Source organism: Lampris incognitus, chromosome 1 (assembly GCF_029633865.1).
Source record: "Lampris incognitus isolate fLamInc1 chromosome 1, fLamInc1.hap2, whole genome shotgun sequence".
Classification (NCBI taxonomy): Eukaryota; Metazoa; Chordata; class Actinopteri; order Lampriformes; family Lampridae; genus Lampris; species Lampris incognitus.
In genome coordinates this window covers 32,422,344-32,566,522 of record NC_079211.1, presented here as the reverse complement: position 1 = coordinate 32,566,522, position 144,179 = coordinate 32,422,344, and the positions used below count along the sequence as shown (strand labels likewise).

The following is a 144,179-nucleotide window of genomic DNA, read 5'->3' as shown; positions in this document are numbered from 1 at the left end:
TTGAGTGTGTATCCAAATTCGGCCTATAGAGGAGGCTGTAATTTGCTTTATTGTTATTTCTTACCAATATTTACTGCAGTAGGCCTAGTTAGTTGGCTCTCCGGCTCAGCATGGACAGTCGGCAACCAACGCAAGTTTGTCTTGCAGTAGGCCCGCCTACCAGTATAACCTAGCCATTTCCACCTTCGCTCAAAGTTCAATTTGCACAGCACTGGACACTTCAGTCACTTTCTTGTTACTTTGCAGTTCGTTTTCCATATTAAATCACTTGGCAGACTTTCTTTCAAAAAGACTTTAATGATGAACTTTTTAGGCAGAGAACTTAGACCAGGACTTGAAATTTAGGACCAGCACAAAGTATCCATCAACGGGGGCCGCCTACCTTACACAATAGGCTAATTGCCCAATAATAATAATATGTGCTTCTCAAAAAACTAAAGGCTTGTGGAGGTGCTAAACCAAAAACATGAATCAAAGACGAACATCAAAGGATGTAAGGTAACACTCACCAAATGGTAAGAAAATAACAGAGGCAGTCCTCTATTTCACCATTTTATTGTCTGGCATCAGTCATTAAGGTTTCTGAAGAAGACCACCCGGCCAAGTTAATGACTGATGCCAAACAATGAAATGGTAAAATAGAGAATTGTGTCTTTTTTTTTCATTTGATGAGTGCTACCTTACATCCTTTGATGTTCTTCTTTAATAATAATAATAATAATAATAATAGTAATGGTAATAGTAATAATACCAATAATAATAATAAGAAATAATACATAATAATAATAATAATAATAACAGCCTAATAATGATAATAATAATAATAGCCTAATTATAAAAGAGGCCTAATAACAAATAACAATTACAGGCACAATACTATCAATAGTAATGCTGATAATAGGCTATTAATAACAAAATGCTTCTGGTAAAAGCTTGGCTGAAAAAGGGTTGGTCTATGGCAGAAGCCCCCCAGAAAAGGCATGGTCTAAAACAAAAATCTCCAAGGCCTAACTAGCCTAACGTTAAGGCTTTTTTCTTCTTAAAAAAATCAAAATGAGTAGTCCTAGTCCATTAGGCTACTCAACAAAGAGGGGCTAAAACCCTGGATTTGACATTGCCGACGCTGCAGGACCCTTTGCGCATTATAGATCCTTCTGATTGGGACTGTTGGCTCCCTCGCAACTTCTGCAATCACCCCCTGTCGGAATTCTGCACGGTGCACCATTTCTCCGTCAGGGGGATGCACGTGTTCCCCAACATCGTGCACAATAATGTTAGCATCCACGTCCTCCACTTCAAATCTATTTGTGATCAGTGGCACTCTACAGTTCCACCTCCAGCACCTCCATCTAATGGTGTCTTGATTGGTGCGGTGCTTCTGATATCTGAAGTTCTCATGTACCAACACTTTGCCCCCTCGATCACCATCCATAACTATCGCCATTGTTTGTCTTCTTGTAGGCTAGTAAGCACATGACAGTGAGTCCACGAGTTATCGCCGATAACAACCGATTGTTGCAAATTGTTGCAAGTTGGCGGGCGGTTTAGACATTGGTGAATTTTGATCATGTGGTTTAGAACGCCAGGAAACTTGCGTGCAGATGACCACACATCCACGACAAGTCTTAAATATTTCCAAACTCGAAATCATGTGTGCATTTGGCTATTTATAAATTATTTTTCGAGCAATATGTGTTTTGTGATTCAGCTTTAGCGTTGTTGATTAGCCTTTCATTCATATTTTGTCAAAAAGGCGTATTCATTAGCCTAGGCCCATGTCCCGTTATTTCTGTAGCATACAGCATCTTAGAATCTTAAGAGACCAGGCAGATATTGTTATTATTTTATTGTTATTACCATGCTATATTAGCCTACTTTATAATTATAAATATTTCAATTATCCAATTTTTAGCATTTCTAATATAAGCCTATATTGTTATTATTATTCTTATTATTATTATTCTTATTATTATTATTATCATCATCATCATCATCATCATCATCATCATTATTATTACGCTATTATTATTATCATTATTATTGTTCTGATCCGTTATTCCCACCTATATGCTTATTTAGGTGTCATTGATTATAAATGATCAGGCACACCGTTATTACACAATGCCTAACGTGGCTTGCTTTATTCCACCGTATTGCAAGACTGCCCGAACAATATTCCTCGCGCTTCTCCCCACGTCAACAGGTGACGTCACATACATACGGGTGCCCTTACATGCAGAACCGGTACATGACAATTATTGTCATTATTATTATGTTATTATTATTATCATTACAATTATGATGCTTAAAGGGCCTTACTGAGCAGATGGTTTCTATCTAATATCTGTCAGATGCTTTTCCCAATAAGCTGGTGTGGTTATAATGGGAACGACGGCTTTCAAGGGAACATAGAAGAAGTGGGTCGGAATTGGCCTCTTGTCGGTATCAGCCAGCTTTTGCAGGAGTCTATCCCTGGTACAATGCGCTAGACCTCTGGGAGATGGACTGCTGAGGACGGAACACAACACCCATCCTCAGCTCCCAGCACTTCTCGCACAATTTGCTACTCATACGCTGAGTTGGCGGCACCCGGGATCGAACTCACGACCTTGCGATCCATAGGCGAGAGCTCTACCGACTGAGCTATGCCCGGGTACAGTTGCTCAAGGAACATAGGCTTACTATATTACATTCAGACACAGACGAGCCAGCTCACCTACTCGGCGAGGCGCATTTTCCTCGGTAAGTGACACATTTCGCGCATAAATATCAGAGAACTACCGCGGTGGGTTATGCGCCCAAATGTAAGCTATAGCCTAATAAATTGAAATTGGTGTAGTGTCGAAAGTTTCCACATACTTTAGCCAACCTGGACTTTGTGAATTCGTTTTTGTGATATAAAAATAGAAATCATATGATTCATTGTCTTCTTAATAATCTGCCCTAAATAATGCATTATTGGAAATGCACTTTTTGCGCCAAACAGCGTCAAACCTGCTGACCGGGGAACATAGGACCTTTCTTTATAAAAAGGGTCCTATGTTCCCCGGGTGCCCGAGGGGAACATAGGACCCTTTTTATAAAGAAAGGTCCTATGTTCCCCTGCACATACAAAACGGGGAACATAGGACCCTTTTGGGGAAAAGTGGGGAATATAGGGCCCTCTGTATACAAAAAGGTCCGATATTCCCCGGTCTCATACAAAGCGGGGACTATAGGACCCGGGGACTATAGGGAGGACCCCAGGGAGACGACTCTTTTGTTCAGTGAGGATGAAGCAAGTTCACCCACTGCTTGTCTTCTCCTATTACATGCAATACAACGTGTCTTTTATCATCAACCACCAGTGCTTTGTGTAATTATTTCTGAGTGTTTCCAGGCAATTTCCGCGACATACTTAAGATGAAAAATTGCAATTTGTTTTTTTGTTTTTTGAAATCATTCAGTATTCACTCTATGCACAAATCTAATACTATTACGTCTGGAGTTGGATATCTTTGTAATTTAACTGATAGTGGTACTTACCCATCTTGTACCCCCTAACTCAGGGGTCAGGAACCTTTTTGACTGGGAGAGCCATAAAAGCCAAATATTTCTAAATATATTTCATTGAGAGCCATATAGTATTTTTAACGTATATAAATGAAATATGTCTTACTTTTAATGCGACTTCTGGTGCTGCATGGCTTATCGAAGTGCCGCTTTATATGTGACCGTTTCATCGATGCAATGTTATCATTGCATATGAGACATACGGCAGATCCTGCTCTCTCCACAAATGCAGATTCCTCTGCGCACGCAGCCTGGAATGCACGGTAACCACCGTCTTTTTTTCTTTTCGCCCTCTTTTCCCTTACAAGGGTTGAAGCGGATAAACTAGTTGGCTATCTGATCAAATTGATTTCTTCACCTTTACAATGACCCGGACATGCTCGCGAGCCATTGGTTCCCGACCCGACCCACGGGTGACCCGTGACCCGTGAAATTTATCTTCAAAACTAATTTCTGTTTACTTTAAAATGACACAGTATTATTAAGAAATATCACAAGTATTTTAAAATCAGTTCCAAACTGATTTTTTTTTCAACTCAAAATTGTCTGGGAGCCATATGCCGTCACCGGAAGAGCCATATATGGCTCGCGAGCTATAGGTTCCCGACCGCTGCACTGTTTTTTGGGGGGAGACATGAAAAGAACTGGGAGAACTTTATTCAGGCACAAATGTTTAACAGCATAGTTTTGATGAAATCAAATAAATGTTTCCGTGATGTACTAACATCCTGTACTGACAACTCATTTTATTTTGAATGGATCTCTTCATTTTGCAGTGGTCCATCACCACTGCAACAACTAATACCACCATGTAGTTCAGCTTGTTAAACAAAAATATATATATTCAGTACCCAAAGAAAGTTGAATCAGTTTTCAGTATTTTCTGTACTGTACTTTAAGTTTGACATAGCAATATTAATAAATAAAAGCTTAAATATTTGACTTTTCCTTTGATAATGAATTGTTATTTTGCCATTATAGACCATGGAGTCAGGTTAATACTATAACGTGCATGGATAAGTGGACACGTTGGTCCTTGACTAACAGGCTGGACCGTTTAGTCGACTGGTTAACGTTGTCGCTTGCGGAGTGGGAGACACGGGTTCGCTTCCCGGTTGTGGCGGTTCCCGGACTGCCTCCTGAGTTCACTACAATACTAACTGACATCCTTAACATGGTTGGAGACACTGCCCAGTCTCTGTATACCGTGCTGAAACGTTTGACCAAGTCGCAGCAGCAAACACGTATGTGATGGACACAACTCCAGCAGGGAAAAAAAGACTAAAATATAATGCCAATGTGGTGATGCTTCTGTTGGACAGCCAATCCTACAAGCAATATTACAGTACCACGGTGTTCCCATATAGTTTGTTGAGGGTGTAGGGATAAGTTTACTGCTGAGGTAATGGCACACGTGCAACAGCGGCTGCTACGGGGTGTCCAGGTGGGTTAGCGATGTATTCCGTTGCCTATCAACACCAGGATCATCGTTTTGAATCCCTGTGTTACCTCCGGCTTGGTCGGGCGTCCCTATAGACACAATTGGCCGTGTCTGCGGGTGGGAAGCCGGATGTGGCTATGTGTCCTGTTCACTGCACTAGCACCACCTCTGGTCAGTCAGTGTGCCTGTTCGAGGGGGGGGGGCAGTGGGGAACACGGGGGAATAGCGTGATCCTCCCATGTGTTACGTCCCCCTGGTGAAACTCCTCACTGTCAGGTGAAAAGAAGCGTCTGGCGACTCCACATATATCGGAGGAAGCATGTGGTAGTCTGCAACCCGCCCCAGTTTTGGCAGATGGGGTGGAGCAGCGACCGGGACAACTCGGAGAGTGGGGCAATTGGGTGGGTATAATTGGGGAGAAAAGGGGGGAAAATATCATTATCTGTCTTCAAAACATTCCGTTGGGGAGAAAGTTGGGGAGAAAAAAGGGGGGGAAATACCCCCTCCCCAAAAATGGCTGCTACGACTTGTTTATAGTTTGAGAAAATCAATTGCAACAGGTCCCTTTCTTTCCGCCTTCTACACTGAATTATACAGAACACTGTTCTATTGTCTGTCCAACAGAATTTCCACATCAGTGTCACGTTTCAAATGGATAAAATCTATACGTTTTATTAACGAAGATAAGTCCTAGATTGCAACTTCAATGAATTTACACAAACACCTTATGTAGGCGAATATAGATGCAGGGTGCTGTAATGAGTTACTTTTTAAACTTACCTCAAAGCTGTGGTTCCTGCTCTGAAAAATAATGTGAACTCCTGTACTACCTTTGCTGCTTCGATGTGAAAATTCAAGGTTGACTTCACAATAAGCCCAGATGACATCCTGAATAAACAAACTGACTTGCAGTATAATTGAAAAGCCTCTGCCACCATACTTTATACTGACATGGTCCATCACCAGTGCAAATGTCTAAAGACTACTTTTGGAGAGAATGCCTGCACAAATTAGCAAATAATTACAGGCAGGGACTCATGTATTTTTATTAATTATTTTTTGTGCCACTGCAAGCAAGGTGCAATGTAAAATGTTAACTTTAACTTTGTCGTTTGTGTTCACTTAGTTTTTTTTTATCTCAGTTGTTGTTTCAGTGGTTTTTTTTAGTTGTAAAAGTTTTTATTTATGTTCTTGTGTTGTTGGAGCCCAGTTGCGCTGTCATGTGGTGTTTTGTTACACAGGCTCATTGAGACCAACTCTCTGAAACACAATGACTTGATTTCTTTGGCCGCATATTCGCTTAATTTTTATTTTTTTAATTCTTTTTTTGCTGCCTGATCATTATTTTCTCATTTTGCATTCATTTCATCAGAGATAATTTATCTCTGCCCACTTTAATGAAGTGATAATTCCAGGATAATTAACATAATCCTGCACCAAAGCAAATTTGCCTAATGACTGTTGTTTTGATAGTGAGAGTTGGTGCAGGAATGGCTGCAGCTGAGACACTCTGCAAGACACAAGAAATTTGGGGAAGGAGAAATGGGAGGCAAAGGTTGGACATAGACATCTGAGAGATTTACTTTGTGACCTTCATGTTTCCCTCTGGGCTGTGGAGGTCTGGGGACTTTTCATTCAGCAGTTCAAATAATGGGGGACTTAGAGGCCAGTTCAGTGAAAGAAAGCCTATTTGGTGTGCCCTTTTATGTATGAGTACAAATATGACTAACTGTGAATCATGTGCTAAGTGAAAAAGGGCTTAGGCCAAGGTGTGGCCCCTGACATTTCATTTTTACAGAGGTACCAACTTTGACATTTCTTTCGTTTGATCTTTGTTCGACTCACAACTAGATTATGTTGTCCAGATCCTGTAGTTAAACATTTATGATCTACTACTACTTTTGGCTGCTCCCGTTAGGGGTCGCCACAGCAGATCATCCGTTTCCATTTCTTCCTGTCTTCTGCATCTTCCTCTGTCACACCAGCCACCTGCATGTCTTCCCTCACCACATCCATAAACCTCCTCTTTTGCCTTCCTCTTTTCCGCTTTCCTGGCAGCTCCATATTCAGTATCCTTCTCCCAATATACCCAGCATCTCTCCTCCACACATGTCCAAGCCATCTCAATCTTGCCTCTCTTGCTTTGTCTCCAAACCGTCCAACCTGAGCGGTCCCTCTAATATAATCGTTCCTAATCTTGTCCTTCTTCATCACTCCCAGTGAAAATCTTAGCATCTTCAACTCTGCCACCTCCACCTCCACCTCCTGTCTTTTCGTCAGTGCCACTGTCTCCAAACCATATAACATAGCTGGTCTCACAACCATCTTGTAAACCTTCCCTTTAACTCTTGCTGGTACCCTTCTGTCGCAAATCACTCCTGACACTCTTCTCCACCCACTCCACCCGGCCTGCCTGCACTGTCTTCTTCACCTCTCTACTGCACTCCCCGTTACTTTGGACAGTTGACCCCAAGTATTTAAACTCATATGCCTTCGTCACCTCCACTCATTACATCCTGACCATTCCACTGTCCTCCCTCTCATTCACGCATAGGTATTCTGTCTTGCTCCTACTGACTTTCATTCCTCTTCTCTCCAGTGCATACATCCACCTCTCCAGGCTCTCCTCAACCTGCACCCTACTCTTGCTACAGATCACAATGTCATCCGCGAACATCATCGTCCACGGAGACCCCTGCCTAATTTTGTCCGTCAACCAGTCCATCACCATTGCAAACAAGAAAGGGCTCAGAGCTGATCCTTGATGTAATCCCACCTCCACCTTGAACCCATCTGTCATTCCAACCGCACACCTCACCATTTTCACACTTCACTCATACATATCCTGCACCACTCCTACATACTTCTCTGCAACTCCCGACTTCCTCATACAATACCACACTTCCTCTCTCGGCACCCTGTCATATGCTTTCTCTAAATCTGCAAAGACACAATGCAAGTCTTTCTGGCCTTCTCTATACTTCTCAATCAACATTCTCAAAGCAAACATTGCATCTGTGGTGCTCTTTCGTTGCATGAAGCCATACTGCTGCTCTCTAATCGTCACCTCTCCTCTTAACCTAGCTTATATTACTCTTTCCCAAATCTTCATGCTGTGGCTGATCAACTTTATACCTCTGTAGCTGCTACAGTTCTGCCCATTGCCCTTGTTCTTTAAAATTGGTACCAGTATGCTTCTTCTCCACTCCTCAGGCATCCTCTCCCTTTCCAAGATTGTGTTAAACAATCTAGTTAAAAACCCCACTGCCATCTCTCCTAGACACCTCCATGCCTTCACAGGTATGTCATCAGGACCAACTGCCTTTCCACTCTTCATCCTCTTCATAGCTGCCCTCACTTACTCCTTGCTAATCCACTGCACTTGCTGATTCACTATCCCTACATCATCCAACCTTCTCTCGCTCTCTCTCATTTTCTTCATTCATCAGCCCCTCAAAGTACTCCTTCCACCTTCTCAGCACACTCTGCTCGCTTGTAAGCACATTTCCATCTCAATCCTTGATCAGCCTAACTTGCTGCACATCCTTTGCAGCTCGGCTCCTCTGTCTGGCCAATCAGTACAAGTCCTTTTCTCCTTCCTTAGTGTCTAACCTGTCATACAACTCACCATACGCCTTTTCCTTTTCCTTTGCCACCTCTCTCTTCGGTTTACGCTGCATCTCCTTGTACTCCTGTCTACTTTCTTCATCTCTCTGACTATCCCACTTCTTCTTTGCCAACCTCTTCCTCTGTATACTTTGCCTCTGTATACTTTGCTTACTTCCTCTGTATACTTTGCTTAGTTAAACATTTACGATAACCACCCTTTTAAAGTTTACAGGTTATGGTATCGTTGGCCATGACATGCAGATCATGTATGGATCTGCACATAAACACACACATAGATAAATGCATTAATATACACACAGACACAGGCACAGACACAGATACACCCACCCACCCACCCACACACACACACACACACACACACACACACACATACACACGCAGAATGTCACACTTATATTTGTTGCATGAATAATGAATAATCACACATATTACAGAGGAAAACTGAATAAAGGTTGTAATGTCAAATTTTCCACACAGTGGACCTTCTTTCAGAGATGAATAACAGCAGTCACGTCTTTCGGTAAAGGCATAAATATGGCTTATCACATTTTGCTGATAAATTCAATCAGTGTTTATCTCATTTACAGGCACCAATCAAACAGTTCTAACTGTATAGAGAATGTCTCAAGTTTTCTGTTAAAAATAACCCTGAATGTCCCTTATTAATTAAGCATACCACTGGTAATTTGTCATATTTTTCTGTAGACACTTTCACTTCTTCGGATTTAACTTGAGTCTTGGTCAGAATCTTGCAATTTTATCTCATCATTCCAGTTTAAATTATTAATAGCACAGGTCTGTTTTGTGATGTTGGTCACAGTCAATTGCACAATCTGTCTTCAGTGTAAAATGTGCAAGAAATATTGCCCTCAGTCGAATTATACATCAGTCATTTTTAGGGTTGGGTGTCAAGAAATGATGGTAATTTGATGTCAGTATCGGTATTGTACACCTTCTGGGGTGCTTGGGTCCTGCAGCTGACTATTACGCTAGCATCCCAACACTGAGGGTAATAGTTCAAGTCTGAATGTTGTCTCCTTTGTCTCCGAATCGAGTCGCTTGCTTGCAGGTGGATCTTGGGGGAAAAATTTAGCAGGAAATAAGAAGCAGTTGGCTGGCTCAATGTGTATTGGAAGACATGGATGTCTTCATCCTCCCCAACTACCATTGGGACTGTGCAATGATGGGACTGAGGAGAGCAAGACATGTGAAGTTGGGGATAGAAAATGAAGGCTGTTTTTGGTGATGTTGTCATAAAATTGTAAGTGTCAACTAATGTTGACTGGTAGACCCAGTGCAAATCATTAAGTTGATTCATGCCACTAGCATGAAACCATAGGAGCTGGTATAATATGTGTCTGTATATTTCATTTTTTTAATTTTATGCAAGCAAGCACTATGTTCAGTGTATGTGGGCTCAGATTAGTGTCAATGTTTTGCACGCACTGAGTACTAGTACTACAACTACTACTTCTACTTTCGGCTGCACCCGTTAGGGGTTGCCACAGCCGATCATCCGTTTCCATTTCTTCCTGTCTTCTGTATCTTCCTCTGTCACACCAGCCACCTGCATGTCTTCCCTCACCACATCCATAAACCTCCTCTTAGGACTTCCTCTTTTCCTCTTCCCTGGCAGCTCCATATTCAGCATCCTTCTCTCAATATACCCAGCATCTCTCTGCCACACATGTCCAAGCCATCTCAATATTGCCTCTCTTGCTTTGTCTCCAAACCGTCCAACTTGAGCGGTCCCTCTAATATAATCGTTCCTAATCCTGTCCTTTTTCATCACTCCCAATGAAAATCTTAGCATTTACTTTACTTAATTCGCTTTGCACACACTGAGTACACTGACCGTAAATTGATCTGGAAGCTCTCTGAAGTGTGGATCTACTGCAATCAAATGGTCAATCTAGTCATTCAACCATGCATCCATCCATTCATTATCCATACCTGCTTAATCCAATTTAGGGTCATGGGCAGCCAAAGCCTATCCCTGCAGGTGTTGGGCTAAGACGCTTTGGACAGGTCACCAGTCCATCACAGGGCTAAAAATGTTGTAAATCCTGCAAGATGCATTTTAATGTATAAAGGTTGTGTGTATTGCAGTGCAGCATTTTGGACTGCTTGAGCCCTTTGGTGCAGATGTGACTTGTTTGTCCTGAGCTAGTCAATGTAACAGCCGTTAGATGAAGTGAATCCATTAGTTATTATAGTTTAGAAGCGAGTGAGTTAGTGAGATAAATTTGGAAATTAGTGAAAATAACTGCTTTTACCCACATCAGTTACAGTTTAACACTTTTTACATTCAGTCAAGCTGCAGTCAGCGTTGGTTTGGCTGATGGTGGATCAAAGTCCCAACCCATTTACCATTATCAGAGAGGGAACATAGTTTTGTTTGATTCACATTTTTGCTCATTTTGATTGTTGTTTTATCATGTTTCCTACATAACATATCTATATTTGCACCAGCGAGGTTTGTTAAATCATTTTATTGAAGTTTATTTAATTTCTATTTTGCTGTTGAAGAGGCAACAAGATGCAGTGTGTCAACATTATAGAACAAAAAATGTTGTTGAAATGAAATTTAAGCTATTAATGACATAGTATCGACTTGTAAAGGTCTTCTTTCAAATTTGTCTGCCTGTCTGCTTGTTGGCTAAAACAATTTGCTTCTTCAGCTTCCATATTGCTCATGCATTTTGCTGCTATGGTAAAGCTATATTAAAAAGAAACCAACAGCAATGCACAGTTGTTGTTTTTTTCCCCCCTGGGAAAGTCTTATTCAACAGACAGCATCGCAATGAGCAACTGTGGAAACCTTCATGATTGGATATTCCTGGATTAACTATTATCTTAAATATGGCAGTGTTTGAAAGTATCAAAAAGGACATTTTTTTGCATATAAATCTTCTGCATTGCAACTTTAGGTCACAAGGCTCTCGTTTTTCCATTGCTCAGCAAATCTCCAGTGATGTAAAATGTCCAGGATCTGAAGTGTTCTTGTTCAAAGTCAAATTCCAATTCCAGGAAAGCATTGTTTATATCATACACAAGAGCCTGTATTGCTTATTGAAATTCATTCATGCACTCTGCTATTGTTTTGTGGGAACAAGAGTTTTGCAACTTTTATTGGCACACCACAAAAAAGTGTCTTGTCAAAGTCAGATATTTCTTTCTTTTATTTTTTGTTGATTTACAGACGGTTGTTGAAATGTCTTACTCAAATTAAATATGTACGCCTTGCAAAATTCAATAAAATCCATTTAAAGTCAATACACTTGACAAACACATTGAAAATCTAACCAGCACTGTACACTGTTTTGTAAGATAGACAATTAGTATGGAGACATGCCTGGCAGAGAACGCTGACTATCCAAAAATATTTGACAGTGACAATGTCGGACATTGAAAAAATTTGTGTGGACTCATCCAAACCATGTGAAATGTCCTTTTTATGTTTGTATTATTTTTCCACGCCTTCAGCAGTCAGATAGCTGTTGATACATGTCTGTTGCCATCATTTGGAGTGCATCTTTAACTAGCTTTGCCTTGTTTGCTGTTAGTTGTCAATTAGTGTCTTGATGCATGCTTAATAATCCAGATAAGAAAATCAAAGCAGGTTGAATCAGTTCATCAGGATGCAATGTTTATAATAATAACAATAAACGTTGTATCCACATGAACTGACTCAACTTTCTTTGGTTGTCAATTAGTGTTTTGTCGTCTAGACTTTAATTGTTAAGCTTGGAACTTGAAAGGGATAGTGATCAGGTGACCAACCCCATTTATAGCTCTGTATAGCACATAATATAATGGAATCACTTCCGCCTGTGTGAGCCACCAGTTGCCAACCGCTAGTAGCACTTGTATTAGATCATGCAGTTACTGTACAAGCAGCCTTGTTTCACTGTGTATTCAAGTGATGTCGGGTTTATCAGATAAACTGGTTTCCCACCAAAACTCACTAAATGACCACCCTGCTTAGCTGAATAATGAAGTCGGGTACATGAAAAAATTGGATTGCCAAGTTGTGATATCATCACGGTTATCACAAGAGTTATCACCATGGCTGCCCATATCATCGAACAATCCCTGTGTTTAAGGAATGTAACTTATGTGATAATACAGTAGATGAGCTATGGCAAAAAATGGCAAATGCAGAGTCTTTTCTTCATTTCTACAATCAAGCAGTTTCTTTCTGCTACATTTGTGTTGACAGCGCTGAACATATTTCTCGAGAGAAATGAGCATCCACACATTTCAACAACCATTTTACAACCTCTCATGTTTTTACATCACATCTGAGATTAACCACCTGTATGAGACCAAGTCGGGTGAACAATTTACAACTTGCAGAAAACTACCACCAGACACGCACTTGAAAGTGCAGTAAGACCTGGGGAGTCTACCTGTGGGAACCCACCAAAAGAGACACAGAAACTCTTGGTTCCATCATCTACAACTACATCCCCACAGCAGTTTCTGCAGAGGGACACTGGATAAAAGTTATTCCACTACTTTTAACTATTTAGTGTTACACCGAAATAGCCTCACAAGGTTTCATTGCAAATAGGCTTAATACCTGCAGCAGTTTATGTGGAAGAATGCTGGGGTGAAGCCATTACGCTACTCTTAGCTACCCGGCACAAGTTGGCCCACTCATGCAAATTGCAACTAGTTGCTGTTCTTGAGAGGGATCATTGAAGTAGATGGCTACACAACCAACCATGTGCCGTTACGCCATTCCTATTGTCAGCAGTTAGTAAGTAGCCAGCAGTGGCAAAAGAGACACAACTGCAGACACAACCCTATTGATCTTTTCCAGTTGTAGGAACTACTACTACTACTACTACTTCCGGCTGCTCCTGTTAGGGGTCACCACAGCGGATCATCCATTTCCATCTCTTCCTGTCCTCTGCTGCATCTTCCTCTGTCACACCAGCCATAAACCTCCTCTTTGGCCTTCCTCTTTTCCTCTTCCCTGGCAGCTCCATCTTCAGCAGCCTTCTCCCAATATATCCAGCATCTCTCCTCTGCACATGTCCAAGCCATCTCAATCTTGCCTCTCTTGCTTTGTCTCCAAACCATCCAACCTGAGCTTTCCCTTTTAATATACTCGTTCCTAATCCCATCCTTCTTTGTCACTCCCAATGAAAATCTTCGCATCTTCAACTCTGTCACCTCCAGCTCTGCCTCCTGTCTTTTTGTCAGTGCCACCGTCTCCGAACCATACAACATAGCTGGTCTCACAACCATCTTGTAAACCTTCCCTTTAATTGTTGCTGGTGTAGTGGTTATGGGGCTACATAATTCCCCTTATTGAGCTAGTAGGAATGTTAGTTTACAGCTGCTGTTTCCTCGGTTCGGGTTTACAGTGACACACTTCCACTGCGCGGGTTGTTGTTGTAATGGTGGAAGGAATAAATGGTGCACGTTGTGTAGCCGAAAGAGAAAGTTGTCACGACTCCTGCTTGAGCTCCTCTACACTGGTACCATTCTGTCACAAATCACTCCTGACACTCTTCTCCACCCTGCCTCTCTTTTTCACCTCTCTTCCGCACTCCCTGTTACTTTGAACAGTTGACCCCAAGTAACTCATCCACCCTTCATCACCTCTACTCCTTGCATCCTCACCATTCCACTGTCCTCCCTCTTGTTTATGCATATGTATTTTGTCTTGCTCCTACTGACTTTCATTTCTCTTCTTTCCAGTGCATACCTCCACCTCTCAAGGCTCTCCTCAGCCTGCTCGCTACTCTCATTACAGATCACAATGTCATCCACAAACATCATAGTCTACGGAGACTCCTGCCTGATCTCGTCCGTCACACAAAACTTCCTTTTCCAATGGTTTGTGAAACTGTTTGTCTGGAATAAACAAAGCAGACTTTAGATCTCATTGAGACTTGGATACATCCTGGAAACGTTGCAATCACCATCAGTACTCTCTTTTGGGTTCTCCTCCTCTTACTCTGTTGCGCTTCTGAATAAGGTGATGCCATTGGCCCATTCATCCATTCATTGGATCATTTTGCCTGCCTGGAAATGTGCACCTCACTCCAAACTCCTATGAGCATCACACTCTCTCTGTTTTGAGTTCTCCATAAACCTTTTGGTCAGCTAAAAAAACTTTGTTGAGAAATTTGAAATTGTTGCTGTGCCAGTAGCCTGTAAATGGCAGACCATTGTTCATTCTCTGTGACTTTAACATCCACAACAGCATACATGAGTTTAGCAACATGCATGAGTAAATGTAAATGTGTCTAGTGATTTAAAAGCTTGGAGAAAGACGTGTCTGTAAATGTTCTCATTCATCTAGGTCATGGTTATCCAAAGGAGTTGAATCAAGTGCAACTGGATTTAGTATATATATGTGAAGACGTTTCACCTCTCATCCAAGAGGCTTCTTTGGCCTTCCTCTTTTCCTCTTCCCTGGCAATTCCATCTTGGAGAAAGACTTTTTATGCAAACCAATCATCATTAACACAACAGCCATTCACATTGGATTAGGAGTACTTTTGCAGCTCCCCTGGTCTTTAGCTCATTCATGTCCATCTTAAAGAGGAGGAGATGCAATCTAAATGGCTCCTTGATCTCGTAAAACTTCATTGACTCCTGTGCAATGGTGCGAATATGTCCTGAATTTCCTTATATTTTGGAGTTTGAATAGGTGCGTAAACAAATACTTTTCAAAACAAAATGGCTCAAGATAATTTTCAACCAGCATCTCTTCTATATTTTATATCAACCCAGAGGAGCAGTCCTTAATCATTTGCTCATCCCCTGTAACCCTGCCTTCTCATATGGTAACGGTCTGTAATCTGCTGATCCACATGCTTGACAACTGCAATACCACATTGAAAGACTCCATAAAATCCCAATGGATCCTCCTGGAATGGCAGCACACTGTTCCATAAAAGTACTAGTTTGCTTTGGAAATTGAAGTGTAGGTTCATTAGCAACAATATTGTTGAATTTGAAAGTAAGGTCCCCAGTGAGGGAAAAACACAGGCCAAAAACCCTCCACAGGAGGGGGAATTTCAAAGACCGAGTTTTTTCTCTATGATAAAGAAGTTCTCTTTGTTGATTCATGATAGGTTTTATGCCCTCCCTCTCCCACAGTGTTGGTGGTATCACCCAGACCTTCCATTGTTGAAGTGCTTGGGGAAAACCTCGCCCAGGCTACTTATTCTTCATGAAGCCACATTAAACAAAGGCCCTTATTCCCCAGGGTGTTCTGTGTCTCTTTTAAAGCATTATAACTCTGGGCTGAGCTGCATTGACCAGAAAAATCAGAATACAACTGGCTGCTGGGGGGAAAAACAGAAAAAAGAAGCTTTTGCACTTCTATTTGGTCCCATTTATTACAATTTGTCTTAATGCATTTCAAATGAACAGTTTGGCATGAAATGTTGTGTGCAAGATATATGCAATTCATGTTTTGTTTTGTTTTCTGTCCAAAGCATTGGTAATTCTATTGTTACTGAATGATGAAGTTAATGTGGAATTCATTTGATAAATTAAAGTTTCTAAATTATATTTTTCTAAAATATAAATTTCATTAAATCTTTTAAATCTTAGTTACCATTAACAAATGAATAATGATATCGAGTCGAATGCACTGCTTTGCTAAGTTTCCCAGTGTGACACAGTACATTTTGCAGTATGCATCGGCTACTGGGAGTTGATAGGCAGACATGAACCACCCACAAGAAATCTGTGAAGATGTGTTTGTGCTGAGGCAGCTAATGATTGCCGAGGCCAGCCATTGCTTCTGTGCTGTAATACTTTATTCCAGTCACCATTTCATGTTTTTTCTTTCCAGTTGTGAAGAAATCTGTGTGGTGCAAGCTTCTAAACTTTGTCTCAGGGGAAGCCATATCCAGTTTCTTCCACCTGCTGCAATGGAGGGTGGATACACCTTCCTCAAAGCTTATAGCAAACTATTCAGTTTTGTTCAGAGATTTAATTAACATAGAAAAGAACAAGTGATATGCACTCAATGCACAGCTCCGCTCTCAAACCTGTTCAAAGCAAGTTTAAGTGCCCCCACTGTACAATCTTTTTCTTCTCACAGCAAAAAGCAAAGTCAGTTGAACTTATTTTGGCACCAGCTCTCCTGAGGAACACCACAGCATTTGTATTGCAATGTGAATGCAGTATGCATATGCAGTGAGCATCCTTATAATGGATATATGTTGCCTCTATTTTTATATGAATTTTTAATTGGTTTAATATATTAATGAGTTTCTTGTCAATAGTTTGATTTAATATACTGTGTTACAGCACATGACATGTAAATATATTTATGCATGTATGTTTGTGTGTACATATTTTCTCAATCTTAGAGTGGTGGAAAACAGAGCAAATATAAATTCTCACTGAATAAAATCTAGTCAATTGTTATGCAACATGTGGATCTGTGGCTTTCTTTATTGAGCCATTGTTGGGTAAGGTCAAGGCTTGGGCTTGGTCCAACTCTCTCTCCTGTTATACTCTGGCATGCGTGGGGCAGATACAGCTTTCCTCCATTCAAATTTTAAACTCTTTGTCAGGCTTTCAATTGATTAGCCACTCTAATTGCCTGCTACAAGAAAATAAAACCCCACTAATAATCATTTGATTGACTTATTCAGGTTTGGATTGGAGTGCTGTGTGGAAATTGGTGAGATGTGGTCCCCATATTGACTACTGGTTGAATGTCATTCATAATGCTCTACTAGTTTGATAGGTCTTAGAGCGAAGCCTGTATATATGAATATTTAATCAAATAACATGTTCAGAGAAGCTTTACTTTGTCCTACAGATAAGATGGTGTACATTGTTTTGATGAGTCATGGGAGGAGCTAGAGCACAAAGATAAAGGATGACAGTGTAATGAAAGTGACAATTATGTCCTTGTCACATTTCCTAGGAATTATGGTACAGTTATGTGCATGAGTGTAAGCATTATGCCGATTTTCTCAAGATTCCTTGCATTGATAAATTACATTTTTAACGTCAAATTACTTCCTTCAGATCCATTTGTTCCTCAGTTAGAAAGTCAGCATAGATCACCACCGTTTCATGCTGCACAATTATGGCATGTCTGTTCGTGGCGAAGATAAGCAAGTCACATAAGCCTCCACCTCAAAGCAACACTTCTCGATAATGATAGTAAAAAAAAAAATACTGGTTAGGGTGTTACACAATGCTCTGCTCGACTGTAGCTCAGAAATAAGGCATTGTCCTGTCACAACAAACATATCACAGAGAACTTAATTAGGTAGCATGCAGGACAAAATGAGCATTTATTTTATTCCTACTGCCAGCGTTTCATCTTCCTACTGGTTCCATCACTGTGCTTCCTCTGCCAGTGTGAAAACATGTTTCTCTGTGGCACCCCATGTCTCTCATTCAAATGTCTCTTTCCCCTGCTTTGAGCTTTGTTTTGTTTTTTTCAGAATAGGTTTCGGTATGTATAAAATGCTATAGTAATTTGAAAACCCCAGGACTGGTTTTTATCTATTATATTAAGGTACTATGAGTTCATGAAATTATATTTAACTTCTCTTGTGAGGAAAAAAGTCATAGGAGAGCAACCTGCTACTTAGTGTTGCTTGAATTTAGAGGGGAGAGCGAGTAAAAATTGTACATTTGTCTTGTTCATATCCAGATATTTTTGGAGTCAGCTCTCGCTTTTGGAGCATTTTTAAAAGGCCATCTCACATTTACTCCAAATCTATATGCCCTCCACCTCCAGATTACTCAAATTTCATAACAGCTCTTCAGCCAACGATCTCCTTCCCGTTCATGATGAGTTTGGCGTTTGCCGATTGCAGAGCTTTTTGCACCTGCCTGGCAAAATAGCAAAAATAGACAGCTTTGTTCTATACCAAAACAACCAGATATAAAAACAGTTTCTTTCTGGGGACTGTCATTCAAATGAATGCTTAACACTGTTGATAAATTCAAGCATTTTGTTTAATATACTGTATTGTACATTGTACCTATACTGGTATACTCTGTCATATCCATCTACCTCAGGCATGTATGTAAGTAACCTGCTAACATCTATTTCAGCATCCGTGATATATTCTCTGCACCATTGCACTTTATCACCTCTTATTTCACCTGTATAAGTCAATCCTTGTGTGTATATCTGAAGACTGTTGTGTTGTAGCGTTGTTATTCTCTGTTACGTACACTGAGAGGGCCACGAAACCAGAGTCAAATTTCATGTATGCCGAGTAGTGTAGCCATCTATTCTGTTGCCTACCAACATGGGGATTGCCGGTTTGAATCCCCATGTTACTTCTGGCTTGGTTGGGCATCCCTACAGACACAATTGGTCGTGTCTGCGGGTGGGAAGCCGGATGTGGGTATGTGTCCTGGTCGCTGCACTAGCACCTCCTCTGGTTGGTTGGGGTGCCTGTTCGGGGAGGAGGGGGAACTGGGGAGAATGGCATGATCTTCCCACGTGCTACGTCCCCCTGGCGAAACTTCTCCTCGCTGTCAGGTGAAAAGAAGCGGCTGGCGACTCCGCATGTATCGGAGGAGGCATATGGTAGTGTGCAGCCCTCCCCGGATTGGCAGAGGGGGTGGCGCAGAGACCGGGATGGCTCAGAAGAGTGGGGTAATTGGCCAGGTAGGATTGGGGAGAAAAAGGGGAAAAAAATCCATCCATCCATCCATCCATTATCCAAGTTGCTTATCCCAATCGGGGTAGCGGGGGTGTTCCATGTGTGTGCAAACCTACATGGTCAATAAACATGATTCTGATTCTGATATCACATCTGTTGCTCAGTATGGTAAGTGAGAAAGCTGATGCTTAACTGAGATAATTGTTAAGGCTTTATCGAAGCATTACATCTAAAGTTGGGGGGAATGTGAACATTAAAAACTGCCACATAAAAGTGTCAGCATAAAGCAAGCTATAATTAATTCTCGTTTTGAAAGTGCCATCACATTTAAGTGTCAGTTTATTTTAGGTCCATGCCACCTAACTCAATTTGTTAGCTTATTTTCACAAGTTCAGCTGCTCTGGACAACAAGAAGTTTACAACGGCTAAAATCGTTGCAGCAGACAGAATGGTTGGGAACTTCCTGTGAAAGTTTGTGAAGTTATAGCACATTTCTGAAAACTTTTCTCTAGTTTGGGAGCATACCTTAGCAACCACCAGAAGTGGCATTTAAAGTGACATGCTTCTGTGGTTTTAGCTTTCCACGGCACTTTTGTGTCCCACTTTGGAATGCAATCCATCTTTCAGAATTACTGTAGCATTGGAACAATTGATCTGATCTTTTTAAGTCTTTTGTATATTCCTGCAAAAGGCTTGGCTCCACAGGGACAGAGGAACATATTTGAATTGGGCAGGAAAAAAAGGAATAAAAATGACTCCAATAAAGTTCTTTGTTCAAGTAAGTTGAAACATTTTCTGCTGCACGCCAAAATCTGATGCACTTGATAGGTTAGGGAACATGTGCCATCCAAAGTCCTGAGGAGTTTTTGTCGTGTTTTTGTCAGTCCTTTTACCCCATTAGGTCAGGGAGGTCAGGGAACTTACCTGTGCCAAGGTAAAATAAATCATTGGCAAGCAAGGAGTTTAGGTCAAATAATCACCCTACCGATAATGCATGTCCATGAAGAGGGCCAGAGAGATTCATTGCCCTGCTCCTGCTGACAATAATGGAGGCTTTCAAAGGCCATGGTCTTTAATTTCTTCTCTCCCCTATCAGCGCTTTCCTCCTCTGGAGAGGGGGAGGTCAACAGCCTCTGTTCCTCAGCCCCAAAGCCAGCATCCTGGGCATTAAGGGCTGAGAGAGGTGGCCAGGGTCAGACTGTGATTGCTGCTGGAGACGACAGGCTGGGGGTCCTAGGGCTCATCGAATCCTTCCCAGACAGAGGAGCCTCAGAGATCAGCTCCCAGGTCAGTTTTATCAGGGCATCACTAGTGGTTATGATATCATCTGTCTAGCATCACGTCCAATTAAAGCTTGCTGGGGGAATGTGACCGTCTTGGCTCCCTATCTCACTGAGGGCTCTGCAGCATTCATTGAATGCAAGCCATTGTTTGAGCCACTCATTTCAGTGGTGATCAAAGTTCCATTGTGGGCGCCACAAAGGCAAACGGCCGCTGGCCAGGCCTATTAGACATGTAGTGGTGGTGCAGAGATGGAGGCAGTAATCAGTCTTCTCACTGACTGCAACGACCAGCCCACTTCTTACCGTGACAAAGACTAACCCGTGCAATACAATGTAAACCCATGACAAAAGGTTAGCTTTGATTTTAGGGCGTCGTCACTACTTTGCATAGATAAAAATGCCTTCCTGTGTCTCTTTGTAATCCCCTCAAATGTATTTTAGCTCTATGCTATAGCCTCAAATCTAATATCCCATTCTGAGAACATGTCACCTTTGTCTGACTGTGACTCCAAATACGTCGCTGCAGCGTTTTTTAAAAGGTAATGGCTTCTTTGCTCATAGACAGTGTGGGCACATAGTATTGCCTGCTCAGGCTCATCCTAAGACGATTTCAGATGCACTGTGATGACACATGCAGGGTGCAGGGACCTAGCCATGGAGAACTCCAGCAGTGATGATAATCATCTTGCTTAAAAGTGTGTGGATCTTTGGTGCAGACCATTAATATAGTGACATTCCCCTCCCTGCACCTTTTGTGAACTTTTTTTACACCATCTGTCACAGTGTTGACCATGGATGCCCACAAAAAAATAAATCCTTTCTGATGCTTCAACACCTAGTTTTGACCCACTTTTAAAGAGAATACTGGTGTGAGAAAGCTTTTCCTCTCTCTAACTTCTCCCTACTGGTCCAGATCCACTTGAACAGCCTTTCGAGGATAAAAGCACGTTGTGACACATGTACGTAAGCTCTCTTTCACTCTTCCAATTATCGTGTCCTATTTAGTTTGAAAATCCATCAAAAACGTCCCTTTGACAGACATTGTTGTCTATTCAAAGATGTAATCCATCAATGTAAACTGAGTAGGGTTCATATTATTTATAGATTTTTTTTGTTATCTTCTTATCCATTTCAGGCAATTACTTTGAAAACATGTAAGAGGCTCTCAGACTGGCGGTGTTTGAATCAATGAAGTTTAGCAAGAACAATGCAGTTCACATGGGAATTTATGGATGTTAACTTTTCTTCCTTAAAGACAGTTTTAGCAATTTTGCAAACATTACCTCCCCTTTGAGTTGGCACCAAATAGTTCAGTTAGAAATGTGCTGCCTCAAATCATAACAACTCATCCATGAAGTGGTAATTGGCCCAGAGATTATGTAGAATGCAGGTCCTTTATGGAAATCATCCAAAGAGTAAAAAAAATAAGAAAATAAAAAAATAAAAAGTAGCGCATCCCTTTAAATGTACTTTTTTTTAAATGAGCAGTTTGCAGAGATAGTTTCAAAGGGCAGAAACAAAAGTGCGATATTTTGATATTCTGTTTCTTTTTTTGAGTTTTCCCAGCGTTCGTACCTGGTGTCGCCAAAGTCTGTACCCCTCTCCCCTGCAGAAACTCCAGCCGAGCTCAAACTGGAGAGCGGAAAAGTGGAGATGTGGGATAAGTGCCTGCAGTCAGTCTTTCATTTGCATGGCTGTAATGAAACGAGTTTCTCAATTAAGAGGAATACCAGGGACAGTAACATCATTAGCTTTGGATATTTATGGGCCCAATCCCTGAAATGAACTATCTCAAATAACATATAATGCCACTGGTGGTCCACTGTTGAGCACACACAGCTCGGCCTCTTGCAGCCACATTAAACAGCTGATCCATTCGAAAGGGCCGAGCATCTCTTTTGTCCTGTTGCTACCGGCAACAAACATGAGATTGTCATTCGTTTTTGGTGTACATTAGCTGATTGCGTTGTTTTTATTCACCATCCTTTTTTCTTTTGTTTTGTTTTCTTTATTTATTTTTATTTTTAAAAAAAATTCCCCCTTTTTCTCCTCAATTGTACCTGGCCAATTACCCCACTCTTCCGAGCCGTCCCGGTCATTGCTCCACCCCCCTCTGCCGACCGGGGAGGGCTGCAGACTACCACATGTCTCCTCCGACACACGTGGAGTCGCCAGCCGCTTCTTTTCACCTGACAGTGAGGAGGAGTTTCGCCAGGGGGACATAGAATCACGCTATTTCCCCCCGCCCCCGCCCCCCGAACAGGCGCCCAACCGACCGACCAGAGGAGGCACTAATGCAGCGACTAGGACACATACTCACATCTGGCTTCCTACCCCAACCAAGTCGGAGGTAACACGGGGATTCAAACTGGCGATCCCCATGTAGGTAGGCTACGGAATAGACCACTATGCTACCCGGACACCCTCTTCTTCTTTTTCTTCTCTTTTCTAACCCTCATACAGAAGCATTTGCTTTGTCCACTGTGACAAACATTCTTGAGTTACGTCTTGATCCTCTGGTGAACCTCCGGCGATGCTCCCAGAGGTTAGTGAATGGGAATAGTTGATCACAATGAGGGCTGTCCCGCGGCAGGAGCAGCTGCAAGTCCTTTTGATGGAATGAGGTCACCACAGCAGCCCAGATCGGCGGGTCTGATTGAGATGGGGGTGGGGGCTCACTCAAAAGAACGGGCGAGAAACTATTTTGTATTGGAGGAATGTAAGGCTGCGGGGCCCTCCTCCTGCTTTTTTCAATGCACGTCTTTGTCAGAAATAAATCATTTTAATTGTTCTGCGATTCCCCTCTCACGCCATTTTACAAAACGATAATTGAAACATTAGTAGGACGTTAATAGGATGTGTGTCCCGGTAACCTTTGATATAAATCTCTGCGTAATGGGGAATTTTCACCCTGACCAACGTGCATCAGAAGTAATTAAATATGCGTAGACAAGTGCCATTTTGGGGAATTGCAAATGCAGCTCCCGAATTGCAAATAAGATTTGACTCATGGGGGCCCTGTTGATACGGAAGGCAAAGTTCTAACATGGGGGTTTAAAAGTGAATCAGACTGATTGTAATGCCGGTAATGATTTTGCTATGTGTCTTTTTAAAATTGGTGATTGGACCTGACATAGGCAGTACCCTTAGGATGGGGAACGGTTTTTTTTTCCCCTTGGAGACTCAGGGGTCTAAAGATTACTTAACAGTGGGAGACACTCCTATGAGCGGGGCAGGGCTTCGACGCTGCTATTGCCTGTGAGGAAAGAACTTAGCTGGAAGAAACAAGATCCTCCTCATAAACTAATGGATGTGTTAGTGAGTGCTTTTTCAGACCAGCTTTCATGTTGGCTCCACCAGAGGGTATAGAGGGAATGGCAAATTAATTATAGAAATGAAGCCAACCTCCCTCCTCTTATCACAGAGGGCAGCTGTGCCACAGCTGTGTTACTCCTGCTTTTTTTTTTTTCTTCTTCTTCTTGGTTATATCACTGGAAAGTCTCCTGTTCTACATCTTTCCCTCTTCTTCTCTGCATCAATCCATGCTAACTTACTGAAGGGAAGGATGTGCAATGCACAGAGGAGATGAAAAGTGGAGTCCTTATCGAGTGAAAATGTCAAGAAAATCGGAGGAGACTGGCAGAGATCATATGTGAGGAGCAACAGCGTGCCTTTTGCCTTTCAACTGATTTTCTAGCTTTCAGAGTACTACCAGTTGAAGTCTGCTAATCAATCAGTATTGCTTTAACATGGGAGATGGGCTCATAATGGCATCAGGCTATGTATTAGCTATCAAAGAGCATTACTCACCAATCAGGCTGTGCAACCCTGATCATTTCTTGTACTGTTTTGGGAGATGATTTGGAATATTAAATGCCTCTGAAAATGGCTTGTGTGACCCATTCTAGTGAATGAAAAGAACATTGCCATTAAAAATAGGCACTTTCAAGGGAGCTTTCCCAGAGGTCTGCTTTAGGAGTAATGGGATAGAGCAGAAGGGGATGCATGGAAAATTAATGCCGACTTGAAACAAGTCCATACCAAAACTGTTAATTTTCCTTTTATCGCCACAGATGTGTCATTCATCTTTTTTGTTATCATGTAGTTTTCAGGGACGGCTCCTAACAGATACTCAGATCACATTTTAGTTTTTAATGAATCACAGTAAGACAAAATATGTTTAAAAATGGATAATCGCAATATGCTAGGTTGTGGACGTGTTCATTTATTTCGGATAATGAACATAGCATGTGTGAGTGTGCGCGTGCGCGCTCACACACACACACACATGCACACACACACACACATGCACACACACATGCACACACAACATTTCTTGTGATATCTGATTACGAGTTATTTGATGGCATTTTCAGGACAGATTTAATCAAAACTAAATTTTCATATCAGGGCCTTCTTCAGAGCATAGTGCATATGCCCTGAGGGCATATGCACTATGCCCCGAGCCGCTACGCGTGGGCATTTTTAGGTCCTTTTTGGATATGTCCAAGTTCCAATAAAGACATTTTAATTACACGGAGTGCCTTGGTCAGAGAGATTTGTTCTCTTTTTCTCATCTGAAACTACTAACCTTGGACCAAAGAGCACCCAACAAAAAATATATTACTTAACTACAGAGAGGACTGACCACACCACTAACTCCAAACACATACAAAATGTTCATATCTTGAATAAAGACAATAAAACAAAGTGGAGGACATTTAATAGTTTAATTATAAGCTGCTGTATACATTCAGTGATTATTCCGATTTTCATGTTGCCAGAAGCTATGGGTGAGACCAGCAAAAACATTCAGCTACAAGATCTAGATTGTTGTATGCAATTTGTCCTTAATGTCATTCATATTTTCCATATTGTACATAGTTTACTGCAAAGCAACATTAAACCATATTGCCAGAGAGTAATATGGTTCTTCTAAGACCTTTGTTCACTTAAACTTTCCATCCTACCGTATGGGCACCATCTACAGCGCCTGTAGGAATATGAGCCCTGCCATTCTTATCGGTCTAGTCTTACTGGCTTATCTTCAAGATCCTCAGCAGATCACTCAGGCAGACAGTGTTGTCTTCTCTTAATTGAAGTTTGGAAAATTCTCGTAGTCTGGCTAAACTCAATAGGGTCCGATAGAGAGGCTGACTCATGAAACAGATGTAATAAGTGGAAACCTGTCACCACCTTGATGAGTAACGGTGACCGTCTTTCTCCTTCTTAGATACTAAGATTAAGCAACATCCTGCTATCTTTAAGGTTCTGTTTGCGTCTTTTTTGGTTTCTTTTGCTATCTCACTCTAAGCTCATTGAACTGACACACTAACGTTGTTGCTGAAATCGCTTCTTTGTTTGTTTGTTTTTTTTTTTTGTCTTTTTACATTTTCTATTAGCCCACACAGAAACTTGATGGCACAAGAACTGACCAATAAGAAACTCTTTACAACAAGGTAGACTGCAAGTCAACAGTTGCCAGGGGTCACACAGTAAACAAAAAAATAATCCAGGTTCATTCTGAAAAAAACAAAAACAAAAAACAAGTTCAACAAAAAAAGCAAAAAACAAATAAAACAAAAGCAAGTTAATTTCAAGTATAACTTACTGATAAAATAACTACACGGCATTAAATATTCTCATTATACATTTTTAAATTATTTATAAAATATATTTTGGCATATATATTTTTTTCATTTTTGTGTTTGTGTAACAAACGCTACTGTAGTTTCAGTTGAACACCAATGTTTATTTGTTTTTTCTTGTTTTTTTTTGTTTTTTTTATCTTTTTTTTTTACTCTCGAAACAAAACATTAAAGGGATTGTCACATAACAACAGGTTATTAAAAATTATAATAGTAAACCCTATGCAGAGTTTCACATAGCAAGACATGAGTGACGATCCCTTCTATCCTAGCCCCATTGTCAAAAGTCAGAAAAAGTACAAGACCGAAGCACAAAGCTCTAATTTGTGCTCCACTGGCTACAATCAAGGTTGGGCACAGGAGATTTCAAAAGCAATGTCTTCTCTCTCTCTCTCTCTCTCTCTCTCTCTCTCTCTCTCTCTCTCTCTCTCTCTCTCTCTCTCTCTCTCTCTCTCTCTCTCTCTCTCTCTCTCTCTCTCTCTCTCTCTCTCTCTCTCTCTCTCTCTCTCTCTCTCTCTCTCTCTCTCTCTCTTACAGCTCAATTGGAACTCAAGGATCCACATATGTCCCACTTTCAGTGTTCAGAGTGGTTGGGCAGATAGCGAGAGTTCATTTAGCTCCATCCATGATAAGACATAAATACTGTAATACTGTAAAGACCTCACAGTCTGATGACACTAAGATGTCCTCAGGGATATGCAGAGAAGGCTTCTCTTATCAGACATGGAGAGGGCCAAATGAGACTGGATTGGGTGAAATGCCACCATTCCCCTCTCTCGTGTGCACTGAAAACTGTTGAAAGGAACAAATCGAGTATATTGTCGAGAAGAATCCTGTGTACGCCTGTTGCCATTTATTACGTTGACAGAGCTCACTATACAAAGAAACAGAGCGATTTTGGCAGCTAGAACAAACTGCAAAACCCAAGAAGGCAAATATCAGTTTGTAATACAAAAAGTAGTTCAAAAGGCATAACTGTACTTCTGAGTTGGCACCACAGGTGTCCAAACATGTATCCTGCTTTGGTGCAAGGGGGCTGAAGCGCACCACAGGCCACATTCATGCAGCCAACAGTAACTTGCCTGTCTACTTGCTGTAGACTGAAAACAGAAAACGAAACAAAAAGCAAACAAGGAAAAAGTACTGCGACTACAACAAAGCCACATCCACTACCTCAGCTCTTGAGCACACAACTAGCTGCAGCATACTACAGTTCCTTATCTTCATCTTTAACTGGTCCGTGCATGTTGTATACTGCACATGGATGTCTCTCTCCTTCCGCGGCCCGATTTTCTCCTGCATACACACAGCTATTGCGGGGTATATATAGCGAGTTTACACTGTATGTGTGTATCCATGTGGGTGTGCACTGTAGAGAAGCTCGCTAGAGCACAATGTCCTTCAGGCGCTTGCTGCTGGGGGATTCCTTATCACGGCCGTCGTGGAGAAGCGTGTTAATCTCCCTGATGGCCGGCTCACTGTCCTTACCCTCGGGCTGCCGCAGCAGGCTGTGGTTGGCAATGCGTTCTGCATCGCGGCATTTCAGTGTGTTGTAGGCAGATGACGGCTTGGACACTGGGCTCTTCAGGTGGACAGGGGACGTGATGGGGCTGGCTGCTTCCCGCCCATTGCCAGCTTCACGGACTGCTCCGCCATTGGCCTTAGGGCTGCACACCTGAGACTCCTGAGTCCGCTTTCCCTTAAATTCGCCCCGCTCCACATCCTCAGGGCCCTCCTTGCCAAAGGTGGCAAATGTCCTTTTAGCGGTGCCATCCTCATAGTGGGGCACGTCCATTGTGGTGGCCTCGATAGAGAGAGCAATGACATTACGACCATGCTCAGGTGACTTAGCACGTGATGGGATGGGCACACGTGGCATCCAGCAACGGTCGGAATGGCCCAGGATACGGCACTCATCTTGGCAGTGGAAGCCTTCACTTGGGTCTGAAAGATGCAACAAGGGAGAGGTAGAGAAGATAGAACAGTTAGATTTGTCAGCTAAATTAGCCTCTTTGGCACTTTTTACACTCATTTGCATTTGCTTTCATGTATTTTACCATGGCTTCTTTCCCAGGGCTTTAGTCTTATTGAAATGTGTCACAGCTGTTGAAAATAAATTAATAAACAAGAACACTGCAAAGTGTGTGGAAATCTGAAAAACTCAAGTTTAATCTTTTGTGGGAATTTTGCTGTCACTTTTATGCATGGTGTTCCTGCTTCAACTCCACTCCTCTGTCTTTTACTACTCTCTGACAACTGGAGCTGGATGTCTATGGCACTTCTAATGTGCCAATTAAATGATGTATTGTTAAATCAAAAGTCCATTTGCAGCTCATGCATAATTGGGTTTTCTAACACTTGATGAAAGGCGGGTTTAAACAGTGCAATCAGATATTTCACTGAGAGAGACACCAGACGAGTTGCGGTATTGTTGCCTGGTTCGTCCCTCTCTCTGTCTCTGTCATCTGGCGCCGAGTTATAAATATGTAATGATGTTTAACGGCGTTAAAAAAAAAAATCTCAGAGTCTGTATAACTGCTGAATTTCAGCCTTTGTTGTGTTGGAGAAGAAGGGCTTTCAAGACAATTTTTTGCATCATTATAAGAACAAAAATGTGTCATGCGCTCTTGTTCAAACTGAAAAGCTGTCATTTTCCTTTCCCCCATTTCTCATCCAAGAGAAAAGTGTCTTTATTTCACGCAAACACTTTAGTCATCCAAAGGGGTAGTACTTGATGCTTGAAGTCTTTTGAATCTATACATATTTAATCATTAGCCATCTGCTCTGATAACCTAACAGGGACGTCCAAGACGACCTTACGTTTACAACTGACCTCAAAGAGAGGGTGAGTCTACATATTGTGCCACTCATAATGCAGTGTGGTGTGCTCTGTGCACACATCAATAAACTTGTATGAGATCTGCCATAGATATGCAACTAGTTAATGGTTACAATAGATCTTTTATGGCTTTAAAATAAAATGCATTAAAACATGAATGCTAGGTTTCCTCCTGCCTTAATGAAAAATGCCAATTGCACCCATTCACATTGATTTAGCCATAGCAATCCATGTGTTGTACCAGTCCCAATATGCCATTGGGTCTCAGAGTTCTCACTGTCGCCCGAGTTTTGTGAAAGAAAATGACACACTTGAATATGCAATGACACAACTCTAAGCCCTATTCTAAGACATGTGTCTCAATTCTGCCTCTCTTCCAAGGCCAGGGGGCCATTCTCCTTACCAGAAACCCAATGTGACAAAAGGGGATTGGGGGAAGGATTGCCATCGACCCTAGTGCAAACGCTTACATCTGGCACTCGCAGTTTGACAGATCACCTAATTAAAATCTCTAATTATCTGTTTTTTCCCCCGCCTTCTCTGCACTCTGAGAGGCACCTCTGCTTAAGAATTGCAGATCAATATTCAAAGATCGGAGAGAGGCTTTTCAGGGGCAGGCATGCCCAAGCTGTACCTTATAAAGTGTAATCTGATGAGATTGACAGATGACATGGTGAGTGATTGACTGACTGACTGAGTTATATATATCATGCAGGCCACTTAAACCCGACCAGGACAACCTCATTGTCGAATTAAGGGTCATGTATAAAGCAAGGGATTCAGAATATTATGGTCAAAGCAGGATGGGACTCCATACATCAATCCATCGATCTATTTTCTTAACCCACACCCTCCATTTCAGCCAGATGAGGGGCGGGAACCCATAACAGTACATTTTGACTGAAACGTGAGCGGACGCAGGTTGCCATTCCATTGCATGAACAACACAGAGGCTGTTCTCCCATTTATATCTCAGGAGCATTTAGACTCTGCCCCCCTTGTCTAATGGGGTGAATTTAATCATGAATGTTTTATGGAGAGGCACTGGTAGCGTCTGACTAGTTTACCTCAAGTCTACATATGTTTGTGTGTGTGTGTGTATATGGGGGGGTGGATTGTGGGGGCACACAGCCATTTAAACATCCTCCTTCCAACAGGTGAACATGTGATCGTTTTAACTGAGAAACAAATGCAGATCTGGATCCACTCCAGCAGCATCAGTTGCACACATTTAGTCCTGAATTGCATAACTTAATGTGGGGGGAAAAACAAAAAACAAAACACACACACACACACACACACACACACACACACACACACACACACACACACACACAGATCCACGTCTTAAAAAAGACATTTCATCTGGACTCAGTATTACAATATTAGAATAGTAAAAACTAGACCATTATCTAAACAGCAGAAAAAATTAGCTACTCTACAACGCTCTGGAGCTAGAATCATTTTAAAAACAATGTACTGGGGCGTCCGGACGGCGTAGCAGTCTATTCCGTTGCCTACCAACACGGGGATCGGCGGTTCGACTCCCCGTGTTACCGCCAGCTTGGTCGGGCGTCTCTACAGACACAATTGTCCATGTCTGCGGGGGGAAGCTGGATGTGGGTATGTGTCCTGGTCAGGGCACTAGCACCTCCTCTGGTCGATCAGGGCGCCTGTTCAGGGGGGAGGGGGAACTGGAGGGAATAGCGTGATCCTCCCACATGCTACGTTGCAAAACTCCTCACTGTCAGGTGAAAAGAAGCAGCTGGCGACTCCACATGTATCGGAGGAGGCATGTGGCAGTCTGCAGCCCTCCCAGCATCGGCAGAGGGGGTGGAGCAGTGACCACGATGGCTCAGGAGAGTGGGGTAACTGGCTGGATACAAATGGGTAGAAACGGGGGGATAAAACAAAACAATGCACTGACAAATAAGCACACTACATAGTATGTTTCACAACTGGTTCACACACACACACACACACATACACACACACACATATATATAGGAAAATACTGATGTATCTGAGCAATCATATGAGCAAACCTCAAAGGCACAAAGCATCGCGCTGGCAACTCTGAGTGAAGGTCAAGGTACAATGCACAGGAATACAATCAGAACCGAATAATGTGTTGATGCATGCTCAATAATCCAGGTACGAAAATCAAAAAGGTTGAATCAGTTCATCTGGATACAATGTTTATTGACAGATTATTTTTTATTGTCATTGTCAGACAGTTTATTGTCAATAAACGCTGTATCCAGATGAACTGATTCAACCTTCTTTGAGATTTGAATGATGTTATCCCATCAGAAAATCTGCTAGATATTGAGAAGCAAATACTAGGCTGTGAAAAAGAAAGACAAGCCCACACACCTGATTAATGTTCCTACTTGAACATGCAGGGTTTTTTTTTCCAGGCCCATTTAAATCCCATGTTCTTTTCTTTAGTTTGCATCCAACCTTGTGAACTGCCTTCAACATTACCTGTTTATAAAACACCCTTTCCCATGCTTTTTCTCCTGAAGTCTGCTGCCACTAATGTTGCTTTAGGCAGTCAGCCTTCACTCATACACACCAGTTAGAGTATATAATATTGTGTTTTGGAGCTTTAAAACATTTATAAAATTGGGCATCTAAGTAGCGTAGCAGTGTATTCCGTTGCCTACCAACACGGGGATCACTGGTTTGAATCCCTGTGTTGCCTCCGGCTTCGTCGGGCGTCCCTATAGACACAATTGGCTGTGTCTGTGGGTGGGAAGCCGGATGTGGGTATGTGTCCTGGTCACTTCACTAGAGCCTCCCCTGGTCAGTCAGGGTGCCTGTTCAGGGGGGAGGGGGAACTGGGAGGAAAAGTGTGATCCTCCCATGCACTACGTCCCTCTGGCGAAACTCCTCACTGTCAGGTGAAAAGAAGCGGCTGGCGACTCCACATGTATTGGAGGAGGCATGTGGCTGTGTGCAGCCCTCCCTGGATTGGCAAAGGGGTGGGGCAGTGATCGGGATGGCTCCGAAGAGTAGGGTAATTGGCCAAGTACAGTTGGGGAGAAAAAGTGGGGAAATTAAAAAAAAAAAAAGAAATAGAAAATTTGTGTGAACCGACGTTAGGCCATTGTGATGTAAACTTACAATTTGTGATGCACATAGGCTACTTTTTTTTTTCATAACTAGCCTCACAACTAACATCCTGAAGTCAGATAAAAACCCATATTTGACAAACAAGGCTTTTTCCTGTTTAAAGAAAAAAAATTGCTAGCATCCTCCTGATGAATACTTTAATAGATTTGCATTTTTTTATATATTTTTTGCATAGCCAAAAGCATGTTGCCAAAGCCTGAAAGGCTTCGGGGCACAAAGAGACTTACACAAGTAGTACGGCTCTCTATTGAGGCCTTCATGCATATGGGGTGAATATCCTTCTCCCTCTTTCCTTTAGGAGTCTGTGGGGGAGCTACTAGGTTGTAAATTATATTGTTGGTAAGCCAAGTGCTATTAACCCTCACACATCCTGCCTTGGAGATCCACAAAACAAGCAGATGTCTCCCTCTCAAAGAACCATGAAAAATGGCGGAGCCCTATTGGAATTCAAATGACACGCAGAGCCTCTGACCCCCCCAACAAAACTAATTCTCTTCCTATCCCAAGGAAAGGACAAAATGCAAAGCTAGGCGATGAATCAGTTAAATGGCTTTTACAGCACTGCTGGGGTTTGGAAGTCAAAAAGCACAGGGTAAAAGTACAGAAAGCACGATTCCTGCCTGCTGTGAAAGTCTATTCAAAGTCATCAGGAAAATAAGCTTGCCAATCAGCTCCAGGAACAGACGTGGAGTACGGCACAGAACAGTATGTCAGTAGGAACACATCATATCTAGGATTTAATACCTATTAATTACCGATGGAGCTCTATTGGGAGGAGGAGGCTGCCCGTGATTTTTGGTGTTCCACATTTGAAATAGATATACAGTTAAATGAATGGAAAGATAAAAAATGAGGGTTTAGTGTTTTCCCTCACTGCTGACAAATTGGAAATACTGTGGTTTAATTCTAAATCAGAGTTCAAAGACTAACAACGGCATAAGGGAGCACTTTAAATATGTATGCACTGATGCACAAGGCATTGGCTAATAATAAATATTGCCACTTCAAATGCAAAACCTGAATTCTCCTGGTAGTATCGGTCATGTTTTGCTGTTGTAGTTACCTGGAATAACATCCGTTTGCATCAGCAGGAGGGGAAAAAGCCCGCCATATTATCTGCCATTTTCAGATTTCTCTGCTGCAATCTGCCAGCCACAGTCTCAATTCAGCTTCACTCCCTCATCAGATGAAGGCATCAGTGCTAAGTCACAGCAGACAGGTCTCCAGCATGGGGCTCTCTGAACCTGACAAGTTCATTGCTCAGTTTACCCTTGTGTACTGCTTATAATGATCCCTCCAAGTCACACACCTGGAAGTGTTATTTGGTTGCTGCTAATGTCCAAAAAAAAAAAAGGGGAGGGGGGGGTATCAGCAAAAGACAGAGGGTAGAATCCCCTAACACGAGAGGAAAGGGCTGTGCTCACTGAGGGAGACAACTCCCCTAAAAACTGAGCCTTCGCCAGATATTTTGCATCCCTTTTGGCAGCCATTACAGCCTGACTTGGGAAATAGAGTTGGTTTTCCCTGCAAAATTAGCGCAAAAAGTCATAGCGTTGAAAACAATGATGTAATTGTGCAAAACGAAAGTAAGCAGATGAAAGAGACAGGGTGGCTCAGGAGGCCAAAGAGGGGTGAGCTCATGTGAAGCCGGATTCAGGTGACACAATCTCATTTTCTATCGGGTAGTTTAATTGCAGCCATGGGGCTAAGGGGACTCTCAGTATGACACAATTCAGTCAGTTTGGGTTTACAGCTTGATGAGCCCTATAAAAGGAATTTGGAGCAGTGGAGTGGTATGATAAGTCATATTATAGAATATGTCTGCCGCTTTAGAGCCTGGCTGCTCTTTCTTTGTGTACTGATGTTATTCGTTGAGCAGTAACAATAAATGCCCTGGTTTTGACAGTCATGAAAATAGACACTATTAAACGGAGAGCCAGACTGCATCTTGTCGAGATTACTGCAATGCAGTAGTTTGTTAAAAAGTTATTTTAAAAGGATTTGCACCTCGAAGACCTGTGACCACATTCAGTTCCGTCCCTTGCTGTCTTTGATATTGCACCCTACATCTAATTTCCAAGACAAATCTACCAAACACGTCCTGTGTGCAAAAAGACAAATAATCAGCTCTGTTGGTTGAGAGAGCAAACGACAAGTCTGACATTTTGTTTGGTCTCCTGCTTTTTGCCGCATGAGCGGTGCTGCGGGGCTTATACAAAATGTGAGTGAAATAAATGGCGTCGCAATCCTGCTGACCCTATTTAAGGACAGACTCGATGTTTAAGGCTTGCTGTGATGTCTGCGTAATGTCAGTCCAAATTTGCCACTACAAAGCTCTCCATTTTCTGCTCTCAAGTTGGCATTCTACATCTATGACGGAGAGATGGTTGTTTCCTAATTGCTCTCCATATTAATTTTCCATCCTAGCAGCCACATGGCAAATTATCTAGATTACATCTAAATTGGTGCCACAGACTCCTGATAGAACCTCTGATGCAGAAGCGAATGGAGAGATCAGAGGGAAAGAGAGAAATTTAGAAGCAAGAAGCACATCAAAATAGAGAGCGACTGTCTCTAGTTTCATAGTTTTTAGGACCAGAGCAACCTCTCAGAGACTGAGCTGCTCAAGACCTGACTGGCTGGGCAAGGGCTGATCCAAACACTGGGGATGGAGCTGAACGTGCTGTCGGCTCTAACTAGAGGACAGTTGTACAGGCAGCTGAAGCTGAAGCTCGGCCAGGCAGCCTCCTACGCTACTCACCAGGGAGCGTCCAAGTGCTGCTGTCATCCCAGCCAGCCAATTCAGTCTGAGGGCCATAAATCAGCCTGGAGGCCCAGCTCCTATGGGAGCCGCAAGATGGAGTGTGATGGTCTTGTTTTTACAAACAGTGGAGGGGCACCCTTACCGCACCACGTAAGCCATCATTCTCCGCACAGCGCCAAGTCCTCTCCCTCTCCCCACAGCATCTGGTACAGTCATATCAAGCAAACCCCTCCTCAAACACACATGCAATTACACACACACACACACACACACACACACACACACACACACACACACACACACACATACACACACACACACTCCATCCACCCCTCACAGCTCCTCTTGCGAGCCCATCCTCTGTGCTCCGCCTTCCTCTGCTCTCCTCTTTCATCTCATCAGCATTGCTGTCTCACGTACATTGACTTAATTAAATAAATCCCGTACCCAAAAATCTCTCCTTCTCTTTTCTGGCTATCTGACCCTCCAGACATCCTTCTTCTCTTCCAGTTAGATATTAATTATTGAGGAAATTAGAGTCGCTGGGTGGTCTTGTTAAGACTGTCATATGGGTGGTGAAGTCAGGGGTTCACATGGCCCCAGTTCCATTTCTATGTATTAATACCAGTCAATTTATGTATATATAAAAAAAGGAGATTTGAGCGTTGGTGAGTGTGTCTGACAGCTAGTCACTTCCACTGAATCTCCGCGAAAGCTAATGTACACTGGCACGTTAACTTAGATCTATGGTCAACACTACAACGTACCAGTTCTTTGTATTGCTTTCATTAATTATTTTAAAAGCAAACAGTAAATCATCCTAAGTACAGCGTGGGTTTACTTCCACTCGTCTGCATTCTCCCTCCCTCCTCCCTCCCTCCCTACTGGTCTATCCACTGTATGTGTGCATTCCATAGCTAGTATAAAGAATGAATTTCCAAACCGGTGTTGACAAACAATGCACTAGCTTCTAAATTGGTACAAACAGCGTCTGTTTAACAGCTGTGTAACTGTGGTGGATGGGGAGGGGGAAAAAAGCAATCGCTATGCTGTTTTATAAATCACTTTGTCATTGTGGCACATTGTTTTGTTCAAAGGCAGGAGCACTAGCCAATGGACTGCTTGATGTAGTGGTAACGAGGCATGCTGGCTGTCATGATGACATACGTGGGTGGGCTGCTTTCAGTGCCCCGGCAACTAATTCTATTTTGCTGAGAGGTATCTCTCCACACCCTGCCTTATTCTGCCTCTATTCTTAACATCAATGGCAGCTAGAGGTCACAGTACCTCAGTAACAGGTCTATAAAGGCCACTTATATACAGGCTCTCGGGTCCTTAACCTTGGCAGGGACCATGACATGTGGAGATATGGAGCATTCAGACAAGCAGGTTTCAAAGTGATTATGACTGATCTGCTGTGATATGTAGGCTTCTTGGTCATGCCAATGTAATTATTCAGGCAGTGGCGTTCATACTTTGCATGAGCCTGAGGCTTCAGCCATGGCCCCTGTGAACTGGATTTAACCCAGGCGGACACGCATGAAGAGTTAAGCCAGTATGTGTGAGGCTGAACTGGGCTAAATGAAGAAAAGAGGGCAGAGTTAGATTCTCCGGAGAGGGCACAATACCAATATGGCATGCATAAATGTCTACAGAGTGCAAGGAAGCTGCTGCACAGGCATCCTTTGGTTTTGTCTCATTTATACCCTGCTGTTGAACTAACCGCTGAAATCTAAAATATTTATGCTATCATTAACCTGACAAACTTCACTGACAAGCCTACGAGAAAAAAGAGAGTTGGTTCAGGTGTCACCATGGACATCACGTTGTGTCCTTTTGTTAGAACCAATATGGGTTGCATGCAAAAACCAACAGTATAACCAGAACATTATCAGGACCACAACGGAAATAATTTATTCAGTAACGGTCATCAACAACCAATAGTACCAATAAGAACACTTGTCGGTGATGTCGTTCAACAGAGGGACATTTTATTCATTATTTTGTGTCTCTCTTTTTCCCCCCCTCTTTTTCTCCCCAATTGTATCCAGCCAATTACCCAACTCTTCCGACCCGTTCCAGTTGTTGCTCCATCCCCTCTGCCGATGCTGGGAGGGCTGCAGACTGCCACATGCCTCCTCCGATACATGTGGAGTCGCCAGCCGCTTCTTTTCAGTTTCACCAGAGGGACGTAGTGCGTGGGAGGATCATGCTATTCCCCCCAGTTCCCTCTCCTCCCTGAAAAGGCATCCCGACCGACCAGAGGAGGCGCTAGTGTAGCGACCAGGACACATACCCACATCCAGCTTCCCACCTGCAGACACGGCCAATTGTGTTAGTAGGGATGCTCGACCAAGCCGGAGGTAACGTGGGGATTCGAACCAGCAATCCCCGTGTTGGTAGGTAACAGAAAAGACTGCATACTACCCGGACACCCCCTGTATCTCTCATTTTAACACAATGGACAACGCTAAACTTGAACTTGAGGACAACTATCATTCCTGCTGTGTTTGTCCTTGTTCTTTGAGTTCCTCCATTCTAAACTTCACTAAACCCTAGTGCCCTCATCTAGGGATATAGTAATTATCCAGGTTAAACACCTTAAGGGATTCTCATATCACTAATTCTTGACAAAAAATGGTTGCAGGGCTCATCTATTAATATTTCTTCATATACATCCTTTTTTTCAGGTAACTGCTGGGATGCTTTTTGGTGTTAAGGGGCTGCCTGGCAGAGATGATGACCTAGATTTGCTTAATGACTGGGGGTAGTTAAAACATCAAAGGCAAATAAATAGCTAGACAGACAAAAAAAATTTACAAAATAAAATGAATTTAATTTGAATAACAGAGATCAGCTATGAGAATTATGTTTGAGCTTCATATAATAATCACGGGGATATTTACACTAATGTGTTGATAAAGGTGCAGGTCAAAGCAGATGATACAGGTCTATATGAGCCTCGAGTTTAGCATGGACAGTTTTTTCTACAGTTATTTATCAACTATGATCATATATGATCATCAAGCATATGATCATATGAAGGCATATGAGCTTAAATACTTGGGGTCAACTGTTCAAAGTAACGGGGAGTGCGGAAGAGAGGTGAAAAAGAGAGTGCAGGCAGGGTGGAGTGGGTGGAGAAGAGTGTCAGGAGTGATTTGTGACAGAAGGGTACCAGCAAGAGTTAAAGGGAAGGTTTACAAGATGATTGTGAGACCAGCTATGTTGCATGGTTTGGAGAAAGTGGCACTGACGAAAAGACAGGAGGCGGAGCTGGAGGTCGCAGAGCTGAAGATGCTAAGATTTTCATTGGGAGTGACGAAGAAGGACAGGATTAGAGGGACAGCTCAAGTTGGACGATTTGGAGACAAAGCAAGAGAGGCAAGATTGAAATGGCTTGGACATGTGCAAAGGAGAGATGCTAGGTATATTGGGAGAAGGATTCTGAATATGCGGCTGCCAAGGAAGAGGAAAAGAGCAAGGCCAAAGAGGAGGTTTATGGATGTGGTGAGGGAAGACATACAGGTGGCTGGTGTGACAGAGGAAGATGCAGAGGACTGGAAGAAATGGAAACGGATGATCTGCTGTGGCGACCCCTAACGGGAGCAGCCAACAGTAGTAGTAGTAGATTGTATACTATCATCAAGAAAACACATTTTAGCAACAGACAGCTTTGGTACACCTTGTAGCATTATCTTATCTAGATTTGCTTAGGTTATGGGAAGGTAGGCTATTTACGAGCTTGGCTCTGTATTTTCCGGTTATATGTTTAAGCCAAGTGCAAGCTATTATCTCACAAGATCGTACAAAACGTTTGTTTACAAGTGATTAAAGTCATTCAGTAGCATTAAAAGGAGGCAGCACCCATGGTGCAGTTCGTGCAATGTGCGCAGCTATTTGTGAAAACAGCAGTGTTCAAACTCTCATCTAGCTGCTAAAGCAATGATCAACGAAAAAGCCACACTTGATCATGCTAACCCAGCATATCTCCCCTCTAATGATGGGGATCAGATTATCCCGGGCTGCGGCATTTCAGGCCCACAACAACAGCGCACTGTCTCAAAGCTCAGTGCCATTGGCGGTCCCAGTAGCGGGCCGGCCCCCTCTGCCATGCCAGGCTGTTTGCCTGCCTTTGTCTGCTTGGCACATTCTGCAGAGGACATCTTTAAATACACTGGAACAAAAGCTGCATTTCTGTGTTTAAGAATGACCGAGCTAGCGAGCTAATTTGCTCCTAAACCCCTGAGTCTGAGAGGAGCGAAGGGGACAGAATCAGACTGTAAATTACATCTGCGAATGGGATTGGGGGTTGGGGGTTTGAGGGAGCGATAGCGGGGTGGAGGATAGAGGGAAGCAGGAGACACTAGACTCTGGGGGACTCGAGTCCTATCAGCCATGGCTGTTGATGAAGTGACTCGTGAGAGACATATTGCCAAGATAATTTGGGCCCCTGAGGTCACTTTCTCTAACCTCTCAGAAAGAAACCTTAAACTTAGTAGTGAATGCTTCGTCATTAGATTTAGGTCATTTTGAGACTGACTAGACTAAATCCTAGGTACAGTGCAGTAAATGTTCGAAGGAATTCTCCCCGGGGAAAGGGATAATACAAATGCAAGGGAAATAAAACAACAATAGACAATGGAGAAGTGTTTTTTTTGTTTTGTTTTTTTTTTGTGCGTGTGTGTGTCAATCAGCCCTTGTGTTGAGCTATTACTTCTCAAGCAGGAATTTGATGCAATCAAACAACATAAATGTGGAACAATTAAGTTACACTCGCTTTATAAAATTAAAATGAATGAAATGTTTCACAAACATCATTATTTGCCTGTTTTTTCTTACTACAACCACACTAAATGTGATTGATCATGGCAGCAGAAATTATTTGCAATTGAACACAAGGTGCACAATAACTCCCTCATTAAAGCCGTTACATTCTTACAAGTTTTGAAATAAAGAGGCATTTTTCATATTGTTTCTCTCCAAAACTGTTGTTTTGTGTAGTCAGAGGAAATAAAAATACTTCAATGCCAATCAAAGGCAAGCACACCTGAGCATCCCACAACCAGAGCCCAACAAATCCATGTGTCTTAGGCTAAACAGCTGGGCTCAGCTCATCAGGGTGGTAAACCAAGATCTCAGGACTTCCGCTCCCTCTGTGAGCTTCAGCGCTCCCTCAGAAGAGTGCCCTTACATAATTAATGTAATGTGCTTTCTCATTCAGTCATATTCACTCTGTGTCAGCCAGAGCTATCTGTTTTTTATTCCATTTTATCTTAACGAAAAAGCACCAGCATCCTTTTTACTCCTTCCCTTCTACTTCTTTCAGTCTCTTTTTTTTCCTATTTTTTTTTCCTGCCTTAGTTTTAACAACCTCTGGAAGTAGGACACCATACAGAGCTTGGAGACTGGAGGTGTATAGGGAGGGCAGCTTTAGCACAGCATTCATATACAGGAAGGTGGCAATCCCTGGGAAATCTCAGCATTCCAGTAGGGTTTCATAAGAAAGCCTCCCTGATTCCCTCCAAACCTGAAAACACCCTGTCACTCAGGGATGGCTAGGAAGATGGGGTAAACAGTGTGGCCCTCACTGCGAAATGCGGCATTAGAGTTAGACCTTTTCGGCTGAGGGAAAGCAAGAGAAAGCGTTCTCACTTTTTATTTCCCAGTCACAAAGGCCATTTTCTTTGGCATCGGGGAGGCATGCTGATTCTCTTCAAGGTTCTCTGTTATTCACTGAAGAGAGGCCTGGGCTGTGGTAGCACTTAATAAAATACAGTTGAGTCCATGTCTGAAGCATTCCTTTCTTTAGCCACCAGCCAAAGCTACACTATGGGGAGGATTGTTAGCAGTGAGTCAGTCCAAGGAGAGAGCCATGGCTCCTGTATTTGAGACCCAGAAAGGTGGAGGTGGGAGAGCAGACTAAGGAAGAGAGAAGAAACTAATAGGCACATCTTTTCTGATTTGGGAAACATGACTATAGCATACATAAGGACGGTGGCATGGGTCTGACACAGTGGCAGTAATTGGATTTCCCATGTCCTGTGCCCACTTGTGATACCACGCTGAGCTGTGACATGAAAGGCCCTTATGTGTGACAGGGGAGCAAGGTGCAGTAGAGTGGAAGTGACAGGTGTCAGAGATCCAATTCCCCCACCCTTCATGATTCCCGAGTTCCTTTTCTCTGGAGACAGCAGTGAATCAAGCTGCCCTGTGGTGAACTCGAACACCAAACCTGACACTCATTTGCAAACTCAGGCCAGTTAAACCCATATAGAGTGGAGGGAGGAGGGTGGTGGGATGGGTTGTAGTAGGGTGGAGCGATACAACTTTGTACTTCTACTAGTTGCTTGCAACTTTTTTGATTTAAGATTGCAAAGATATACAATTCCTTGGATTGCAATCTGAGTTGCTTCAGATGACAGAATCAAATATAGGCTTAAATTGTGAAATAAATGTAACATCAATACTCAGTTGAGCACGTAAATACATGCACAAACATACTCACGCAAACACACACAAGCACATGTACAATAACAAGATTTAGTGTAATAAGTCTATGTGAAAGACGGACGACCTTGCATGTTGTGAAAGAGACTATTGTCATCCTATCTAATAATCTGATGTGGCAATCTATTACACTAGATGTTGTGATGACTGTGAGGGCGGTACCGTGTGATGTCAGTGCTTGCTAATAATCAGATTTCCTCTTTTCAGGATGCTTATTCTAGTTATTTTCTGATGCTAATGTGAGCAGAACCCAAAGAAGCACAAGATTTTTATTGTAGTAACATGCTGGCAAGGAGAGAAAGCAGCCAGAGAGCCCTATTGTGGTCACTGAGCGTTAGTGGCAGCACATTGTCTGGCTGTAATACTCCCCCTGCTCTCTGCATGCAGTCTGGCCTCATCTTTAATGGGGAGTGTATGAGAACAGGCACATCATTAAAAAGATCTATTCTGAGGCCTTCCTGTCTGCCATTAAACGTAACAGCCAACCTCTCCCATTACCTTTTATCCTGCCTTTTAAAGGGGTAGGGGACAGTGGAGGCTGAAAAATCACAATTGGCTGGCTGAACACATCAATTGATTGAATTCTTTCCCTTTTTGAGAAAAAAAAAACAAAAAACACCATGAATTATGGAGAGGAAAGAAGTCTCTCAGCATTACCAATTTGCAATGGGAGGGTTTTTATTTTGTTTTTCTTTTCTCTGATGGAGAAATGAAATGAATGTGAAGCTTTGAAAGACTACAAGGCATTTGTACATAAAGGTGTATTGGAGTTCCAGCAAGGCTCGGTGTATTAGTGTAACAAACACAGACCTTTGTGGCTAAGTGCGGGGGAGAGGACCCGGGGTCCAAACCTACCTCTCTCTCTGATGCGGCAGCTTTAAACTGTCATCAATAGTTTATAATTCGGGTTATCAACGGCAACAGAGTGCTTCCCTCTGTTGAGACCTGCTCAGCACGGTGAATCACAACACGGTGAGTTCATCCAAGCAAGGTCATGTGAGGGACGGCAAGCGGACATTGACACTAATTGATGAAGAAAACATGGCAATATGGATAGCGATGCTTTAGATGACATATCCTCAACCTGCGCTCCTGAGCTAAAAATCAAAGAGGACAGCCTGCCTGTCCTGTCTTAAGTGAAGACGGTTCTCCAAAAAAAAAAGAAAGAAAAAAATAGAAAAAGAGAGAGCCTGCCTTTAAAATGATGACATGTTAGAGAATAAATTGTTCCCATTGGATATACTGCACATGATGGGAGTAAAATATGGACACGCCATATGTCTGTGGAAGTACCCTTTTTTGCCATCTTATGACTGAGAGGGAAGTGATAACTTCACTGCGCTGTATCCTATCTGAGTTTATAATGTTGTCAGGGGAAAAAAGAGGGGATGAGATGAAATGAAAAGCAGGACAGAGGTGACAAAACTAGTGGTGGAGACATAAGAACGAGAGAAAAAGAGAAGAGAAAATCTCAGAGATTCCCAGCAGAGGGGCATACTGCTTTTCCCACAGAAGGAAGGTAATAGGGGTTAAAAAAGAAACGCACATCTCTGCAGCACAAGGATCCCCCCCCCCACCCTACACACACACATACCCCCCTTCTCTCTTCCTCCCTTGCCACAGCTGCAGTGATAAATGTCTCTTTGTATTCTGGACAGAAAACTGCAGGCTACAATGTACTTGTCAGAAGACAGCTGATATTCCCCTTAAACAGAGCAGAGTATATTCTTAATCTTTCCTTTCACACAGGGAGAAGATAAAACAAATGCCTCTTGCCAAGACACATAATGCCCAGAAAATCTTCCCCCCATACCCCTCCACTCATTCATCACTGCACTGTATGGTCTCTGAATGCAGATGTAGCTACAGCATGAGCCACTGCATGCGATTTGCACATTCCTATATGTTGCAGTATTCTTAATCCCTACAGTATAGCGATGGTTCTGCAATGAGGGTTCCTAAATGGGAGTCAGTGCAGTAGCTAATGGAGCTGATTATAGCTATCTGGGTTATGGGCCAGCTGCCAGACTCTGCCCTGCGTGGAGGGAGCATAGGCCGCCTGGTGTCTGATACCCTGGGATCCCTGTAATACAAGCCTGCTTTGACAGTCACTTTCAGCCGCACACCGATACGTCGTCAAGTTAGTCTGTATATTCAGCGTGGCCTCGAGGGATCGTCCCTTATAGGTACTGTACATGCTATCAGTCCATGATCACACCGTTTCAGTGAGCCTCACTCGGCTCATGATATGGACTCGGGAAAACGTGCAAAATCGTCTCTAGTGAGGCAGCGAAAGATCATGGCGTTATAAAGATGTAGCATGGACTTTGCTGCTAGAGAGGAGCTTGGATCGTCGCCGCAAAAGCCAGGATCTGAAAGACCCATCCTTCGTTTGGTGTGTTCGCTCTGAGTATACGCGGGGCTATAATTTCCCCAGGTAGCAAACTTTTCCCTTTTACCTAAAAGTCTAATTACAGATAGGAGCTTGGTGGTAATGCTTACACTATGACCTCAAAAGACTGGAACAAACCATCCTGAATGAGGAGAAATGACTACTGCCACAGGCTCCCAGACAAGGAGTAGAATCAATCTCAACCACAATAGGCTGGTGGACCTGAGACATTGCAATGGCCTTGCTACTTGGATTTCACTCTATTTCCTTCTGCCCACAGTATTTCTCTCTTGCGCCATCTCTTTATCTCTCTTTACCCTTCTCTCATTCCCCCTCCCTCTCTCATTAACCTTTAAACACACGCAACAACACACTGTATTTATGCACGGACTCGGAACAGATTTAAAATTCAGGTGCTCTCTCTCGTCTCCCCTCTCTCTCTAACACACTCTCAGCCCCCATCAACTTCAGCACATTACCTGTTCTTAATCTCCCTACCTCTGCCGGAGGATCATCCTGATCCCCCTGTTTTCCCATCTGCCATCAATTGGGGCCCTGCTTGGCTACGTGTTCAACAAACAATTGTGATTCAGTTGGTTTCTGAGATGATTATTAACACACCTAGCATGCCACAGAATCATGAATAAGCAATGGAGATTTGGAGCACTATTTTCCTCTCTCTCTCTCGCTCTCTCTCTCTCGCTCTCCCTGCTGTGTTGTGAACTGAATGCCAGGATTGTCTAGAAAATGAGCTGTCAGTGGAGGGCCTGCAACGAGATACATCAGGCTCATTGTGAGTCCTAGAAAATAATAAACCATTCCCATTTCTCTCTCTGATATGTTCAATACGCTATCCATGACAAGTGCAGAGAGATAAGCAGTCCCCTCTTGAGCTGATTAAATATATTGGGTGTATTGAAGAGAGCTTTGGCAGAATGAGGGTTCAGGGGATGCCATTATAGTGTTCTAATATTATGTTGTGAGTCATGGGCTGGATATCAAGACTTTTTGCATGTGAATGTGAGTGTCTGTGAGTGTTACGTGCAGAAAGGCATGTGTTTGGTTGGGTGTGCTTGTGTGTCGGTGTCTATTAGCATATTATATGCATTCATGGCTTCACAAATGTGTGTGTGTGTGTGTGTGTGTGTGTGTTTGTGTGTGTGTGTGTGTTTGTGTGTGTGTGCGCACATACAAAATAGGCTGAGGAAGCTGCAGCAATGCTTGTGAAAGCCAACGGAAAGCCAAAAGATTTCTGTTAAACTTACATAAGTCCTTCCAAAGAGCTTCTAACCTCTTCCATCATGGAATTAACCATGGAACTAAATCGTGCTTCTGGGTTACCTTTCTAATTCTGCATGCAAATACTAACAAAATACCATTGTCAGTCTTTTTTTTTTCAAAAACTAGCCCATGGACATAAAATCTGAATAAAAAAAAAAATACATTAAAATCATTAGTAGTATGATTACCTATGTTAGATGATGCAGCAGCTTTTCTCTGTTTTACCACATAAGAACAAAGATGACATACATTACATAAATAACAAGCTTCATTGAGTTTTGTGCAGATGATGATTTTATACTTATCTGTTGTACTAACTTTTTATTGTCTACCCTGCTTTGTTTTGATTGTATGCTGTCTGATACAGTGCTGCTTGTTTTTGTTCTATGGTAAGGTGTCCTTGAGTGCTCTGAAAGGCACCCACAAATAAAATATTATTATTATTATTATTATTATTATTATTATTATTATAAATGGACAAAGTCTGGGTTATTAAAAGAGGTGTAATTTCAATGTGATATCACCAGACAAAACTAAGTGAATCAGACATTTGAATTTAAACACGGAGAAGAATGATAATTAAAAAAAAAACATGAACAAATAGACATGACTCTAAATTATGTTCAAGTTCTTTTTCTTTTCTTTTACAAGTATCCTCTCTACTGTTCCTCACGGGCAAAATCTACATCTTGGCTCTTCATCACAGATTTCATTATACCTGCTTTCATAAATTCTCTGGTGTGTGAGCAAACAGTGTTTGCACTGTATCTTCCTTAATGCTCCTGCTGCACCGAGCTGTTTGTCATTGTCAGCCATTTTGCCTCCACGGGTTCCACATTAGGTTAGGCAAGTCCAAATCAAAATGGATGGTCCCAGTGAAGTGTTTATATGTTAATCTAATCGTAAAATATCATAAGGCAACATGTATTTTTTTTGTCAGCCTGTAACATATGGATAGTTTTGATGTTTGATTCAATTAAATTTTGTTTGAGAATCAGTCAAATTCTCTCATGGGGTTATCCTGCAGCAAGAAAAAAAAAGAAAAAGAAAAAGCATGCTACCTGTCAGAGAGATCATTTCCGCTCTTCCTTTTTTTTTATTTTCCCAAGACTGCTCACTTGACTTGCAGCTCATCTCTCCACCTCTCGTTCTCTCTCTCTCGCTCTCTCTCTCTCTCTCTCTCTCTCTCTCTCTCTCTCTCTCTCTCTCTCTCTCTCTCTCTCTCTCTCTCTCTCTCTCTCTCTCTCTCTCTCTCTCTCTCTCTCTCTCTCTCACACACACACACACACACACACACACACACACACACACACACACACACACACACACATACTCTTCTCTTCCTCTCTGGTTGTCAGCAGGGCCCTATTGCTGTTACTGTCCTGATTCTGACACCTGTCAGCATTTTCATTAGTAGATCAGAGAACTGCAAACTAGAGATGTTCCCGTGTTGAATTTAGGGCAAGTTTGCAGCATAAACATGTAGGGTGCCTTTACGCTTTCTTTAATTCAACAGCGGAGGGGGGGTATGCTTGACTGGCACAAAGTTGTGAGATCTGGGTCAGAAATAGCAGGAGGTAGATGGAGCAACAAAAGGCAGGGGGTGGGGGGTGGGGAGAGACAGAGGAGATAGAGTCTTGAAATCAATTAGGAAAACTGAAACCCTATGGATCTACAGATGGAGGAAGGGAACACAAAGAAGTGTGCGGCCCACAGAGGGGTTTCCATTCGTGAGCTGTAGCTTCAGGAACACACCCATAGGGAGTTAATGGATAGATGAGAGCGATTCTCCAAGGATGCAGGCCAGACATTGTCAGAAATGAGAGAGGCCTGTTCAATGCTGAGGCTAATTTAGCACTGGGTCCCTTTGAGTCAAATAAGTCAAGAAGAAAAGTGTTGCTCTTTCTCTCTCTCTTTTTTTTTTAACATTTCCGCCCTGAAATTAATTCCAAATCTCCCATCCCAAAGACTGCAAACCTCTACACTCAAAAAATGGACACTGTGAAAAAGACATCAAGATTATGCTCTGTCTCTGCAGAGATAACTTCAGCGATTTAACAATACATGAATCTTAAGCTTTAAAAACCATGGTTCATCCATATCCGCGAGGAATTAAGTGTGAGCTACGGCAATCAAAGGCAGTGGGAAAAAAGCAGATTTAGCTCTCTTTGTCACAAGGCCTCCTCTGAGTCTGCTCCCTAGCCTCTCCCTTGACACTAATGGTTCTCCAGAGCCAAAGCTAGCATGTCGTACATTTCAACCAAATCCCCTTGACTTCACAGACATGCCTACGAAGATAAAGGATGAGAATTCATTTTATGCAGCTCTTCTTTTCAGTTTATAGTTTCCGTGATATCATCCATATTCAGTGTATTGGCAGATATGAGCGAACCATTACAAGTTAAAGATAGCCCTTCCTTTATAGATTTTTAAGAGATTTAATGTAATATGCTCTTTAGATACTTCCTTAATCTAATCCACTGGGTGAGGACGTTTCAGGTCAGGTTTTTCAAAAAGAGCACACACACTCCTTAAGATACTTGGCAGGCTTTCAATGAAGGACTATTCACCCAGATTCGAGTCTGAAAAATGTCTCTTCAGAGGCACTTCGCCGAATGTTATCTTGGCTGTGGCTGTTACAGATATAATGGACAGCACTGTTGAAACCCATCATGGAGGAAGAAGATAAAAAAGGAAATGCAGAAAAAAAGACTAAAGCCTGTAATATCATCAAGTGGCTCAAAGGAGACAGAGGGGAAACTTGCCCATGGTGACGTGGACCTGTATTTGAAGGAGAGCTGAGCCTCTTCCTGCACACGGATTCCCACATAACTGGTTGACAAGATGGCGAGGGGCTGGCAGGTCTTTGTCGAGATGTAATGGTTTGTCCCGGTGGGCAAACACCGCCTTACCGTGGCACCGGCGATGGTAAACATCTTACACTATTAAAGTGCTAGACTTTAACCCCTCTTACTTCCCCATACCGTCCTTTCGTTTTCTCAGAGCTTATCAACACAAGAAAAGGGAACAATAAAAGGACAATAAAACAAGGCGCTCACCATCCCCAGCTCGTGTTGGTTGTTGTCCTTTGGCAATTACAGTCTCTCAACTTGTTTTCTGCTCTGGCTGCCAAGAGAGGCAAACTGCACACCAGAGTTATTCCCAGCAGACATCTAAAACAGCGGGGTGTTGAGTCAACATGCCTATTTGTTTTCTGACAATTCCCTCCACTCACCCAATAGAACAACTCGTTAGGTGTCCATTTATGTCAATTAAGACAGATGAGCTCAAAGTAACGACGTCTTCATATGACTGTAAACCGCAGTGGCTCTCATGTTGAACAAACCTCAACCGTTCCTTTTCAGTCGCTGCACTCAACTCAGTTAACACAGTAGAATTTGAAACAGAGAAACAAGATAATGTTCTCTGGGTGGGAGAGAAAAAAAAAAAGATGATATTAGGACCTCATCCGACGGAAGAGGGAGATTCGATCGGGCGTGGCGCTGAATCCTGTCTGGTTTAGCCAGCCCGTCATACACTTTAACTGTGTAATTAGACCGTTCAGTTGGTAATTGTGGAGACAATTTCATTTGCTATGTCATTACATTTCTGCATGTGTAAGGGTCTTTGGTCAATTTATTTAATAATTATGAACAACTCTCATTCCTCTCTGGCCTCACCGCTGCTATTCCCTGTCTTTCAGGACGCTGAAAGGGCATACTCCAAAAAAGCTGTTTTGCTCAGTCCTCAGTGCCTCTCTTCTTGCAAGAGGGAAGGGGCTTATTGCACAGCCATGACTAGTTCTGGAGCAAATTGCAATGGAAACAGCAATACCAACAACTGAATTGCAATTCCAAAGATGCACTTTTGTCCTTATCTGTTCACTCTGGTCAAAAGAGTGGACAGTATTGTGAAATAGTCTCTTATTCTGTTTACCAGGGATGTGTATTGCCTTATGTATTCAAGAGGCATGCACCCATTTTGCTGAAACAGATACAATCAGTGGTGTTAATGAAAAAGGAAATGCCTCAGAGAGCTCTCTCCACTCGTAATATTCTACATGTACATCATTTCTAACTGTCTCCAATAATGAGATCGCAGCAGTAGAGGACCTGTCAGTATGCATTTTTTTCAAACACATAGGAATTTTTCAGGTTGTGAAATAATTATGGCCAGCAACCAATAGTCAGCAAACTCACTTATCACTGTTCATTAATGTCTGACAGCACTGAGGGAGCATCCAGTGCAGAATGATTCAAACCAACTTCTATTTCCTGACCCTATCCATGTCTGGGTGTATTTCCAGGCTAGGCCTGTTGATTGATTAAAAAAAACAAAAAACAAAATTGATTTCACAATTTGCTGTGATTAATTACAATTAATCACTTTTTTCTTCTGAAGACTGAAGCTTGTAATAACGGATATTTAAATGTAAAATCACAGAATTATTGTCGAATTGACACAAAGGAGAAGTACATTTAAATTCAAATATAATTGCTTAACAGCACCTTTTTAATTTTGAACACAGATTCTCTCCTGTGAACTACAGCTTTCCAATAAAACCATCGAGGTCATCAAAACCGATTATCAGCTTGGAAGGCATATTTCTTATATGCACTACCAGAAATAACAAAACCCAGGCCTATATGTTAAAGTGCCAGTTGAATTACAAAACCATCAAAGCTATCGGCTTAGAAGGCAACAATTTCTTGTATGCACTAATATATATGATAATTAACAACAAAAAATGTTCTATGTTCAAGTGCCAGGTGAATTTGAAGTGTCATGAAATCACGACATTCACTACCTGTTCATTAAAATGGCGCATCAAAGAACCCCATATATGCCCAAATGGCATAGCCTGGTATAACATCTAATATTCTTTTTGGATTGTAGTTGGCCAATTACCCCACTCTTCCAAGCCATCCCGGTCGCTGCCCCCCCCGCACCGCACCGCTGATCCGAGGAGGGCTGCAGACTTCCACAGGGCTCCGCTGATACATGTGGCGTCGCCAGCCGCTTCTTTTCACCTGACAGTGAGGAGTTTCACCAGGGGGACATAGCACATGGGATGATCACGCTATTCCCTCCAGTCCCCCCCCGAACAGGTGCCCTGACCGACCGGATGAGGTGCTAATGCAGCGACCAGGGCGCATACCCACATCCAGCTTTCCACCTACAGACACGGCCAATTGTGTCTGTAGGGACGCCCGACCAAGCCGGAGGTAACACGAGGATTCATGTTGATGGGCAATGGAATAGACCACCACGCTACCTGGACACCCCAAGAATATCTAATATTCTCCATGAGGGGATGAGGGCTGCGAACAAATATAGCCTACTGCTGTGAGAAAGACACTGTAACAGTCCAGCGAGGAGCAGAGTAGGAGAAAAAGCTCTCCATGTGTCAACAAGCAGGAGGGAGAGCGCACAACGTTATATTCACGGTACCAAAAATAATGTCTGCAACCGACCAAAGCACAACATCATGACATCATCCACGGGACCAAATGGGCACTTACTGGCAATGTTGCTGCAATGTCGTGTATTAGCTGGGTCCCCTGATATGCCTGTGAAACAGCCTCGCACAGCTGCCACAGGAAGTAAACAAAACGCAGCTGCATTAATTGCATTAATTTATTTTAACGCGTTAAATATTTCAAATTAATCACAAAAATTAATGCATTAATTTTGACAGCACTATTCCAGACCCACTTGTTGCAAAGCGTAAGCGTAGACTACAGGCAGCAGCTATGGTGACAGCCGGATGGTGACAGGGGGACATAGCACATGGGATGATCACACTATTCCCTTGTGGAGTGGAAGTTATCTAAGGTGAGTATCCCCCGTCACATCATTATGTTAAATAACTGCTCAAGTTGGAACATGACTTTAATCAAATATAGCAGAGCAGTCTTGGGGCTGATCAGCTAATAATTCACACTGTAATAAACTGACAAAGAAAGTTAGATAAATAATTTAAGACACAAACACACCCACACAAATGATTTCTTCATGCATTTGCATACTGTGAATCTTTCTTCTTTTCTCATTAAAATTCAAGGCCTATATCACTTGAAGAGTAAGAAATTACGAGTAGTGAAACATTAGACAGTATTTCAAAGTGAGAAGAAACTGAAATCCATGTGGATATTAACTAAGGTGTGAAAGTCAGGGCGCAAAATTCGGTACAAATCAGATCTCTTGACGTGGAACCCATCCAGTATCCAGATATGTTATGTGAAGCATGTCAGCTTGGTTATATCATCCAGACGTGTGTTTTAGACTAGTGATGGTCACTGCTTTTCACCCTACCTAACAGATTCATCAGCATGAGCAGTGGTACAGTGTCTGCTATTTTCTGACTTTGTTTGTAACGTACAGAGTTAATCCCATCTCTCTCTCTGTCCCTCTCTCTCTCAGTCTGGAACATTGACTGGCAGCAGTTAAGAACGAACATGACCCTTACACTGACTCCTGCCAGCAAAGTGGATGTCTTCTTAAATGGCGAGTCAGAAATAAAACATCAACATTAATTCCCTGCTAAATGATCCCATTGAATAATGTATGAGGGCACATGGAGATATGTAGATTTCCACCCTCTACCTTTGTCAGTCTAATTGCCACCATTCAACTGCATCTGAAGTCGGCCAGCCTTCCCTCAAGAGCACAATCATGGCCACCCTATGAGTCAATAATGTTACCCAATCTTGTATCAAAGGCAGGCCTATGCTGAGAGATATCCCACCCATTAGCGTTTAGTAGGACATCAAAGTAAGACACACTCTGGTGTTTTTATGCTTGTACATTTGAGGGTTTTAGCCATGTCATGGGGCTTAATGCACCTTAAAAGCTGCTCTTGTAGCAGAAACACACACACACGCACACACACTATGGACACCAACACTCACAAACACGTTTTCTCACCTTGGTCGGGAAGCTGGCAGACATTGGGGGGGACTGTCATATTCAGCACGTCATTGACAGCCGTGTCTACATAATGGCCTCTCTGGACATCGTGTTCACTGTCGGTCTGGTCGCTCTCCTCGTGGCCACTGTCCTTCAGACTGTTCCCCTCCAAGTCCTTGAACGTCGATGTGCTACATGGGGGCCAGGAGGGGCGAGGGAAACTTTGATTAGTTGTCACATCACTTTGTTTCAAGTGTTCTCACTCTCTATACTTCTCACTGTCGGTGTGAGATGAACTGTCGGTGTTTTCCTTCGCCCCTTGTTGCCGCAGACTTCCTGCGCGCTTTGCTCCTTGCCGTAGCCTTTATCCAAATGTTCATAACAGATGGTGAATAACCAGGACTGGGGAGAATCTCAGCTAAACCCGACACAATTCTGCTAATCTGCGATTCATTTGAGAGGTCCTGCAGAAAACAAGTGCTTTGATCCCACCCATTGCATTTGCAATAACCATAAACCAGACAGAGTTCCCTAAGAGTCATTTTGGTTTAAGGGCCCATCTTTAAGCTTCAGAGATAGCAGAGCAGCTGCAGGCTGTTCGAGACAGGGACATTTTGGATGGTAGGCGCTGACTTCAAGGGCATCACAGAGAGCAAACGGGCACCCTCCCTCACTACAATCAAACAAATACTGCAGTAATCAGGAATTCCTGGAAGGAAGATGGATGTAGGGAAATGCTGGAGGCATACAAACTGAGCATCTGTCTTGTCTGGTATGCACAGTCAACGGAGAGGGTGTGGTGGTGGTGGTGGTGGGGGGGGGCACATTCAACAGCTGCACAGTAACAGCGTGATTTCCCCTCGTTTGATTTTCATCCCACTGGAACAAATTCTGTTTTACTAACAATACTAAATAGGGGTAAAAATATGAACATGTGCCCTTGGAGAAAGAGCGAAAGGTATATTTAAATGTGGTAGAAGAGAGGAGAGGACTGAACAGGAGAAGGGAGGATAGGTGAGAAGAAGAGAAATAGAATTGGTCTGAAAAGAAAAAGAGGAATGTACAATTCATCTTTTTAACATTTGCTATCATACATAATGTTTACGATATTTTACTCACAGGCTTCATTGTCGATGTCTTGGATATGGGACCCCCACCACGTAACTTTACAATGCCTTCTTACGGGACAATTGAAGATGAGTGTCAGACATGTTTGGAAAGGTCTAATTTAATCCAATTATCTAAGCCACTTATTTGGAAGTGAAAAAGAAAGTGCAAGGAAGAAGTTATTGCCTGAAATTTCCAATATCATCAATAGTCCATTGCATTCCTTAGCTACTTCCTGGCTCCATTTGCAGGAAGGACCATCCTACTTACTATATAGGTAGTAGCACACATCGACTAACTACCAATTAAACAGTGCTACTTTGCCAGCACAAGTGAGATGTTATACAAGATGAGAAACCATGCACACAGTCTGATGGAGGCACAAGGCTTTTGGTTGTTGGTGTTAAAATAATTTTGATAATTGTGTTCCCTTGCCCCATAAGACGCCATTGCAAAGCTGTGTCTAGTGGTGGTGCTGTGTGCAAAATCTCCAAAATGAAGCTGGTGAGTAAAATTCCATCATTACTGATATGCACAACAGAAACTACAAAATCAAGACCCGGGTCGTTTAAAAAAAAAACACCCCAGAATTATCCTTTAAAAAAAAATCTACTGAAGAAATAGAGGACAATACAAGGTAACTATATTCCCCAGCCCGAGCCTAACATTCCCCAGCTGGAGACTGCAGTGGAGGTAATGCCGGTTCTCTGATGTTATCACTGTAATTGCACCTGTCCCGGACCATAGGCTCGCTGGCTCCTGGGGGATTCCTTTGTAGTGTGCCGCATGGCCCCACACTTGAATACTCTTTGTTTACATTAACACCGCAAATCTTTAGCAGGGAAATTGCCATAATAGGTTTTCAAAAGGCCCGGATGGCCTCAAACAAAGGCAGCCTGGAATGTTCCATAGCTGCAGGTAAATAGGGGGGAATTATGGTATTGAGGCATGATTGGCCACAAAAACCTCGAGAGCTGCAGGACATTATTGTTTGACCCTAATCCCCTGCAGCCCCCGCTGCTCCCCGTCCTCTGCATTCTCACAACCTTATCTAATTCCCCACCCTCAGTGGACACATAAGTGCCCTGTGGTCCTTGTCCTCACAATGAAAGCATTTGTTCTTCACCTCTTAAATAAAAACAAGAACAAATGAATAGTCTCTGAATTACTGATACTGCTATCTTGGGTAAGGAAACCCTGCAATGGCATGGCTTTGAAAATGTTCAGTCACTGAGAATCTGTCTTTCATACCATTTCAATCATATCTCGAGTGTTGCATGAAAAGCTTTTTTTTAAGTCATGACTTAATGTGAATTTTTGATGTTTCTAATAGCATAATATGAAGTGAATGAAAGTAAAGTGATGGTGTTATCTATAAATGTAAAAATAAATCACAGTTTGTAAAACACTGCTGATGTATGTAATCTAATATCGTGAGAGGGAATTTCTACTTCTGTCTAGTAACTGCATTACAGATTCATAGAAATGTTTAATTAGATTATCACTCATATTACACTAAATGGAGGAAAAAAAATCATGCCGGCATACACAATGTAACCGGTACAAATGTAGCCTTGCCTTCATTAGATAAAACACGCTGAGAGATGCAGGTAACAGTTCTTAATAAATACATACCTTTTAATGAGGTGAGCTCTGCTGTTCACATAACTGGAGTCAATGGAATAATTCTCTGTCTGTAACAGAAGGGGATGGGGGGGATTTTGGGGAGGGTAGGCAGAGGGGATGTTGGGAGGTTGGATGGGGTGGGGGGGTCAACAGAGAGAGAGATGCATTTAATTATGGAAAGAATGAAAATAATGTCAGCAATAATTGGCTTTCAATAGAAATGTTATTCTACACAAAAGCCCCGGTGAGCGGACTCAGCTTTCAAAGGGCTGAGTCCTATTCCCTCTCAAAGCACACACACAGAGAAGCTGACTGGGAGCTGAGAGCCAAGGAGAGTGCTGCGGCGAGCATAGCCCCCCTCCCTCCCTCCTGTGTGTGTGTGTGTGTGTGTGTGTGTGTGTGTGTGTGTGTGTGTGTGTGCGTGTGCGTGTGTGTGTGTGTGCGTATCTTCCCCTTTGTCTCTGTCCATCTTTCTTGCCCTCTCTCCCTTTAACCCTTCCTTAGCTCTCTCTCTCTCTCTCTCTCTCTCTCTCTCTCTCTCTCTCTCTCTCTCTCTCTCTCTCTCTCTCTCTCTCTCTCTCTCTCTCTCTCTCTCTCTCTCTCTCTCTCTCTCTCTCTCTCTCTCTCTCTCTCTCTCTCTCTCTCTCTCTCTCTCTCTCTCTCTCTCTCTCTCTCTCTCATCCCTTCCCCTCTGGCAGCCTTCTCCCCTCCTCCCGGTCAGCCCACCGTCCTCAAATTGGAGTCATTAGGGGAGGACAGCGCTTCATGCAGAGAGAGGAGAAGAAAAGTTCCCCTTTATCCTTCTCCAGAACTCTTCACTTTCACCAATTTTGAGTAGACATTAATGCATAAATATTAAATAAATAAATGCTAGAGAAGCAGATGAAATTAAGGGTGTACCAGGGGAATATTAACTTCTCAATTGCAGATGAAAAGGCTTTCAGAATATGCAACAAAGGATCTCTGACCCACATTGGGGAACACAGTTCAAAGACGTTCTGCATTCGATGCTTTTTCTTCGCCTTGTTTTCCAACATTAATATAGCATGGAGCGCTTTAGTGGGGAGCGCGCGCCGACTCAGGAGCCTGCGCGCATTGGGCAGGTTCGCCCCCTATGCCTGCCAACAATCCACTGACACCCGATAAGATGTCAGAGGGGCTAGAGGGTATCAAAGCCTCTCAAAGGACTTTCCCAGCCCTCACCAAAAGCCAGCATATGACCCTTTCCACAAAGTTTGATAAGATGCAGGTGTTTTCTGCGAAAAAAAAGAAAAGAAGAAGAAGCAGACCCTTCACTTAATATTCAACTGTGCAGATACTGTAGACAGATAAAAGCTGGGAGTCAACGCTCGACTTCCGAGCAAGTCTACCAAAACCAGTATCAAAGCCACAATGGGGGAAAAAAACAAGTCCTGCCTGTGATAAGAAAAGGTTAATGCAGTCACTGGAGCACAGTGGCTGATTATAAAGGGAACTTGGCGTGCGGCGCAGCTCCGCCGTCGAGGGGCCAGCAGCCCTGTGGAGTTGTCATACATGGTGCCCAAACATATTTGGATTAAAGACGGCAGCCATGCGCGCACAGCATCCTTATTAGATGTTAATGGGGTTTAACGTTTTCGAATTTCCTCCCGTGTACAACCCGTTGAGTGTGTGTGTGCGCGTGCGTGTGCGTGTGTGTGTGGCGTTCGAGCCGTAAAGCTAGGGGGAAACCAAAGCGGAGAGCAGCGGAGACGTTAAACATTCGCCCCACTGTTACCGGATCTCTCTTTAATCAGAGCAAAAAAAGTGACACAGGCGGATCACAGTGTGCCGTGTTTACCTCCGGCAGACGCCGCACACTGACCCGTCTTCGCTCTGTGAAACAAATGTAAGCGCTTGTTAATGCTGTGGACTGCGTGTTTAGAGTCGTGGTATCGAATGCCATTTTCACTACGACTTCAAAGGCAACACGACCGCATAGTGCCGCGCTCTCAAATGGCGCCGCTGCTGACGTTCTTCTCTTCTCTTCTCTTCCACCAACCTTGTGGGAGCTAATGGATTGAATCAGAGGGGTTACATGTGTCCGCCGGCCGCCGGGCCTGTCGAGCTACCTTCAGTCACCGGGAAATAAGTTATTATCTGCTGTCTCACCGACATGGCTCCTGATTATCCTAGCCGGCAAATACTGTAATAATTAGAAGCAATGGTGGGGCAGACCCCTGGCTGAGATTTACAAGACGGCGACGCGATCGGTACACACCGAAGGTTAGCGTCGTTCTCGCATCTGTTCCCGTTCCTCACCCTTAATTAAGCTTAAGCTCATTATTATCGAGGAGATAATTTGTAAAAAGGCATTTTAATTAACATTTTATTAGCAGGCCCTAATTTGAAGCACACCATGTTTGTTCACTAGCAAGAGGAGTGCTCAATCCTTTGTTCCTGTCTGACTTGACTCCATTAATATCAAAGTAATTGGCACCAGCAATTATTCTGAGACTAGGCAGTGTGTGAGCGGGTTTGACAACAAAAATATGCAGACTAATTAATCAAATGAGAAATCGATGTTGAATTTTTTTAACTCTACCTTACAGTGTTAAGCATCACAGAAAAAATATATACACATATATACATATACGTATACGTATGTATGTATAGGGTGGGGTGTGCCACCTGTGCTTCACTTTGGACCCAGTGACGCTCATTAAACTGCCTCTTCATCCTGCTGTGCATCCAATAAGAGACTAATGAACACGCATGGCGGGAGTAACAAGGGGAAAACTTCATTAAAGAGACAGGATACAAATTTCCTTGTGAGCCTCACTCTGGCTGCAGCCTGTAATTGGTTTAGATGGTAGGTTCTGTGTGAGAACGGTCTCAAGAGAAAGACAATATGCCCCAGCTCTTATCGCGTGCCAAAACTAAGCCGATGCTGTGTTTTCCACAATGCAATACTTCCCTTAGGTCTTTACATAGACTCCTTAAAAAATAAATAAATAAAAGACGTAAAAATAAGTCTGCATAGTATTCAGCTACTTAAGTGTTTGTCAAATGACTAGCCCATCTACCAAATGTGTGCTTCATTGGAATCAAGAAAACATAAATGTCCCCCACATTTCCTCTGTTACTAAACATGCAGCGGTTATAAACAATTCGAAAACATGAGAGCGTTTACTACGGGGCAGTTCTGAGTCACACTAAAGTGCCAATTCAGTGGAGGATCACCTGCATAAGCCTCTGCTTCCTGTAAAGAAATGTAATGCCCACCCCCACATCTCTGGACAACTTCCAGTTGGAGAACATGTCAATATTTCTTGCCGGGAGGTCAAGTTTCAGGCCGGGGGATGAGGGCTGCTTAACTACTGTGAGGACACCGCAAATGGCTACTTAATCAGGTTGGACAATGTGTTGTTATGATCCGAGTGGCCCCAGTTTGGCGGCCATAGCGGCTCTATCACTGTAATTATTGTTCCGTTTCACGGGGAGGAGTGCTGAGAGAGAGAGAGAGAGAGAGAGAGAGAGAGAGAGAGAGAGAGAGGCATATCACCGGGTGACTGATAGGTAGTGTCAGGGATAGGGTGGAGGAAAGCGGATATGGGTAAAGGGGGTGAGAGGTGGAGAAAGATTTCACCCGAGGGAGACTCGTGGTCCAGCTACAGCCTGGTAACTTTCCCCTTTTAACCCCTCGACTCTTTCTTTCCAATAAAGCGGGGGGCGCAGGGACGCTGGGCTCAGCTCTCTGCCACTGAGAGGAAAAGCAATCTCCTCGCCTAGTTGCTGCTGTGAGATTTGATTTGCCTTCCTCCCAGCGTGACAATTGGTTCCGTAGTCTGGATGCAAGTGTATTCATTGTGTTGGGGGGCATGGGGGAGCAGCTCAAGAAAGGGGGGGGCACGGGTTGCAGACATCAGTACTTACACCAGTAAGCACCAGACAAGTTCAGCAGATATCATACAGATAGGAGAGAAAGAGAGGGAGAGAAAGAAAAATAAATGTCACACAGCTACCCATTATATATACATACACACACACACACACACATATATATATATATATACATACATATTCTGCCAACGCTGATACAAAAAAAACCCCCCAAAACTCCCAAGTTCATCTGAATTCCTAACACAAAGGTGAGCCGGGGGAAAATAAAAAGAAAAAAGCATATACAGAGCATGCTTTAAGAGGGTGCCAGTCAATCCTAGAAAGAGTGCATTTGGTTGCTATCATTTCAGAGTTTAACGTTTACCCAGTGTTTGCTCTGATTTCCTCTTCTGCCCACAGAGGCAAGACTGAGAGCTGTTTTCAGTCTAGAAGAATTAGACATAAGATGAAAAAGGCTGTCACCTTAATACTCACATTCTACTGTCAGGCTGCACCCTCGTTTGGAAAAAGGCTTAATTTACTTACTATATAGCTCATTATACAGAGGAACAACAATTGCAGAATTAAATCTTGCTCAAAAATGGAAGGTGCAGTATGGGATTAGGTAGATAACATTGTGTTATGAAAATATGTATCTGGGGGAAAAACATTGTGGTCGTATTTCATTTACATCTTTTATGATTCAGCCGTCTAGTTCTAATGTGTGCGTGTGTGTGTGTGTGTGTGTGTGTGTGTGTGTGTGTGTGTGTGTTACACTGGATGGTTTAGCATCTGAAGCTGTCTTGTAGCCGGCTAGCTGTATGGTTCCCACCACATTAAACCACCCAGTGACAACACATACGGTGCAACAGACCACGCAGTATCGAGTTAAACAGTCGGATGTCACTTTGCTGACAGTTAACAGCTTGAGCTTTTGTCTTATTGTGGTTCAGATTTTCTCGTGGACTTCCCCAAATTCAGGAAGGAAATGTTACATAAAATAAACCCTGTTGTTGAAAGCCTCTTCCTCAGGAACAGGATGATAATATTGGAAAAAAAAGAAGAAAAAAAACTGGGTAATGTAGCACAAGCCATGTGCAATTAGAAAACAAAACAAGTTTTATTGTCCAGATAGAGTCGGTCTGCTAGGCTGCGGGCGTCTTGATAGCAGGGGAAGAAGAGAAGGGAGAAAAGGAAATTGGAGCAAATTCTCTATTGGCTGAGGAAAGGTCAGCGTCAAAAACTGGCTGTTTACAGATGCATGTATTCCTCCCTATGTAATGCTGCAGTGTGGCTGCAGAGGAGATTGTGTGTGTGTGTGTGTGTGTGTGTGTGTGTGTGTGTGTGTGTGTGTGTGTGTGTGTGTGTGTGTGTGTGTGTGTGTGTGTGTGTCTACTTGTGTACATGTTTCTGTGTGTACGCATTTGTGCCTGTAAGCCAAATGAGACTGGACGGTGGTGGAGAGCGTTCCCAATTTCTTAAACCCTTCTCATATATTCTGACTGCAAAAAGAAACCTCGAGCCTCTCAATCACTCCTTTTTTTTTTGTGAACACAACGTTTCCAAACCGTCCCTCCTTTTCATCTTTTCCCAAAAAAGTTCTGCTCTGACGGCTTCCCTCATTTGCATAGCCATGCTGGCGCCGCTGCCACCTTGGCTCCGGGTCTGCACACAGCATCACCTCAAAGTGGCTCAGCGCCACTCTGCCGGGCACCCATGAAATCGACACAGACCACCACTGCACCTGCCTTGGGTTTGTTTTGTGTTTGCCTCGTAACTGGGAAGAAATTATTCGCCGCCTCTGTAGAGCCGCCAGATCCACCCCATCCCCCCAACCCCTGCGACTCGCACATACCCCCTCCCCTCCCCACCACCACCCAAACACCTCCTCTGCCCTCTACCACCATGACCATCATCACCACCTTCTTGCCGATTATAGAATTTCCCATAGATCCTCTGCCATTTGCTAGATTATAGATTTCCCACTTCCTTTAGAGAAGCCTGGGCCCCTTGGGGAGGATCAACAGTAAAAAGGGTGAAGGAGTGCCTGAGGTGCAGCCATGGTTGTAGATGAGATTACATTTTCTATTTCTGCCTGCTAAAGGGGGACTGCCATGATGAATTCAGAGGGTTGTTACCATTTAATATCAACTGGCTCCCCCTGCAAACTCAAATTATATACAATCAATCGTGACAAAGGGGCCCGCATGTGACAAATAACCTGCCACTTTACCGGCATCATTGCACTTCATCACCCATCACTACTCCCCAAACCCAATCGCCCATTTGCGAATCAATTATGTTATGAAAGTGAATGATTTTAGGGAGAGAATGGCGAAATAACTTTTAAAGATCCCGCACGTTGCAGGGCTATGTACATGGCTGAGCTCTCTGTAGCCAAAGGGGCCTGCTGCGCGCGGTAAAGAAGGAAAATTCTGACGGGGCGAATTAAGTGATATGAGATCACACATGACCTTGAACACACATCTGAAGTGTCACCGGTATTGTTTCAATATATTTGTTCTTTGCACAACCGGTCGTGAGAAACACAATGAAGCACAGCCGTAAACACAATACCTCATCCTGGCTCTGTTTCTCTCTGCATTCTGCCTTCCTGTGTGAAATGGAACAAATATTTACCCATTCTGTCTCAAAACAATCATCCCCTACTTGTATGAAGGGATGAAAAGTGTCTATAGCCGGACAACAGACCTCCTGTATAAGGCGCAGATAGGAAACTGTGGATCACGGCCCCTTGTCTTCTGTGCTGAGACAGAGCCAATATAGACTGAGTAAGTCTCCATGCCACTCAGGCCTATGGGCACCATATGAGTGCAGTCAGTGGAGATGTGATTAATTATACATACATTAATAGCAACAGTATTAATTATTCATGAGCTTCTCAACGTCAAAGCTATTTACCCCCCCTTTCAGTGTGATGAAAAGATTCTAAATAATAGCCCCCATCCCACCCCACTCACTGCACACACGCACACACACACACACACACACACACGTCTGCATTCCAGCATAGTCAACTGTCTGACGCAGGAGAGTCTTTAGCCTGGGCTGTTTTTGTCGAGGGATCATTGTTCTCAACCGACAAGCCCGTGTTTCTAAACGCCAGTCAAATGGGTATCCAAGTGGCACCTGGGTTGCTGTTTTTGTTCGGCCTTTGCGGGTTTGATGCAAATCAGGTTACTCTGTTGACATTGTACCCGCTCAGAGTAGCAAGTTATCGGTGCATCAGTGAAAACAGCAGGCCTGTGTTGCTTCACACTGTCCGCATAAGGCAGATAGGGTTACGGCTCACACCTGCCATCTGAATTTGAACCCGGGCATGTCGATGATGTCTGTGCATGCTTTTTTTTTCTCTTTTCCCCCTTTTTCTCCCCAATGGCACAGCCTAGTATAATATCTAGAACAATATCTAATATCTAGTATAATATCTAATATTCTATTTGGATTGTACTTGACCAATTACCCCACTCTTCTGAGCCGTCCTGATCGCTGTTCCAGCCCCTCTGCTGATCCAGGGAGGGTTGCAGACCACCACATGCCTCCTCCGATACACGTGGAGTCGCCAGCCGCTTCTTTCCACCTGACAGTGAGGAGTTTCGTCAGGGGGGCGTAGCACGTGGGAGAATCATGCTATTCCCCCCGGTTCCCCCTCCCCCCTGAACAGGCGCCCCAACCGACCTGAGGAGGTGCTGGTGCAGTGACCAGGACACATACCCACATCCGGCTTCCCACCCACAGACATGGCCAATTGTGTCTGTAGGGACGCCGGACCAAGCCGGAGGTAACACGGGGATTTGAACCGCCGAGCCCCATATTGGTAGGCAATGGAATAGACCACTTTGCTACCCGGACACTGTACATGCTTTTAAAACTTATTCTATGTGCCAGTCTGTTGCACTGGAAAACCTGGTTATTCTCTATGAGATTCACATTTAGGGTTTTACATACTAAAAACGGGAGGGGAAAAAAAACAACTTGACTATCTATCCTGTTTGCAAAAAAAAAAAGAAATCCGCTTACTTTTCGTAAAGCCCGTGGAACCTAATCAAAGTCAAATAGCAGGAACTTCCCCCTTGGGCAAGTCCCGTGGGATTTTCCTTAATTTGGATGTCAGGCCAAAGAGTTTTCACACTCCCCTCATCCCAAAATCCGTTAATGTCTACTTGGTGCGGTGGGAGAAAGGTAGGCGGGGATTCCTGGAACGGCGTCTGGAATGCTCAGTCAAACGTTAAATATAACATCTAATCCAGGTAGATTTAGCGGGATCTCAGTCCTTTGCAGAACAGGCATGGCAAACCGGTGATATTAGCAGCCATTCAAGTTTGCAAAAAGAATTACCAGCAAAGCTTTTTTTTTCCTTCTTCTTTTTCCAAGTCTCTCTTAAGTTGTGTGTTGCAGAGAAAGGGGAATGGAGTAATTTCGTATAATATTAATTCCTGCAGGTTTAGTCAAATCTTCAGGCAGCGGTCCTTTTTAAAAGAAGCATTCATAAACAATCCATTGTATATGAGAATAATACCCCCAAGCCACTTCTAAATTCAGCAAACTTTGGATTGTTCATTGAAAGCACACACTGTAAAAGTGGACGTACATGTGGGATCCATGTTCAGGATTGTGATTTTGTGTGGGCGGTTGATCAACGTGAACAACATGGTGGGGCATGGCTTCCCTTGCTCTCCCTGTGGTGTAAATTCTCTATAAGCACTTTGTAGGCGGCAGCTAGTCACATCAGTTTTGCTACAGTCCTCTCTCTCATTGTTTCTCTTGTTTCTTTTCCTCACTCGCTCTCATTGTTTCTCTCTCTCTCGCTCTCTCTCGCTCTCTCTCACATTGTGACAAGGCATCTTTCCAGACATTTTTTTTTTTTTGGACGGAGATTTGCAGCAGCTCATTACAGACTGGGAGGCTCTGTGAAAGGATGCACTCACTCGGAGATGGATTGAGTGGGTCTGTTTATTGACATGCCTTAATCTGACACTCGGTAAAGGGAATGAGTTACCGCCTCCAGACACACTGCCACATCACAGCCACTCCAGCAAATAGGGGAGGCAGCTCCCAGGATACAAGTGGAACTTCATCAGCGCTCATTAATCCAACTACCCCAGGGCCACTCGCTCAAACAAACCATGTTTACACGGCTTGTTGGCCGGAAGGACTGGTGGTGGAGCTATGTAAAGGGTATGTGTGCAGGTGCTCAGACCCAAAACACGCACACAAATAAATAAATTTGCACATGCATATATAGGTATACACTTGGGCATACACAAGCCGACTCAAAAACACATGCACATGTGCTCTGTGGCATAAAAAATCCATGCACGCTGCTAACCCACAACCTCTGCAACACAATATCTGCATACACCAGCTGGCAAATGCATGTTGAGGCACTCTCTCTCTCAAATTACAACTGGTGCTCAAAGCACAGTTGGATACAATAAGGCAAAAAAGCAGTAAATCACGGACAGGGGCCTTTTAACAAATACATGGGCATACTAGGCGTTTAGCCTGTATCACTACAAGGTACTCCAATCAGTGATCCCACTAATGGATGCCTAGTTAGCTTTTGATCCTGTATGCTGGCGCCTCACATCTGGTGCTAATATTTGGGATGGCCTTTCTAGGCAGCTGTCAGCAGTGGGATTGAAGGCAGCGTATTAGCTGCTTGAGCATCACCACTGCATCTGTACATCCAGCTTGTTATTAGGACTATTATAAGCCACCATCAGGGGGTAAGCACAGGAAAACAACAGCACTATATGTGCTGCAACTCATTTCCCATCATTTTGCATCTTAGTACACGACACTGCTACGCCGATGATCGTATTTGAAAAGGCAAATCTTTGTTTGAGCTTCACTGTACTGAATCCACTGCTGGCAAACAACAAGAAGCACAGTAAGATAAAGTGGTGTAAAGAGCTCCCTCTATTGAACACATGCTCACACACAGGTGTTTGCACACAGTGTAGTGCACAATATAGTAAGATCCAATAACATACACACACACAAAAAATAAAAAATAACAGTGAAACACACACGCACACACACAAACTCAGTGGGGAATAAAGGCTGAGCAAGCCTGCTGTCATCTCCATGTGGGAGCCCGGCAGCTTGAGAGCAGGGCCAGCGGAGTGGGGGCCAGATGCATTGGGCTTGACCCACTCATTTGTGTGTGTGTGTGTGTGTGTGTGTGTGTGTGTGTGTGTGTGTGTGTGTGTGTGTGTGTGTGTGTGTGTGTGTGTGTGTGTGTGTGAGTGAGTGTATGTTTGGGGGTGGGGGTGGGGTGGGTGGGGTCGATTCCAGCAGCTGAAACACACAGGGATTATCTGCACTGACTTCATTTAATTTAATTTGAACAGGGGCCGTCTTTGGGGGCAAACATGGTTTTTTCGCTGTGAGACAGAATGGGAGGATATCCAGGGTCACGGAAAACAGCAACAGACGGTGAGTCTCCGCCTGGGCCGCTCTCTCCTTCCCCCAGCACACACACACACACACAACCCTTGTTTACCTCTTACTACGTGTGCACTATGAAGTCAAATCCCTCCTATTGAAATGAATCTGACACCCTACATACACCTCGCCACACCTCGACTTCCCTGAAATGAAGACCTTAAATCCTTTTGTTCAGCCCCTCCACAAACAACTTGTAGTAATTGTTGTTGCTTATCGGTGCTCTGTGTATTTGTGTGTGTATTTGTGTGTGTGTGTGTGTGTGTGTGTGTGTGTGTGTGTGTGTGTGTGTGTGTGTGTGTGTGCTTCCAACACACATGCTCACACACACACACACACACACACACACTGAGCCGTTATCAGCCATAAACATATCTTAGGGGTGGATGTTTATCTTGTTCCATGCAGATTGGAAGAGCTCCCCTTTGTCTCAGCGAAGTGGCACATAATAATATTCGTCTTTTCTTTATTCCGCGACTCTTAATTAACAGCCAATCTTATTCCTCTAAGGCTGATATAGTTTGATATCCTATACTGGAGAAATCCTTTTAGTTACCCCCCGGCGTCTAACATGTTTTTTACTTGTAATCTGGGAATTTAATAAATGAAAAGGAGAAGGGGGGGACAAAATCTGTACACAATCAAATTATTCAGCTCCCCATTGTATTGTGCCGAACACAACTTAAGTAGAGAGGGAAAACAAGTGCGGGTACGAGGAATGAGAAATGAGACCGCACAGCCTGACAGTGAGTATGTGGGCTATTGCACTGAGTGAGTAGACCTCATATCTCCCCACAATTTACAACTGAGCTCCTTCAGAAAACATGGCAGCAAGCAGCCATCACGTCTGCTGTAGCCAAAGCCTGCAGCCATATGAAAGCTTGCTTTTTTCTTCTGCAGGTGAAAAGAGACTGTGAGAGAGCTAATGTACCATGTACTGGGTAAAGTAGCTTTATTACAAAAACATCCAAACAACAACAGGAAAAAAAAAGGAGTGGGCTGCAAAAGGCATAGCTTTGTCTGTGCAAGACAGAAACGACTACCGCTGGCATCGGTTCAAGACTATCAAGCATTTACTTGCAATCTTTTTCCCACCTCTCTCCCCCGGCTCCTATCAAAAGATGTTACTGTGTAAAATGTCAAAGGGAAAAAAAAAAGAGGAAGGAAGAACAGTAATCTCTTTCTGCTTTTTGATCGCAAGTGAAATAATTGGAGCCCTCTTAGGCTCATTACATGAGTTGCCCGCCAACCAAAAGATGGCTCGAAATGCCCCGATTCATTCATGGCGAAGCTTTGAAAAATATTGCTTCCTGTAGTAACCACTCTTTATGAGATGCGGTGACTAGATCTGACACCTGAGGTCCTGCTACCTACAATAATGGGTAATCCAGCAGTGCCTTTGAAAATATGTCTTTCAACTACCATTGTCAGACATCTATTCATACCAATGGGAAGGAAACAGCAACAATCTGGCTCTGTAATAAGGTCATTATGCATATTGCACAGCGCTTCTCGCTTTCGCTCTTTTTTGGCAGTGCAATTCCTCTCATTTACATAAGGTATCGCACATGTGCAGCGGGGCTCATTTGGATCCCCATTACTAATAGCCTGGTCCTCATTGTTATTACAACTGTGCTTGTAATTATTGTAACTCTAATTGCTATTACTGTATTACCCAAATTAACCTGATTCTGGGTTTAGATCACTCTCGATGATGGTAGCTGTGACACGTCCATGAAGAATGGCATCACTGTCCCTTCAGATAAATCACCTATAATTAGTTGAGCGCCTTGCGCCATGCGCCTGTGTGATGGTAATAATTAGTACTACAGTAGCAAAGGTCATGCAAAACAATTTGGAGAGGACGCCGGCTGCATGGGTAATGGGGAGCAAAAAGCAGAAGACAGAGTAGAGCTGGAAGAAAAGCACCAGACTCCTCTCCTTTTCCATTTTTTTCCCGATAATCAAGATGTGGTGGCACATGGTTCCTTTACCTGCTGCGATCAGTTCTTCCCCCCCCCCCCCCGGCTCTTTTTCTCCCCAGTTGTGTCCAGCCAATTACCCCACTTTTCCAAGCTGTCCTGGTCACTGCTCCACCCCCTCTGCCCATCCAAGGAGGGCTGTAGACTACCACATGCCTCCTCCGGTACATGTGGAGTTGCCAGCCGCTTCTTTTCACCTGACAGTAAGGACTTCCGCCAGGGGGTCATAGCACGTTGGAGGATCACGCTATTCACCCCAGCCCCCCCGAACAGACACCCCAACCGACCAGAGGAGAGGCTAGTTCAGAGACCAGAATACATACCCACATCCGGCTTCCCACCCGCAGACACAGCCAGTTGTGTCTGTAGGGCCGCCCGACCAAGCCAGAGGTAACACGGGGATTCGAACTGGCGATCCCCGTGTTGGTAGGCAACAGAATAGACCGCCACGCCACCTGGATGCCCGATCAGTTCATTTTTAACCAACACTCTCCAAATGATAGAAACTGAAAAAAGCCATTATAATGGCGAGTGGACTCCCAGCTAATTTCGTTAGAATGGATTCATTATTAGATTTGGGGTAAAGTGCTACGCGGTGTAACTGTGAACTGATATCAGCAGAAATTGATTTGTTACCTCTGAGGACCGATGACTGTGCTAGTGCCCTGATGTTGGAAGTGTTCATTAGCTTAAGTTTTGAAGTTATTTACGCCAACAAACCACTATTTTTATTAATTAAGAGAGAAGCAGAGAAAGCAATACACAGAGAAACATATTGTGAGAAAGAGAGAGAGAGAGAGAGAGAGAGAGAGAGAGAGAGAGAGCGAGAGAGGGAGAGAGAGAGAGAGAGAGAGAGAGAGAGAGAGAGAGAGAGAGGGGGGGGGGGGATGTTGTTCCACCCAGGTGCACGAGTTAATGAGCTGAGTCAAAAACTTTGACACCTAGTAGGTAAACAAGCACTCACGCTCAAGGACCTCTATTTCTGCCCCCCCCCTTGCGACTCATCTCTCTGTCTTAAGCCAAAGTGTTGCTCCCATAGGCAAGACTCCGAGGCTCTCAGTCTGCATGCACAGGGAATTCTCTTTATCTCCCACATCTCAGCTCCCTCACCTCCATCACACCCCAATGAGATAAGTAACGGCCTCGCAACTCAAATATAGCATCTCAAACAACACATACGAGCGCGGGTGTGTGTTTGTGCTAGATTGGCCCCTATCCCCTGTGGTAACTCTGACAGCCCCACCTCCCCTACCTCCCTCTCTTGGACAACACTTCATTAGCACTGAGAAATGAACAGGACAAAATTAGCAGGATACACACATCGTATGTCTCCTGCCGACTCTTGCTTGTATGATGAGCTTGAATTGTGCATTAGCTGCTCACTAGTCATATTGTTCATTTTTACCAAAAGCAAACACCACCATCACCATTGGTGCTAGTAGGAGTTTGGAGACAGAGAGAAAATGTGCAAAGCTACAGCTGAAAGCACATATTTCAGCACATAACAAAAAAAACAACAAAAAAAAACCCAAAAAAAACCAAAAATACAAAAGAATGATTTTGATGAGAAAAGAAAATGAGCTGTTTCTACAGTAAATACATCATCCATATTTGCACATGCGGTAAAGTACAGCATAAAAAGATAAACTCGCCTGCTGAATGTGCTGGATTTTAGACTACGGCTTTGATCATGTTGCCTTTGATAACAAAGTGAACATTCATTCCTTCTTGGGCTTGACTCTGTTTGCCCACATTGAACCAAAGGCAATCGTCTGAAACAATGATTACATTTATGTATTAGAGCGACACAATGGCAAGAAGTACTGGGGCAACGGCCCTTAATGAGTTGGCCGGATTGCCTTTTTATGCTTGTTTATTCAGTCACATTTTATTTGCTGATAAAAACCCTCCGGGTGGAGGTAGGGGCATATGCCGAGATTCATATTCCTCTGTGGCTGTCGGAGTTTAAAATAGTCAGTTGTGATTATCATTGATCTTGGTTGTCAGATGGCCAACGTCTATGACTAAAACACACAAACAGCCAGACTGGGTGACGGGTGAGCCACCTCCCCCACATCCCCACATCCCACGTCCCGGACACATGTGAGGGAAGCGCTGACAAGCAGGTCCTTATCAGTTTAAAGACGCTCCCGTAATCCGACGGTGGGGAGTCGGGGAAGGGGGCTTCAACTTTAAGGGATTTAGTCTGGATTAGAGCTAGTCCTCCAAATTAAACCAAAAGTCAGCTTTTGGCAGTTGCTCATGCAAACTGGCAAAAGGCTTGGCACCGCATGCCCACCAGGACGAGGCAATCAGGACAAAGTCTATAATTTAAAAAAACGACCTCGCTCGGCTGCACAGGGCGAAACTAAAACGCAGGTAATGCTGGGTCAAAACCTGATCTGGTACCACCCAAAGTGAAGATTACGCCCTACTCTGCTCCCTCTCTTCCCAGCTGGCCTCCTGTGACCACCCACGCATTGTCATCCACGTCGTGCACCTGGCTGCCTTCACCAACCAGCTTAGCTACAGACAAGCTTCTGAGCCAGGCCAGGGATGCTCTGTCCGCACTGACGCCGCTCCCCGCAGCAAAACAAGGCCAAATCTGCAGCTTACAGGCTAAAATAATCATTACTGGTAGCAAATAAATGAAAAGTCGGAGCATGGCTCCCATGTCTGTCCTCCCCCCACTACTCGTGGTATTTTGTTTTTGTTTTTTTCCTTGTTTCCTAGCATTGACAAGCTAATGCTCCAAACAAAAGAAAGAGAAAAAGGTGGATGTATGGTGTCAACTGAGACTCCCTTTTTTGAGGGGGGGGATTTTCCCCCTTTTTTCTCCCCAATTGTATCCAGCCAACCACCCCACTCTTCCGAGCCACCCCGGTTGCCGCTCCACCCCCTCTGCCGATCCAGGGAGGGCCGCAGACCACCACATGCCCCCTCCAATACATGTAGAGTCACCAGCCGCATCCCTTCACCCCACAGCGAGGAGCCTCGCCAGGGGGACGCAGCGCGTGGGAAGACCACGCCACTCCCCCCGCCCCCCACCTCCCAGTTCCACGAGCAGAGTCTCCTTCTTTACTCTTGCAGGAAAACATAATTTCTTGCAAGAAATGTCCAATATGAAACGAAATTATAGCTTGACAAGAGAGTGCAATGTGAAAAGGAAACCCGCAAAAAGTATAGTATTTTCCAAGCCAGCTTATTCACTTGACGGTGCAAAAGTATGTAATTTCACGTAAAGAATAATCATGACAGTGCCACAGCTTCTCACAACACTAGGATCTAACAGGTTTATGCTAGAAAACACAAGGGATTTATAGTACCTAGAAAAAGTCTTTACTATAAGGGTTATGGGAATTGCTATTAACAGCTCTGACAGTTTTCCTCAACATAATGATCCCTCAGCACATCGGTGAGATCGGAGCAGACACACACACACCTCCACAACTCCACAGTGACCCGGTTGTCATGCTCCCCGTAAAAAAAATTCAACCTCGGTCATTACAGCACTGAGTTTATTTGCAGTCTACCCTATAATGACTAGAGACACTTTACCTTTCCAACCCACTGTAAACCCCTTAGACTGATCTGGGAATGGCTCTCAGGTAGGAAGGAAAATAAAAAAAAAGTAAAAGGGAGCGATTGGGACCCAAGGGGTGTTGCTGGTCGGGCACAATGCACTCAGAGTAGTCTGATACTAGCCAAGCGTTTTTCATTCATTAACTTGGCCACTCGTGCTGTGGTATGTCAGCGGCGGACGTGAGAGGAAAGTCAAACGTGATGTCCCATTGTGCACTACTGCCAGACAGTCGCTGAACCCTGGGTGCTGTTTTTCTGATGACATGGGGGACTACAGAAACGGGTGGAGTCGTTAAAAATTCCCTGTCATGGCAATCATAGCTATTATCATTAGTCCGGTTCTCATCCCCCACACCCGGCCCACAGTTGGTGTTTAATCTATTCCCAGGTGCACATTCTTGTCTTTCCAACTTGACCTGGTATCACTCAAGCAAAGAAATGCTTTCCCCGCCTCCCAGGAAGCTCGATACGGGTGTAAATAATATGCCCGGGCCTCTTCAGAAAAGCCCTAATCCCAGGAAAACAAATCTGAGTGAAACAGACCCACCTGAATTTCTTTCAGGGAGGGAAAAAAAAAAGATAATCAAAATGCAAAAGAGGCTTTGAGGGAAAAATGAGCCGACTTCTAACCATAAATCCCCTACACCTAACATCAGCAAATTCTTCCCCTGAACTTTTGTTCGTATGCTCGTTTTTTTTTTTTGTTTGGTTTTTTTTGTTTAATCGAGTCACACCTCATATTCTGCTCCACCAATGAGTTCTGCTGGTGCACGTCAGCCTCAACGGGAATGTCACCACACACCTTTACAGATGTCATGAATAGGAAAAGGAGCCATGCACTGAGGGACACGAGGGGTCCCCACCCCCCCTTTAAACAAAAGGACAAATGGATGGGGGCGGGGGTAGAGAAAGAAAATGATAGAGGTGCAGGGGATAGATGAGGATGGTGGAGCAGAGGAAGAGAGCAGAGGATGTAAGAAGAGGGAAGAACCCCGAGACGCCGGCGACACGGGGCAGAGAGGGAATGCAAAGGCTCTGAGAGGCCTATACCCAGTCATAGCTCATTAGGCTGGCTGGGAGAAAATGCTACAGCTCATTACATGCTCTGCCTCTGGTTCTGTGGATGAACAATGCACAATTACGCTATCCTACTGTTCCTCCAGCCATACCACTGCTTTGCCTCTGAGGCTTCCCATACTGCTGCCACAGCGGCTCGCCTGCCAACAGCCTCTATGCTCCTGAAACAGTCCACATATACTCACTCCTTAATGTAAATCCAGGTTTATATCTAACAACAGAACAAAGACGCTGTAGGAATTTGCCCTTATGAAAGCAAGAGAAAAAAAATCTGCTGCACCGCTGCAAGAAAAATCAAAGAACAATGCATTTGCTGTTTACGTAATACTTTGCGGTGAGCCCCTTTGTCTCTTTGTCTGGCTTTTTTTAAAACATGTCTCATAGCTTACGTGTTGAAGTAAATGGCCATGTGACACCGGGGTGATTCTTATTCCATCTGAATTAACTGTAATTCAATTTTAATACTAAAATCAGGAGCAATGCTAAATTAGAGCCGAATATAGCTATGATTAGATTAATGACAGGAATGTGAAGATGGGCCACGCTGGGGGTGGGGGTGTTGCACGACACAGTGTATCTGCACTGCAGAGAAATAACAAGACTCAAGCCTCATCTATCCATGGCAAATTGGTGCAGTTCTAGCCTTGCTTCTCTCCATTCAACTATTATGCATGCAGAAGCTGACATTTAATCTGATGGGGGGAAATGCTAACTAACATCCTCCTGCTTCCTCTTTGTTTTAGGCGAAGAACAGGACACTTGGAAAGGTCATGCTTCCCAAGTGTCGGAGTTAGCTGCCCGGAAAAAAAAAGTCTTTTCAGTGACCCTGCAGCTCACAATGAGCATTGTTATGTTTTCTGCCTTCCTCCACCCCCGACCCCCACCACCCCATCATTCAAAGAACATGGTATCAGCACTAAACAAGGGGGGCTGTGGGAATCCTCTTATCATTATAGCAGAAGTCTGGCAACGAACCTCGATTCAGCTGAGACGGGCGAGTCAAAAAAGAAATGAACAAATAGATAAATAAACAATAAAAGCACGTGGTGTGTGGTAATTCATAAGATTTAATTAATACTTTTGTGCTCTCTGCATTTGGACAAAATTCATTGTATATATGGTGCACTCAAATAATGACGTTCATTCTGCAATTTGGTCAGTTGTAATTGCTCCCCCCCCCCTCACTTCTTTTACCCAGTAAGAAACTATTCAGGTTTGTTCTTAACAATTTAGAGAAGAAAAAGAAAACATGTTAATTTCCCTAAAGACAGACCGGGAGGTTTGGGTTAGACTTATCAGCTGGAAGGGACAATCACACCGAATGGGTCTGCACATTAACAAATGCAACATGCACAAAGCCCTCTGTTTTAGTCTCCCCCCGCCCCCCCTTTTTTTCCTCCCCAGTTGTACTTGGCAAATTACCCCACTCTTCTGAGCCGTCCTGGTCGCTGCTCCACCCCCTCTGCCGATCCGGGGAGGGCTGCAGACTACCACATGCCTCATCCCATACCGCTTCTTTTCACCTGACAGCGAGTAGTTTCTCCAGGGGGACGTAGCGCGTGGGAGGATCACGCTATTCCCCCCAGTCCCCCCCCACCGACAGGCGCCTGACCACAGGAGGCGCTAGTGCAGCGACCAGGACACATACCCACATCCGGCTTCCCACCCGCAGACACGGCCAATTGTGTCTGTAGGGACGCCCGACCAAGCCGGAGGTAACTGTTTTAGTCTTCATGGGCCAGGGGGACGGGTCCAGCCGGCGCTGATGGCTGGACCCGCTGCATTACTGTGGGTAAACTCTGGATACGATAGGCCAAAGAGCATCTTAGCTTCTGCCCCGTGTTTTACTCCTGGCCATAACAAGTCGTAGGGCTTTGGCCTTTCCATATGTAGGCCGACCTTTCATCTCCCATTTCTTTAACTGCAGGCATTTCCAGCCCCAGCAGGAAAAAAATCTGTGTTAATGAGAGATGAGGTTCAACAGCAACAGAGATCATTTAATGAAGCTATTTTCTTTCTCTCTTGGAGCCTTCCGATGACATAAGCTTCCCTGAGACGTGTTTGATTTTATTACAGGGGGGAAAGAAATGCCACCGTAGTTTCAATGCACACTGGAGACTGCAGCATCCTTACACACTTGTTGTGGAAGAAAACGTGTGATCTCTTGCACATAAGCGCTTTTTTTTAAATGTGTTTTGCTAATGAGACGGAATCGGACAGCGAGTTTATGCCATTTCTAAAATTCTCAGTCACTTTTCTCTCTCTCTCTCTCTTTTTTTTTTTGGCGGAGGCTTTAGTCATTGCGACAAAACACGTTTGAATACAAGCTTTGAATGTTTAATGACCTGCTATGTAACCGTCTCGAGGCTGACATTGCACAGGGAGGCTGCAAAAAAGCAGATACTCTAAATCTGTTTGCTCAAAGGCACATTACCAGGAGTGAACTCGCTTTAGGTCGGGAGTGATGACAATCCGAGGAGGGCTGCCGTGAAAGGGAAACGGAATGCGGCGTGTTTGTGTCGCAGGGTTTAATTTGAGAAATAAAAACAGTGCTGCAGGAAAACTCATTTAAATGGATAATTGTGTCCAGGCAGCAATGCTGGCAGGGCTTAACAAGGTGCGTAATGATGTTGCTTTCCCTGGCGATAAACATCATCACTACATCCATTTCCTTCACTCCATTTAGCTTGTTGGCCTTGCCTTCTCTCCTCGTTTATGACCGGACCCATCACCCCAAGCCCAACAGCATTACCCTCTTATTGCATTTATGTGCCCAGTAACAATTGCTGAACGTCAATGTTTGATCCTCTTATGTCATTATCGCCATTATGGGACTGATGCAAAAACTTTTAAAACGATGGATGAAACATCTAACACATAATCAGGTTAAAAAACAAACTGTCATAATAAATAACTGACAGCAGAATTAGTGGAAACATAGCGGCATGTGATTGGAGTTAATTTTACTGTATTATGTGAGTGTGTGTATGAGTGTGTGTGTGGGGGGGGGGTAGTATTGCATTGCATTTAAAACACAGTTCATGGCCACACAGTGTCATCGTATAGAGTGACTCTGAAGACATCAGTCATCTTTGGAGCAGATGACATATCCGCATGGTCTTACTTTATATGCAGTAGTGCAATATTCAGAAAAAGAGACTGTTAGGCTGCTGACGTTCTTGAGCTGTTTAACAAATCTAATGTTTGCCTCTACTATTACCAAGACTTGAAGGGAATAAAAGCGTAAAGTGATAATATTTTTATGTGAATACCTATTCATGCAATCAAAAAAGAAAAAGAAAAAGTGAAGTATTGGAATGCACTGCAAATACTGTTTTCACATTTTCCGTAAAATACACCGAGCCTAAAATTTACTTTGGCGGGCAAAGAGGCAGAGAGAGAGAGAGAGAGAGAGAGAGAGAGAGAGAGAGAGAGAGAGAGAGAGAGAGAGAGAGAGAGAGAGAGAGAGAGAGAGAGAGAGAAATCACGCTCAACCCAAAATAGAGGAATCACATTGTCTTTGTGCAGTTTTATATGGTTTAAGTTTTGAGCAAATAACGACCTGCCTGTGAAAGAGCTTTATCTCTACCTCTATATTTCAAAGAGAGAGGGAATATATATTTGAGGCAGGCGGTGGCAACACAGGTTGTGGAAAAACAAAGCGATAAATACTACTCGTTCCCTCCAGCGCCCTAGAAAGAGAGTTACGTCAACTCCGTAGACGTCAATGTGCCACAACAATGGCGGATCACGGGAGCCCCGGATAGTTCCAAACAGTGCGCATAGAATATGTGTCACGTTGGAATATATCTATATCTATATATAAATGTAAAAATCTGAAAATATTGGTTAGTAGTTACCAGAAATCGCGATGAAGCAAATGACCCGCCAAGCTTCGTTTGGAACTATTCGGCGGCTATATGAACCACGTGACCCTCTCGCGTTCTGACCCCTCATTGACGCAACTCTCTTTCTAGGGCTCTGGTTCCCTCTCGCCGCGTCACTGGGCGTGGCTGCTGGCCGCTGTTCACGGCGCTCACCAATCACGTGGTTAGAGACAGACCACGGTGACATGTGCGCCTCACACCCTGTCACTCATGTGTGTTTTGACATTTAAGCTCTTTGGATGGATGCTCTGACCCCCAACAAGAGGGTGGCATCCCAGAGGGCTCGGATGTACGTGATTTGGTGCCCGCAGTTGTGATCAGGCGCGCGGGAAGATGTTTTAAGTAGGGGGGCTACCAACTAAAACGAAGAGTATTGTGGCGAGCCGGCGTGGATGAACGCGTCGAGAGGCAGAAATCTTTTATTTAACTGCAACTCCGGTGCCCCGTACACCGCACGGCCCCGGGAGTGCTCTTTTATTCACACCGGCCAGAACGGACACCCCCCCCTCCATCTAACAAGTGGCGACACCAGTCCCAGTCACGGTCCTACAGTCAACTATTCAGTAAACGGTCTCCTACTTAGTCTGAGGCGAACCCACAAAACAGCAACACAAGAATAACCACTACACGAACGCCACATCATTAAAACGCAATTTTAAATCTAATAGTCCCATCAGCCATTGCGCTCCCCCAGCGCAGAACCGCCGACAATCAGAGCGACCGCCTCCACCGGTAGCTACAGTATGACGTCATTGTCTTGTTTGTAACGTTATTATTAAAAATGTACATTCCACGCAGCCCTGGCCCACTGCTCAAAATAAAGGTGTGTTTTATTTTTTTATTTTTTTTTTGCATTTGTGTGTTAGGAAAAGTTGAGCATACTGTTGGGTAAGATGTTACACAGCCACCCTGCCACTACTGGGAAGGGGGGGGGCGCTTCCCGCGCTAATGGTTGTGATGTCATTTTACGGTACCTCTCGTGCGTGGAGAATGGCAGTCAGTCCTAAAGAGAAACACCAAGTATAAGATGATCACTTACTGCCGATAACGGGGCAAATGCGTCTTGCAGGGTAATATCACTAATCTGCGCCATTCATTTTGTGGTTAATTGTGGCTGTAACTGAACAGGAAATGCAAAAAAAACACCCAAAAAAAGCCACTGAGCAGATCACTGTCATTTTCTTTTAGTCCTGACAAACAGCAGCCTTATGAATCCCGACACTTGAAAAAGCTGAACATGTCTCATGTCTCTACCTTACAAATATAACCTTTTCTAATAATTAACAGGTGCATCTGCCACTCAATCAGTGTGAATCTGAAGGGGTTGGAGCAAAGTCATTTCCCTTTCAAATCATTTTCAAAGGAGGAGACATTAAAGCACGCTACGTACACCAACCCAGCTCTTTCAAGAGACTGAAGGGAAAAAAAATACATGTACTGAATTTCAAGTTCAAGCAGTCCTGCATCCATCGCCTCATTACATGTTTTTCCTTCCCTGATTAGACTCTTTCCACTCTCCTGACATTAAAGACACCTTCGCTCGCAGCGTTTAAGTGGCGTTTCCTTGTAGCGCTCCTGGTTTCCCTGTCAAGACAGCGTGAGCTATGACCTTTACTTTCCTGTTGTGGACTTTAGAGGATTAAATGGATTATTCGGATTGAATTTACAAAATTACAAAAGACGGCGATCCTTAAATAAAAGGGAAAGTATGCAGAATCGGACAGAGCAGAGGTGTGTGTGTGTGTGTGGGGGGGGGGGCTTCTCTAGCCCAAGTAGGAGTTCAGGTAAGGATGAGGTTCATCATGATAATGAAACAGGGACATAGCCAGCCATGTTTGTTGGGAGTTAATATGGCTTGGTTTGAACGACTTGCATAAAATCTGATACTGTTATGGGGGAAAGGGGTTGAGAATTTTTGTTTATCAAGACCTCGACAACTTGAAATTAAACGACTGGAAATTTGAAAGGCTAAAAGCTAGACAGCATATGGATATTAGGTAAACATGTGTTGAGTATCTCTCAATTTAGTCCAAGACTTTTAGATAAGTCTTAATTATAACGTCACATTTCATATTTCATTTAAATGTGACACCCCATGAGAAGCTACTTACGTGATGCACTGTGGTACTGGCGCGTGCGTGCGTGCGTGTGTGTGTGTGTGTGTGTGTGATTGTGCACGTGCACACGAGCATGCTCGTTTGAGCTTGTGTGAGAGATGTGATTGGCAGTTTCAGCAGATGTGGAGCAGGCACTGACAGCACGACATCTACTTTGCATGCTCAATATGACACGTTTGAATGCACCCTGTGCATGTTGTCCTGATGTGAAGTGATTGCGGAGGATGTGCAGGCTCGCTGCAGCCACTCCCTGTTGTCTCTTCTATAGAAATATCCAAATATATTCTTTCGTGACATAAAAAAATAAATCAAATGTTTACACCTTTATATCTACGTTGGTTTAATTTTTTTCTCTCCCCCTTTTTCACCCCAATTATACTTGGCCAATTACCCCACTCTTCCAAGCCATCCCGATCTCTGCTCCACCCCCTCTGCCGATCCGGGAAAGGCTGTAGACTACCACATGTCTCATCTGATTCATGTGGAGTCGCCAGCCTCTTCTTTTCACCTGACACTCACGAGTTTCGCCAGAGGGACGTAGCGCGTGGGAGGATCACACTATTACCCCCAGTTCCCTCTCCCCCCCTGAACAGGAACCTCGACTGACCAGAGGAGGCGCTAGTGTGGTGACCAGGACACATACCCACATCCGGCTTCCCACCCACAGACACGGCCAATTTTGTCTGTAGGGACGCCTGACCGAGCCGGAGGTAACACAGGGATTCAAACCTACAATCTCCATATTGGTAGGCAACGGACTAGACTACCACGCCACCCGGACGCCCCTTACTTTGGTTTAATTATTGAAATTATTTTGGAGGTTCTTAGATTGACTGTGGGAACAAAACAAAAAAAAGTGTTTCTTTAGGCATATCCTTATATACCTGTGCCCTCAACCTGGGCTACATGGCATTTATCACATATGCTAACAGCACAACTCCTGTAGCCATGTCTCAGGCGACAGAATGGATAACATCTGGAAGACGGTGGCTTTGATTAGTATTAACCTAAAGTTGTGAAGCACATTCTGCTCGAAACACTGCACAAAGAACTGCAAAGTCCTTTTTTTCTGTTTCATTTAGCACCGTAATGAAACTGGATAAAATAAATCCGCAATTTCTTCCCCACATGAGGCTAATGTTGAATAAATCAATAATCTAGGAGAACTTATTTTCCTGCTTTGTTCATTATCTGAAATCATAGGTACAAATTCAAAAACATATTCTAGCCAAAGGCCATTCCTTTACTGTATAATTGTCTCCCCCACCATGTGATTCACTATAATTGGGCTGTGCAAGACGGCTCTATTCTCCTGTGAGAGCCCGCTGTATTTCTACTGCAAGCAGGTCAAACAAACATCTCGCAGCTGATGCTCTTCAAAACAATGGATGGGCATCTTCAGGGAGGTGTCTAGTAGTAAAGTCTCACAAGGGAGATTACAGTAAACACAATGCAGTTGCAGGAATAGAGACTTTGGGGAGGTTTGTCACTGTCTTAACCAAGTCGGCTCTGTTTGTTTGTTTGTGTGTGTATGTTTGTGCGTGTAAGCCAGGAGAAGTCATCCTATATAGCCGTCCTTACACACCAGTACGCCGATGGCCCCATATTGTCCCATATCCTTACTAGTTACTAATCATGATTTGACTTTATATTTGAATTCTGATGCGTATGATGTTTTGAGTCCTCACATTTTTAGTAAGTAATGAATCCAGAAGACACTGTACCCTGGTGGAAACAAACAAAGCTCTTTTGCAGAGGATGGGTGAATCATTGATAATTACGAGGTTACCCTTAGGATGAAAACAATCTTTCATGACAAAGCAGCCTCGCTAATCACAGCAGTGCAGCCACCCGTGTGTCCTGGCCAGACCAATGGGATACGGGTTGAGTACTTGTGGAGTCAAGTGGTTTCAAGCCCAGGCTTGCGCACCGTGACCAAGCTATTATCAGTCATTTCACAGAAGTGCTGTTTGTTTGTGCTATAAATGTTGTTCTTAATTACACAGACAACATGTTATTCATCAGCAACATTTGGATACAGAGCTACTGCCTTTGACAAATGTCACGATGTGGATGGGAAAAGCTATGGCTACTGCTGTCGCATTAGGCTTACCCGACTAGAGTCTCTCTCTCTCTCTCTCTCTCTCTCTCTCTCTCTCTCTCTCTCTCTCTCTCTCTCTCTCTCTCTCTCTCTCTCTCTCTCTCTCTCTCTCTCTCTCACACATGCTCTCTGTTTCTCAGTCCAGGGGAAATACGCACAAGTCAGGTCAAAGAGATGTTTGTCAACGTCATGTGCAATGGCAAGTACGATGGAACTTGCATGCTAAATAGCCGCAGCCTTTATCAAGCCAATCAAATCGCCTCTGAGAAAAAAGGAAAACACAGAAGGGGCTCAGACACCTGGCATTGAGACACATACTCCCTTGCTTGCTCAATCATTCCTTTCCTTGTTTCTATTATGTGCCCGGATATAAGGCACCTACCTCTAAACTTTACATATGAGATCATCAAAATCAATCTACAACTCTATGTGTCTCCCTCTACTCTTTTTCATTAGCAGAAACAAATAAAGGCTCTCCTAACCCTGCGGCAAAGGTGCTTTTATTTGATGCCTAAGCTGCAGAGACAGGCAAATGTCTGGGCTTTTACAACACTGGGTATTTCCTTTGAGTAGCCAGACTACTGGTTTATCCCACTTTTTTTGCCCAAAGGAAGGGTTGTGGTGTTCTGCATACCACTCGCTATCCAATGGCAAACGTAATCCTGGCCACTGCATGTACCTGCTGACTTCTGCGGCTGTTCCTTCGGCAATAGACCACAAGACAAACCTCTCCAACAATTCTCATTCGCTCAACCTGTGTTATTTACATGCATGCTAACACACACACACACACACACTCACACACACACACACACACCGGCTCAGGCAGCCCTAGTAAATCAGCATGTCTGTAAACGGGTCTCATCGACCTTTCGGGATCTATCCTTGCCCAGATCTCCTTGGATCATCCAGTCAATAGATCAATAGGCATCTTCGTTTTCTTGTTTGTTTGTTTTTTTTAACACTCCCCCACCCCACCGGCTACCGCCTCCACCCCCAACCCACCTATCCCAACTTCCCTCCCTCCCACAGAATGTCAAACTGAGATTGGAGTCATCAATTATAAGTGTGTGTGTGTGTGTGTGTGTGTGTGTGTGTGTGTGTGTGTGTGTGTGTGTGTGTGTGTGTGTGTGAGGCCACAGCTTATTTGCTGCCATTTTACAGAATCAACACAGGAGGGGGACAAACACACACATGCACGCACACACGCACGCACACACACGCACACACACACATGCACACACACATGCACACACACACACGTGCACACACACACACACACACACACACACACGCACGCACACACACACACACACACACACACACGCGCACACACAAGCCCCCCCCCCTTTTCTCCCATGAGGGTAAGGAGAAGTGGGTCAGGCAAAGAGGTTGTCCCAGGAATCCAATAGACCAGTTCATACAGACGAAAATGTGTAAACTTAAGATCAGCTGGCCAGTATACACTGTCAGCTTGAATAGCCTTTCAAGTCGGCGCTTCACTGCTCTGCAGCAGCCATGCATGGTATGTCAATACAATAAACTGTATGCAGGGTAATTCAATGGCTGGCTGTGAAGAGCTGCCTCGGCTATGCAGTAAAATTGGAGCCAAAAAGGTGGCTCCACACAAATGAAGCTATGGCTACTGATTATTCTTTCTGCTAGCACCTGAAATGACATGTGGTGGGGCTGATTAGCTGGGTCAATACATATGGCAGGTGTTCAAACTCCTGTTCTTTTGCGAGAGATTATCACACACACGTGTGCACACGTACACACACATACAAGCTCGCACATCCAGATACACAGACACACAGAGACAAAACAAGTGGGATAAGGGAAGCCAAATAATCCATTCTGTCATGTCTCCAAATGCCGCTTGGCAAAGCTTTCTCACAGTTACAGGTCAGCCCCAGAGCCCCGGTCCCAGAAAAAGCCTTGAAGGATTCCACTCAAACTGACTGACACAAGGTTCCCATTTCAAATCGCTTTGCTTTCAATATTAAGGACAGCAACGACTTTAAAATATCTGGTGATTTATGTCAAAGTTACATTTGACCTTGTAATATGTTGGAAAATGTTTGTATAGTATTTCTGCAACCTCAATCTAAGTAGTAGCAAGCATGGTATATCTATTTAAAGGTGATTCCAACTCCTTCATCTACGTATATTAGGTCGTGAAACCATGACAATGAGCTTTGAATGCTCAGATCTGCCACCGACCTCCCCTTGTCCCCCACATTTGTCCGTCCGGACATCCCAGGTAAGGCTTTATAGGACAGAGCAGAGAGGAGGGGGTCTCACCTCTGGCAGTGGCATGCCGTTGATGATGAGGTCTGGCTGTTGGTGGGCCTGCCCGGTGAAAGCGTGCTGATAGCCATGGTTGGGGGCCGCGTTGCGCGAGTTCTGGTTCTCCACATTGAGGAAGGTGCTTTCGGAGCGCCTGCAGCCGAGCGGCAGGCTCTGCTGGTGGTAGTCGAAGTAGTTGAGCGAAGACGTGAGAGACGAGCAACTCACCACGTTCATCTTGTCTGTCTCCTCGACGTCACGTGGCACCAGGCGGATATCATTCTTGCTCAGCTTCTTCTTCTTGCTGGACTTCTTCTGGTTGCCATACGAGTACTCTGCCACCCTGCGCAGGTAGAAGAAACTGAACAGACTCAATAAAGCAGTGTTCTGCCTTCCCCTCCCCTTTTCACACGGTCAAACAGCTTGCCCGTCATGCCAGCTGGGGCGCTGGTCAACCGTGGGTGCCAGACGCATTGGCTGCATCCAGAAGTGGCACACCAAACCCAAATGACTTCCCACTTTCCGGCCTGAAATGGAGCTATCATCCCCCTGTTTGTTTGCATTTGCATGCTCGGCCATCGACATGTCACAAACAAGTACACACAACACAAACATGCCAAAACCACAGAAGCAGAGCAGAAGAACAAAAATGATGCTGAGAAGCACTGCCAGTATGTACAAGCACAACCACACTAATTGCATTTTTTTCTTTCATTATCCAGTAAGCCCACTGGCAATAAGGAGTGCAGGAGAACTGTAGACTCAAATTCGTTTCGCTGGTCTGTGCTGCTGCTTCTAACTTGAGCTGGGCATTTTGACTCTAATCAGACTAAATGAGAAACACGGCCAAAGTTTATCAAAGGATGCTCTGACTGAAGGAAATATACATTCTTTATGCAGCCTTGAAAATCTACACAGGGAAGCTGGATTTTAAATGTCATGTGTTCTTCAGGGGCAAAACTAAAGATTTTATCCAGCGCTATTAGATGACTCTAATATGTGCAGAGCTCCAGGCTCTAAACTGCAGCTATCATAGCCTTGTAACATCTAACTATAATTTACTTTTGTTTGATATTCGCACCAAAACTATGATTCTTCATGATACTGCCAAGCCTTGAACATAGCTCAAGTTCTCACTCATCGGCCTCTGTTGCTCATTAGAAGGCAGTTGTCTCTTTTCTGAGTCACACTGGCTAAAAAGACAGCTACGCATTTCAACTTTTTGGTTCTTTTCACTTTCAATTGTAGGGCAATGAAATGCTGCAATGTTTAAAAAAATGCTATTTTTTGCCATTTAGATCTGGGAAACAAAACAAGCTTTCAGTTTTTGGTGAACTGACAGAGAGCAGGAAATGAACACAAGACAAAGGCTCCTTGGATCTAAGGTGGCTGCTCAGTAGCAGAGCACATCAATGCTGGTTTAAAGCTTCACAAGGGACCATGGTTCATAGCAACACAGTACATACACTACTGTAGGGGGCTTTGCATTCTGCATCTTTCTATTGGTGGTCATTATATATACATATATTTGTCTTTTCCTTTATCATCAGTGACTGAAATGAACTGTGTGGCTCGGCAGTAGTTAAATTGGTCTTTGTCCTCGAGAAAGTTTTGCAGAAGTTCCCTGCAAAAGTTTTCTGTTGGTGAAGATGTCGACATTTGGTATTCCTCTAACGAGGACAAATACCAGTGTCCCAATTTCAAACTTGTTAAAAAAAAATCAGTTGAATCTATGCATACATAACTGAACCTAGTCATGACGTGGAAAATGGTGGCTTCTTTGTGTCAGCAGGGTAATAGTAATGTCATTCTTTGAAATGATCGTGGTTTCTGAGGTCTGACATAGCAGCTACAATCCCAGAGCGGATGGCGACACACAATTTTATCAGCCTCCGATATGTGCCGCAGGGAAAAGCTTGAAAATGCAGAAAAGTGGCTATCTTCTCCATCCAACCAGAACTAGAGGAATAGCAGAACCACTGAGTTTTAATCAACAGGGATAAATATTCACAGACCGGTTATCGCTACTTCTCTTTAACTTTTGGGTGGGATGGGACGTTCCACTTTTTAGGATTTGCCTGATTTAACTTCACATCAACGGCATAATGTTTAGAGCAAAATGTGATGATGGCTTCAGGTTGACTTCACAAATCCAATCTATATGTAAATTTATAGAGGTAATGTGGCACAGGGAGATCAAAGCCATAGCTGATGTTCAGATTGATGGACAACATCAAGTTTTCAACATGGGGAAAATAATGTTGTGCTCCTCATATGAGTCAGACCTTAAGTGCATATGTCAATTAGGCCTTAGCAATGAGGGAGGACTCTTTCGTTATTATTAATAATGATAATAATGTCTTGTGGTGATAACACAGTGTATAGAATGACCATATCATAGACAAAACAGACAATAATCTGCCGTGGTGGACCATAAATAACATATATATCTAGCTGATTCAACCAGTAGGATGTTAATATAGGTATTTCTAAGCCGATTGGTTACAATCCACAGCTTATATCAGTCACTCAAATTCTCACAACATGAAGAGTCTAGAAGAAATCCAATTCGAGGGCATGTTGTAAACTACACCTGTGGTTTGAGGTTATTTTTTAAAATTCATTTAGTGTATTTTATTTCATTATTATTATTATTTTATTTTTTTACTGCAGTCCTTATTGCCTCCTTGCATTCAGCCTCTCCATGCAGTATGACAAAGGCAATGCACTCCCAGTTTGGAGTTTGCGCTTTCCGGAACAGCCCCCCCCCCACACACACACACACACACACACACACACACACACACTCACACACACACAGTCTAAACCACAGACACACAGACACACAGAGACATGGCCAGTGAATGAACAGAGAAACACCAATAGCATAAACTGTTGTCGGTACCTGCAGTTGTACGTTCGGATCTCCTTGTTATCCCTTTTGCACTTGACCGCGACAAAAATCATAGTGACAAACAAGATGGCAGCGATAGAGCCCAGGGCGATGATGAAGATGAGGGAGAGGTTTACGGGTCCGATAGACTCCTGTGAATTCAGGTCGGGCGAGAGGTAGACCACAATGTACGCCGACGCAGACAGCGAGGGCTTCCCGTGGTCGCGAGCCACCACCGTGATCTCGTAGGTGGACTTGGCGTTCTCCCCGAACATCCGGGTGGAGCGAACTTCTCCGTTCACCTGGTCGATTTCGAAGAAAGGCCTGTCTCCCTCCGAGATGGTGTAGGTCAGACGGCCGTTCTCCCCCTCGTCATAATCGTCGGCTTTGACTTGGGTCACCATGTAGCCCACCCCAGCGTTTCTCGGGATGGAAACCTCGGCCGTGCCGTTAACCAGCGGGGGGTTAGTCATGACAGGTGTGTTGTCGTTTACATCGAGCACGACGATGCGCACCGTCGCGTTACTAGACAGGGACGGGTTTCCGTTGTCTCTGGCCAAGACTTTGAAATCAAAAGTCCGGGTGTACTCGTGATCGAAAGCTCTCATGGAGTAAATGCAGCCTGATGGGTTTATGCTGACATATGTGTTTACGTCCATGTGCCTAATCTCCCCGGGGATTATGGAGTATGAAACGGTGCCGTTCATGCCCAAATCCGGGTCCTCTGCCGACACTGCAAGCAAAGATGAACCCGGGAGGTTGTTTTCCATCACCATTTCTTGATAGTGGGGCTTTAGGAAGTGGGGAGGGTTGTCATTTTCATCCGTGACTTTGACCACCAGGGACTTGGTGGCGCGCAAAGGAGGAATGCCACTGTCCTCTGCCTGGATGGTCAGATTGTATGTGTCCCTTTGCTCTCGGTCCAGCCTACCGTCAACTAGGATGGTCGAGAAGCTCTCATACTCTTGCAGTCTGAAAGGCACGTTGCCTTGGAGTCTGCACTGCACTTTGCCGTTGGACCCAGAATCTTTATCAGACACCCTCACTAATGCAATGACATAACCACGCAGCGCGTTCTCGCTGACTTCAACCATCTCCGTGTTTAGTGAGAGTAAACTAATGACAGGCGGGTTGTCATTCGTGTCCATCACGTTTACGGTTACTTTGCAGTGAGCGGGGATGGAATTGGGACCTAAATCTTTCGCCTGGACATCGATCTCATATATTTGCGTTGTCTCATAATCCAACACGCCGTTGACAGTGATGATGCCGGTTCTGGGGTCAATTTTGAACGCGTCCCTCGTTTTCTCGGTGACGTAACTGTTGAACGCGTACACGACCTCTCCATTGGTGCCCTCGTCGGGATCCGTCGCGTTCAGGTCTATGACCAAGGTGTTGACGGGCGAGTTCTCCATCACGTTGACGGTATACACCGGTTCGTCGAACACCGGGTTGTTATCGTTCGAATCTATTACTTTGATGTTCAGCTGGACCGCGCCTATCTTTGGAGGGTCCCCTCCATCCTCTGCACTGATCTCATATGTATAGTGGGACTGAGTCTCCCTGTCTAATGACTTTTGCACCACAAGCTCAGCAATTTTGGACCCATCTCCTCTAGCTTTTATCTCTAAGCCGAAAAGCTCGTTTGGGGTGATGGAATAAGATTGCACTCCAAAAATGCCCGAATCCGGATCGCTTGCCCCCTCTAGGGGAAACCTCGTACCAGGGGAGGCGTTCTCTGAGATTTCAATGTCAATGTGACTCGTGGGGAATCTGGGGGCATTGTCGTTCAAATCCTCAATTTCAACTTTAATGACGCAGATCTCCATGGAGTTTGACATGACTTCGAGGGAAATAATGCACTTTGGGTTTTGTCGACAAACAACATCCCGGTCGATTTTCATTTGGGTCGTGAGGATTCCGGCTGGACTGAGTTCAACCCATCCTGGCTCCGAATTGGAAATAACTCGCAAGTACGGCGGCTGCGGCGCAATTTGAAATCCTTGCTTTTGTGCGTCCTTCGTCACGTTGCCTATCACTGACCCGGGCTTCATCTCCTCGTTTATTCCGTATTTCAGATTGATGACAGCCTCGGCGCCGACCCAGAAAGCGGCGGCCACAAAAACAACGTGTATTAATTCCATCTCCTTGAAAATGCGTTAGTGTACCTGTTGAGTTTTCCCCTGCCTACTGGAGGACCTCGGGTGATGCACAAGAATGCGCGGAGCAGTGAGTGGAAACGGCAAAATGTTCCAGATGACTCATTCTCGCTCAAATGTCTCGTAAAAAATAATGTTCGCACGAGGAGCGGGTTCTTCTATATGCTAATTAGTACAGCGTGATGTGAGCGATTGTAAAAGAAGCGGCAAAGCACATCCTCCGGTCTGCTGCAGCGGGGAGAGATATGTGGGAAAACATGCTGGATGCTCTCAGGACAGTGATGTACCCGTGTAGAGCTGAGCAGCCCTGCTCAGGCGGAAAACTGCTGTCACACGCGGCTCGTGGTATGATAAACTGTCCATTTTTCAAGCGCTACTGAAATCGAGAAATAAAAATGCACTTGAAAAAAAAATCAAATAAATACATAAAAATTCCAAAGAGCAAGCCCGGAAAGATTACAATCTTCTTCTGGGCTCCTGGAATAATGGGGATCAAAGGTCCTTGGTTAAATTCTCCCCGATGCCTTGGTGCCACAGAAAATATTTAAACTGCGTTTCGGATCAACATGTTCGCATGCATGTATCAGGTGCTGCAAGTTGCAATCAAATATTTCTTCATTTGGCAGCTAGAAGGCTATCAAACTGCATATCTGGTGGGGGGGGGGAGAAAAAAAGCTATGAAGGATCTGCAGCTGAAAATATATTCAACGGCTCAAGTCCGGTTATTTCAACCTAAAGAACACGGACGCTAATGCAGGAATGTCACATCATATCACCCAAGTCAACGGTTACCTTTTATTTTAATCACCGGACACGCCGATTTAGTCTTCTGTCCTTAGACCGACTCCTTACAAGTCTTTTACTTGTTAATGAATGTCCTCGTAGCGCACACTTGGAAAAGGCAACACATATCCCGGTGGTTAGTCCATGCAAAAAGAGAAAGCAAAAAGAAAAAGAAAGAAAAAAAGAAAAATCCGCAGAAAATGTTGCCAAGAGTCGGTGGGTGGTAACGGCCCTTTACTGTCTATAAAGGAGGCTTTTCATGTCGGATTGCAGCAAAGAAGAGGAAGTGAACATCCAGCCACAGAGGCAACAACAACAAAAAATCTGCACTTGCCAGCAGGCTGTGTATTTGACTCCTCTCGCATCGCCGGTGTGCACTGCCGAGCGCACAGCTCAGCGCCGCGCGCTCAGTCTCAGCACCCGCAATCCCCTCAGCCAATCAGGGGTTACACGGGAGGGCTGGATTTGCTGGTGGGCGGGGCGTAAGCGCGGGCTGCGAAACCCGGCCAACTACCTGCACTTTTGCAGATGGGCGTCTGAATGGGCGCTTGTAACGTGCTGTTTGAAATACTTTTCATCGGACCGCGGATGCTCGTCAGAGACGCGGGCACCGCCAGTACCAGACCCAGCTTCTGCCTTGCGGACACGCCGTTTCCGTCGCTGAGGCGACGTTTTGTTTGGCTGCCAGTTACATATAGGAATGAAACACACCTAAGCTGTTCTGGGTCATTTTCATGCAGGCTGTTCTTTCTTTCGCACCTGTGGAATCTATGTTTTCACCCTCCTTATAGAGTCAGCTCCCGATCTCTGGTTCAGTGTCTTTACTTGAGAGTTCACATTTGGCACACCTCATTTGATGCCATGGCGCGACAGTTTCCATTGTTGAACTGAGCTTTCCAGGGATGGCATATAGTCCTCGAGTAAAAATTCCCCATTGCCTTCCTTGTTCTGCACCACGGCCTCTTGATATCCACAAAACAGCATCGACGGCAAACATTTCTGTTGGAACAAACCCAGTCTTCCCTATCACTCTCTCTCCCACGAAGTAATATACGCACACACAGCCAGGAAGGTTTTCTTTCTATTATGATTAAAAATCAAGTTCATATTCAGGATAATAAACAATTAGGCCCTTCTCCCCGATGTATCAAACCCTTTTCTACTCAAACTGATAAATTAGCGTGTAGGATGTGTTGGGGATACAAAATAAAATGGCGGCACAGCTAATTTACCAATCACCAAACGAATAACCACAAGCCATATTGGATTCTTTTTTTCTTTTTTTTTTGCTAAAGTGTAGACAGCGTCACCTGTGACACCTCCCGTCAGTTTCAAAATTGCTTATATGTTCCATTAAACAAATTAGAGACTAGACACACAAATGCCAAGTTTAAATGTCACAATTGAAAAAAAAACAAAAAAACACGCAAATTATGCGTCATTTTTAAGGACCCACAATGCCCATCATGAGACCCACATTCCTCTGACACCGAAATCATTGTAGACCCTGTCTCGTTCTCTTCGCACAGCCCCGCCCCTCCCTGTGCAGCCCGTCTCTGTCTTGGCTCTGCCTTCAACCTCTCGAGGGCAAGCCGCTTTTAAAGTCACAAGGGTGACACCTAGCGTCCAGTTGTAGCTTGTCTCTTGTATTTCCATTGTGTAGTCGACCTCGTCGCCCTCAACCCAAGGGATAAAATGTACCTGAATAATAATAATAACAGACTCTCAGTGCATTAAATACATTTGAAATAACTTTTATTTATTTTAATATAAAACCCCGCCATTTCAATATTGGTTTGATTATGAACTGTGCTTTTTGAGGGATGCCGCTAATGTCAGGCCAAGTATGCTTGCTTATTCTATTCCAAACCTTTGAGCAGTGTTTGAACTGTGTAAGCTAGGTGATTGGTGATCTAACCATGAAATTCATTTGATTTTTGCTATAAAAAGTGAGTGTTTCAATTAAGGCGTTAATGTAAGGAATTAACATGATTGATTAATTGATTGATTGGTTGATTGATAATATGGTTAAGCTTTCTGGTTGGTTTGCTTTTCAAAAAGACTTGGTGTAATTCAATTATTTTTATAGCTTGCAAAACTAACAAGACTGTTATCAAAAATGTGGCTGCAATATTTCTGTATAGTGGTCGTTTTAAGATGATTTTGTTAATTTCTATTTAATTTGCATACTACCTTTGGTTAAAGTAGTATGAACAAAAAAGGATGACTTCTAAACCATGGGACATTTCAGGCTCTGTTGCAGCCACATACGGATGATATCAGGAGAATAATTGAGCTTGATAGTGATAAACTGTTTATTTCAGTGTGTACGCAGGTATACGGAGTACACCCACCTCTTTTTCTGTCAATTTATAGTATAATCACCTATCCACCAAAAAGCCATCGAAATATACACCATTCAGCCAAAATATTAAAACCACGTGCCTAATATTGTGTAGGTCCCCCTTGTGCTGCCAAAACAGCTCTGACCCGTCGAGGCATGGACTCCACAAGACCTCTGAAGGTGTCCTCTGGTATCTGGCATCAAGATATTAGCAGCAGATCCTTTAAGCCCTGTAAGTTGTGAGGTGGGGGCTCAGTGGATCAGACTTGTTTTTCTAGCACATCCCATAGATGCTCGATCGGATTGAGATCTGGGGAATTTGGAGGCCAAAGCAACATCTTGAACTCTTTGTCATGTTCCTCACACCATTCCTGAACATTTTTTGCAGTGTGGCAGGGTGCATTATCCTGCTGAAAGAGGCCACAACCATCAGGGAATACCGTTGCCATGAAGGGTTGTACTTGGTCTGCATCAATGGTTATTTAGGTGGTACATGTGAAAGTAACTTCCACCTGAATGGCAGGACCCAGGGTTTCCCGGCAGAACATTGCCCAGAGCATCAATCACACTGCCTCTGCCGGCTTGCTTCCTTGCCATAGTGCATCCTGGTACCTTGTCTTCCCCAGGTAAATGACACACACACCTGGCTATCCACATGATGTAAAAGAAAACATGATTCATAAGACCAGGCCACCTTCTTCCATGGTCCTGTTCTGATGCTCACATGCCCATTGTAGGCGCTTTCTGCAGTGGATAAGGGTCATCATGGGCACTCTGACCAGTCTACAGCTATGCAGCCCCATACACAGCAAGCTGCAATGCACTGTGTGGTCTGACACCTGTCTATCATAGCCAGTATTAACCTTTTCAGCAATTTGAGCTACAGTAGCTCTTTTGTGGGGTTGGGCCAGATGGGTTAGCCTATGCTCCCCATGCACATCAACGAGACTTGGGTGTCCAGGACCCTGTCGTTGGTTCACTGGTTGTCCTTCCTTAGACCACTTTTGGTAGATACTAACCACTGCATACCAGGAGCACCCCACAAGACCTGTTGTTTTGGAGATGCTCTGACCCAGTTGTCTAGCCATCACAATTTGGCCATTGTCAAAGTCGCTGAGGTCCTTACATTTGCCCATTTTTCCTGCTTCCAACACATCAACTTCAAGAACTGACTGTTCCTTTGCTACCTAATATGTCCCAACCCGTGACACGCGATATTGTAATGAGATAATCAATTCTATTCACTTACCTGTCAGTGGTTATTATGTTTTGGCTGATTGGTGTATAAGAGAGTATACCCACTTTCTCCACAGTGATCTACCCATCTAGGTCGCAGTATGCCTACTTCCTCAACAACCACTACATCACTGAGGATATCACAGGGGATTTCTTTTTTCTTATGACTTTTTGATGTGTGTAGACAAAAACGAGCGCATTGCATTTTTGATATTCTCATTTTTGTCAATATCACTTTAGATATTCCACATGAATGTGTTTAAACACAGTAACAGAAAGTGAACTTCATACTGCTCACATTGTAACTCAGGGTTATCCTCAGCCCAAGGCAATGAGCTGGCTGCAGGATGCAGGCATGCATTTTAGAGTAATATTCCTAACTCTACAAAGTTAACCATTCTCAAGACCAGGGCTAGCCAAAGCCTGGCCAGATTTAAGGTGCAATCACATGACCCTTACCAAGGATCTGGGTTAGCCCATTTAGCCATCGGTTAAATATATTCTACTGAGTTTCTCCTTCAACGCTCTTTCTTTTATGAGAAGCACAATGTGGAAAAGGCAATTGATATCCTTCAGGTAATCTAGCCACAATCTATTTCTTCGTCTCGCTGGCAGTGGAGGCATATTGTATGTATGAGCAATGGACTACCTCAACATACTGCCTGCTGATGATGTCTCTCTGTGTTTGCACTATTGATTTCACCACCATATCAAAGTCCTTGGCCCTCCATTATGAGTGGTTGCAAAGATGGTTATCCACTGGTGAGCATCAGTTTTTGCTTTCACCATCATCATTTTGTTCTTTGGTAGTTTGGTACAAGGTCCTTTTAACCCGCGTGTTTATATGAAATACTCAGCCATTGTTAATGGCAGTCGCGCTATGTGCATTTATTAATGGCAGACAGTATGTGCAATAGTCCCCCCCCCCAATTGTATCCGACCAATTACCCCACTCTCCGAGCCGTCCCGGTCGCTGCTCCGCCCCCTCTGCCAATCCGGCGAGAGCTGCAGACTACCACATACTTCCTCCTATACACGTGGAGTCGCCAGCCACTTCTTTTCACCTGACAGTGAGGGGTTTCGCCAGGGGGACATAGCACGTGGCAGGCTCACGCTACCTCCCCCCCTCCTCCCCCACGAACAGGCGCCCCGACCGACCAGAGGAGGCGCTAATGAAGCGACCAGGACACATACCCACAGCCGGCTTCCCTCCCGCAGACACGGCCAATTGTGTCTGTAAGGACGCCCGACCAAGCCGGAGGTAACACGTGGATTCGAACCCCATGTTGGTAGCCAACGGAATAGATCGCTACGCTACCCGGACGCCCCATGTCTTTTAGCTGACTATACTCGTGCCAGTTTTACAGTTTGCATGTATTGACTTATTTACCTTTGGTTATTTTTGTCAGGTCTATGACGGTCGTGAGCTGGACGCAACGACATTTCTTTCAGCTGTTGGGAGTCTTGGTAGAAGAAAGAGAGGTGGCGACTGCAAGCCCTCAGTCTGATCCGATCTGATCTGATCGACTAAACTGTCAGTCATCCAAGTACAGTAAATTCCTACCGCCTACATGTGATCTCTGTATTTCCGGTTTAAAATATATTATTTACCAAAGTCTTCATCTATTTTGTTTTGTTGTTTTTCGTGTTTGTTAGCTGTTATGGGAGAGATGGACCAGTCTGTGGCTGTGTATCTAAGAGATAAAGCCATCATATATCACGTGGGGGCAGTTTGAAAGGGGTAAATCAGGGGTTTCTTGGGTTAAAAGAATTTGACATTGTCATTATTATTATTATTATTTCCTTGACATAGAACTTTTTCTTTTTACATATTTAGACACAGTAAACTTAAAAAAGTCGAGACTAGATAGAAATATTGACACTAGGATTTTACTTGAGGTCTTATAGATATATAGGTGACTATCTGAATTATTCATGTGGATTTTGCAATTCAGTAGAGATTTTTTAGATTCATTCTGGCTCCATTTGTTATTGATGAGTAACAGTCAGAAATGGAATCAGAGGAAAAAATGTCAAATGTCCAGAGACAGTGAATAACATGAGGATACTGGATGCATTTTTATGAATGTTTGTGTGTGTGTGTGCGTGCGTGTGTGTGTGTGTCCACGTGCGCGTGTGTGTGCATGCATGCGTGTGCGCATCCATCCCTGTGTGTGTGTGTGTGTGTGTGTGTGTGTATCTGTAAGTATGTCGTGGCCCTGGGGTTGTTAAAGTTGATGAAGGCTGTATATGGTCTATCAACGTGTATTTTGTAAGTCCAGTCGTCTGTCCGACTGCAGTATTTTGGTGCTCCCATCATCCTCAATATCAAGAATACCTTTTGTATAAGAGTACGTAACATTACATGTGCTTTAAAAAGTTGCAGGGTTTTTTTTTTCACGACAGGGAGAAAAGCTAGGCTATTTAAGGCCACTGGGAGTTTCACAGCCTCGCTCGGGTTTTGAACATATTTGAAGCGTTTGCAGTGAAAGGCTTGAACCAGTGCAGCTGAAAGTACACAGAGAATGACTGAATTCATTTCATGTCACTTTTTTCCTCTGCTGCCAAGGAATAGCACACTTCTGTAGTCTGTCCCTGCTGCTTGCTTGGAAAGGAATATCTAAGCTCCTCTGACAGATGTTGGCATTATCACCCCCATGCCCTGCCCGGCACTGGAACTTGGCCCGTGCACAGACCCAGGCTTACCGGAGCAGGCACAAGACAGCAGAGATGCAGACAGTGGGGCATTGATTCTGAATGTGCAAGGTGGCCGTGCTTATTTTGGCTGAAACCGAAGATGACCTCATTACTATTGTCTACATCCATACAGCGGTGCAACAAAAAAAAAGCTGATTGTTCTTGAGCAACCCTTGCCAGAGGCACAAGAAGGAAGGGAAACTGACAGGCTTAATCCGCAGGCCTGTTCTCAATGACGATATGCCCTCTACTCTATTCCACACTGTGGCTGTCCATAATACATCACTTATTATCAATACCAACCATGATACATCACTTATTATCAATACCTACCATGATACATCACTTACAATCAATACCATCCATCAATGCCCATTTTTGGCCTTAAAGAGACCCTTGGGGCAAATAGATATAGTTTCAATCACAATTCTACCTATATATATATATCCATCCATTATCTGAACCGAACCACTTATCCTGCTCTCAGGGTCGCGGGGATGCTGGAGCCTATCTCAGCAGTCATTGGGAGGTAGGTGGGGAGACACCCATATATATAAAATCCAGTTGGTCAAGTAAATTCTTTATGAGACAGTACAACCCTGTTTCAAAAATAATTTACCTGACTATCTGAATTATTTTGCTCCTTATTTGTTGAGCATGTTCCCTACCATTGAGTGTTTCTTTTGACAAAGTTATATATAGATAGCTAGATAGATAGATAGATAGATAGATAGATAGATAGATAGATAGATAGATAGATAGATAGATAGATAGATAGATAGATAGATAGATAGATAGATAGATAGATAGATAGATAGATAGATAGATAGATAGATAGATAGATAGATAGATAGATAGATAGATAGATAGATAGATAGATAGATAGATAGATAGATAGATATACTTCTTACTAACTTTGCCCCAACCATTTTGTTGTTGTTGTGGTGGCTATTATTGTTCTGCTTTGAGTGATTTAATCCTGTTTTTTTCCAGCTCTAATTTTCCAATAGCATGGCCTGGAAACTGGAAAGCCTTTGGAGTTTCAATATAAGATGCAAGGGTACAACGGATGCCGCTCGGTTTTGTGCCATGCAATCTTTGTTGAAGCCACACTGTTCTCCTCCTGCTCCTCTGCTTCCTTCACCACGAGTCTCTGAATAGAAATGGAGTGGATGTATTTTTGTTTCACGGCTTGCTGTGATTGTATTTACATTATTCGTGGTATATGGCTCTGGGCTACAGGCTCTCCCCTATTATCCACCACAGTGATGGAAGAAGACAAAACTATGACTTTCCCCTACGGATGCTGTTGACACACTGGGTGGCTGCCATGTTGCTCCTTGTGCTGACAGAAAGAGAGAAAAAAACTTTTACGTTTAATACCAAGGCATAAAGATGATTTTGATGTTTTCCTGTTAATTGTTTCGGGGGGATGTTCTGAGCCTGCCTCTTCAGGTTTAATGAAACATCTGCCCCCCCTTACGGTTTGGCAGTCATGACCAGGACGTGGCTGTGGAAGTGGCATCAGAATGGACGTCGCCTTGGTTACACGAGAATGAGATGCAAATGAAGGAAAGAATCGGTGAATCTGGCTGTTTGAAGTTGCATGATGGTTGGAAGGGTTCCTGGTCATCAAAAGCTGCAATGATTTAATATGCAGTTTGTTGATATTTGAACAATAAATAATTAGTAACCCAATGACCCATTTTCTTCTGAAATGAAACATGTCTAAGAGGAGTGAGCTGTATTTGTTCATAATTGATGAAGGTATTTATGCAGTTAGATGGCAATTAAAGGATTTTATACTGTCCTCTTGAGTTGACAGACAAATGTGCTTCCTCTGTTAAACTTTGAATATGTCGGTATGATAAACAGCCATTTAACTTAATCTACTAATAGTTAATTAGCGTATTCAATAAAAGAGCAATTACAGAGTTTTTAAACAATCACCATTAAAAGTGTTGTATGCAGGATTCTTATATTTGCGTTTTGTTGTAAAATAAACGTTGTTGTGATGAAACATTATAATGCAAATGTTAAAACCTGCAGCCATGGGCATCCGGGTCGCATGGCAGTCTCTTCCATTGCCTTCCAGCATGGAAGGCAATGTCTCGAATCCCCGTGTTACCTCCGGCTTGCTCGAGTGTCCCTACAGACACAACTGGCTGTGTCTGCGGGTGGGAAGCCGGATGTGGGTATGTGGGTATATGTCCTGGTCGCTGCACTAGCGCCTCCTCTGGTCAGTCAGGGCGCCTGCTCAGGGGGGAGGGGGAACTGGGGGGAATAGCATGATCCTCCCACCTGCTACATCCCCATGGCGAAACTCCTCACTGTCAGGTGAAAAGAAGCAGCTGGCAACACCACATGTATTGGAGGAGGCATGTCTACAGCCCTCCCCGGATCGGCAAGGGGGTGGAGCAGCAACTGGGATGGCTGGGAAGAGTGGGATAATTGGCCGGATACAATTGGGGAGAAAACGGGGGGGGGGGGATAAAAAATAAAACCTGCAGCCATTGCAAAAATCTTGTCCCAAACACCTATTTTGTTCTTTTACTTTGCATAGTTTGGGATATTTTAGGGCTCGACTGCCTTCCAAATTACCTTACAGGAGAGGAATATAAACAGCAGACAGGGGCTACATAAAGTGGCATCGACAATTAATTTGACAAAGTCAGATTTAGGGAAAATCCCATAGAACTTTTGTACAATTTAAGTTGTGATATATTCACCGAGGACAGCTCGGGTTATTATTCACACTATTGACTTTTTTCATGGCCTAAACACACCTATCTGCCTTGGGGACATTAATTTTGGGTGCAAAACTGATTTAAGATGCGTTTTGTTGTTTTAATTGAGCTGATTTGAGCCTCTGCCCAAGGGGCCTGGGGATGGAGAGAGATGATGCTGAGCTCCCACAGTTCTGAGGGATCACCGCCCACGGTGGCACAACAAGTATTTTTTTTCAAGAAATGCCATTGCACCCTCTGAAGAGGGCTGACCAAAATACAGCCTTTAAAAAAAAAGTTTTTGTATTGGAAAATCGAACATTCAACATAATCTATAAGTGCTCTAGGCAAACCGGGCCAGCTAAAAACATTGTTTGAATCAGGGCAATCTAGACTGTGTCTGGCGTATTGATTACAGTCTGAGATGGAGCGCCGTGTTTTTGCATGCTTGACAGTTTAAGCCCTGATATTTAGCATTGCCTCCCATTTCCGAGCATATAACGTAACTGGTGCAATCACGCACAGGTTTTATTTTGATCTGATTACTCCAATGCAAGAGTCACTTGCCTTTGTCGAGAGGGCTGGGCCACTTTTTTTTTTTTTTTAAGAGAAAGACGCCAACAGAAGGCCGTGGATAGACAATGGACAAGGTCTGTGAGCACAGAGACTGCTGTTCACCTGCTGTACAGTCAATTAACTTTGTGGTGCCGTGTTTATTCAGTGTCAACCCTGATAAATAGTCACACAACTTGGCGGAATGGAACACCTGAGAATGTACCAAAGGGGCTTTGGGCAGGGTGTTACCGCCATCTGATACCATCTCCCCAACACAGTCCTTATCTCTTCACCCCCTTGGGGGTAATTACAGCTGTTTTCTAGTCAAGATGAATTAGTACCATTGCGCACCACCCTAAATTTACACAGCCAAAAGAGGTGGATCTCAATCGCAGGCCCTCATTTGCAATGTGGATTGGTGCATGTCTTCTGGTGCTTAGCTGCAGCGGGCACAAGGCACAGGTTGGACTAATGGAAAAGCAATAGACTTGAACAGTCGTGATGACATATGTCGGTTTCAAGAATATGTGTCTGCACGTCACTGTTTTCATGACTGGGGCCCCAAGAATGAGGACCATATTGTTGGCATTTATATTCCCTCTCTAATCTGTCCATCTAATCTAATATCTAAACATATATTTTCAAAGCGGCTGGGGCTGATTTAGCTGTGGTAATACTCTAATTCCTCCCTGGTCTCATTTGGCTACTGCATGCTGCAGTTGGAGAAAAGAAGGTTATGGTGGCAGTGGCTAGCTTCTACTACACACACACGCACACACACACACACACACACACACACACACACACACACACACACACACACACACACACACACACACACACACACACACACATGAGAAATACGCAAATACACGAATGAGAAATACAGAAATGTGCACACAAATGAGTGCACTCTATCCATCCTCTGTATCTCTGGGTGTCTTTGTCTATACCTCTCTCAAACACCCAGCAAAACGGTCGCACACATTATCAACCTGACTCAATACGAAATCTGAGAGAGAGACCATTCAAAAGGATATAATTTCACCATTATTGATTTTTTTAAAAATTTTATTTCATCATTGACCTCTAAAAATTGATTTTCTTCAAGAATATGATGCTTTCTTTTACACTGTCCATGGCACTGTCGTTAGCAAACCACGGGGAGGGGGGGGGTAAGCATGGTGATGAAGCAAGGTGTATAAGTATATACTTCATCACCTTAACACCGGGCTCCAGCAGCATTCAACTGCATAGAGACCAGCTCCATAAAGCAGATTTAATTAGCAAATGTGATCGGCTTATCAACATCATCTTCACTCTGATGCCGAATCTGTACCATTTCATTGTAGACCTGCGTATGTCTGTGCATGAGTGTTTAAACATGCATATAGTATCTGTGTGTGTAAAAAGCATGTCTGCAAATGGCAACCTAGAGAGATGAGCATTCACAGTAACCGAGAGAGAACGAGAGAGAGAGAGCGAGAGAGAGAGCGAGAGAGAGTAATCTCATGCCATGTTATCCCTGCAAAACCTGACAAACCACCCCCGAGACTGATCTGGCTTAGCATTCAGTGTAGTGAGGGGCTTGTTTGTGCTACTATGATTGGTGCAAGCTGGCTAACTTGGCCTCATAACAGTCCAGTCGCAGTGGAGCCCCAGTGGAGTCACGTTGCCTGGGGATGGCAAGCTTGTCTCTATCTGGCCTCAGATATCAATAAAGGCAGCAGCGCAGTCTTTTGGGAGAGTGGACAGTCCAATTTTCTCTCCCCTGAAGGAGGGTTATTAATTGTCCCCATGTTGTATGTGGTCTGCTCGCACAACATGTCTTTTATTTTTTTTGTATGTGTGAAACATTTGGAATTCTAGGCGTGTATCCCAAAATGCAATTAGTCTTCCGCCATTAGATCAAGCGACACATGTCTGCCTGCCTTGCGCCTGGCCTGGAATTACGGTGAGCAGTGGGAGAAAAGAAAGAAATTAGTATGGAAATTAGCTGTCTTCAAAGCCTCTGGCGATTAAAGGTGGTGTACGGAGCGTCAGGAAGGTGGCAGTTCCCTTTGCAGATATCTGAGTTAGGGAGAATGCAGGGATACTGGGAGATTGCTTTCCTTGGGAGACTCATATCCCTCTGTGCAGTGGGGGATTATGTAAATAGCATATGAAAGGCATGGTATGCTGTTTAGTGTACACTAATTGCACATCCACTACATAGTGCTCTGTGGTGGGCAGATTGAATTTCAACATTACACGGCTGGTCTTTTTTTCTTTTTTTCTTTTCTTTTTTTTTTTGCTGGAAGTCATCAGTGTTTCAAAATATATATTTCCTGCTCAGTAGGCCAATCAGTAGCTGTTGTATGTTTGATATTTTTTAACCTCTTTTTTATATATATATATCCTGGGAGGAAGGAATCTTGCTGAGCTTGCATGCTCTGCCTCGAAAACTCCCCTTTTCACACTTATTAGAGTTACCCGCTTTCACACCTGGAGGCTGCCCAGTACAACCATAATCTTTTTGCTGCTGGCCATGGAGCAAGCGCCACAGTTCCTATTGCAGGTTAAATGCCTCACTGACAAGCCGACTTCTCCAACCTTCAGGCTTCCACAACCACTTTCCACTGGCCAGGGAAAGTAATTTGGCTACGTCAATTAACTTTGTTTACCAAGTTATAATCTTCTTCTTCTTCTCCAAGTTATAATCTTCTTCGACTCTGAAAACCCATCCTGGTTTTGGCCCCGCCACCTACCCACACAACCATCCATTTCCTCATCCCTTTCATTAGGTCTACAGCTCTCCTCTCCTTTCTTCTTTCCTCTTCATTCAGTGGCTTGTTATGTCAAGCAACCTCAAGACATGCTAACATCCATAATACTCACTGCCGAGGCTTTAAAGTAATTGCTCTTCCCTATACCTCCGGCTTCATTATCTGTCTTGCTGGGTAGTGGGAAGCACTGCTTATTTGGGGAGGAAGAAATCTGGCCCCGAGGCTATGGGGATTCCTTTCCTCCATGTGTCAGCTAATGTTTACCAAGACCCAAGGGGCTGAGGATGGATCATGACATTCCATAATCCACTGGCCGCACAGTGGAGGAAGGGAGAAAACATAGATTCTCTCTGAGTCAACACAGGTTATATTCCTGGGTAATTTCGCTGTAGCTAGCCACATGCCAAAGTTACATGCTGCAGAGAGAGAGAGAGAGAGAGAGAGAGAGAGAGAGAGAGAGAGAGAGAGAGAGAGAGAGAGAGAGAGAGAGAGAGAGAGAGAGAGAGAGAGAGAGAGATAGAAGAGGAGAGAGAGAGGGAGAGAGGGATGCAACAAAAAAGGAGAAGCCCACACTTTAGGGGTACACTTTTCCCTGGAGACCACTTTACAGTTTGAATGTAAAGCCATAGCAATGGTACTATTGCACCTGCATGCTGCACTCTCTCGTTTGTGTGTCTTAACTAACTGTGCATTTGCAGTTCTGGAGATTCACATTATGTCAGCAGTTCTCGAAGCAGGAGACATTTCTGGAATATCTATACAACTGTTGTAGTTTTTTTTTTTCTTGTTCTTTGGTAATTTTCCAAGATGCAGCTCAGGCTCAGCGGACTGCAGAGTGAAATGCTGAATAGCCGCATCGGTGCTACATATTCATTCAAACGATCGTACAATCAGTGTTTCTTTTAAGGTGTAGAGATTTGATATGAAGCAAGTTTGTTGCTATAACTTCGTCATGGCACTGACTGAGATTGCATATTAAAACAATTCAAAACATTGCATATAAATTCAATCTCCGAAAGAACGTCTGAACTTGCTGTTTGATACCGGAGAAGAAGAAAAAAAAACTCTCACCGAGAAAACTAATCTATCTGTTTATTCTAGTAGTTAATGGGCTGTACGACCCATAAAACTACTTGGACCGCGAACGGTCAAAGGTCCATAAGACATAGCTGCTTCCCCTCAACCCCCCCCCCCCCCCCACACACACACACATACACAAACATACACATATACTATCTTTCTTGTCACTACCCACTTCATTAAGTCTGGATGGCCAATTTAACCCACATAGAAACAATTGTTCCTTTGGCCTGTCCTACAACCACACTCTTAAACTCACCTGTCAACATGTTTTTATGCTGCTGTCAGGGCTCAAATCTGAGTCCTGTTGCATTGTGTCTGTCAGGGATCACAAAGCCAGACCGACACATTGCTATTTGCGGCTGAGTCGTCGTGACCCTTTGCTAACCTCATGTTATAGATCCTGTGAATATTCATTTACTTTTCTCCCCTTGACTTGGGGTTGATATCTGGACTGCACAGGACTGCGAGAATGGGATCATGTTAAGGTGGCTAAAGCAAGACTTTTCCCTATCATAGCTCTGTGGCTTTACGGTTGCCTTCTCTATGCTGATACAGAAGTCTTTACTGCATTGCAGGTGTATAAGCCGGAGGTGCATTGTTTGGCACTATGCTGATTTGTTCTGGTGACTCACAGAGCAAAGTTGCAGTGTTTCTTGTTGCACCAATCATACAGTGGAAGAGCTATGCTTTTTTTTAATTCTGTTTTTGTTAATTAGGGGGCATAATAAATTTGTACAGCAATGCCATGCAACAAATAACATCAAAACGCGGGGGTGTGCGGGCAGCGTGGCGGTCTATTCCGTTGCCTATCAACACAGGGATCGGCGGTTCGAATCCCCGTGTTACCTCCGACTTGGTTGGGCGCCCCTACATACACAATTGATCATGTCTGTGGGTGGGAAGCTGGATGTGGGTATGTGTCCTAGTCGCTGCACTAGCGTCTCCTGTGGTCGGCCGTGGTGCGTGCCTGCCTGCCTGCCCGCCCGCCCGCCCGCCCGGGGGGGGATAAGGGGGAGGGCATAGCATGATCTTCCCACATCCTATGTCCCCCTGTTGAAACTCCTCATTGTCAGGTGAAAAGAAGCGGCTGGTGACTCCACATGTATCGGAGGAGACATGTGGTAGTCTGCTGCCCTCCCTGGATTGGCAGAGGGGGTGGAGCAGCGACCGGTATGGCTCGGAAGAGTGGCGTAATTGGCCAAGTGCAATTGGGGAGAAAAAAATCTAAAACAAAATAATAAAAAATCATATTAAGTTAAAATAGGATCATTTATTATGACTATTCCTCTCTGCAATACTTCAGATAGTTGTGAATCATGGCCTCAGTGATTTGACTTTTGCGTCATCTTATTTTTCATTAACTGTCACAATAACTGGACGTATAACTACAACTTCAGAGAAAATACAATGTGTAAATTGAATTTTACTTGTACTTAGCAGTCAGGTGTGGATTATGAAACCAATTGTGTGTGTGTGTGTGTGTGTGTGTGTGTGTGTGTGTGTGTGTGTGTGTGTGTGTGTGTGTGTGTGTGCGTGCGTGCGTGCACATGTGTGTGTGTGCGTGCATGCGTGTGCGCATGTGTGTGATCATTCATTTACTCATCATCAGCCGCTTCTCCGGGGTTGGGTCGCAGTGGCAGCAAGCTCAGTAGGGCACTCCAGACCTCCCTCTCCGCAGCAATGCCCTCCAGCTCCTCCTGGGGGATCCCAAGGCGTTCCCAGGCCAGATTGGACATGTAGTCCCTCCAGCGAGTTCTGGGTCTACCCCGGGGTCTCCTCTCAGTTGGCCATGCCCAGTAAACCTCCAAAGGAAGGAGCCCCGGAGGCATCCTAATCAGATGCCCAAACCACCTCGACTGGCTCCTTTTGACGCAAAGGAGAAGTGGCTCTACTCCGAGTTCCCTCCGGATGTTCGAACTCCTCACCCTATCTCTAAAGCTGAGCCCGACACCCTATGGAGGAAACTCATTTCAGCCGCTTGTATCCGCAATCTCACCCTTTCGGTCACTACCCAAAGCTCATGACCATAGGTGAGCGTTGGAACAAAGATTGACTGGTAAATTGAGAGCTTTGCCTCCTGGCTCAGCTCCCGCTTCACCAAAATGGTCCAGTACAACATCCGTGTTACTGCTGATGCTGCACCAATCTGCCTGTAAATCTCCCGCTCCACCCTACCCTCACTCATGAACAAGACCCCGAGATACTTGAACTCGTTCACTTGAGGTAATAACTCGTCCCCAACCCAGAGGGAGCAATCCACCATTTTCTGGTAGAGAACCATGGCCTCAGACTTGGAGGTACTGACTCTCATACCAGCCATTTCACACTCAGCTGCAAACTGCCCCAGTGCGCGCTGTAAGTCACATTCTAATGAAGCCAACAAAACCACATCATCTGTGAAGAGCAGAGATACAATTATGAGGTTCCCAAAATGGACACACTCCTCACCTTGGCTGCGCCTTGAGATCCTGTCCATGAATATCACAAACAGAATCGAAGACAAGGGACAACCTTGGTGGAGTCCAACACCCACTGAGAACGTGTTTAACTTTGTGCTGAGAATGCGGACACAGCTCTTACTTTGGTTATACAAGGACTGGATGGCTTGTAGCAACTGCCCCGGTACCCCATACTCCCACAGTACCCCCCACAGATTGCACCAGGGTACATGGCCATAAGCCTTCTCCAAGTCCACAAAACACATGTAGACTGGCTGGTCAAACTCCCATGCCCCCCTCAGCACTTCAAATCAAATCAAATCAAATCACTTTTATTTGTATAGCCCAATATCACAAATTACAAATTTGCCTCAGTGGGCTTAACAGCAACACAACATCCTGTCCTTAGACCCTCTCATCAGAAAAGGAACAACTCCCTAAAAAAAAAAAAAACCTTTTAACAGGGAGAAAAAATAGGAAGAAACCTCAGGGAGAGCAACAGAGGAGGGATCTCTCTCCCAAGACAGACAGCGTGCAATAGATGTTGTGTTTACACAATTTACATAATACAACATTGAAAGAGGACAACAGAATTATAATGGACTTATAAAATTTATGAAAAATATGATGCACAGGATGCCAAGCCGTGTCCAGATGCCATCGGAACAGTCCAGGACCCAAGCCACACGACCAGCATCATCATGTAAAAAAAAAAAAAAATTATGTGAGGAGAGGAATGGCAGGCAGCATCCAAGTGGCGACCACCATCTCCACCATCCGCAAGGATAAAGAGTTGATCTGTTCTTCCATTGCCAGGAAGGATCCGAGATCCTGGATCCGAGGTTCGACAATCAGTCTGAGCCCCTTTCCATCACCCTAGAGTAGACTTTCCCAGGGAGGCTGAGCAATATCATGCCCTGATAACTGGAGCACACCCTCCCATCCCCCCTTTTAAATATGGGAACCACCACCCCAGTCTGCCACTCCACAGGTACTGTCCGCGACCTCCCCGTGACACTGAAGAGACGTGTCAACCAAGACAGCCCAGCAATGTCCAGAGCCTTCAGCATCTCAGGGCAAATCTCATCCACACCCAGCACCTTGCCACCGAGGAACTTTTTAATTACCTCAGAGACCTCTGCCAGGGATATGGGAGGGGCTTCCCCTGAGTCTTCAGACTCTACCTCCTCCACTGAGGACATGTCAGCTGGGTTCAGGAGCTCCTCAAAGTGTTCTTTCCACCACTCGACAACATTCCCAGTACGGATCAACAGTTCTCCTCCCCGGCTGAACACAGCCTGAGTCAAGCCCTGCTTCCCCTTCTTGAGTCACCGGATGGTTTGCCAGAATTTTCTTGAGGCCAACCAAAAGTCCTCCTCCATAGCCTCGCTGAAGTCCTCCCACACCCGAGTTTTTGCTTACACAACCGCCGAAGCAGCAGCCCTCTGTCCTCCAGGTACCTGTCTCCTGTTTCAGGAGACCCCTGGGCCAACCAAGTCCAAAAGGCCTTCTTCTTCAGCCTGATGGATTCCCTCACCGCTGGTGTCCACCAGCGGGTTCTTAGGTTGCCACCTCAACAGGCACCAATGACCATATGACCACAACTCCTGCCTGCCACATCTGCAATAGAGGCTTTGAACATGGCCCAACCTCGGGATACACAAGAACTTCTTCCAGGGGTGGGAGTTGAAGACCTCACAGACAGGGGCCTCCACCAGATGTTCCTAGTTCACCCTCACTATACATGTGGGTTTGCCAGGTCTGTCTGGCAGCCTTCCCCACCATCTGATCCAATTTACCACCAGGTGGTGATCAGTTGACAGCTCTGCTCCTCTCTTCACCTGAGTGACCAAAACATATGGCCACAGATCTGATGATACGGCCACAAAGTCTATCAGCGATCTTCGGCCTAAGGTGTTCTTGTACCAAGTACACTTATGAACTACCTTATGTTTGAACATGGTGTTTGTTATGGCCAACCCATGACTCGCACAGAAGTCCAATAGCAAGGCACCCCTCAGGTTCAGATCAGGGAGGCCATTCCTCCTGATCACGCGCCTCCAGGTTTCTCCATCATTGCCCACGTGAGTGTTGAAGTCCCCCAGCAGAACTATAGAGTCCCGAGGTTGAGCCCTATCCAGGACACCACCCAGAGACTCCAAGAAGACCGGATACTCCAAACTGTTATTCGGTGCATAAGCACACAACAGCCAGATCCTTCCCCCCAGCGACTCACAGTCATATAGAGGCAACCCTCCCATTCCCTGGGGAGAACTCCAACATGCCGGCACTCAACCGCAGACTTGTGAGTATCCCCACACCCGCCCGGCGCCTGTCACCTTGGCCAACTCCGGAAAAGTAATGAGTCCAGCCCCTCTCTAGGAGTTTGGTACCAGAGCCCATGCTATGTGTGGAGGTGAGCTCAACTATATTTAGTTGGTACTGCTCCACCTCCAGCATCAGCTCAGGCTCCTTCCCTGCAAGAGAGGTGACATTCCACACCCTGAGGACCAATCTGCGATGCCGGAAGTCGGCACGCCCCGGTCCCTGCCTTTGCCTGCTGCCCGGCCTGCATTGCACCCTACCTCAATGCTCATCCCGCATGTGGTGGGTCCACGGGGTGGTGGCTCCATGTTGTTTTTTCGGGCTGGGCCCAACTGGGTCCCGTGGGGCAAGGCCCAGCCACCAGATGCTTGCCGGCAAGCTCCCTTCCCAGGTGTGGCTCCAGGAGGGGGCCCCGGTTTCCTTTTCCGGGCGAGGTGCTGTAACTCTGCTGGTGTAATTTCATTGGGTTTTTTTGGGACTCGCTCTTAGTCTGGCCCCTCCCCTGGGACCAATTTGCCTTTGGAGACCCTACCAGGGCCGGCAACACAGCTCCCAGGATCACCGCGACATACAACCCCTCCACCACATTAAGGTGGCGATCTCGGAGGAGATGTGTGTGTGTGTGTGCGTTTAATGTAATCGTTAATTTAGGTAGTCACCTATTTTCCTGTGGATTGTCAACAACCATCATGTCTGTAAAGTCAGCCAGTCATTTTTTTTTCGTTCGCTATTTATTTATTTATTTATTTATTTTGTCACTTCGATCAGCTGCCTCTACCATACAGAGCATCCAAAACATATATTATCAAGTGAACAGTAAACACCAAACTGCCATATCACTGTTGAGAGAACGAGCGATTTCTGTCAGTGCATCGTAAACAAGGGAGCCTGAAAGCATAATCCACCAGCATATGAGATGAGGATAAATAAATCTATTCTAGAGATTAACCACAATAACCACCATGCCAAAAAACCTTAATCAGGTGGCAGTTTCCATATTTCTATACAAAAGGCCCTGCCAATGCCATTGCTTTGGTCAATGTACGCAACTTAGGCTGCTGCCACCCATCCTCAACCCAAAACCCCTGAGTTTTAGATAAGGATGTAATAAGATATAGTCAAATCCCAGCAACTAATCTGATATTTCACCTCAACGAGATAGAAAAGATATAAAAACGTATTAGGAGTGTGCACTAAGCGGATCAGAGTATGGAAACGGATGTGTGCCGGCATTTTAATCCACTCATGCTTAACCCTTTCAAGCTGCCCAATCTGCCACATGAAAATAATGATTCCTTTGTTTAGCCTTTGATGAAGACTTGCACTAGATTCTGAACAGCACCCCCCCACACACACACACGCACACACTCTTTTTTTCTTCTTTTCTCTAAGATCAGGATTGATTAGGATTCTCTGCCCTGTGACAGAGCAGCAATGTTTTGGGTCTTCACCGTATTACAATGGATTTTCTCTCTCTCCCTCTCCCTGTGTGTGTGTGTGTGTGTGTGCGTAAGTGCATGCATGCATGCCTGCGTGTGTGGTGTGCATTCATGTATGTGCATGCGTACATGCATGCATGCGTGTGCAGTGTGCACATGTGCACATTCATCTGGGAGGATCAATCAGAGTATGTAGACAATCACCCATGTGCTTCTGTGCATGCCTTTGTTTTTTCATGTTTCATTCTGGGTGTATGACTGGTGCTTAGTAGCTTAGTCCAACCACAGTGTGGATGGCAATTAATCTTCTCTCCATATCCCGGCAACAGCTTTAATTCCAGGGTGGGTTGATCACAGGCGGCGTGTGACAGGCTAAAGTTGAGAATACACGTACTTGACCTTATGACATGCGTGAGTACAGGTATTAGTATCAGGGGACCAATCCGGTGGTTTAGTCTTGCACGTGTGTGTGTGTGTGTGTGTGTGTGTGTGTGTGTGTGTGTGTGTGTGTGTGTGTGTGTGTGTGTGTGTGTGTGTGTGTGTGTGTGTGTGTGTGGTGAGAGCGAGGGGGAGGAGGGGTGTCATGAAATCAAGCGATCACTCTGGAAGGGACAGCTGTTACAGGAAAATGAGCAGCCAAGCAGGAGGGAACAGCGCTGTTCTGTCATTTCAGTATGCCCCAGAGGGTGGCATCCTGCGGCCCACAAATCTTTGCTCTCTCTGGCGTTGTGACCCTTACGACCTCCCAGCCACCTCACAAGGGTATGCGTCACCTCACAGAAGGGCACAGCCGTCAATAAACAGCAGGCTGAGGTGGGTGGGTGGTAAAAGCAGGGAGAAATAACAGGTGTCAATCTTCATTAACTGTGATCTGCCGCCTCTCCATATACCAAATTATTCCCCAATTAAGGAGAGAAATGAAGGCAAGGACACTCTCTGAATTTGACGTCCTAATTAATTACTTCCCTCAGATGAGGAATTGACTCCCGCTTCATGTCACCTTGGAGCCCTTGTATGTGTTTTGCATTGCATAATTAGTCCAGCGAGCATACTATATAATAAAAGTTTGGAAAATGAAAATTGCCCTCAGAAGTATTTAATTCCACTTTGCATTGAAATCTACTCTTGATGTGCAATTATTGACCAATTACATAATAATGCATATAGATATATTTAAACAGTATTGATATAATGTACAGTATGTACTGATATTCATTTAAAGTATCCTATATATTAGATTAGATTAGACTAGATTAGATTGTATTATTTTAAGGCTGGTGGAATTTGTTTTTGGTACACAAACTCTGCAGCACAATACATACATGGACAACAACAGACACTCCGCACACACACACACACACACACACACACACACACACACACACACACACACACATATATATATACAAGTATACTATACTATGGTATACAAATGTATCCATGTATGTTTTTTAAACTTGAACCAGAACATGCTAAATAATCTGTTAGATATACATGTCAGACAGTACGTAGCCTGTTAAGCATTAAACTGTAAATGGCTCAAAAATATAGCTCACCAAAGACGTTATTGGATATTCTGTGAAATGTGCTGGAGTATTATTAGCAAGTTAATTATGCTGTATTAAAGCAGTCTTTCGTCCAGTCTATTATTTTACTATTACATTCCCTTATGCTGTCCTTCTGGGGATTATATTAATGATTGTATGAAACGCAAATATGATTTTAACATCCATAAAATATCCAAAGTTAAAAAAAGTCTTCTTTTTTTTTTGCCCAGTCAGATACTCGGTCATTAAGTCTAATTATAAGCCATTCCGTCTCTTCCTCTGCCTTTAAATCATCTTTTACATATGAGTAGTGAAAAGATGACAAGAGGTTGAGATAATTTGAGTTGTTTTCAAAGCAGTTTCACTTGTTTGAGGAATTTCTCCAGAGACCAAGTTTCAGTGTCTTATACAAGGTAGAATTAGGCAACTCACTTGGCTGATAAAAAAAAAACATTCAATTCCAGAAAATTCTTCAAACAAGATAATTTGTGTTGGAAATAATCAACATTATCTAAAGCCATTGGCATATATATATATATGAGTAACTGTACTAAACTTCCTAGGTCCCCCCCCCCCCTTTTCTCCCCAATTGTATCCGGCCAATTACCCCACTCCTCCGAGCCGTCCCGGTCACTGCTCCACCCCCTCTGTCGAAATGGGGAGAGCTGTAGCCTACCACGTCTTCTCCGATACATATGGAGTTGCCAGCTGCTTCTTTTCATCTGCCAGTGAGGGATTTCACCAGGGGGACGTAGCACGTGGGAGGATCATGCTATTCCCCCCAGTTTCTTCTCCCCCCGATTAGGCGACCTGACCGACCAGAGGAGGTGCTAGTGCAGCAACCAGGACACATCTGGCTTCCAACCCACAGACACGGCCAATTGTGTCTGTAGGGACGCCTGGCTAAGCCGGAGGTAAAACGGGGATTCGAACTGGCGATTTCCGTGTTGGTAGGCAATGGAATAGACCGCCACACTACCTGGAGGCCTGAACCTAGGTTTTATAACTCGTGTTTTTATTTCTTTGTCTGCAACTATTTCTTCCTCTTTGTTTCACTGACAACACTTGCACATCATGCACATCCATTACACCAAGTTAAGGAAGCACATTGGAGTTTTGCACGATTCAAACTCTTAAGCGTAGCTAGTGTGCTACTTGCTGCGAGCCATGTGGCGATAGTTCTGTGGTATTACAGATGGCTTGCTAAATAATATATATAAAAAAAACCCTTCCCTCATCATCATGTCTTCAACATGACAAATAGAGGAGAACATTGTGCATTAGTGTAGCACTTGGCTCCCACCATGTGCATCAGCCAGTGTCTCATGCTAGCGCAATGTATGTCATTTTGGCTCAGAGACGATGCTTTCCTTTTGAGCGATTTTTACACTTGGCAGGGTGATTAAAAACATGATGCGTTAAATCTGGGTTGCCTGAAAAGCAACTGGGCTAGACAGAGAAGGATTCAAAATATGTCCCTCCTTCGTCTTCTGGCTCTTTGGGCATACGCTGTGCATTTGTAGGAACATTGTTTTCCTTGTTATACTTTGCACGAGAAAATCAATATTTGTCTTGCGAATGCAGCGTGTGTTTATTATCCTCTCTACTTTGAGACTACAAAAGAGTCAGGTCTTTGTTAGCATGTCTTTGCGCACATGTGAGTGTTTGCGTGTCTAAAAGCACATCCGTGTGTAGACATTTTTCCCCTTTCTATAGACTGTAAAGAAATGATGAACGTAAATGTTTATGTGGCCTTGCATAATTGTCCATAGAACCTCTTGTTCGTTAAATAGTGGTTGAGCCACAGTAAATTCCAGTCTTGCTGTGTCCCTGACTCAACTGTATTCAACTGCTTAGCAAATTGTCAGGCAACCTACAAAGAGAATTATAGGCCCTGAGGGGTCTTGAGGAAATTGCACCACTGGCAGTTTTATCTGGGGGAGCTGCAGGACCTAGACAATGCTCCATTTAAGTATGATGACAGACTAGAGGGGATGTACCCAGCCCCTCTCTATAAGCTTCACAAAAACCCCACAGCTAGAAACTAAAACTATTGGCACCCCCAGCTGAAGCTGTCCCTGCAGGGCAAAAGTCAAGTGTTGTAAATTTCACAGAATATAATGTTTCCGTTTGAAGTAGCAAGCTAATTCTAAATTGTGCCAGTCCGGAAGTCCCACAACACTATATCGTCCATACATTTTCAGGGTGTGACAACTGTTCCACTCAATAGTTGCGATGAATACTGCGTATAGGAATGAATTATCACGATTATGTGTTCTTGCTCCAAAACAAATCAAACTAAAAACCCAGGCTGCTACCTTAAACTGAGAAAGACTGGAGTCAGCAGGTCCACGTGTTTGCCTTTGCAATGTTTACATGTATTTTGCTCCTGGGGATGACGATAGCAGCGGATAGATCTGTGAATGCATGCACAAGATATTCAGGGAGAGCATATTCCCTTTGAAGTGGTTATTAACACACAGACAGAAAATTCCTACAGGGATCAAGACGAGACACTAGAAAGATACAGTAGGATGGTGCAGCTGCATCCAAGGAAGCTAATTTTTCTGCTGCTGCTAGGTTAACATGTTGGCTTGACGCCCTCATGCCTCTGTGTAAAACTGAATTAAAAACTTGTGTGGTAGCCGCGGGGAGAGCATGGATTCACATAGTGTATCTTATTTTGGCCTATTTATGAAGGTGCTCCTTACACACTCTGTCAGACTTTTGATAAAGCTCTGCCTTTTGCTCCTGAGCAAGTACATTCCCCTCTCTTTCTGAAACGTGTGCTCGCTATGTGTAGCACAGTATATGAAGAAGTTTCTCATTAAACACTGTAATGAACAGGAATATCAGCACCAGGCAAGGTATTTTATCAATGCCCGGGGCAGAGAAGTGAACTAAGCTACACGTGTTCTACATTCAGTAGGAGGCTAAGTAAGTGTACATCCAACTTCTCTCCTTACTCCAGTATGCCGACTGAGAGAGATAAAACAGCAGAATGAGGCTGAGTGTATACGCTGTACTAACGGAGCCTTATGCGTCCGACCCTGTTCATGGTAATGAATAATGAATGAGCAGGACAGAAGCAGTAACCACTTGCAGACAGTTTCCCTGATGAATGATTACTGGCTCCATTGGGTCTGTATTTGCATAGGAGATGAAAAATGCCGAAAGCAAGACGCACGGCTGTTGCAGCATTGGGGATCTTTTGACTGCTGAGTTAGCAAATATCCTGATGTTATAATCAACCAAAATGGCTGCTCATAGGGATCACATATAAACCAGAATAAGAGAAGACAATTTTGAGGGTGGGGGGTGGAGATGAGGGTTATGCAAGACAACATTTCAAACGATTCGTATTTATCTGCTGTGCTACTAAAATTTATTGTGTGCGCCAGTAGAAATTCCATTTTGTATTTTGTGCCATTTTGTACAGCTGCTCCTGTAATAAATGCATTCATTACCGGGTGACAGCTATTAACAGAGCACGGAGCTCTGCAACAGACGTGAGGAATGTTTCTCAGCACATCCCCTTACATATTGCACCCCAAGAAAATGAGGTTAAAGATAATGATCACTGGGGCAGTAAATATAACAGAGCCAACATTGTATTATTCTTTTTTTTTCTGACAGGTATAACCTGTTTGCCAGTTATTTTACAGTAGCCACCATGCTACTGAGTAGCAATATCCGCTAGTGCTGAAGTGACTCAGATAAGGATTTCACAGTCAATGTGTCTTCTCACAAGGCGAGCCGCGGTGTTGCGAGGGTGGGATGCCCCATGTCTTGCCCTGCAGGGGTGAGCTGAAGTCTCCCTGTCAATGTCAAAGCTCTGTTTACACCTCTGAGCAGCCGCCTATGCCACCACTTCTCGCCTCACCACACAGAATCTCCTTTGGTTTGATCAGCTTTTTGAGTCGGCTTAATCTTGTCAGGCCTGACAATGGAGCCTGATCTCTTCTGTTCTTTTTAGTGGAGGAATCGGCCTACGGCTCACCCTATTCAAACAGAGCAAAAGATTGCCCCAGAATCTATAATCATTTCTATTAAGGATTTGGGGATGTATCAAACATTCTCAAGTAAAGGCACTGATCTGCATTCATCCTTACCATAAGCTGGCCTGGGTGAATACAAAACGGCCCAGCTAAATTCTGAAGGCCTCCCCTCTATAAAGCCCTTAAGATACGCATAAAGGGTAAAATAAGAGCAAGAGCACTTCTTCTTTGAAAAGAGACAGAAAGACAAGGGTCTTTCAGTGCATTCAGGGATAGCTAGAATTCAGGAAGAGAGTGACTGAGGAAGAGAAAAGGAAGAGTGAAAGTGGTGGGAGCCAGTGTTACCTCAGGCCCACTTAAAATCCTCCATTGAGGGCAATTATAATGGAACCATTTGTAAAATGGGCTTCCATCCACCAGACTGGCACACTGGTAGAATAAGGAGGAGCCTTGTATGTGGGTGTATGTGTATGGCGTGGAGCTTTGCTGCCCATCATATTTGCATCCTGGGTAGAAGACGATCTTGAATACATTCAAATTGGCATCCTATGTTGTGTCTTATGAACATAACGAGCAAAACTAACCTATGCCCAGTCTAACCAACACTGGTACTCATTTGGTTAGCTGCCATTTTAAATGTTAGAGACATACTGCCTCTTTGGTTCATTTGACAGCAACAATTTCCCCCTTTTTTCTCCCCAATCATACCGAGCCAATTACCCCTCTCTTCCGAGCCATCTTGGTCACTGCTCCACCCCCTCTGCCAATCTGGGGAGGGCTGCAGCCTATCACATATCTCCTTTGATACATGTGGAGTCGCCAGCCACTTCTTTTCACCTGACAATGAGGAGTTTCACCAGGGGGACATAGCGTGTGGGAGAATTACGCTATCCCCCCTAGTTCCCCCTCCCCCCTCGAACAGGTGCCCCGACCGACCAGAAGAGGTGCTAGTGCAGTGACCAGGACACATACCCACATCCGGCTTCTCACCCGCAGACACGGCCAACTGTTTCTGTAGGGATGCCAGACCAAGCCAGAGGTAACACAGGGATTTGACCTGGCGTGGTGATCCCCATGTTGGTAGGCAACGGAATAGATCACTACGCTACCTGGACACCCTTTTAGCTGCCATTTTATATGTTAGGGACATACAGCCTCTTTGCTTCACTTTAAAGCAACAATTTTACAATCAAATTGATAAGATGAATCTGCAAAGGTGGATTCTACGCTGGCAGTGGTAATACTAGTAAATTATAGTTAAGTGTCCACATCATTTTCCCATTTTGTTAAAGTACTCCAAATGACAGCTGGTGTATTGTTGTTCCACAGCTACACACTAAATGGTTATTCTGACAAGCTGCTGTATCCCATTGCTGTATCTTTGCATTGAGGCGATGTGTCTGATAACTGTACATGTGAAGGCGAAGTAGAAAGGCCCAGAATCTCTCTTGACTGCTTAAATGAATGGATAATGTGCTACTTTGTGACATCAAACAGAGAATTCAGACTTCAGATTTACCCCCATGGGTGAAGGGTTGTGCCACACACACTGGCGGCACAGTGGCCCGGTGGTTAGTGCTATCGCCTCACAGCAAGAAGGTCCTGGGTTTGAACTCCGGGGTTGTCCAACCATGGGGGTCATCCCAGGTCATCCTCTGTGTGGAGTTTACACGTTCTCCCCGTGTCTGCGGTGGGTTTTCTCTGGGTGCTCCGGTTTCCCCCACCATCAAAAAGGCATGCATGTTGGAGTTAATACGCCTGTCTGTGCCCCTGACCGAGGCATGGCAAAGCGACCTGGAGTTGGTCCCCAGGCGCTGCCCACTGCTCCTAGCTACACAGCTAGGATGGGTTAACTGCAGAGCATAATTTCCCGATGGTGATCAATAGAGTATATCAAATTCCTATTAAGTCTTATCGAGAGAGAATGTTTTACGTATGCATATAAATTAACAAACCCCTTTCTCCCCCAACATCAATACGGTGTCGAAGATTTGTTCTCTGTTACAGCAGCCACAAATTCACAGCATCGATTTGTGATTTCGGCAAAGTCTTTTTTTTTTTAATGTGGTGCAAGGAAACTTTGTTTGAAGGTAAAAGGACTGGCATTTAGACAGAGTCAGGAGTGGAGATGTGCCAACAGCCAGCTGTAGCTCAGCCACAATTACTAAAACCATTTGCTAAACCCGTTCTCCTAAAGACTGTATTAAATGAAAAATTGTGCACCAAGGCTTTATATAGTCCAAGCCAACAATGGCCAAGCCAAGAATTAGTGGTGGTGTACACTGGCAATAGGTTCCCTTTTTCTCTGCTCTTTGTGTAAACATATTATGAAGTTTTGGTGATTCATCACGTACTTGGAGTTGTAACGTTATTAACTGACATCTCGACACGCTTCGCCGAAGGGTCATTTCATTTCCAAGGCGGCATGCGTTCAAATTTCTGCCAGTTTATCTTCAACACAAATTAGCAAGCACACACTTTTTCAATGAGCAGCCGATTGTCCCTGTACATCACAGCAAGTGTGGACATGAAACCTGCTGGTCTGAAATTATATTTCATTACCAAGTTTTCATGTTTAATTGCTACCCATTCGAACTTTTTTCCCCTAATTAGTTGCTGCCATAGAGTATTTGGCTCGCACAGTGTCTCTCACCAACATAATGCACACCCTTCAACTGTAAAATCCCTCCCCCTAGTTATTTATCCCTCCATCTTGGATTGAGCTTGTGTATCCCAAACCAAAATCAGTTCAGATTTATTTGAGAGGCATTTCACACAGCACTCAGAGTTTAAAGAGAGATTAGAGACAAAGAAGTGTTGGAGAGACTAGAGATTACCAGAAAGCTCTCAAAGATCTGGGATAGCAGTAAAACCACGTAGCAGAACAAATGTCAAGATGATACACAGGCAAACACACACACACATATAGACAGATGGACGGACAGACAGACAAATTAAACACATGAGAAAAGATAAACAATGACATTAGGGGATGCTATTTGTCAGTTTAGGGCAAGTCAAGTTCGTTGACTATAGTTTTAATGCTGTAGAACTGAATATACCGTAAAAAAAAGTCATGACATGTTCTGTTGAGGTAGAAGTGGGACGTAGTAACTTGGGAGCCATTTGTTTTGTCCAGACCCTTGGAAGCACACTGTAAAGACTCTCACTCGCCATTCAATGACTTTCCTTTGAGGCGTGTGCTTCTGTTGCAGTCGCTGTTCCAACAGCAGCTATCTTTGGACTAATGCTGAATCATGAAGGACATGTATAAAAGCAAGTGTGTGCCACCTGAGGTGCAGGGTGTGTCAGCTTCTTCCCCTCTTCTCTGCCCCTCACTCGGGGGCAGCAGTTGAGGCACTGAGTCAGAGCCAGCTGGGGAGGTTGAGTGTAAGGGAAGTTCGATCCTGCAAGTACAGAGCTCTTTTGGCTCAGAGGCCTCGGTCAGCGACAGTGTGCAAAATCAGCTGTGAGTTGAAAGGAAATCAGTAAGAGCTGGGAGTAGTGTTGAAACCCGTTATTTCTCTCTCTCTTGCTGTCTCTTTATGTTGGGCATTTTCTCTTTTGAGCATGCCTCAAGCCTCTTCCACTGATGACTCTATGGCTTTGTACAGACTGCAGGCAAATCGGATTTGTTTCTCATATCAGATCTTTAAGACAGACTGTTCGCACTCTTATTTGCAAGGGATCAGATCGGCTCACCAGTCTATCTGCATGGGTTGCTGTGGCAACAACATAGGCGTGAGTAACTACCAATAACGTGTGGTCAGGGTAGGCAGGGTACCCTGTGATAATTTAATCAAAATGACCATACAACAAATTCCTAATAACATGTAAAAATCTCACTCTAGTTACAAGTACGCTGTTATAATGTATGTTAATGATAGTTTCATGTCCTTGTCCTTTTTAAGTCCTTAAACTTCCAAGAGTGAAACGCAGTTTAGCGCACAAGCTCACCTACTTTTTCAATGGGAAGGGTAGGCTCTGCTTTTTTCAGGATTGCACTTATCATTGTGAATTTCTGAGTTTGTGCATGTGTATTGCATAGCCTAAGATGAAATCAATGGATGAGGAAAGGCACTGCTTATGGTGGGAGTGCGAGCCAACCAGAGCCATCAAGGTCACATCACCTCACATCACAGATTTGTGGAGAAAGACAGGCAAATGGACGTCATCTTTACGTGAAGGTAAGCCATTGATTTTGCACTTTAATGCTCATGGCAGTGTTAGATTAAAGTAATCTGTAAACGTGTTTTTCATGTAGTGTGGCTGTGTTGGACAAGTTAACATATAAATATGATTTTTAATTTGATTTTATTCTCTAAATTTTGACTTTTTTCTAGAACGTTGTCCTGCATCAAACAACCATCGCTAAAAGGCCTTCCCTATCAGCTACACACACTCGTGATTTCACATCCTTATTATTAATAGCTCGTTATACAATTATTTTGTAGATATGTTTTTTGTTTCATTGTTTACTTTTAAAAATCTATACAAAGTTTGCATTGATATTTATTGTTCATTTTTGAAACCTATACAAATGTAGAGTCTACAAAAGGTATGCCATTGTTCTTACATTACATTCTTACAGTTTCTCTCCGCGCCTGCCGCCCAATGACTGCTGGGATGGGCTCCAGCATCCCCGCGACCCTGAGAGCAGGATAAGCAGTTTTGATAATGGATGGAATGGATGGATCTCAGTTTGTCTTCCACTTCTACAAATCAGTGCAATTACTCATAAATAACATTTACTGTTCACTTTCACTATAGAATTTATGTAATTGTTGATTCACTTTTTTAAATATTTACAAGTTGTTATATCATGTAGTTGAACTGGACCGGGATCTAACTGCACAGGAGAAGCATTAATAATGCTATTACATGTTTACCTTCTCACCATTTGTCACTAAATATGCTGATGTCACTTTGTATCTTACAAGTTTACTTCTAAATCGTTTTGGGTAAAAGCATGCCCTAAGTGACTAACTGCTATTTTCACATGTATTGCCCAAAAATGAGTGTTCTTAACTGATCTGTAGGTGACCTCAATAAATATGACCTCAACCTTCTGTCACCTCAGCACCCAGTTTATTTGCATGAGTTCACTCTCGGTTCTGCTATCAGTCATTTTATTATACATCATAATACTGGAAATGAATTAATGAAATTGTACATAATTTAAATATATGTATTTGTATATTTTACATATATTAAATTACATAATTTTACCACAAATGTTTCATTGTGTTGTGTTTGTGTTCTTCTTTTCAGGCAATGTTTCAACAATATTCACAAATAGTATCTCATACTATTTGTGAGTAGTGACCGTAATGGAATGCACAATGGTTTGGGAGCTCTACGGAAAGGCAATGGTATTACTTAGTCATTTCACAGCTATCAAAAATTATATAAAACAAGAAAAAAGTACTTCATATATATTTTGACAATATTTTTGTTTAGATTTTCCATTTGGAGCGTATGTAATAATAATAATAACAATAATTTTATTTATATAGCACTTTTCTAAAACAATGTTACAAAGTGCGTCACAAAAAAAAGGATAAAACCAGATAGGGCAAAAACTAAGAGTAAGATCAAAAAGTAGTTCAGCCAGGGGGGCATTATATTCTAGAACTCTGGCAGTTGGAAGAATGAAGAAGGATCAGATTGTTATAAAACATTAGAGAGCACGAAAGGATATGCTTTGCATTTGTGAATGCCCACTGCCTAGGGTTGCTGAAGCGTTTTGTGATGTAGGCTGAACGGTACAGGCTGTCGATTCCTGCATGCGTGACAAACCCCGGATAGGCCCCTCCTCGCGGTATCGACCGGACTCCACTTGTGGAGTTGGCGTAACCTGGGCAGCACTCAGCTGGCTAAAGCCTAACGGCGCCGCGGACTGGCGGTTATAAAAATCCCACACATCCCTGGCCCGTAAGTGCCTAACAAGTGGGCAGTCCGGACTCCCTATCCGACCATCACTTGGGTGCAACCTGTAGCGGATCCCATCGTCTTCACTCTTGTGTTGCCATGGAACTAGATCCTCCCAGGCCAAGCAGTGTGGACCAGCGTCGCGACCTGATCACCACTTTAATCAAGGCTTTAGCGAATGGCTCCGACAGTTTTTCAAGGACCGTGCTTTACCCCCCCCCCCCCTCACAAAGTCTATTGGCGATGCGGCGGAGCGACGGGAGCAGGGACTGATCATCCTGGAAGCTCCTGGCTCCAGGGTCTGATCGTCGTCTCTACATTAACCCGGGAAACTTTGTGTGGATTCGGCAGCAACCTTGCGACGGACGGAGCAGCCCTTTTTTAGGGACAGCGCTGCTCCCCCCAATCAGGGGAAGGCCCTAGAAAATGTGGGCTAAAAACAGCTGTTTCCCCTGTCTCCTGACTGGAATACCGCGTCCAGTGGGAAATCAATTTCTTGCGGGCGAAATAAGGCTTCGTTTCAAGCACACACCTTAATCTCTTGGAATGGATCCGCGGACACGAGAGACGCCAAGGACGACGACTACCTACCCAGCCACTGACCTCACCGCACGTAACTACGAACGCTGGTGACGCGCTTTACCAAGGCGGAAGCATGAGAAATGGAGATCCATCATCTCGCCCTCCAAACAGTCACACTGTCAAGTCGCGGTGCAGAACTCCTCCGTGGCACCAAGGAAACTCAACGACGGAGGAGACTGGTATACATTGCGATGCCCCGTGCTGCACTCATGGCGGGCTTCACCTCCGTCACTCCGGATTTGACGTCATCGTTGTGCGTCGCATTGTGAGTGACGCAAAAGACAGTTTGCAATCCGATTTGGGTGGCCAGAGTGTCCGGACTTCAACCCCTCCCCCAATGTGGTTTGCATTCGGTTTACAAAAATAGCATGTCATGTGTTTTTTTTTCTTTTCTGTCCAGACTCTAAAATCAACCTGAACAGACCAAACGACAGGGAACGAGGCCTATCTAACTCCCACTAGAAGGGCAGGAGAGCAGCGTCCTCGGGAACTGCAACACCAAATTAACAAAACAAAAAAAAACTTTTCAAACGCCCCACTGTCCCCAGCTTTTATGTGCAACTCACCAGGTTCCTGTTTAGACCAAACTATTCTTGAATGAAATGTTATGGGAAGGTCCAGGCTCAGAAAATGATCTGCCACATATTCATTCTTGGTCATCCTCTAAAGGATTTTATCTTCTTCTTTCGAAGTAGGGTGCCATTTGAAAGCTGTCAAGTGAATATGGATATGAAAGCTCTGGTGTGCGGCCAAGATAGTGAGAAGCGATAGATTAAATCTAAGCACAGTGGAAAAAAAACATAATATACTTAAATTTTTGCTCATGCCTATGATGGAAGCTGTCACAACAGGAATGAACTGAAATTTTGACAAATAAGCTCTTTGATCAACTGTGTGTTGTGTGATGGGAAGATTGATACTAATCTTAAAAGGGGAAAGAAACAGGTGTAAAATTATAACTACTTGGAGTCCGTACTTTGTAACAATGCCCCCCCCCCGCCACTCTCTCTCTCTCTCTCTCTCTCTCTCTCTCTCTCTCTCTCTCTCTCTCTCTCTCTCTCTCTCTCTCTCTCTCTCTCTCTCTCTCTCTCTCTCTCTCTCCCTCTCTCTCTCATCGCAACACATGCTGGAATCTAAATTGAGGAATGAAACAGAAACTGTCTCCATCCATCAATTCCAATTGTCCAACCCCACCCCTTTTCAAAACAACCCTGGACACATGCTTTATCCCAGAAAATACTATTGTGTAATGCAGTAACTTATACGAGTGCCAAAAGAAAATGTAATACTACTATAATTTAGTCAATGACCTATGGCAGTCATACTTTGACCTCACGTCTAGTGAGGAATAACAGCAAAGCAGAGCTACTAATTAGCTCATATATATATATATTCTGCATCCAACTACGACACATTTTCAGTGCTCTCTTGCATCATCAATGTATTAATTATCCTACAGCTATAACCGTGAAAATTATTGGTTTGGAAACACATGATATAAAAGAAGATCTATGCCCTGTGTGTGTGTGTGTGTGTGTGTGTGTGTGTGTGTGTGTGTGTGTGTGTGTGTGTGTGTGTGTGTGTGCATGGATATTATTCTATCTAAAATGCACTAAATAACAAAGATTAATCATGTATGCAGCTCACCATCGTGCAGATTAAACATGTCGAAACACAACATACTCATTATAATTATTGCTACCAGTAACGGTAGCAGGTGATGTGCTGGGTTTAGTGCTCACTGCAAAAACCACCTTTGTTTTTTGTTTTTTTCAGTACAGCAAACAGTGGTTCTTTCAGAAGCTCCCTGAGAGAACATAAACCTGAGATGATCTGCACACTTTGACAGTGTTAGCTTGGCACGTTTACCATTTACTATAAATCCATCAATTTAAAGAGCAGCAACAGACCTTGTCTTTTTTGTCTTCTTTTTTTCTTTTTAAATCTTTTTTGCATACATTGTCAGGGCCTGCTGAGAAGCTTCCCTTACCCGATTATAATTTGTCATGGCTATTTGACTTTCAGTGGAAGCTGGCCTGTTCAATGATGACAGATTGTCTGTTTTACTGAACATTTCTGTACGAGCTAATGTGACAATTTTTGGGGCCCTGCACAAAACGTCGTGTTACATTGTAAATTCTACCAAGTTAGGCTCGCTTAAAAAGATTAGGAAACCGAGTACCTTGGGAAAAGTAAGTAAATGAACTTGACTGTGTCAAGTTCTGTGAAATCATTTCACACAAGTTCATTTACTTACTTTTCCCAAGGTACTCGGTTTACTAATCTTTTTTAGCGAGCTTAACTTGTTAGAATTTACAGTGTATGGGGTAAATAAAGAAACCGACTGCATATATATATATATATATATATATATATATAGTGCTTTTCTAGTTTACCAACCACTCACAGTGCACGCCTCACATTCACCCATTCACACACACACATTCATACACTGATAGTGAAGGCTGCCATGCAAGGCACCAACCTGCACATCAAGAGCAATTAGGGGTTCAGTGTCTTGCTCAAGGACACTTTGACACGCTCTCTGGAGGAGCCGGGGATTGAACCAGCGACCTTTAAATTACTAGACAACCCGCTCCACTTCCTGAGCCATGCCGCCCTTTGGGGTCCAATTTTTATCTGTGACCACAATATTCATCAAATAGTATTGCTCTCTTTGGAGTCCTCGGGGCTTATAGGGCCAAGCAACAAGGTGAAGTATGTTGAGGATGCTTCACTGAGCATGGCATGGCTAACACTCTCTTTCCAGACCAAAGAAGAAAAAAAAGAAAAGAGGAAAAATGACACACAACTGAACCTGCTGACGCAGCTTTTTGTATCATCAGCTCTGCAGCCATAACAAGCCCTGTGACCGCAGGTGGGCTTTGGCCTAAATGAGCAAGCTGGCTCAAGGTGAGGCTTCTGACTTGCCTTTGTCCGCTTTTGCCAATGTGTAGTAGAGTAGTCGAAAGGCCAAACTAGAGTGAACAAATTAGCAATGTCAGTAAATATCTGTCAGGTTGCTTGATAAGTCATAAAGAGATGACAAATATGGGGCATCCGGGTAGCGTAGCAGTCTTTTCCGTTGCCTACCAACACTGGGATCTCCGGTTCGAATCCCCGTGTTACCTCCGGCTTGGTCGGGCATTTACAGACACAATTGGCCGTGTCTGCAGGTGGGAAGCCGGATGTGGGTATGTGTCCTGGTTGCTGCACTAGCGCCTCCTCTGGTCTGTCGGGGCGCCTGTTCAGCGGGGGAGGGGAATAGCATGATCCTCCCACGTGCTACGTCCCCGTAGCGAAACCCCTCACTGTCAGGTGAAAAGAAGTGGCTGGTGACTCCACATGTATCGGAGGAGGCATGTGGTAGTCTACAGCCCTCCCCGAATCTGCAGAGGGGGTGGAGCAGCGACGGGTACGGCTCGGAAGAGTGGGGTAATTGGCCGGATACAATTGAGGGAGGGAAAAAGGGGGGGGGGTCCAAAATAAACAAATATGAAGAAACATGACTTTGAACATGTAAAAGTCATTCATAAAGTAACAATAATTAGAAAACAATTCAAAATCACTTCTAAAAGCAGCTGGAAACTGCTGCAAAGACTTTACAACAAGTCGTAATGTAAGTTCTCAACTTGGTGCCAATTAAGGCTCTTGCAGTAGTATTCTGCTGTTGCCTCATTGTTTTCTTTTTCTTTTTGTTTTTTTAGAAAGCCTAAGAGAGATGCATTACAGTAGTCCAGTTCACTGGTATGAATGCATGCATGAGTTGTTCTGTGTTACATCAACTTGAAACTATCTGTAATTTCTGACCCATTCTACAAAAAACCTGAGGTATAGTGTGGTCAGTGGGGCATTATCTGACCACACTCTGTGTGGAAGGAGATGAATTGCATCAGTCAAGTTTGTTTTTCGATGTGTCAGTCAAGTTAGATTTACAGCAACTCAGATTACACCCATGAAGCAAAACCCACCGAGACTTTGGGCCAGAAATGAATCTGACATTTTAATGAAGGGATGTTTGCACCTTGGCAAGTGAAACTCACTTTTGGAGAACTTGGTGCCTCTTGTGCAACACGTGTATGTCACTGTCACGTTCATGTGTGGAAAGGCTATGGGCACAGAAAAAACAGAAACAGAGGGCGCAAAAGGTATGAGACAAATAGCATTACAGTGAGCAGAATGTAACTGCGGGTGAAATGAGATACCGATACTGATATGAATATACTGAAGGATATGCTGAATAAAGATTGATGCTCCATTCATAACCAGCAGATTCAAAATGATGTTTCTGTATGAGCACCATTTCCCACAGGTTAAGGCCGATCATCTGCGGCTTCACACAGCATGTAAACAGCTGCGAAATTATTTCAACAAAGACGAAAATGATTGACATCAGAAAACTACGCATTCGGTCCTGACAATGAAATCTAATATCAGTGCCAATATCAAACTGCGTGTTTTTTTTCCATTTGTTATTGATGGAGTAGGAGGTTATTGTCATTGTTCGAGTGAAGCTGAGAAGTTATATAAAGTGTGCACAGCATGCGGTTTATAAGGCTATTTCATAATTTACAGTGACTGAGATGATGGCAGCATAGGTAGGCATTTTTTTCCAACAGAGTTTGTCTGTGTGTGCGTGCGTGCGTGCGTGCGCGTACAAGTTTACAGTCGTGTATGAGTGTGCATGTCTGCACAATACGTGGGTATAACGGCATGCTTAAAGCGGTGAATGTATATATATATATATATATATATATATATATATATATATATATATATATATATATATATATATATATATATATATATATATATATATATATATATATATGCTATTGCATCCAGTTAAAGGTGATCTCAAACACACGATTTCTCTCTCTCTCACACACGCACACACACACACACACAGCCCATAAAGGAGGTTGTGCAGTAGACTGCTAGACTACTACACTGTCTAGACTACTGCTCATCCTTATAGCGCACGTCCAGTAATTCTCTGGAAACAGTGCTAAGCACTGATATGTTGAATGGAAGCCTGACTAGCTGCATTTATTCTTGTATATTAAATCATTTACATATTGATTGGCCCGCAAATTACATCCATGTTGCCACGATCATGGCAACACAGACAGCGACGCATTCAAGCAATTCAAGCAATGAATGCATCTTCGCCTTAAACACGGTAGATCTCTCTAAATCAATGCCGCCCCCCCCCCCGGCAAGGTAGAGCACACGAGCGCACAGTAGAATCTGTTGCCGTTTGATGGAGAAAGCGAGCCACCAACATCTCTCTCTTGGACCGGTGCCTGGGGAAGCAGCGAGCAGTTCAAGCTCCCCTACAATGCTCTCCTAACACAGTGCCAAGCACAGCATGTGTGCTTTATGCACCGCATTTCGCTGTATTTGATTTTCTACCACAACGCAGTGCCCCCCCGCTCCTCCTCCTCCTCCTCCTCCTCCTCCTCCTCCTCCTCCTCACCACCACCTCGCTGCCCTCTTTCATATCCACCAAAGATTTTCAACCTAAGCTCTTCAGAAGCTGGCGAAGGTTATGTGTGGCATTTGTTAGCATGGTTTCTCAGTCGGGTGAGTCAGGCACAGATAATGCTAATTCTGAACATATGTTATCACACGTCCTGGATACAACTGGGTGGGTGTGCTGCCTATTTTCTTCTTCTTCACTTTTGTGTGTGTGTGTGTGTGTATGGGGGGGGGGTTATTTTGTTGGCGCGAGGAGGCGCTGCCATCCATGCCTGTTTCTCCAGCGGCTGGTTTAAATGAGGCGGGCGGGGGTCGGGCTGGGGCGGGCGGGGGTCGGGCTGGGGCGGCCGGGCGTGTTCCTTTGAGGCAGAGCGGGATACCTGTCAGAGGCAGTCATGGATGGGATGTTCCTATCCACAGCCTATTAGAGAGCTGTTTATCAATGCGGCTGCCGATCAAGCCGGCTCCGGGCTTGCCCAGCCTAATCTCGACTTCATAACTGCTACATATGCTGCAAGTTGGGTTCATTATGTGTGGTGTGCGCTCCTCCACCCAACTCCTAATAGGAATCCATTGAAGTGGCAGGTGAACTGTGACTGCCACAAGATTGCCGCGCTCTCCTTCCTTTAGATGGGAACAGGTGTGTGTGTGGGTGTGTATGTGTGTGTGTGTGCGTGCGTGCGTGCGTGTGCGTGCGTGCGTGCGTGTGCGTGCGTGCATGCACGTGTAATTGAGGGAGAAAAAGTGGGAGACAGAGTGAGACAGACACAAAGAGAAAACTCCGGCCTGACGACTAACTCTAAGTACAGTATAGATGTTCATTTTGTGGACATTTGGTTTCCAGATAGCTTCTTAGCACTTAGCACTCCGGCTCTAAAGTATCCCTGTGAAAAAATGAATCTGCTACATGCTGTAGGTCTTTTTGTTGTTGTTGTCGTATTTCTTTTTTGGTTTTCATTACAAATATTGCTCGAGGTAACCATCGTGCATTGCAGATACCAAATAAGTGTTTCAATCTCTTATAGTTGTGTGCTTGATTTTTTTGGTTTGTTCAACTGAAACCGTCGCCGTATGCCACTTAACACATCGCCGGGCGGTGGGTGCGTGGTATGTTGGAGTTTCTACTCCTCTGGTCTCAGGGCCAGTTTACTGAGCACTGCCCCTGAATGTAATCTCAGTAGGAACTTGGAGCAATCTTGCAGTGGTTAATAATTCAGCCTAAGGCTGGGGGCTTGCAATGAGGTGAGTCATGCAGCAGTCTTGTTATACATTCATTTTCTCCGCTGTGCCTGGTCTGCTGAAGGCGTTTGATCGCCAGAACGCTGCTAAGTGTAAAGGGAAAGGCTTCTCACAGGCATTCATATCGCTCTGATATCTGTGGTGTGAGCCGGCCGTTGCTTAACAATGGGGCAGTGTTACTAGGAGACACTACTGTTCATCTCTATCACTGTTCAAAAGACAGACAGAGAGAGCGAGAGAGAGAGAGAGAGAGAGAGAGAGAGAGAGAGAGAGAGAGAGAGAGAGAGAGAGAGAGAGAGAGAGAGAGAGAGAGAGAGAGAGAGAGAGTGAGTGTGTGTGTGTGCATAAAGTTTGGCTATATGCAAGAAGAAGTTCCCATTATTCCATTACAATAATGGCATCATGAGCATCGATGCCAGTTGAGGAGTTTTGTGAAAACGACGGTGGAGATGTGATGCAGTGCTGTTGAACGGTCCGTCTCCTTTAGTGCAATCCGAACGCGCGCTCATTAATCACGCCGCCGGGGCAACAACACAAATTAGCTCTTTTTCTCGGTGGCAGTGATTTATTAGAAGGTTGGCTGGATGTGCGAAGCTAAATTATTTTTCTGCATTTTCATAATTCATTTAATTCTCCAAACAACCTTTTTTTTCCTCTGGCAGGTCAATTTTGTGCTTATTGTATGAATTCTTTAAACACGTTGAGAGAGTTGTTTTGGACTCGCGGACTATGGCACACAGTTACTAAAGCTGGTAACTGACACGCACGCAGGGGGGGGGGGACCTGGACAAGTCATTTAGTGTTGACACTTACAAAAAGGAAAAAAATCGTCATCAGAATGGGATAATTATGAATAGTTGTGATGTTGATCAACTTAGAAAATATCAAGTGACTTCCCCCAACTGTACCCGGCCAATTGCGAGCCGTCCCGGTCGCTGCTCCACCCCCTCTGCCGATCCCGGGAGGGCTGCAGACTACCACGTGCCTCCTCCGACACATGTGGAGTCGCCAGCCGCTTCTTGACACCTGACAGTGAGGAGTTTCACCAGAGAGACGTAGCGCGTCGAAGGATCACGCTAGCCCCCCCTCCCCCTGAGCAGGCACCCCGACCGACCAGAGGAGGCGCTACTGCAGCGACCAGGACATATTCCCACATCCGGCTTCCCACCCGCAGACACGGCCAATTGTGTCTGTAGGGACGCCCGACCAAGCCGGAGGTAACACGGGGATTCAAACCGGCGATCCCTGTGTTGGTAGGCAATGGAATAGACCGCTACGCTACCCGGACGCCCCAGTGAGGTGACATCTCAAGTGATGGGAGAAGTGTGTCTCCTGTCTGGTATAAAACACTTAGAACAGGCGACATTGCTTTGGAAACAAGCGAAATGCTGTCATCCCGTTTGCTTTTTTCACTTGCAACAGTACATCCAAACAAATGGAAAATTCAGAGTTTCTTTGTTTTAATTTATGATTCAACGCTTGAAAAATGATTTGTTAGGATGGATAATATGCACAATTAAACACTTTCCATGTCTAAATTAACTTTGTCAGACAGATAAGGCTGGTGCCCCCCAGGCATGTCTCTGAATACCAGATGGTTTGATAGAGGGGAAAGAACCAGGGTACAAAACGTTGTAAAACTGCTCCCCAAATTCATTTAAAACCGGATGTATGGCCTAACATCTAGGCTCCAAAATACCCATAAAGGTAATAATAATAATGGGGACAGTGGTAGTTAAAGCAGAAGTGATATTTTATGTTGCTGTTTTACTACAGAAGTACTAATAACCAGGTTTACAGTGCAGGCAAGTGAGATTTGATATGATGAATTTCCAGATGACATAATTTTGCATCATCCCTGCTCTATATAACGCCGCCCATTGTACGTCTCAAGTGTAATTTCAGCCATGGGTTGGGCTGGCTGCTCAACAACAAGGCCCCGTATCAAGCACGGGCGCTTTGCTGGAGATAGGCAAAGTCATTTGATGGACGTAAGCAGAAGCGTGAATATTAACAACAAGGCAGTGAAAATGAGACAGATAAACGTGCGGGACCTTATGGAAGGGGACCGGGGTATGCAGGGAGAGATCCATCACATAGATGACACCCCAGGATTCTCTTAAAGCTTTCTTGCCATTGCACGCATAAATTAGCCCGAGCCAAACTCGGATCGTTCAATTATGCCCGGGGTGCTGATTAGTGTTTGAACACAAACGTTTTGGAGAGGGGATTATAGCTGTCAAGCTAGACAAGACCTCGACCTTCACCTCTAAATGCAGAAAACCGCGGCTTTAGAATGGAGGAGGTGTGTGTGTGTGTGTGTGTGTGTTTCTTGTGGGTGAATTAAACCCTGTATCTGGACAGAGAATTGGGTAACTAAATACTCAATACTCGACGCTGCAGTCTGGAAGTGAACATATCAAAGATCAGATCGTTAAGACTCGGGTTTTAATAAATGTTGTGTCGTGTCCATATATATACATAGTGATGCATTGTGTTCTGTTAATGCTATTTACGTTGGAGACCGCTAGGTGGCACTACTATGGTTTATATGTTTCAAGTACTGTGAGTTACGCGTGCGTAGAAGGAGTAGAAGAAGTAAAACGTGTTGCAGAAAAACAGTGCTAAGTAAAGTACACGCTCCCCTGTTCCTCTGCTTCGTGTGTTGACGTCTGATACCGAACCAACTACACAACAAAGTGGCGACGAGAGTAGTAGTGACGAAGAAATGGCTTTGCTCTCCTTGCAACCTCCTGCCGAGTTCCTGGAGTGCCCAGGTGAACCGAAAACCGCATTTGCTGCGTGGAAAAAGTTGTTCGACAGTTAGCTGCTTGCTATCGGGGGAAGTGACTCTCCTGCCGAGAGGACAGCCTTGCTAGTTCACTGCTTAGGAGCAGAGGGACAAAGAATCTACAGCACCTTGCCGCTCACGGCTGATACCTACGATGGATCTGTGCAGGCTTTGGAGGCGTATTTCACCCCGAAACTGAACGTTGTCGCCGAGAGGTACCGCTTTAGGCAACGAGCTCAAGCTGTGGGTGAGTCAACGGATCACTATGTGGCAGCGCTGCGCGAGCTCGTGAAGAAATGTAAGTTTGGCAATATGGAAAGTGAAATGCTGCGTGATCAGATCGTAGAGAAGACAAATAATCGTCGTATACGTGAGAGACTTTTAATGGAGGAGGACCTGACACTTGATAGAGCTTTGGAAGTAGCTAGGCGTACTGAAGCTGCTATAGCTGATGCAAAAGTCATTGCTGACGGTGACACAAAGCACGTTGCCGCCGTTCAAGTGCAAAAGAAGGCGCGCAAGCCAAAGTACAAGACCGTTCAGAAAAAGGATGCAACCCACACATGCCATCGTTGTGGTTCAACTGACCACCTAGCCAACAATAAATCCTGCCCTGCGAAGGACTGCAAATGTAAAACGTGGTAAGATGGGACATTTTTCTAGAGTGTGCAAATCCTCCCACAAGTCTGTTAATGAAGTGACTGTGCCTGATATTACTGTCTTAACTGTTAGTTCTACTACTGAAACAGCTGCTAAGCTATTGTGTACTGCTACTATTACTGTACCTACTACTGCACAGGCATGCACTGTTGAGTTACTTGTTGATACAGGGTCTGGTGTTTCTATACTGCCTGAGAATGTTTACAGTGAATCTTTCGGTTCAAGTAAGCCAAGTGAACCTAGAATGCAGCTTGTTACATATTCCAGAGAGAAGTTGAATGTGCTAGGATGTATTAAAGGTGAAATTACTTACAGTGACAAGAGTGCCTCCATAGACTTTTACATAGTGAAAACAGGGACACCTATACTAGGTATGGACCTGGTGACTGCTCTCCAGCTACAGATGAAAGGAGGACAGTTAATACCTGAGACTGCCAATGTCTGTGCGACACTCCACCAAACCGAAGCTCCGCCCACTACCATCAAACAGAAAAGTGAGACTCCAGCTGCGTTTGGATGTGCAAAGGACTTAGTACACAAAGTGAAGGTATGACCAGAAGTGAAGTCGGTACAACAAAAGCTTCGACGCTTACCACTTTCAGTCCATGATGCCGTTTCCGATGAACTCAAGAACCTGGAGGAAAATGGGATTATTGAGAAAGTTGATGCATCTGAATGGGTATCCCCAATTGTAGTCACTAAGAAGAAGACAGGTGGCATACGCATGTGCATCGATTTGAGGGAACCTAACAAAGCAGTAGTCGTTGACAGCCATCCCTTACCACTGATTGAGGATATACTGTCTGAGCTGCATGGATCTGTCATGTTCTCTACCCTGGATCTCAAATCTGCATACCATCAACTGAAGCTGCATGAAGAGAGCAGAGGGCTCATCGCTTTCAGTATGCATGAAGGCCTGTACCAATACTGCAGAGTTCCTTATGGACTGAGTTCTTCCCCTGCTACATTTCAGAAGATGATGACAACGATCCTCAGTGGCCTCAAAGGGGTGCAATATTACCTCGATGATGTAATCATCTACGGATCCTCAGAAGCTGAACATGAGGCCAGTGCCCGTGCTGACACAGCTACTGTCATCCAGTTCCTGACCACTGTTTTCTGTCTAGAAGGGAATCCAAAATAACTGGTCAGTGATAATGGTCCTCGATTCCTCTCCTTTGAGTTCTCTGACTTTCTCAAAAAGAGGGAAATCAGACACCTGAGATCTTCAGTTTATTATCCAGGAGCCAATGGAGAAGTTGAGAGATTCAACAGAAGCCTTAAAGACTGCCTACAGACCGCATCAATCCAAAGAGAACCCTGGAAATCATTCCTGAGAATTTACCTGATGGATTACAGAGCAACGCCTCATTCTGCGACTGGAGTATCCCCTTCAGAACTGCTCCATGGTCGACGAATGAGAACAAAGCTACAGGTGATGGAGATGCCTGTACCTCCAAAAGATGGACACGCTGTGCGTGAAAGAGTGAAGCAAAAACAAGTGAAGACGAAAGAATACACAGATGCTCACAGACACGCTAAATCAACTGACTTCCAGTCCGGTGACAAAGTACGGATTAAGAAGCCATGGAAAGTAGAGAAAGGAGAACTGAAGTTCACAAAACCAAGGACTGTTGTGACAAAGAAAGGACCAAACACTTACTTGCTGGATGATGGAAGGATCTGGAACACCCCACGCTTATCTGTACTGCCAGAGTTGATCCCGGATACTGACTGACAGAGCAATGGACTGTACTAAACCAGACTGATAAACCACCTGACTCTAACTCTGATAACCAGCTCAGGTTTACTAGGATTAGAAATCCACCTAACTGGACCAAAGACTTTGTCATGGGAAAGTGGAAAAAAAATACTGCTGACTAATGTGGGGAGGAAAAAGAAAATGTAAAAAGTGAATGATGTTATTGGGTTACATACATTATTCAGAGCGTAATACTGTCAGTTCTAATCTAAAGTATTAGAAGTATTCTTTGTTCAAAAGGGGAAGATGTTGTGTCCATATACATACATAGTGATGCATTGTGTTCTGTTAATGCTATTTACGTTGGAGACCGCTAGGTGGCACTACTATGGTTTATATGACCCAGGTACTGTGAGTTACGCATGTGTAGAAGAAGTAAAACGTGTTGAAGAAAAACAGTGCTAAGTAAAGTACATGCTCCCCTGTTCCCCTGCTTCGTGTGTTGATGTCTGATACTGAACCAACTACACAACATGTTGCATCTCTTTTGTTTACCGACATAACCCTGAAATTTGAGCCCGGAGTACAAAGAGAAATACATGCTAAGACTTTGTTTGTTCCAAAGATATTTTACAACAAACAATCGGGAGGGGGAAAAAAGCCTTTTTGAGCCACATGCAGTGCTGCCTCCACCTCAGCCAGGTGTCGCAGGGAAAATGATTGGTGGTGTTCCTGGGTGGGGAGCTGGTGGGGGTAAAATATCCCTCCATGGCAATTAGTGACTCCTACTGGTAGTGGATGCCAGTAAAACGGTAAAACTGCGGGGGGGGGGGGGGTAGAGGGTGGAGGGCGTCTGGGGGAAATCGTGTGAGCCTCCCCACGTGTCCCATTCCCCTGTCGAGACCTGCAGGTGAGAGGAAGCGGTCGGTGACTCCACATGCATGGGAGTCTTCACCCGCCTCGGCCACCATAGGGGTTTTTTCAATGGTGGGACCCCTAGGACAAGAGGTATCTGAAAATGCCAAGTTGCTACCAAAAAAGGGAGACAATTCAGAGAAATAGCTGATATGGTCCGTCTTATCTTGTGTCCCTAAGTAACAGAGAGGAGTCCACCCTTCAACTCTGAGTTACTTTACTTCAGTTTAAGTTAGGTCTATTTATGTTCATTTCTTTATTTCATCGTTCACTGTGCGATATCGAAGGGCTCATGGTGCTCTCACCTACTATGTATAGTGTAATTTTTAGCATTTGGTGGAAGTGGGCAGCGCAAATTGCATACCCTCTCTCATTTCTCATGCTTGCTCCATGAAACTGAAGTACAGGGGAGGCAATCTACATAATGATTTTCTTTGTTTCATTCAAGCAGTAGGGAGCCTTATATGAATATAAAGAAGGGTAAGTCCCTGTAGCAGATGGTGCAATAAGAGAAAAGAACACACCAATATAGTTTCCCACTATATCGTGCATAACCTACAGTACATCCTCCCCATCGTTCTCGCTATATCTCTCACACACACGCCTTTATTTATATATGCACTGTTTTCACATTATCTCGAAATCTGTCTTGCCTCCTTCCCTTACCTCTGCACTCCTATTTCTTGGCATCCTTCTGGGACTTTTCATCTTCCTCGTTGTCTGTCCGACTCACCTAACGTCATTTACCTATCTTTATCGTTCTGTTGTTACTCATTCATTCCCCCCCAGTCCCTGACGCAAGACAAAGTAACACATGAAGGAATTAACGGGCCAAACGCATGTTCGTCATACCACAGCGGCTAATTAATTCAGGCACCGCTGCACCGCACTACGTTCATGTCATTCATAAAGCAAGACAACATTTTTCTCCTTGCATCACCAATACCTTACAATGCTGCGTGCACCTTGCTGCACTACCGTGTACTGTATATGGTGTATATAATGATGAATTCATTGTCTATAGTCTTTTTTTTGGGGGGGGGGTAGTCCTTGTGTCCTTTGTCCTCGTATCCCTTGTGTTAAGGCAGAGAGAGCGCGAGCACAACATTTCCATTGTATTCTCAATACACGTGACGTTAAAATTGAACTTGAGCTTGAACTTCCACTCTGCGTAAACAATAAGTTTACACAACTGAGGTCCAGGGAGGACGACACAAAGACGTTGTTCAACCCAACCTGCGTGAAAGGAGAGGAGAGGCCGAGCAGCTTCCCCCGGAGCCACGGGGGATTAAGGTAATGACAGAAAGACAGGAGCAGGCAGATGGCCTTGGAAAGGACTGTTCCTGTTTCAAATAGAGATGGAATTGAATTATAAACCAGTCTTAATCTTCTCTCTCACAAAAAGCCGATAGAGCTTCCCTCACTTAGTTGTGGGCCAAGGGTTAACATCTTATGAGGTCCAAAAGTTTTGTTTTCGTTTCTTTGTGTGTGTTTTGTTTTGTTTTTTGTTTTTTTTGTCAAGTTGGGATTCAACCTGGTAACACCAACACAATGCCCCATCACTTGTAATCTTATATTAATTTTTCAGATAAATTGTACATTTATTTTTACTTCATCTTATATACCGTTAACAGTCTAAAGAAGGCACTGATCAAACAATGACTGGTTATACTTTAAAATAAGGGTACATTAATTAACCAGTAACTAACAATGAACTAATGTGTCTAGTAATTAGCCAATAATGGTGTTCATCATTTACTAATATTAGACACTTAGTTAACCTATAAAACATTAATACATGTTAAGAGAAATGTGTTAACAGTTACTTAATGCTTATTATTGTATAGGGTTAGGGTTAATTAATACACTCTAAAAATGCTGGGTTGTTTTCTCCACCCAAACGCTGGGTTGAGGCTGTTTGAACATATTTTGGGTTATTTGAATTCATTCTGGGTTGTTTTTTGTAACCCAGAATGAGTCATTTTAACCCAACATCCTTGTCAGAATGAACCAATACTTGGTTAAAACAACCCAGCATATTTTAGAGTGTACGTATTACTGTATTAAACACCCCTTCCAGTCATGTTTTAAGCAACACGTTTTCATTCCCAACTCGTCAAGTACGGCAGCTTGGTCAGTGGCCTTACGCTTCAAATTATGACATTCGAGGTACCCCTTTAGCGTCAGTTTTGCACGTGCAGGGCTGTTCAATAGATATCAATGGTGTCAGGGCGTCTGGGTGGCGTGCCGGACTATACCGTTGCCTACCAACACGGGGATCGTCAGTTCGAACCCATACCTCCGACTTGGACGGGCGTCCCTACAGACACAATTGGCCATGTCTGCGGGTGGGAATCCGGATGTGGGTATGTGTCCTGGTTGCTTCAGTAGCGCCTCCTCTGGTCGGTCGGGGCCCCTGTTCAGGGGGGAGGGGGAACTGTGGAGAATAGCGTGATCCTCCCACGCGCTACGTCCCCCTGGCGAAACTCCTCACTGTCAAGTGAAAAGAAGCGGCTGGCGACTCCACATGTATCGGAGGAGGCATGTCGTAGTCTGCAGCCCTCCCTGGATCGGCAGAGGGGGTGGAGCAGAAACCAAGACGATTTGGAAGAGTGGGGTAATTGAACAGGTACAACTGGGGAGAAAAGGAGGGAAAAAATGTATCTGAACAAAAAATGTTTCATATCAGAATTCCAACTTATAGCCAATGTTGGAGATTGCGTCCGTCTCACGTGACCGTCAAGTTTCTGTCTGCAAACAGAAAAAAAAATAGCTGACATTCGTTTTCTTGTCAGTGGAAAATGTAGTATTTTAAGATAGTTTTTGCAATGCATTTTGATAACATTTCTTTTAAGAAATGTGCATTTTCATACTCTTCATTCGGTGAATGTTTATAATCTTTATTTTGTGAGTTATTGCGAAGATTCTTTCAATGCTCATCAGAAAATTGTTGGAATGCAACGTTTCCCGACATTGAACACAACCCCAAATTGTTTCTACAATACTTGCTAAAATATCCCAAATAAAATATGATTTGTATGCCCCCCCAAATAAACCACCTAAATACAGTGTAATTAATGTTTTGACGGCAATAAATATTTGATATATTATCTAGTTATATATATATATTTATGACCCTATTTACAATGTTATTTTGCAAACCAGAAGAACAACCATGGTGCTGATTCCAGATGTATAAGTCAATCCTTGTGTATATTTAAATATCTGAAGATTGTTGTGTTGTAGTGTTGTTATTCTTTGTTAAGTACAACGAGAGAGCCACGAAACCGGAGTCAAATTGCGTGTATGTGCAAACCTACATGGCCAATAAACATGATTCTGATTTGTGTCAAGCTGCATGGCCCGGCTCAATGGAATCGTAGCTTTTTTAAAATATTACTTTGTTTCGTAGAATAGGAAGTTGTAAATACTGAATTGAGAGTACATTGAGGGGTATAAGGGGATGGGAAACACATTGGTGTGATCAGATTTTAAATATATAATTGGGGAAAATTAATTTTGACCATATTTGACAGCACCCAATAGCTGAAGTCAAAAGCTCTCTATAATAGCTGGTCCCATGTCTTTATCCCTTTCTGTTGCTGAATAACAAGCCTCCCAACATATAGCGAGGTCAAGGTTTAGAGGTCAATATTTAAAAGCAGGAGCCATTTACAATCTTCAGACTGACATTATGTTACTCTAGAGGCCAAGACCTTTCCAACAATAATCCTATGACAAAGTTTTAATTTGAACATTTCACAGACACAGCCTTGACCTAGGCTTACTTTCAGAGAGCCCTTTGGAGGCCCAACACAAGAAATGAAAGGTCTTTAGTTTTCTGTCTGTTTTTGTGGAAATGGTGACAAACATCATTTAAGATAATCACTTTTGACTAATTTACAACCAAGCTACTGATTTTGGCCTACTTATTTCCCTGATGAAATGCAAGATCTTTCTTTTCAGATCCAACCCTAACCAAACAATTCAGGCCCAATACCTGTAGTAATGCCCAGGATGGTCAGCAGGATTGCAATATGTAAAGGTGACTTATTTAAAAAAACAAAGAAACAAAGAAACAAAATAACTTTCATGTCATGTATTGGGCCGCCAAAGAGCTCTCTGAGACAAGGTCTGAACCAAGGCTGAGGCTTCTGAAGCCCAATACATGAAATTAATAAATAAATCAAAGGGTTTTTTGTTTGTTTGTGTAGTCACCTTTACAAATTGTAATCCTGCTGACCATCCAGGGCATTACTACATGTATGGGGCCTGAAGTGCTTGGGCTTGGGTTAGGGTTATGTCTGGAAAGAAAGATCTTGCATTTCATCAGGAAAATAAATTTCAAAGTATGCCAACATTACTAATTTGTAAATTAGTCAAAAATTATTAATTTATATGATGTTTGTCACCACTTCCACAAAAACAGGCAAAAAACAAAAACAAAACAACGAAAACAAAACTAAAGACTTTTCATTTCATGTGTTGGGCCCCCAAAGGGCCAAGGCTGTATCCGTGTAATGTTTAACTTAAAACTTTGTCATAGGACGAAAACAAACATATGGTTGCAAAGGTCTCTACCTGTAAAGTACAGTTATGTCATTATTAAGATTGTAAATGACTCCTGCTTTGAAATATTAACCTCTGGACCTGGACCTCATGCATGTTGGAAGGCCTGTCATTCAAGTCAAGTCAATTTTATTTGTATAGCCCAATATCACAAATTACAAATTTGCCTCAAGGGGCTTTACAGCAAAACAACATCCTGTCCTTAGGCGGATAAGAAACAACTCCCTAAAAAAAAAAAAAAAAACCTTTAACAGGGAGGAAAAAATAGGAAGAAACCTCAGGGAGAGCAACAGAGGAGGGATCACTCTCCCAAGATGGACAACGTGCAATGATGTTGTGTGTACACAAATTTACAGAATACAACACTGAAAGAGGATAACAGAATTATAATGGAATTATAAAATATATGAAGACTATGATGAAGAGGATGCCAAGCAGTGTCCAGAAACCACTGGAACAGCCCAGGACCTGAGCCATGTGACCAGCATCACCATCCATCCATCCATCCATCCATCCATCCATCCATCCATCCATCCATCTGTTATCTTAACTGCTTATCCTACTCTCAGCGTCGCGGGGATGCTGGAGACTATCCCAGCAGTCATTAGGCAGCAGGTAGGGAGACACTCTGGACAAGCCGCCAGTCCATCACAGGGCAGACACACACAAACACACACACACATTCACACCTAGGGACAATTTAGTATGGCCATTCACCTGACCTGCATGTCTTTGGACTTTGGGAGGAAACTAGAGCACCTGGAGGAAAGCCCCACAGACACAGGGAGAACATGCAAAATCCACACAGAGGATGACCCGGGTCGACTCCCCTCCCCCCAAGGTTGGACTACCCCGGGGCTCGAACCCAGGATCACCATGTAGAAAAAAACAAAAACAAAAACAAAAACAAATCGAAAAGTAAATTAGTCACGCATCTTAGTGACAGGATACAAAATTAAAACAGGATGACAAAATTATATGGATTTATAAGATATATAAGAAGAACTTGTGATGAGGGGGATGCCAAACAGTGTCCCAGTGGCACCCACCATCACCATGGAGACTTGGGAGGAGGACAGACTGCACGTGCACGCAAGGGAGACTCACATCACACCATTCATACAGAGTAAAAGAGGAAGGAGAAGACATCATTCAGAGAGAGAGAAAATACATGTGAGAGAAGAGAACAGTTTGCAATAGTCAATGATCTATATGCTATCATCTCGTCAGCGGAACAGTGCTTGGTAGATTCATTGAGACAGAAACTGATCCACCATGCAGTACAGGTTGTAAAGCATTTAACTTAAAGGCAACTAATTGTAGGCTAAGGCAAAACAATGAGTTTTAAGTTTGGACTGAAAGGGCTCAACAGACTTTGTCTGATGGCAGCAGGCAGGTTATTCCACAAGAATGGGGGCCAATAGGAAAAGGCCCTGCCACCAGCTGACTTCTTTTTAACTTTGGGTACACACAGGAGCCCTGTATTTTGAGAGCGGAGAGCTCGAGATGGGATGTACGGTTTAAGGAGATCAGACAGGTAAGACGGGGCAAGGCCATTTAGGATTTTAAAAATCAGCAGAAGCACCTTGAAGTCTGATCTAACATGGATAGGAAGCCAGTGAAGGGAGGCAAGAGATGGAATCCAGCAACAGGAGGGGATACAGAGATGGGACCAGCTGTTAGAGAGCTCTTGACTTCAGCTATGTGACTTTACAGAGCGGCAGTGCTGTCAAATATGGTGAATATTAATATTTGCCCATCTAACAATTATATTTAAAATCTGATGACACACGTGTTTCCCATCCCCTCAAACCCCTCAGTGCACTCTCAATTCGGTATTTAAAACTTCCAATTCGAGGACAATACTAATGTTTTAAAAAAAACAACAATTCCCTTGACGTGCTCCATACGGCTTGATACAAATTAGCACCATAGTTGTAGTTTTTCTGGATTGCAAATTAGCGTTGCAAACAGGGTAGTAAGAAAATATATCTATGGACTATATCAAATATTTACTGCAGCCAAAACATAAATTACACTGCATTTAGGTGGTTTATTTTTTTTAAAAAGCATACAAATGTTGATTTGTTTTGTATATTTTAACAATTATTTTGTATCTGTGAATGTTCTCATTCATCCACGTCATGGTTATCCAAAGGAATTGAATCAAGTGCAACTGGACTTGGTATATATCCATGAAGACATTTCACCTCTCATCCAAGAGGCTTCATCAGTTCGTGCTAAAGTTATTACTAAAATAAAAAATAAAAAAACAGCTAATTTCTAAACAAACTGCCAACTCTCCTTACAAATAACCGTGTCATCACACAAGCTTGTGTGTGCACTTCAGCGGAATATAGCGACAACGGGTAAACTTTGTGCGAAACACATGCCAGCCATCCCCTCCTACACCACAAAACCTACAAAATGTAATGTAGTAAGTCTACACATCGTGCCAGCACACGCAGCCAGGCAACCATTAGCGACGGACACTTCAGCACCATGGACAGTGACCAGCCATCACGCCATTTTGGGAGCCCACCACCACAAACCAGCAGTATTGTTAATAAATAATATTAGTAGATTGGCACAGAGGCCTATTCAATATACACTGCTCAAAAAAATAAAGGGAACACATAAGCAATGTAATGTAGCGCCAAGTCAATCACACTTTTGAGATATCAACCTGTCCAGTTAGGAAGCAACACTGATTTGTGACTCAATTTCACCTGTTGGTAAATTGTCTAATTTCCACCAGGTGGAAATTAGACAATTTGCAAGACAACCCCTATTGAAGGAATGGATTTGCAGGTGGTGGCCACAGACCATTTGCCTGTCCTCATCTTTTCTGGCCGATCTTTGGTTAGTTTTTCATTTTGCTAGTGCCCTCATCACTAGAGGTGGCATGAGGCGGTATCTGCAACCTACAGAAGTTGCTCAGGTAGTGCAGCTCATCCAGGATGGCACATCAATGCGTGCTGTGGCAAGAAGATTTGATGTGTCTCCCAGCACAGTGTCCAGAGCATGGAGGAGGTACCAGGAGACAGGCCAGTACACCAGGAGACGTGGAGGGGGCCGCAGGAGGACAACAACCCCGCAGCAGGACCGCTATCTGGTCCTTTGTGCAAGGAGGAACAGGAGGAGCACTGCCGGACCCCTACAAAACGACCTTCAACAGGCCACTAATGTGCAGGTTTCTGCTCAAACAGTGAGAAACAGAATGCATGAGGATGGTATGAGGGCCCGACGTCCACAATTGGGGCCTGTGCTCACAGCCCAACACCGTGCAGCCCGATTGACCTTTGCCAGAGAACATCTTGGTTGGCAGATTCGCCATTGGCGCCCTGTGCTCTTTACAGATGAGAGCAGGTTCACACTGAACACATGTGACAGACGTGAGAGAGTCTGGAGACACTGTGGAGAACGTTCTGCTGCCTGCAACATCCTCCAGCATGACCGGTTTGGCGGTGGGTCAGTGATGGTCTGGGGAGGCATATCCTTGGAGGGCCGCACAGACCTCTACGTGCTAGCCAGAGGTACCATGACTGCCATTAGGTACCGGGATGAGATCCTCAGACCCATTGTCAGACCATATGCTGGTGCAGTGGGCCCTGGGTTCCTGCTCATGCATGACAATGCTCGTACTCATGTGGCCAGAGTGTGTCAGCAGTTCCTGTATGTCGAGGGCATTGATGCTATGGACCTGCCTGCACGTTCCCCAGACCTGAATCCAATCGAGCACCTCTGGGACATCATGTCTCGTACCATCCGCCAACGCGATGTCGCACCACAGACTGTCCAGGAATTGACCGATGCCCTGATCCAGGTCTGGGAGGAGATCCCTCTGGAGACCATCCGTCGTCTCATCAGGAGCATGCCCAGACGTTGTAGGGAGTGCATACAGGCACGTGGAGGCCACACACACTACTGAGCCTCATTTTGAATCGTCTTGAAGAATTTCCACAGAAGTTGGATCAGCCTATGTTCTCATTTTCCACTTTGATTTTGAGTATGATTCTGAATCCAGACCTTAATGGGCTAATGATTTTGATTTCCGCTGATCATTCTTAGGTTATTTTGCTCTAAACACATTCCTCTGTCTAATAAATAAAGATTTTCAGCTGAAATATTTCATTCATCGAGGTCTATATTGTGTTTTTAGGTGTTCCCTTTATTTTTTTGAGCAGTATATATGTGTGTGTGTGTGTGTGTGTGTGTGTGTGTGTGTGTGTGTGTGTGTGTGTGTATGTGTGTATGCATGTATGTATGTATATATGCATGTATATATACACTCACCGGCCACTTTATTAGGCACACCTGTCCAACTGCTCGTTAACGCAAATTTCTAATCAGGCAATCACATGGCAGCAACTCAATGCATTTAGGCATGTAGACATGGTTAAGACGATCTGCTGCAGTTCAAACCGAGCATCAGAATGGGGAAGAAAGGTGATTTAAGTGACTTTGAACGTGGCATGGTTGTTGGTGCCAGACGGGCTGGTCTGAGTATTTCAGAAACTGCTGATCTACTGGGATTTTCACGCACAACCCTCTCTAGGGTTTACAGAGAATGGTCCGAAAAAGAGAAAATATCCAGTGAGCGGCAGTTCTGTGGGCGAAAATGCCTTGTTGATGCCAGAGGTCAGAGGAGAATGGCCAGACTGGTTCGAGCTGATAGAAAGGCAACAGTAACTCAAATCACCACTCATTACAACCGAGGTATGCAGAAGAGCATCTCTGAACGCACAACACGTCGAACCTTGAGGCAGATGGGTTACAGCAGCAGAAGACCACACCGGGTGCCACTCCTGTCAGCTAAGAACAGGAAACTGAGGCTACAATTCGCACAGGCTCACCAAAATTGGACAACAGAAGATTGGAAAAACATTGCCTGGTCTGATGAGTCTCGATTTCTGCTGCGACATTCGGATGGTAGGGTCAGAATTTGGCGTCAAGAACATGAAAGTATGGATCCATCCTGCCTTGTATCAACGGTTCAGGCTGGTGGTGGTGGTGTAATGGTGTGGGGGATATTTTCTTGGCACACTTTGGGCACCTTAGTACCAATTGAGCATCGTGTCAACGCCACAGCCTACCTGAGTATTGTTGCTGACCATGTCCATCCCTTTATGACCACAGTGTTCCCATCTTCTGATGGCTACTTCCAGCAGGATAACACGCCATGTCATAAAGCTCGAATCATCTCAGACTGGTTTCTTGAACATGACAATGAGTTCACTGTACTCAAATGGCCTCCACAGTCACCAGATCTCAATCCAATAGAGCACCTTTGGGATGTGGTGGACCGGGAGATTCGCATCATGGATGTGCAGCCGACAAATCTGCAGCAACTGCGTGATGCTATCATGTCAATATGGACCAAACTCTCTGAGGAATGTTTCCAGTACCTTGTTGAATCTATGCCACGAAGGATTAAGGCAGTTCTGAAGGCAAAAGGGGGTCCAACCCGGTACTAGCAAGGTGTACCTAATAAAGTGGCCAGTGAGTGTATATATATGTGTGTGTGTGTGTGTGTGTGTGTGTGTATATATATATATATGTAACCCGCACTTTGCGTTCGGCCGTCATCTCCCTACACGCCCTGGGACTCTGCGTTGTGTTTGTTGTAGTATGATGTTTGCGTGGAAAAGGAAGGAGGCGGAGGCTTGGGATCGTGGCTGAGACCTGGACACTTTACTGGCACTCGCTTACACTTCACCTCTCATCAATCAGCTGGCCGCTGGCCTCATCATACTCACAGCTTCCGGCAGAAGAATAAAAAAAACATGTCTTTCTTTCTCAATAAAATTAAAATAAAAAATGCAAATGTGCAGATAAACACATCTCATATCAAAATGCTACCTTATGGCAAAACCACAGCAAATGTCATCCATTATAAATTAAATAAGGCACTTATTACCCATAAAATTAAACAAAAAAACCATGGATAATCTGCTCAACTAATACTGCATCCTGCGTTATATGCCATGCTAATGCTCAACAGGCTAGCCAACACTTTTTGTCACATTTCTCTTGCCAAATACAATGTTCGACATCAAACTTTAACTAGGTTATAAGCAAACTTGTCTATTAACACCACAGAATAAACAGTTAGACAATATGTGCGATATAAATCAATGTTTTTATGATAATGCAGACCGCCAGTAACACTGCTCACCTTCCGGCAGAAGAATAAAAATAAACATGTGATCAACGTAGCCTTTTGCCCGGGACAAGACTTAGGGGTACGGTGTTGCAAAAGGGACAAACATCGCCATTTGCGGCATTCCCAGGGGAACATACAGCGTAACAGTGTCACCTTGTGGCGTATTTGCATTACTACCTTACATCTACCCCTTCTTTAATTGATGGCGTCCCAGCCATCAGACCAAACAAAACAAAACAAATAAAACTTATGAGCATAAACATTAAAACAGATCACACTGAAAGTGACGTATTAATATGAGTTGCATATGAAATGTAGATGTGTAAATGCAATCAAAGTAAATAAATCATTAATAAAACTTGTTTGTTTTGTTTTTTTTTCCCGTGGATTATACGTGCCCTGCTACTCTCTCTGCTATGGCCCTCTGCCACAATGTCCAGCCCCTCTCTATCTTCTGCTGTTCCTCTTTTGATCTCACCACCTGTGACTCGTAAGACAGTTTCTTTGGGCGATGTCGAGTTCTCTGTGGGTTCCTCCTCAGGCTGGGGCCATCAAGTGCGTTGGTGTCGCTGACATTTATGTCCTCTTCCCCCCCTTGACTCACTTTTTCGGCTTCCTCCCCCATTACCTCCATGCCATCCACCTCCCAGTCCCCCATGTCAGACTCAACTCCTGCACTTGTTGCTGCACCAGCCCGCTCCACCGGAAGAAACATACACTGTGTAAGAAGGTTGCGGTGAACCACTCTCTCTTTTTCACCATCCTCTGTTCAGACCACATATACTGGTATACTGGTGTGTTTCTTCACCACAATGTATGGGCGTGACTCCCATCTGTCTCCCAATTTCTGCCGTCCCTCCCCATGACATATTTTGACCAAGACTCTGTCCCCTGGGCTGAAACCTTGACTCTTTGCCTTTTGATCATAGTACCTTTTCTGCTGCTCTTTTGCATGTCGTGAGGCATGGTTAGCCTGAGTATAAGCTTCCGACAGACAGTCATGCAGGGTCTGGACATATTCACTATACTCACATGGCTCTTTGGTGGTAGAAAGCCCAAAAATC

At 44.0% G+C, this 144,179-nt stretch overlaps 1 protein-coding gene across 2 annotated transcripts; it reads right to left on the bottom strand.

Moving 5' to 3' along the window:
* Nucleotides 1–25,247: 25,247 nt before the first annotated feature.
* pcdh19 (protocadherin 19) lies at nt 25,248–87,241 on the bottom strand. 2 transcript variants are annotated; one of them, XM_056283424.1, is made up of 5 exons: nt 84,997–87,241; nt 82,107–82,452; nt 54,755–54,813; nt 52,031–52,203; nt 25,248–28,123 (listed from the first exon to the last, which is right to left on the bottom strand). In XM_056283424.1, the coding sequence occupies exons 1-5, from the start codon at nt 87,126–87,128 to the stop codon at nt 27,564–27,566; spliced, it is 3,270 nt and encodes a 1,089-aa protein (XP_056139399.1). In that variant the 5' UTR covers nt 87,129–87,241; the 3' UTR covers nt 25,248–27,563. The 2 variants fall into 2 exon arrangements, with proteins under 2 accessions (XP_056139399.1, XP_056139408.1); XM_056283433.1 differs by having other exon boundaries at nt 82,107–82,434.
* Between the last annotated feature and the right edge of the window lie 56,938 nt (nt 87,242–144,179).

Bases quoted from the DNA above. Each gene is read 5' to 3' on its own strand.
- pcdh19 (XM_056283424.1), bottom strand. From the start codon at position 87,128: ATGGAATTAATACACGTTGTTTTTGTGGCCGCCGCTTTCTGGGTCGGC. The intron at 82,453-84,996 runs GTACCGACAACA...GAGTCTGTTCAG, and splicing joins ATCCGAACGTACAACTGCAG to TTTCTTCTACCTGCGCAGGG. The intron at 28,124-52,030 runs GTGAGAAAACGT...TGCATCTTTCAG, and splicing joins CTGCCAGCTTCCCGACCAAG to ACCCAAGTGAAGGCTTCCAC.